The following is a 103,252-nucleotide window of genomic DNA, read 5'->3' as shown; positions in this document are numbered from 1 at the left end:
GAGGAGCTTCGGGCGGCGCCTGCCAATCGGAACGGCGAAGGGGTAGGCCGCGGAGAGCGGTAGCCAATCGAAAGCAGAAAGGACTCGGCGCCCGGGGAGGGCTCGGCCAATGGGAACGGCGCTGCCAGAAGGGGGGCGTGGACGCGAGCCCTTTAACGCGCAGCAGCCCCTCTTCCCGAGTCTGCCTGCGCGAGCCCGCCAAGGGGCGCGGCCGGGCGCGCGGCCGGTTGGCGGGGTTGCCGTGGCAACGGGGCCTGCGGGCCTGGGCGGGGGGTGCGCGGGGCTGCGGGAAGGGGCTCCGGCCCTCGGCCAGGTCTGTGTGCCGCTGTGGGTCTCGAGCGCAGCGCCGGCGTTCTCTGTTATCCATAAGGATTTCGGGGTCGCTTTCCTGATTGCCAACGTCCTCCCGGATCTTTTCACTTGCGTTTGTAAATTTGGCGTTTAATCCGCAGTTAAGCTTCGGGCCTCTTAGTGATACGCAGATACTCACGTCAGCTTTCGGTTTGACCAGCAAATCAATCTGTGCCTTAACACAACTTTTCTACCTCCCTTCCCCAGTCCATCTCTGTGCCCGTCCGACAGCCCAGGGCACAGTGCTCCACACACCTGCCGTCCTGCTGTCAGAGCAGCTGCTTCACAGCCTGCCTTCCCTCTGAGCAGCCCATAACGACAGCCTTCCCCTTCATCCAAGACAGCCCTGGCTCTGTGAGAGCATTTGCTAAGGGGTCTCAACAGGGGCTTCTGAGGAAATGCAGTTGGAGGAGGGATGCTGCTCTGCGGGTGAATGTGGAAAATCAGGTCTGAGACAGTGGTGGCTGTGCTGGCCTAGCTTTATCTCAGCACCTCCACCCACTGTGTTTTGATCTCAGCTGGGTATCGCCGCTACCTCTCCCCACAAGCAGCTGACTGCTCCCAAGGACCTCAAACCCTCTTGCAGGGGCTCCCCAGCAGCTGACTTTTACCCTCTGCTTTTCAGTCTTGGTTAATATCCCCACCTATCCACGTGGTGCTTCAATGGCACCCCAGGCTTTTGGGGATGCTCTGTGTCCTCCAGGAGGCATGTGGCACTTCTCTGCTCGGACCACGGCAGCCTGCTGCAGTGACAACCTCCAAACATTCAGACAGCCCCCAAGTGCCAGCAAGGCCTGCAGCTCTGCTGGGCCACCTGTCACCTCCGGCCATCTCTCTGCTCTGAGGTCGTGCCACCCTGTGATGATTTCTCAGAGCTGTCAGAGTGCTCTGTGCGGTCCCCAGCCCACAGCTAGCCTTCCTCTCTTGCAGCCACCACGTGTAGTTTCTTGCTGACAGGCTTTGCCCTTTTCCTGCAGCTCCCCCTGAGGATGTTCAGTGCGATGGAGGTGGGTTTCTCTGGCTCTCTTCTTACAGCCTATTCCCTTTGAGTGCTTCCATCCGTACTGCAGCTCACGTGGTTTCTTCAGCCTGCTGGCTCTTCTAGAGATGAATTTATGCATTTGTTCGCAGTCTGTTTCAATGTGCCTTGTTTATTCAGCTATGCAGACTGCTCTTCATTTTCTCCTTTCATGTTACATTGACTTCGTGCCTACAAGTTGAGCTGTCCAGAACTATGTTCTCCCATGCGCACTGGCTTTCCCCTGTCTTTGGGGTCACATTTTTCCTATGTTTTTTGTCATAAGTGCCAGAACCTGGTTGTGTTATGGTTTAAACACAACCTGGTAGGCATCTAATTTAGCAGCTTCTCCTCTTGAGACCTTGCTGTGTACTGAGATTCACTTCATCCTGAAGCAAAAGCAGCCAAGAAGCCCTCTTCTTTGACATCCCAGCACCCAGTTAGAAACGTGCCTCTGAAAAGAAGAAAAAATATCACACTTTCTCCTTTTTCACACCTCACTTCTATGGGACTATGCCCACCAATTCCTCCCCAGCACTTCAGTACTATTGAGAGACCTTGTAGCAGTCCAGCGTTGTCCCCGGCAGACAAGGCACGAGGCACCGCTCAGTGCTGCTGTGATGGCCAGTCCTGCACAGGGTATCGACTCCTTTGGGCCAGCAAAGCCCAAAGCCCAAGCAAAGCCATTCCTGGACATCCCCTAGAGCCATGTGCCTTTGACCTCTGGATGCGATTCAGGTGCAGCAAGACACCATAGGAGCTCAAGATAACAGCACTTCTCTTCTACAACTCCCTCTCCAACCACCCTGCCTTTAGCTGGAGGAGCACCCTTCAGCCCGCATCGTGCAGTGGTCTGGGGAGGGACAGACAGACATCTGGGCCCTGGGCTTGGGTGAGACAGGCCGACCACTCCCCCGGCTCCTCATCACAGGCATCGAGGGGTGGCTTTGTGCTGAGCAGGCTGCGTGGGTCTGCACTGACACCCAGTGGCTGTGGCACAAGCGGCCTTCCTCCTTGCACCCGCGTCAGCCTCCGGGCCGGGGATAGTGCCACAGCAGTAGGGCTTGGCCTGTGGGTCTCTGTTCTGCCACCACGTCATTCACCTCGTGGAGAGCTGAGTTGGGCCCTGCCCTCGGTCCTCCCCGGCCTCTGGGACTTGCAGGATGCGTGTGCTGAAGCCTCAAGCCTCCATTTGCAAAACTCTTTTTTAGCTGAGGTCACTGGAACTGCATGCGCTACAGCTGCATAGCTAGACTCATGCACACACTGAGGTGTTCCAGCAGCTGCTACAGCTTCACACCTCTTCCATAATTTCCCCTGAGCCGCTGCCAGCAGGATTAGCAGCACACACTCTCTGGCCCATCAGGGCTGCATGGCTGTGTTTTAAACTAATGCTTTACAATGGGCACCATTTTCTCAGAGGTTGAGCTCACACCCAGAGGGACTTGTCACCACTGCTTCCATACTCTATTATCCTCCTCTCAGCTGTTAGCAGGGTGGATATTTTGGTAATTTGCCTTCCTAGAGTATGTTCATCACTTCCAGCTTCTGCCCTATGGCCAGGCCGTGGGGGCCATGAGGGTTTTGGAGCAGCTGAAGCTCTCAGTGCAGCCTCTACCAGCTCCTTGCTGGCAAGCTTTCCCCTTTTGCTCTGCTTCTTCAAGGATGCTCAGTGTGACAGGTGGATTTCTCTGGCTCTCCTCTCATTGCCTTCACATTGTGGTTTCTGTTCCAGAGGGATGCTCTGGTGCTAGCACTGGGGCAGCACAGGGCTGAGCCAAGGATGCTTTCCGCCTGGAGCCAGCAGGCAACCAGGAGAGAGCCATCTGCTCGGGATCCCCACTGTACCCTTCTTTGCTTTCTTCCCATTTTGTCTCTGATCACAGCCACATCCATATGCGATCCATGCCACTCAGCTCCAGCATCGTGTTTTAGTGAAGCACGCCCATATCTGCTCTTGCTCTGGTTGCTTATTTTTATGTGCCTCGTTAAAGCAGCTCTTCTCTGCTTCCCACACGAACATTGTCACCTCCTGTCCTCGCCTCTAGTGAAGACTCAGGGGCTTTATGATTTCAGCCCAGAGATGAATCATCTTGTCCACAGCTCCACTGCTTGAAAACTGCCTCAAGCACCTCTTCCCTTGCCTCTGCCATATACACACCTATGTGGCCAGCTCTTGGTGCCTCTAAGGATGGAGACCGTGCAAGGGACTGCCCTGATCCTGATGGCTGACAGGGAAGATGTGGGTTTTACTTCGGCATTGGCTTCCCCTCTCTTGCATCACTCTATCAACTAAGCTGGAAGGGACCCAGAAGGATCACCGAGCCCGACTCCACTCGGCACTCCCCACCCCCAATGGGCGTCTGCCCCAAAGCAGCGTCTGATCCGACATCGGGGCTGCGCCCACTGCCCTGGGCAGCCTGTGCCGTGCCCACCGCGCTCCGGGACACAGCCTTTCCCTAACAGGTCACGGCCGGTCTTCCAGAACGACGCCTATTTACAACGAGCGCTGCCAAGGCGAAGTGGAAATGTACTAGAAGCCTTCCCCAGAGAGCGAGGACATCCGTCAATCACAACCGAGCTGGGTCTCAGCCCAGGCGCTGGCACGGAGCTGACCCCGGGACGAGCGCAGCCGCTTGTCGCCTCGCTCCGCTGCCGTGCCGTGCGGTGCCGCCGAGGCGGGGGCCGCCGCAGTCCCCGCCCGCCCGGCCGGGAGGGGCCAAACGTCGCCGCCGCCGCCGCCGCAGAGACGCCGCCGGGCGATGCCGCTCCGGGCCCGGGGCCGTCAGCGGGGCTCCTCCGCCGCCTCCGCCGCCCAGCCCCGGGGAGCCGCCCGAGGTGAGCGCGGCCCCGTCGGGGAGCTCCGGGCCGCAGTTCCGCGGCTCCGTGCCGAGCGCTCCCTTCCCCGGCACGCGGACACCGCGCCGCGGGTCCCCGGGCGATGCTGCGAGCGGACAGCGAGAGACGGTCGCGGAGCCCCGCCGCCTCGCCCCGGCCGTCCCTGCGGCCCGCCTCGCGGCCCGCCTCGGAGCAGCTGCCCTCCTCGTCGCCTCTCTCCTGCTGCCGCCCGTCCGTCCGCACGGCCGAAGGCTCGGGACATGCGGGATTCGGGGCGTTCTCGTGCCCGGGCACCCCCAGGTAACGCCGGCTGGCGCGGCGCGTGGTGTCGGTGCGACGCGGTTCCCGGCCCGCGGCGGACAGAGAGAGCCCCTGCGCGGCCCCAGCGTCGGGGAGCCGGCTTGGCCTCTGTCTCAGCCGGGGGACTGGCTCCCCTCCAGAGCAGCTGCCGAGCCGTGCCAGGCTGGGCCCCAGCTCCCTCCGGCTCTGGCAGCGGCTGCCCGCAGCTGTGCTGGGCCGGGAGGGAGCACGACAGCACCCGTGCCATCTGAGGCGGAGGGCTGCTCGTGGGGTTTTGCTCTGAGCCCACGTAGGAAAGCCGAGCGTCAAGCTGAAATCCAGGGCCTCTTGCAGAGCTCTTGCATCCCAGAGCTGCTTTTCTTTGCTCTGTTGTATCCTGACAGGGAACATTAAGCAAAGCTCTTGTGGATCACAAGGCTGAAAGAAACTGAGGATGGTAGGCAGATCTCTTCCCTCCTACCCCGCAGGACGGCCATACTGAAAATCATCTTTCTCCTACTGCTGTGCATGAAAATAAAGGAGATGAAAAAGATAGAGGGCCTGGCTTGCTATATTGTGGAACTGCTTGGGATAAAAGCATAGACACGGCCTTGTGTGCTTTGCAGGAAAGAACATAACCAGTGCCACTGGCTGGGAATGGCCATGGAAGTAAGGCACGTGCCCTTCATGATGGCAGCAATTAGCTAATGCAGTGAGCTTCTGGAAGAGACTGTAGCATCCCAAGTATTCAAAGGCCATCCAGCCTACCCCTACATGCAGCCTAGGAGCAGAGGTTCCTGCGCTGCAGGGGGAAGCAGCTTGTTTGCTTGGACTCAGGCTCTCGCACCTTTCCCTAGCAGGATGTTCTGTAGGGTTCTGGCCAGGCTCTGTCCCATCAGATAAGCTAGGAGAAGAGTCTGTAACCACATGCCACCCCTTTCTTTGGCCATCTGTGGTGAGGGGATAGGATAAGAATAGGGACGGGGAAGCCCAGCAACTCCCTGATGGTCCTACCTGTTCCTCTGTGCAGAATGGTTCCCCCACCACCCGTCAGCAAGCCTCACGTGTGCCTCTCAACTGTACTCATCATGAGCAGCCTCATCCTCATGGATGCCTACCTGGTGGAGCAGAGCCAGGGCTCCAGGAAGCTGGGCATCTGCGTCATGGTGGCAGTGGGCGACGTGTGCTTCTTGCTGGTGCTCCGCTACGTGGCCATCTGGGTTGGGGCAGAGGTAAAGACAGCCAAGCGAGGTTATGCCATGATCCTCTGGTTCCTCTATGTCTTCGTTCTGGAGATCAAGGTTTACTTTGTCTACCAGAACTATAAAGCTGATCGGAAGAGCCTAGATCTCATGGCTCGCAAAGCGCTCACCTTGCTGCTCTCCATCTGCATCCCAGCCCTCTACGTGCTGCTGGTGGCCACAGAGCACATGGAGTACGTCAGGACATTCAAGAAGAAAGAAGATCTTCGCAACCGCCTCTTCTGGGTCATCGTGGACATGCTGGATGTGCTGGACATTCAGGCCAACCTGTGGGAGCCCCAGAAGAAGGGGCTGCCACTCTGGGCCGAGGGCATCATGTTCTTCTACTGCTACATCTTGCTCCTGGTCCTCCCTTGCGTCTCCCTCTGCGAGATCAGCATGCAGGGGATCGGCATTATGCCGCACCGCATGATGCTGTACCCGATGCTGAGCATGCTCACCGTCAACATCACCACCATCTTCATCCGAGGCAGCAACATGCTCTTCTTCAGGGACTCCCGGGTCTCCAGCATTTTCATGGGCAAGAACATGCTGGCCATCGGGCTGAAGGTCTGCATGTTTGTGCAGTACCAGCGGCACAGGCACCACGCGCCGCCAGGGCCAGGCCCTGCCCCGCAGCATAGCTGCCAGCCCCAGCCCTCCCCAGGGCTGCAGAAGTCTCGGGATCAGCCTGCCTGCCCTGAGGAGCTGGCCCAGGACAATACATGACACGCCAGTGGCAACCGCAGCCTGGGCACCGCCACGCTTGGCCATCCCCACAAGACACCAGGAGGGTCGCTGAGCCTCCTGCCTCTGGACAGCAGGGACCGACCCTGTCTCCTCCCTCCTCGGGCAAGGCTGCTCCATTCCCCAGGGGCAACACTGCGATGGGGCAGCCAAACAGTGCAGGACCACAGCCCTCCAGCTCAAGCCAGGGGCTGAGCAGAGATGTCACGTGCTCCACCTCAGCGTCTTGCCCCAGCCAGGTGCCCCTCCTGGTGGGAGTGAGGATCTGGCTCCCCCCACCTCTTGTCCCTCTCAGACAGCCGCAGGCTCGGTGGGGGCTCGAAGAGGGTAACTGACCTTTTTCGTATCTCCCTCTTTGCAATAAAAGGCCTGAGCTCTCCTTGTGTCTGTGTTCCCTGATGCCCAGCTGCAGAGCACTTCTTTGGGGGGGAAAGATTTGGTGGCCACCCACACCCTAAGAGCATCCCATGTCACCACTGATGCCTAGTACTGTTGCTGCCTGTCCCTGCAGCAGCTGATACCAGCCATGCCCATAGCTGCCCTCTTTGAAGAAGTCCACATAGGTCCCCCACAGCCTGCCTGTGGAGCACTAGACCTAGCAGACAGCCTGACAGGACAGCATTAGAAACACAAGCCAAATAACCTAATGCAGTCCCCTGAGGCCATGGGAAAAAGAAGCTTCACTGACTGTAGACACAGAGGCATCTCTCACCAGCCAGTGCTGTCACACTGCAGCCTGCCCCAAGGCTCACCCCAGTGCTGGCTGGCCATGCCCTACGGTAGGTTTCTCCTTGGATGGGAGAAAGTCAGCAGACAAGAAGAGACAGGTCAGCAGCCTTGCTCTTCACCTTCCATGTGCTGGACAATTAGTTTGGGTCCCAGCTCAGAAGTCTTCCATTCTGGCACTGCACTAGGATTGCTCCTTGCTGGGCAGGATCTACCAGCAACAGAAGATGGGGACACACAGACCTGGTAATGTCACACAGACCCTTGGCAAGGCCTTGGCAGCAGTGGCTCCCATGTGAGCCCAGGACCAAGCCTTCTTACTATGTTGTCCCCCTGCACCTTTACGAGAGGAGACTTGTTCAGTTTTGGATTAAAAACAGTGTAAAACAGCAAGCTGCAGCACAAAGGGGCCATGATAGCATTGAGCTTTGGCACTGCCACACTGCTTCCAAAGAAATCCTCCTCTGAAGGCATAAGGATACAGTAGGCTCTGCTTCCCAAGTCAAGGTCAGGAGAGGAAGGTCAGGCTCGGCACAAAGCAGCGAACCACATGCAGGCTAAAGGCAGCTGAGGATTTCCATGTCCCTAACCAAGCTGGCATCCTGTTTCTGCTGCCTTTGCCCAGCCACACTAAAATCTGCTACCAATGCAGAGCTCTCATCACCCACAGGAATTGCAGCAGAGGCAGATGCTTCAGTAACACCCTCAGCCAGGCATGACAGAGTTGCTCATCTTCCATTTTCTCTTCTTCGCAAAACCTTTTCCCAGGCCTCACACACCAGCTGCCACCTGCAGCAGTGGAGCAATGTGCAGGCTTGGCAGAAGTGATCTGCCTTGCTGACCAGAGTCTGGTTCATAGCACCTGCATCACATCAACATCACTTCTGCATTAGCATAGCCACTGAAATTGAGCCATTAGCAGCAAGGAGAAATAACAGAGTTGGTGGTCAGCTGTAATGCCAGAGAGAAGCACATCCTCTAAGTTCAAACTGCAGCAAACACCTTTATAACAGCAGTGATAGTGGCAGTAAAGGAAAACATGTATTTATTTTATACAGAATCAATGTTACGTAGAAATGCTAACAGCCCTTTAGAGAACAGGCCGAGACAGGGGCAGCCCTGCTGGAGAGATCCTGGGCAGCAGTGCCTGACTACAGTCAGCTGCACGCCCTGGCACCAAGGTGCAGCCCCAGAAAGGGATGCTGATCTCTCTTGCAATCTCAGCTCCGGGCAGACTACATTTGGACGCTCCACCCAGCTGGGCCCTGACGTTGGAGCTCTGGGCTCACTCCAGTCAAGAGCACGAAAACCTGCTGGGGTCTGGAGAACCGTGCTGGGAGGTGAGGGCTTTTACAGTCGTGGGAAGTGAAGGCTTCAACGAGATCTAGGAGCTCCTCTTCCTGCTCACCTCTCAGACCTACTACAGGGTTTTTAACAAGACTCAGCCGGGCACTTCACTGAGAACAAGACAGCGATCACAGACTAAAACTAGGCAAGACTCCTGGAGGAAAAAGGAGTTTCACCTTGAGAACTTGAAGCAGTGGAACAGGGGTCCAGAATGGTAGTACCCTTTATCCCTGTACATCTGCAAACCCATATGAAGCAAGCTTTCAGCATCCTGGTCTGAACGCAGTGCTGGCCCTGCTCTGAGCAGACCGGATCATTACCCTCCCACCTGATGCCCTTTTCATTGGGACCCAGTAAGACATGGAGAAGAGCCAGCAGTGCAGGGCACAGTCTGAGCTCTCCTAGCTACAGGCAGAGCAGGTGCAGAAACTGATCAGCACCATATGCATCTGCATGACAGGCTTGTCACCACCCAGGTATGATGTAAAACACAAGTGCAGGGGTCTCTTCAGCTATCAAAAGCACATTTTTTTCCTGTTCAGACTTCGCTGCCTAACAGCATCACTACAGCAGAAGGCAGAAAATGAGAAGAGAGGCTGCCATCTTCCAGGCCTGGCCAGAGTGAATCCCAGTGCCAGCACCACCTCTCCAGGTAACAGCATGTCTGTGCAGCAGTCACAGGTTCTTCTGCGTGGGCAAACGGCGCTTATCTTTGACAGCATTCCTCTTTCTTTTCTTGTTCAGGAAGCTCTCCAGCTTTCCACTCCTCTTTAGCTCTGCATACTTCTCTGCTAGCTCCAATTTCCGTTTCTCAGCTGTGAAGGAGAGAGGAGAAAGGTTTTAGATGCAAGCTGAGTTATCTCTACACACCTTCTTGCTTCCTCCTGCTGAGCACCAGGCCTGGCTTATCACTTGAGTGCCAGCACCACAGTCCCTCCACAGCTCCAAGCTTATGGACAGCTCATCTCCAGAGCTTGCACTGCTGTCAGCAGTACCCTCCTCCAGGTCTTCCTGCAATATGTTCACGCCGTGTACTTACACTTCTTTAGGAAGAAGGGTTTCTTTCCCTGCTTGGCCAGCTCCCGTTGCTGTCTTTTCAAAGTCAGCTCCCTTTCCCTCTGTTTTTGCTGTTTTTTCTGTGCCTGTTCTTGCTGTGTCTGTACAGAATGGATGGCCCATGTCAGCAAATGTCTAGGCAGACCTCAGGTCACACATCCTCTCTATCAGTGCACTGCCTAACAGAGGGGATGCTGCACCAAACTCACCATGCGGTTCAGGAGCTGCTGCAGTTTCTCCTTCTGTTCCATATTCCGGCATTTTTTCAGCTGCTTCTGAACCATCTGGAAAAGAGAGCAGAAAGCTGCATCACTGCCTGCCTGCCAGCTCCATTGCAAAAGGCTTCTGCGGGGGCCACCCCTGCCAAGCAAGTTTCTTCTGGCCAAGGACAGGCACAAGGCATTACTTCCTTCTCCTGCTTCTTGATGGTGTCCAGGAAGCTGTACGTCTTCATAAATATTTCAGGGTTATACTCTCCAGACAGGTCATCAAATCGAGGGTCTCTGTGGACCTGAAGGCAGAGGCAAGAGTCAGAGCCAGATTACTCTGTTAATATCCTGCTTATTCTCAAAGGGCCAAGTTAAGGTCAAAGCAGCAGCCTCCTCTGCATCCCATCTTCTGCTCTTCCCAGAGACATGCTACCATCACCCGTGTTCAGCAGGCTGCTAGCTAAGACCTATCCTCCACAAACAGCCTTTGCCTCCTTCCGCAGCACCATCACCACATCTGTGCCCCTCAGCATCACTAAACACAGTCAGTGCCTGAAGTGGGGAGAAAGAGCACCCACCTTCTTTGTAACAGGGACAACTTGTCGCAGAAAAGGCATGGGTTTCTTGGCAGACATCTCCACTGGCCTGAAAGAGGGAAAAAACATACTTGTAAGAAGCAGAGGGCAGAAAGAGACCCAGACTAACATCTCAGAAGGTCAGAGAGACCCTCTAGAGAACACAGTGACAAAACAGCAGATTTCATGGAGGCTGCAGGTATCAAAAGCCAGTACAACCAACAACAGTTGGCCACTACAACCAACTCACCCATAAATGTGTAACTGAATTAATCCTACAGAAAACATCTGCATGCTTTAATCTAGCTCCAAAGAATCAAAACCTCACTGTACCAAATGAAAACCTACCACTGTACAGTGGTTATCAGTGAATAATTATTCCTATTTCCATGTTTTCACACGTCACATAATGATCCTCTTCTGCTCCTTACCCAGCTCATGCACTCGAGTGATACACTGAAAGGTGAAACCAAAGTTAGGACTCTCTCACTGACCTGGGTAGTCACAAGAGCAGGCCAGTTCTAGTATGATCAAGATCAGTGAGAAAGCATACCAAACTCAGGTAAAGGAGAAATCAGACCCCACAGGAATAAGGGTCATGCAGCTTATGGTACTTATTCCAAAGGACACTTCACGCTGAATCAGGACAGGTGGTGTAAAGGAATTAAGGGAATGAGTCCTTCTTGCAACACAAACTTTGAGAGCACGATGCTTCAGGTGTAAAAGCAAGATGATGTAACGTGACAGGACAGAGCATGACTCTCCCCATCCTGAATGCTGCATCCTGTGATTTATCACTACATCAGGTAAGTTATCAGAAACAAAGATGTGCAAAGATGTGAGTCCTGGCATTACACCCACACTCAGCAATACAGCAGCCCTGGGGTGAGGAGCATAAACAACCATGCAGCAGTAAGTAAGTTTTCCAAATCCCACTTAAAGCAATGTTCAGCTTATTTTCACATCTTCTCATGAGGCTGCACTCCTGTGCAATGCTCGAGTCAGCTTCACAAACCACTATTGAAAACAGCTGAGCTCCCAGGGATTTCCCTTAAGTGCTTTTTTAAGAAGTTAAATTCCATAATAAAAACCATGAAAGAAACAGCATCTGGGATTTACAGTGGTGCAGTGCTGAAAGGATTAAGGAAATTAAGTAATAAAAGCAGAATTATGCAAATAGAGTAGCAGAAATAGAGATGCCGTGTAAAGACAGCACACTACACAGAATCCCCCAGACTACTGGGTAGAAGGTAAAGTAGAAACATTATTCTAGTCAACTGTTTAAAGCAGAGGAAAGATGCATTCAGAAATAGGTTAGGGAACGCCACGGTAACAGAGGAAACCTGTTCAAATCATTTGGATAGGACTCTGAGGATTAAGAACTGCTAAGTGCTGCAGATAAAGGATAATGGTTTGACAGATGTGAATGGAGGAGGCCGGAGGACTGCTAGAAATTAAATAGGTTCTGTTACACTGAATTCATCTCACACACACCACATAATAGCACCTGCAGAGTACATGAACTGGAAGTGTAAAGAGCACTGAGAACGGGACAGAGCCTGTGACTGCAAGTACTGCAGAGGGGAAAGAAAGGAACATCAACAGATGAGCCACGGAGGGGATGACAGCAAAAGGATGAATGAGATTCCAGACAATCAGCTGACCCTGCAACTGCAGCTATGGGAGCAGGGCAGAAAACACTGAGAAGCCACAAGAGGTTCAGAAAGCAGCAGGGCTGGGGAGGTACAAGTCAAACACTATTGATCACAGCTTCAAGGAGAAGCTCACCATGCTTCTGGGTTAAAACATGGGAACTAAGTACCGCTTTAAGCACCAGACAACAGCAGACAGCTGGGGATGTGAGCATGACAGAGCACTGAGAGCTCAGCAACACTGACAGATCATTCCCAAATAAAGCACTGCAATGAAGGGCACAGCTGCACAGCACATCAGAGATCTACGCCAGCTCCAAGGCAACGTCAGCACGGCGAGGAGCTGCCAGCACTGCTTCTGGAGCACACAGAGAGCACACAGACACATCCTGCCGGCCACGAGGAACACCTTTACCCCTTTTTGTTCAGCTGCTGCTTCACCGGAGCTCTGCCAGGCGTTGCTGTTTTCTTCCCATCGCTCAGCTGCCGGCACGCTCTCGTTCCGGCCGCGTTCTGCATCCGCAGCCGTTCTTCCAACGACAGGTCAGCCTCATCTGGAGGAGAGCGACGCACAGCTGAGCGAAGCAGCTCCTCACGGCTGCCCCGAGGCTCTGTGCGGCCCGGAGCAGGAGACAAGCGGCACAAACAGCGCTGCCGCCCCTTCGCGCCCGTCCGGCAGAAGGAAACCTCTCCGCCTCGCTAAACCCTCGGACCCTCGCTCCGGAAGAGGCTCTCCTCCCTCCGCCCAGCAGCCCGGGTACAGCCGCAGCCCCGGGAGCCCCAACCACCGCCCCTGCCGGAGCCCCGCTCCGCACCGGACGCCATTCTCGCAGCACAGCTCCTTCCGGCCGGTCGCAGCGCCTCGCCTCGCCTCGCCTCGCCTCTCCTCACCTCCCAGCTCTGGGCCCGTCTCCTCCTCCTCCCCGCCCGCCGCTCCCGGCCGTGTCCCAGCCGCCCGCCTCATGGCCGCCCGCCCCGCCAGCAGAGAACCCGCGGAAGCAGCGCACGCGCAGTCGGACAGAAGGGAAGGCAAAACGGGCGTTTATTGGTGGAGAAGCGGCGCGCCGCGCGCATGCGTCGTGTGCGACCCGGAAGCTTCCAGCGCGTCGCCTAGGAGACGGGCGAGCGCCAGGGCGGCGTCCGGCTGCGGCCGGCCGTAAGAGCAGGCCTCCGTCCCGGTGTAGGCGGCGGGCGGCGAGAGGCTGTCGGCCAGGGCGCGGAGCTGTGCGGCCAGCAGACCGAGCCCCTCTTCTGGCGAGGAGGCGGCAGGCGGCGGCGCTGGGTAGAGCGGCGGCGGGCCGCGCTGCTGGGCGCGCAAGTAGAGCGCCTCCTCCTCCCTGAGTAGCGGAACGCAGCTGTGAGGGGCGGCGCGCGGGGACCGGGAGCCGATGGCGGCCGTCGGGCTCGGTTCCCCGCGTCCCCCCGGCCTCCTCCGTCCCCGAACCCTCACCTGAGGCTGCGGCCGGTGCAGGTGATGCAGCGGCCCCCGCGCCGCGCCGACACGCGGAGCCAGGCCCAGGTGCGGTCCCTACGGAGCACGCGCAGCACGACGGGCCCCGGTGCGGCCCCGGCACCCAGCGCTGCGGGGAAGCGGCGGGGTCAGAGGGTGGCGGGGTGCAGCTGGCCTCGCTCCCGGGGCGGGCCTCGGTGGCCCCGATGCGGCCGCAGCCCCGGCGAGTCGGAAGCTGCAGACGGCGGTCAGGTCTGCAGCCTCGCAGAAAGGCAGGGCTCGAGGCAAACCCACGCGGTCGGTGTTTGGGGCGTAAAACTAGCCTTCTGCTTCATGCTTTTTACAGGGAGGGGGATTCTGTTCACTTTGTTTTGGCTGTCCTAGGCAGCCAGGTTTCAAGTGCAGCCAAACAGCATTAGAGGAAGATACGTGTGAGTGTGGGCATCATACTCACCCACAGCCCTGTGCTGCGCGGCTGCTACATCAGCATCTTCAGGATGCAGGAGGCTGTACCATGACTGGCCAATCAGTTCCTCCCTGAGGTAGCCGAGGTGGTAGATGGCACTGGGGAGGACAAGAGGAGTGGGTCCAGCCTGCATCCCACACCCAGCCGTTGTGAAGGGAGATGATCCTGGCTGTCCTGGCACTCTCACCTCTCTGTGACATCCATAAACCTCATGTCTAGGGCATGTGTGCTCTGAAACAGGTTGTCCTGAGAATCAGCGTCATGATCTGCATCCAGCTGTGCAACCGGGGTGCAGAGGGCCAGGAAGGCTGTGGTGGAGGGGGAGGCTGGCCAGTGTGGGACCACAAAGCGCCCACGTACTGCCACAGCCTGATTTCCCCCGTGCTGCAGCCGGAAGGCCTTGGATGTGCGCATCTCACTGACAAAGGTGATTTCTGCAGAGAGCAGATTAAAGACTCCTCAGCGCCCTCACTGGCAACCTGCTGGGTCTGAGCTCAGCCATGGAGACTCAGAGCAGGGCAGCACCTATGAGATCCCAGCCTGGAGACCTCAGTGAGCACACTGCACTTCTGTTCTCCCCAGCCTTACCCCTGCCCGGCTGCTCCTGGGCAAGGAGAAGCTTCTTGTGCACGTCCTCCCATGCTTGCCCATCCATGATGTCAAAGATGGTGTCCCCGTGAGCAAGAAGCTCCACCTGATAGAAGGAGCTGTCATGGCAGGCCCCAGCGGGCTGTGTGCTGGCACACTGCAACCTCATAACCCTCCGACACTGTGCAAGAGCCTCTCATGAGGACAGTGTGCCATGCACAATGGGCACAGGGAAACAGTGACTGCAAATCCACATTGGCCAGCCCTTACCATAGAGAGACCCAGGATCTGAGACACGTTCTCAGAGATGTAGACCAGCTTGCCACCGGCTGAGAGCACAAGCAGAAACCCCGGCAGCAAGGAGAGCAGCTCCGCAGCAAGGACCGGTCCTGAAGGAGGAGCTGAGGCTGCAGGGGGAGCACAGTGTGAAAAACTGTTTTGAAAGGGGATGGGAGCAGCACCCCATGTAGAGCAGAGCTGCGCCCATGAAAAAGGAACAGTAGTGCCCATGGGTACCTGGAGGGAAGAGGTGAGCTCCCCGAAGCTGGAGGCACACCAGGGCCATGGTGTGGAGGTAGGAGAGCCGCTCCTTCTCCTGCGTGGAGATGGGCAGCAGAGAGCGCAGTGCTTGCAGCTCCGCATTGATCTGGTCCCGACGTGCCTTGGAGGCACTCTTGGTTGACCTGCAAAGCCAACTGTTTAGGGAGTCCTGCCCAGGGAAAGGGACAGCATTCCCCATCTCCTGCTATGGGAACACTGGGCCCCGGGGCAGTTCGGTGCCCCACGCGAGGTCTCTGAGGAATAGCAATCCTTTGGTGGATGCAGACAGAGGTGCGTGTGGCTGCCTAGCAGGAGACACTGCTGGTGTTTGCAGCCCCGTGCTTTAGGAGCTAGCTGAGTGCCATGACCTCCCCACCAAGCCCCACTAGGGCAGAAACCGCATCCAGTGCCAGATCATGAACTGCAGCCCATTTGATCTGCAAGTTGCACCTGCCTTCATTCAAGCCTCCCAAAATCTCTCTGCCCCCCTCCAAGATCCTTTGCCTCAGCGTCCCAGGCTGGCAGAAACCCCTTGCACCTGGCTGGGTCTCACCGTGGCCAGGAGCCGCTCGCAGCCTCCCCTTGCAGGTAAGGGGCGGAGGGGGGCTCACCTCAACGGCTTGGAGGCACCGTGCGCCTGCTCAGCCCTCCTGGGCAGGCAGCTCGTCTCTGCCTGCAGCGGCCTGTGGCAGTGGCTGCAGAAGATGGTCATGGTGCCGGCGCTGGGATGCCTGGAGCTGGCAGCGCGCTTCTTGCTGCCTTTGCCTCTGGCTGCGTCTGAACCTGCTGACCCCGCTGCTCCTGGCCTCCTTTTGTAGCCTGCAGGGGCGCAGGGGCCAAGCTGGCGTGTGGAGGAGAGGTTCCCCTCCTGACGCAACTCCAAACATCTTGGGGCTATTTTTAGAAGGCAGGCCGCTAAAAATAGCCCTCACAGCCGGCTGCAATCTGAGAGGGGAAGCAATAAAAGGAAGCTGGGGTCTTTAAAGCAAACTCGGTGGCTCGGGAGGGGGTGATGACGAAGGGAGCAGGGATCCCACTGGAGGGCATGTGTCCATCCGGCTCCTGGCACACAGCTAGCAGCCCAGCACTCGCTCCTACCGTGGGATGGAAGTTTGCGGTGTGTGCAGGGCCCTTTGGAGAAAGTGCTAAAAACTCCCTCCCCAGCGAGGCCCTTTTCTTCTCCCCACCAAATGCTTCCTCTAAGAGGAAGCTGGCACAGGGCGCTGAGCCCCTCCAGCCTCTGCTCAGTGTCCCCAAGCTTGTTATTCTCCTTGGAGAAGCCACTCACAGAGACAAGAGCATTTTGGGGTACTTCTGTGCTCAGCATTGTGCTGGCTGATGCAGCAAGTCGGGGCGGTCTGTGCACGTTTCCTGGTGCCCAGCACCCCACAGGGAGAGTAAGCTTGGTGCTTCAGTGCTGAGGAAGGGGATGCTGCAGCAAAAAGCTCCAGCATTTCATGGCACACAGCCATCACCATCTGTCAGCTGTCCCTGATTTCTGCATCCCAGTAAAAGCCCACAGTTCCCTCCTACCTTTCCCTGCATTGTTAGCACAATTTCATCCCTGCACCCACCCACCTTGAGGCAGCAAGGCCTGGGTGATGCTCACCAGCTGCCTTCCATTCACCCTTCTGTCACTCTCCTGGGATGCAGCTACGCTGTGGCTCAGGCCAACTCTTCCTGCTGGCCCCAGCTCCCACCAAGCATGGAGAGCTTGCAGCTGGCTCAGCCACTGCCCTCTCCTCCCATACCTCCCACCCAGCAGAGCTGCCCAGACTTGGACACACAGAGCAGCAAAAAAGTTACTTCCACCTCAGTGTTTATAAAACGCCCACTGGTCACTGTGTTACAACCTGAGCCAGGCAGCAGAGCCCCAACGTTGGGTGCAGGGGCTCAGCTCCACCCTGGGCCTGCAAGCAAGTGCTGGGGGCAGCTCAGCACCACTGGGTGCAGGCACAAACGTCATCATGATTACGAGGCAGCTCAGGAATAGTTCCGAGCCTGGGGCTGGCGGCAGGAGTCAATTCAGGCCCTTACTGGCAGGGCACCAGGCCAGTGCGGCTGCAGCTCTTCAGGCGAGGATGGGGGTTCACCGCTGTGCTGCTGGGGCACGCAGATTTCTTCCCCAGGGGCACGCTCTGCCTGCACACCCATGCTGCCCTGAATGCAACAAGGGCCCAAGGAGGCCTGGCTGGGGCAAGACAAACGGAGCTCACATAGGTTCCTTGCTTGAAAGGGCTAAAAATTCATGCAGGCAGTGGAGCAAGAGGTCAGTGTGTGGAGGGGTGAGTACAGGGTGATAGAAGGCTGAGCCAGCATCAGCCCTGCGAGGAGACGATGGGGCGGCTGATGGTGCTGTTCGTTGTCATGGCCGAGAGCTCCCATCTGTAACACAACAACAGGGCACGATTAGAAGAAGCATGAGTGCAGCCACCAGGGCTGGAGTGCCCCAGGGAGCACGCATAGGTGAACTCCAATGCAAGGCCTACAGTACCTGATGTCGTGGGGAAGGCAGGACTGGTCCAGGCTGTACTGGATCACTGCTAGCTTACACAACGTCTTTAGGCTAGGGCCTGTGGATAGAGGGCGATTAGCCACAGCAGTCCTCATCTGGGCACTATGGGGGATCAGGGCATCAGGCAATCAACGCCACAGGAAACGGTGCTTCTCAACGAGGCACCTGGTGGCAAAAGGCACACACTGTGCAGGGAGCACTCACGTACTGAAGTCGAGGATGTAGAGATCTGAGTGATCCATCAGGTCGAATTCATCGCCCATGCCCTCCTCCGGAGATGGGCTGCAGAAGCCAAACAAAGCTCATCAAGCAGTGCCAAAACACTTGCGTAGCAATTGCAGTTCTTTAGGCTCCCCAAGGGCTGAGCAAGTCCAGGACTGAACTCAGCCTGCCTGGAACCCTCCGAGGGGTTCTTAAGAGCAGGCTGGAGATGGGATGCTACAGCTGCTCCTGAATGCAAGTGCGCTGGTGCAGCTCCGTGCAACAAACCAGACCCCTGGGCTGCCCCACAGACAATGGGCTGGCATGCCCTGGAGAGCCCAGTGCAGAGTTCACAGCGATGCTGTTTCATGTGAGTCTGCCCCAGAATGTGTTAGAAAACAAACAGATCAAGGAGCCTGGGCAGGCAAAGGCCACCCCAAATGCAATGCAGTGCAGCAAGATACAGTCCACACCATGCCTTTTCAAAGACCTTAGGCCAGCTTCAATGCACAGCCAAGCAAAGGCACCCAATGGGAAATACGAGGTCAGCCAGCTCACCTAGGGCAATCCAGACACTGCTCAGAGGCACAATGCACAGTCCAAAGAGCAGTGCTGGCAGCCCCAATGAGGTAGGCAAGATCAAGCTGGACACCCATGTCAGCTTTCTGGGAGGCTCTCTCTAGTTGTACTGCAAGACCACAGGGCATGGGAGCCACAATCTATCTCCAGGGATGCTCTGCTCTTGCTGTCTACCTCAATTCTCGCTTCCCAAGATAGCACAGAACATCTGCAGACTGCAACACAGTGTGCTGCTTGTGAGTCATGCCACGGACTCTCCTGCCTATAAACTCTCCAGAGCACTGATGCTGCTGGGGACACAGCAAGCATGCAGCATACCAAACCACCTCAGCACTGCTGGAGTGTGATAAGCCAAGCAGCTTTCTTTGAGCGCATTATGGAAGATGCTTTGTTGCAGTTTTCTACAGAAGAGTGAAGGTAGCAGCTCAGAATGAACAACTGAAGCAGCCACTGAGGTCTCCTCTTGGCTCGGCAGCAGCTCTTTTCCTTTTTTTCTGCAAAAGCCATATGTACTTGTTGCATTAGCACAAGTTCTCCTATTTTATTAGCATGTGTTCCACTGCCCCAGCCTGCAGCTGGACTACCTTTGGGCTCCCTGCAGTTCAGGCTAAAGCTGTGTGCCAAGAACAACAGCACAAAGTTTGAATCAGATTCTGCACAGCCACAGAGTTCATCGCTCCAGTTCTCACACAGGAAACATCTACTGCAGTGATTTCAGCACGGCCATTGAGATGTATGAGAAAGGTAGAGATGGCAGCTAGGAGACACCTGCACAGCAGTGCAGGCACAGACATCTCTCAGTCTGACTGCAGGAATTACTGCTGGCTCCATGCACAGCTGCTTGGCTGTGTCAAAATGGGGGCAGCAGTTTCAAGAGACTGCAGCTGAGCCATCCCACCATGCCATGCTCCCATCTGATGTCAGTCCTGAGGTACCAGCGGGAAGCTGTGATTTCAGGTATGGCCAGGGAACAACAGGCAGCCTCAGTTGAAGCTCTCTGCCTTTGTGGTCTTGACGGAGCAGCCAAAGTCACTTGAGAGATGGCTCACTGAGTCCCCCAGCACAGACAGACCAGCCTGTGCTGGAGCATTAGTGCTTTGCCCAAGCACTGATGGCTGTTTGGAGATCTTGCAAGAAAGGAAAGGTGTTCTGAGTCATTCTTTGGCTTGCCACAAGGCAATTCAGTACATTCTTACTGCTTAGCTGGAACCTCATGCAGTGATTCTCACTGCAGCGTTGCTTGCTGTCCACCTATTACCCACCAAGCTTCACATCGGACAGGAGGTAAGGCAGCACCTGTGTCCCCACTCCTCAGCACCCCCACAGAAATACGAGGCACAGCTTGCTGCTGGCAGAGAAGACCTGCTGCTGATAAGTCCCAGCTGCCTGGATACAAGAACACCCCAATCTAATCTCACATCCACGTCACAGGAAGACCTAGGGCATCTCTTATCTTCCAAAGAGAAGCCAGCAGGCAGCGCAGTGCGCTCGTGGCTTTATCGCCCAACTGCAAGCAGCTGGGGAAAGCCTGGAGTTCAAGACCAGGAGTGCTGCAGCTCCCAGTACACAGGGAACCAGCCAGAACCCAGCAAAACTGTTTGCTCTCCCTCACCAAGCCAGGCTTTTCTAAGCTAGGTCAGGATAGAGCAGCTCCAAGCCAAACCTGGATCAGCACCCATACAGCTGAACTCTGACTTATGGTACTCCATCTCCTCTTCATTCTCCCTTTGTAGATGGTGTCTGTGAAGTGCTGGTGACTTTGGGAGGAGACCAAGCCTGGGACACAGCTAGCAGAAGCATTGAGCTTAGTGCCACATGGCTTCCCTGTCACCGAAATGGGACACAAACAACAGGATTGCTGCTGGCCTTAATGAAAACCCACAGATAGGCAACAGGACGGAGCACTGGGCAGGACTGCAAAACAAAAAGAAGCGCATGGATGATGCGGCAGCAGGCACCTGCAGAAGAACTCCTGAACAGCCTCTGGTGCAGTGAATCCCTGTCAGGAAGGACAGGACACAAAGGGGTTTGCCTGGCCGTGCCTGACACCGTTGCCTGGCTGATCCTGCAAGGCGCCGCTGAATCCCCCACATCCGTATGTTCCCCTCCCCTTCCCCAGCAGGGGAGCACAGGTCAGCAGGCAGACCGCAGGGAGTTCTCCATTTACAATGACTTCCTGGAAAACTTCTTATCTTGCCAGCCGGCTCCAGAACACACCTGATAACCATTACAGGAAGCCAGCACAGCCCCCACCCCAGCCTGCAGGGCTGTCCCTCCATCCAGGCAGGCTACATTCTTGGCCACCAGCAGCTTTTCCTACCCCAGCCTGGTGTGGATGAGCCTTGCAGAAAGAACAAGGCAAACACTGAAGTTGGTCAGTGGAAAAGACAAGCTGCTGCCAGTCTGTCTGGCAGATGTGGACTGGCCTCTGAAAAACTGGTGTCAAATTTAATGTGGTTTGCTAGTGTTAGTTAGGACAGCTGAGTTTTAACACCCAGGTTCATCTGCTGCACTATCTACCAAAGACTGCAACAACTGAGGGCATCCAGAGCTGCCATCGAGCCTTCTGCTACACAGAGCAGCACCCAGTATCTGTGGGGAGCCTGGATAAACTCAGCACCTCCCAGCACCTCACCGTGCACTGCAGGCTCCTTCGTACCCACACAGGCATCCTACCTCTATGCCTTCTCCCACTGCCAAGCTCTTCTGCAGCTGAAGGCCCTTTGCTTCATCAGACATTGGTACATCAGCCTGTCAGCTGCCCTGTCTTGTCCTCTGCCCCAGCCTCTCCCCAAAAAGCCACTACCGGCGTCCCAGAGAAAGTCTCTAATCTTTCCAAACCATCTGGAGGGCTGAAAGCATTTCAGATGTCTGTGAAAGGTAAATGCTGGCAAACAGGCCTGTGCTCCAGAGCTGCAATCTGTCATTTCAGACAGCGCAGAGCATGTCCTGGTGATGGGCTACTTCCTTCCTTTTAGCAGCTGCTAAGGCTCTTGGCCACATCCAGCTGCCCTCCATCCTGACAGTACCAACTCCAGTGTTTGACAGCTAAATCCTTAACACTGGATCCCTTCTATGAATGGAAATTTTGCTAAGGAACACTGGTACACAGAAGGGAATGCTACTTTGCGTGAATGGCTCAAACAGCTCCCGGCTGAGCTGACATCTCTCTGCAGCTCAGCAGATACCAGTCCTGCCAATGAAGGAGAAATTCTGATGGGAGAAGCAGGGCAGCATGTAATGGAGAATAAATCAGTCTGAAGCCTGCTTCAGCACAGCAGACCAGGCTACTTGTCTTGCTTGGAGAATAAGACTTGTCATCAGGTGCTTCACAAGTTAACACAACTTCAGTTTCCCCTTTGCTTTTTCCAGAGGAGCTATGATGTGTGTAATTTGTCACACTTGATGTTAGATGGACAGTTGCCATGTGGCTACAAAGTGAAGCTCACTACAACATGGAAGGAAATTGTGCTGAAGGGAATGGCAAACCCTTCCTCAAAGCCACACCATTGGCCCCCTACAACTCACCTGGTGCCTCCAAAGAGGATGATTTTGTCCCCTACTCTGCAGCAGCACTGCCGGCGTCGAGGACATGGGCCTTTCCCCTTGGGCTCAATCTTCCTCCATGAAAGGGAAACTAAGGTAAAGGGATAGGGGTGAGAGAATGCACCAGCTCGTCACAAAGCCCTGACCAAGACCTAGGTATAAGCAGGTTATGGAATTAAACCACAGAAGCAAATAAATGAATAAAACAGAGGCCCCACAGATACCAGTCAGCCAACACGCACCCTCCCCGTCCACCTCTTCTTTGCTGGAGGCAGAACAATGCACTCCCATCGGGTTGTTGATGGAGGCTCACTCTGATGCCAGGCACGGCCCTCAGAGCTCTGGACAGGAGTTGCAGGTTCTCCCTGCAGCCACTGTGACAAAACCAGGCCTTTCAGCTACAAAGCTCGAGCCCAGGGGCTGTGGAAAGCATCACAGGGAGCTGTGCAGGCAGGAGCGGTCAGCTCCCCTTCCCCAGCGTGGGCCTGATCTGGAGTGGAAGCCCAGGAACCAGCTCCATCTGTTGGCAGCCACGGAGAACGCAGAGCATCCTCGAGCTGGGGCAGCTGGCTGCGGGAGAACGGAGACTGAAGCAGGCAGAGAGCAGAGCCTTTTCCCCTGCTGCTCCCTATGGCAACGACGCTGGGGGTGATTAATCACAAACGTAAAGCACCAAAGTTTTCAGCAGCTCTCACACTAGATCACAGGTCAGCTGGGGAACAGCAAGCTGGCTGCTCTCCCATAACCACGTACAATTCTTATAAGGCTTCACTGTGCAAAGTGATTAGCAATCAAATCACGTCTCGTGGATTGCCAAAAGTGTTTGAGTACAGAGGACTCCAAAACATCTTACAGCTGACCGACAGTTGGGGTACCAGATCAAGAACCACCAAGCTGACACAGTACCAAGAGAGCATGCTGTGGTGATGCTGCAGGTTAAGCTGACTCTTTTCCCCAGTCTGGGCTCTACTAACCCCATACCTTTTATTCTGCCATCAGTTCTGTGTGTTAAAGAACAGACCAAAGTTTTTTCCAAGCACCTTCCAAATAAGCACCTTTCAGCAACATTTCCTTTTTCTAATGAGAGCTGGAGATGGTTTGAGGAGGTGCAGGGGCACCGAGCACAGCACGTTTCTGTCTATGTGGTCATGGCAGCCATTTCCCCCAAGCAAGCCCTTGGACTGTACGTTCATCTGAGCACTCACACACCTGAGAGCCTCGAGCACCATCAGTGCAACAAGTTAGAAGCATAAATACCTGGATTGAATTTCCAGAGGTCGTGGAAGTGTCTGTTCAGGCGCGCGTTGTAGCCACCAAATACATAGAGCTCCCCATTGTAGCTGACTGTGGGGAGTAAACAGCCATCAGCGTGCCACCCAGGGCAGAGCCCAGCAGGCCCCTGTCCCAACACCAAACACAAAGCAAAGCAATGCTCGCTGCCCACTTTAGCTTATATCACTTTCACACGCAGGGCTGCACGCGAGGCTTTGCTATGGGCCGCAGCTCTCCACAGAAGCCAGGCTCTGAGCACCCCTCACCCTCCCACACTTCCACCCAGCGGAGTAGACACCCTTGTGCTATGGATGGGAACTCCTTTCCACGTTCTCCTCTCCCAGCAGCCCCACACTCACATGCTGAATGGCTCCGGCGACCTTCAGGGAGCACTGGAGTGGGAGGGGAGTCCAGCCAGGAGTTTGTTTCTGTATCAAACACTTTAATGCGGTTACAGTAGATCTCGTTGTTGGAGTGAAATGGCCCAAAACGATCAGCTCTGCCCCCAAATACATACATCTTTGTTCCAATGATGGTAGCTGAATGGAAGTCTCTCCAGCGAGCTGGTGTACCCTGCAGGGACAGGTTAAAACAGCAAGAGAAACAGTGCAAGTTACCCAGGGAGGTGATACCTCTTGACAGGGATATGCCTTCTCCTGCAGATCCCAGCCACACCAAAAAGGAGCTGGGAGACAAGCATGGGCATCTACCCCAGAGAACAGCCCAACTGAGACTTTCTCCACAAACCAGAATGAAAACCAGACACTGACCTTGGCAGAGATTAAGGTCCACATCATGTTTGTGGTGTCCAATTTATGGATGTCGTTTGAAAAGCAGTCAGCCTGGAAGACAGCAGCGCAGCCTGGTTACCAAAGCACTGAGAGGCCTGCTGACACCAGACCAAGGCAGCTACCCTAGAGGCTCACACCACTCCCTTGGACCCAGCACTTCCCAGCAGACACGGTGCTTGCTCCAAAACATCCAAACAAGCAGCACGTGCACTTAACAAGCAGGAGGTAAAGCTCACCCCTCCTTACAGCTGTTTCTTCTCTCCTGCAACCTTCCCATTTATTCAGAGCTTGGCTCCTACCACCAAGACCTGCACACAGCAGAATTTTACCTCCACTCCATGCTGCAACAGAAGAAGGTGGAGAAACTTCCTCTGCTAAGGCCATGCAATGAGAGGTAGGAGCTAGGATTACTTTAAGGAAACTCAACACACAAGAGTAAATACAGGTGAGGATCCCACTAATCTGCAGCTTGCAGCTGAGTAGAGCTTGTACTCACACAAATAGAACAGACTTCTGCTCCTCCAGACAAGGGAGATGGCAGCAAAACCAAGAAGGCAGGCTTGTTTGGCCTTGGTTAAAAACAACCCATGCTTGTAGAGCTGCAATCAAGATCATGGGCTTAACGTGCCAGAGAACTCAGAAAGCCAGGGGAAGAACCAAGGCACTGCCATCACAGCCCCAGCTTTCATCCAAACAACGTGGCACAACTTTCCTCAAGTCTGGTGATAGCCTCAAGTGATATTTACTCTTCTAAGTTCAGAGCATAAGGATTTACTTAAAGGGGTGTTAAGCACACTGGCAGTGCAGGATGATCTCCGTCCTCCTTACAGGAAGGACAGGTGCTTGCTGGAGAGGCTCAGCAAGGCATGAGAAGAGGTACAGAGTGCAGGGAGCATGCACCACACTGGGACAAAACAGCAGCACTACAGAATCGGAAGCAGTGCATTTCTTGAGCGTTTCTTAGCTAAATTCAAATACATTTGTTATAATTGCTATTTATTTATCTAAAGTTGTTGGAGAAATGCGCCGTAAAATAGAACATTTCTATTTTAACTCCGTATGCTTTGGGAAAGCAAACAAAAAATCTGCCCCTTTCACAGACCTACCAACCACCTCCTCTGAAAAATCATGGCACTCATTATCCAGGTTAGGCTCATAACTTTGTCGAGTTATAAAATGAAGGCAACTGCGAATACAAATATGCCCACGTCCCCCTGCCTCTGCTAACGCCCTGGGTAGGAATACCCTCTTTCCCAGGGGATTGCCAAATAAGTGTTTGAGATTACTCACCAGCTGTTCATAGCCTCCAAAGATAAACATGCTCTTTGCCAGGACGCAAGCTGAGTGCCCGTCTCTTGCTCCTGGGACCATTCCAGACACCTTTGGCGTGAACCACTTGTGCGTGTCTGAAATAAAACAGGAGGCAATGCTAAGAAGGTACAGTAGATGTCGGGATGGGAGAGCTCTCCACAGCCATTCCTCATTGCTAGGCAGAAATCCTTATTTCACACACAGCACCTGCTTCTTCAGCAAGCTTCTCCAAGCGAGGCTGCCTGCCTACCTGAGCTTCCACAGAGGGCACAGCAACAGAGGCCCTCAGCTCTGGGGCACAGCCAACGTCCAGCGTGACAAACAGCTCAAGTTCTACATGTGATTAGTACGGCACTGCTTGAGCAATGTTATTTCTATTGACTCACAAGTAGGCTTTGCAAGAGGCGCAAGAGACTGGAAGCTGGCAAGGACTGTAGCAATTCTCAAGAAAGGCAAGAAATAAGCCCTTGGTAATTACAGGGCTGTCAACATCACTTTGGTGCTGGTAAAACTCTGGAGATTATGCTGAGAGTTACTGAAAAACACCTGAAGGACAACGTGGTCATTGGTTCGCAGCCAATGTCGGTTCATGAGAGGAACGTTCTGTTTAACAAATTCAATCTCCTTTCATGGCAAGGTTACCCACCGAGTTGTCCAAAGGAAGCCTTCTGATGTAATGCCCGGCACAGAGCTCGACAAAAACAATGCAGTGGGTGAGCAGTTGGCTGGCAGATCAGGTTATAGGGTTATAGCGAACGGTTACATCAGGCTGCATCCAGTCACCAGCAGGGCTCCTCAGGGCTTCATTTTAGGGCCGGATCTCTTTAACATCTTCATAAATGACTTGAAAGTAGGACTAGTATGTGTTTTGAGCAAGTTTGCTGATGATGCTAAATAAGGAGGAGCTACTGACTCTGCTGAGGGCACAGAGGCCTCACAGAGAGATCTAGATAAATTAGAGAGCTGGGCAATCACCAACCACATGACAAGAGACGGATTCTGCACCTGGGAAGGGGCAACCCTGGCTGTACAAACAGGCTTGCGGTGAGACACTGGGAGCAGCCCTGCTGAGAGGGATCTGGGAGTCTTGGTTGGCAGCAAGTTGACCACGAGCCAGCAGTGTGCCCAGGCAGCCAGGAGGGCCAGCCCCAAATCCCTCTCCGCAGGGCTATTCTCAATTAGTTCATCTCCCAGTCTGTACTCATATCTAGGACTGCCCCAACCCAAGGGCAACACCTTGCACTTGGTCTTATTGAACCTCATTCGGTTCTCATGGGCCCACTTTTCAAAGCCTGTTCATGTCCCTCTGGATGGCATCCCTTCCTTCTGTTGTATTGAGTGCATCACTCTGCTAAGTGTTACCAGGAAGCTTGCTGAGGATACACTCAATCCCACAGTCTCAGTCATTGATAAAAATGTTGAAGAGAATTGGTACCAAGACAGATCCCTGGGGGACACTGCTTGTGATTGGCCTCCACCTAAATGTAGAGCTGCTGATCACAACCCTATGGCTACAAACGTCCAGCCAATTCTTTATACACTGAACAGTCCAGCCTTCAGCTCCACCTGGATCCACCATATTCTATGATTCTACAGTTTATCAACTTTGCCTCTACAGTTTCAACTACAGTGAATAAATCACGCTAAATGGCCCAAGTGACCTCACAGCTTGGAGATGCTAACTAATTAATTGAAGAAAACTAGCACTCAAAAACCCAGCCAGAAGTGACTGACCCACAAGGTTATTGTGCCAACAGAGCTGCAGGGCACATCTTCACCTCTGCAGCTCTCCCTGTCTTATCTGCTCCTCTTGCCACATCTGCACCCCCTCACCCAGGGGAGATTTCCCTGCCCTCCACCCTTCACAGTCCCCTCACCACCGCTCCCCACACACCTACACAAGCTGGATTCAGCCCTCAGCCCACACGTCCCAAGAACTGAGTTAGAGAAGGACTTGAAATCCAGCCAGAGCTGTTCTCCATGCAGGGCAACGTGGAGCTGTGCCAGCAACTCCCTGCCAAGCACAAACAGGCACCTGTCCCATGAGCCCACAGACAGGCACAGATAAGCCTTGAGGCAGACGGAGATGTCCCCCCACAGCCCCCCTGAAATACTGCAAGCTGCCAAGAGCCGTACTTATTTCAGGAAGTGGTAAAACTGGAGCCAAAGCAACATTCTTCGTGAGGATAACTCCTCTGAACTTGGCCCATGGCCATAGCAGTTCACCTAGGCTCTAGCTGGAACCACACAGAGGGGTTTGCAAGGTCAACAAAATCCTGGGCAGGCAGCTAGCAAGAAAGCTGCAACAGCTATCAAGTTCCCATCCTTCCCAAGAGCTGCTTCCAAGCCCAAGTCACATGGTAGCAGCAAGAGCTTGGCCGGGCATAATGTGTCAAATCAGATGGAAGAGACCTTGCCTCACGGTCAGCTCAGTGCCTTCATCTCCAAATGACAAAACTGCACTCAGCCAGGACTTATCCAGCCTGATGCAACGGATACAATAGAGCTCACACCACAGTCGGAGGAGTGCCAGCCACACTTTCCAGGATTGGCAGAGGACAGGCACTGTGTGCACAGACAGCTGCGTGGGGTTTGGACCAGGACTTAGGGCTGGCCTTTTCAGTTAATTTGCACTTAATGCTAAAGTGCTGGAATTGGCAGGGACACCAGGCAGCTCCCACTGCAAGGCTTCTGCATAGAAGGCAATCTGCTGTGGCTTCCTAGCTGCGTGTATTGGGGGAAGGGGGAAAACCCTGTGCCCAGAGAGCAGCTCCAGGCTTCAAGACTTCTGGCAACAAAGAGAACTCAACGACCGAGCAGCAAGCACTTGTCACTGCAAAACCCAGTTAGTGGTTCGTATTTAAATGAACTTGCCCCAGAATCCAGATGTGCCCCCCTCCTTCCCTGACACTCCTGTCCACCCAGTCCCTGAAACACCTGTGCAGAACAACAGCATAATGAAGAAAACAACTTGAAATCTCAAGGAGTTTATCCTGCGGATTTATCTAATCTGGCTCAAGCCTGCCCTTATTTCTCCATTCTGTCCTCAGCCACTTCAGCACTTGATTCCTCACTCTGCTTCATGCTGTCAGAAAGAACCAGCTCCCTGGAAAGCAACAACAATCCTCGAGAGCCCTTCTTGCTGCAGCCATCAGCCACAGCTAAGGGCTACATCAGAGAGAGCTCTTCAGTTACAGCTGCTATCGCTGAGAGTGCACAAAGCTGACAAAAAGATTGAAAACCATTTGCCTGTCAGAGAATTTCACTAATTTCTATTCAAAGGCTTTCACAGAGAGTCAGGTGTGCAGATGCAACCATGCTGAATCCTCCAGCAGCACCAATTCTTCATCTGCCCTGTTTGCTCTACGCTGCCACTTTGTAGAGACCAGAGGCAGGAGAACAAGCTGGGCAGCGGCACAGCGGGGCAGAGAAAAGGTCTCACCAAGGGCAGCTGTGATGAGGATGAGTAAGGAGGTGGAACTTACTGACATCAAAGGCATAGAGCACGTTGCAGGCGCCCTCGGTGTCGTTGCGGCCTCCCCATATGTAGACGATGTCGTCGATGAGCACTGCTGAGTGCCCATACCTCATGTAGGGCACCTCTCTCACTTGATCACGACTGTTTGTCCACACTGGAGGCAGCTTGATCCAGCGCAGGGACACTGGAAGCATAAGTTAGAGCCTGTGTTAAGCCCACTGTGCAGGCTCGCCCGTCTACCCATCGCGGGCAAGCGAGCATTCATGAAAGCAGAAAGCCTGACGGCTCTGTTTTCCCCCTGCACAATAAGGTGCAGAAACAGTCTAGCAAGCAAGACAGAGCTGTGCCCGACCCCGAATAGTAGGTGGCTAAGAAATATGGAAGCACTGCTTTCCACTGTTTAGGCAAGACTGCAGGAAGCACAGAGGACTGGAGGAATCTGGACAGAAATAGCTTTGGTTCTGCATTACCACATCAAAAGAATTTCTGCTCTTGCTCATCCTGAACCAGGAGGGAAGGTACAACACACAAGTAGACACCCCCCCCACACACACAAACCACCACATACACCCTCCAAAACAGGAAAGAAAAGAAGGGGGAAGGTGATAATGAATGACACTACTTCAGGCTAGTGATGTTTTTGAAGAAGATACTCAAAGCAGAAGGAATGGGCAGCACAGGAATAATGCACTGCAAGGCAAGGTGAGAAGGCATCACTTGGATTTTGGAAGCACAGTCTAAGAAAAACAACACAGTAGCTTTGTAGAAGCAGCAATAATTGTTATTAAAATAATAAGAACACGACAAAAAAAGTAAAACCAAACTTTGGAGCAGACAGCTGTGTCTCTCTTATCCCCATCCACACCTCAGCTCTCCCTGCTGACCTTGAGGTACAAACAGGAGTGTCTTGTGATTACAGGTTCTCCTTCCTGGAGCCTGCAAGTCACGTTCAGTAGTAGGCAGGGCAGCCAACATGCATTACAGGGCGGAACGACAGTGCAGGAGTCACAGCAGGCATTACATGGCCAGCCTTACCAAAGGGAAAGGATCAGGCACCTCGAGAGGCGAGTGTCCACCTCTGACGCAGGAAGGGCAGGGGGAAGTACAGCCAAACTCAAGCTAAACAGGATGTTCCCTACCTAAAACATGGTCTTCCTCTTCATAACATAGAGAGAGACCACTCAAAGCCCAGTTCTTTGGCTTTGGCACTTAAACCCAACAGCACTAACTCAGCAAGGGCTTGGGAAGCCAGCAGCACCTCCCAGGCAGTGGCCACAGCACCATGACTCTTTAATACCTGGGAGTGGTAAACAGGGAAGGCAATACAAGAGCATTCCTTTGGGCAGGGTAGGAATGTGCTCCCCACAAGAGCAGTGCTCTGATGCCATATTCAACTGCCTTGACTGCGAGAGCCCAGTCTCTCTGGCTAGAGGTGAATGTCCAGTCAGGAGTTCCTGAGCTACGTTCCCTTCCACACCACGAGCCGATCACCTCAACAACCCCGCAGAAACATTTTATCCACCCCTGCGCATGCCGCTGCCTTCCCCAAAGCCAGATTTAGAGCAGTGCGTTCTTTGTACCTTGCAGCAAACTAGTCTGCATATTAGGAGAGGTTGCAGAGTGGGCAGCACGCACAGCAACCGGCCCTTGGTTGCCAGCTGGACTCATCCAAGCACCTGTGCAATTTTTCAGCCTAATTATAGGGGAGCACTTTGCGGACCAGCTCAGCAGTCTCTTCAGTTCAAAGAGCACTGAATCAAGGAATGCAGCCTCTCCCAGCCACGGTTTGCCACGTTCACTGGCACGTCACTGCCACAGTTCAAGTCAGCCCTCAGATATGTACTAGGTCCTCTACAAGATGGACTCTGGCTGCTTTGCGAACACTGCAAACCCATGTGATACCAACCAGCTGGCTGCTTCCAGAATGGAAAACCTCCACCGAGCCACAGTCAGACAGCACAGAACAGAGCGGAATGCATTAAGCGACGGCGTGCAGGAGAGCCGATAACTGAGTGCAGCGCTCCTTCCCGCCCCGCGTTTACCTGCATTAAAAACGTGCACGTCGATCTGCCGCAGCGTCTCATAGTCTTCTCCGGAGCAATACCCACCGAAGGAGTACACCTTGTGCCCCACGGCCACGGCCGCGTGGTTCACCCTGCGCGGCCCGCCTTCCAGGTGCACCGCCCACCGTAACATCCCTCCTGTGAGCCCGGCGCTCCTCAGGGCTCCCAGCACCACAGCCTCATGCTTCTCAGGCCGTCGGCACGCCTTGCAGACGTCACCTGGCTCTGTAACAAAGGCAACATGCTAAAATAACACCATCCGTCTCGCGGGTCTCCCTGCCTTCCTTGAATGCCAGCTATGAAGGTCACATTGCTGCGCCCTCATCTGCCTTCCAGCTGAAGATGGTCTTGCTCTCTCCTTGGAAAGGAGATGCAGTGCGGGTACTGCAACCCGAGCAAAGTGAGGAGAGCACGTAGAGATGCCCTCCACACAGAAAGCTCGGGGCACTGTGCAGGCAGCACAAGCCAAGAGGTTGTTGTGAAGGCAGCGAGCGCTGCGTGCCAGCCATGCCCCAGTGGTACACACATGATGTACGCGCCAGAACAATTTGTCTGCATGAACGAATGCACACAGCAAGAGCCAACTAGGAAGGTGAAAAGAACAGAGCTGGGGGAAGAGTGTGGTCTTTGGATCAGTTGTGAGAAATGCCAGAGGAGGGGAAAAAAGCAAAAACAAAAAAACAAACAAAAAAAAAAAGAAACACACCACAAGGATGACAACCAATTCAAAAAGCCCCAAAAGAACACCTCCCTTCAAAAGCAACAGAGTCCCCTATAGGAGTGTGCACTGCAACAGCAGCACTCACGCGTGCTGATCACTCAGCATCAGCATAAGCCCCTTCCCCCTACCGTTCGTAGCTCTGCACATCAGGTAGGATGATAACTCACACTGCAAGCAAGTGGCTCGGAGCAGCTCTCGAGGCATTCAGCAGGGCAGATTTCTGCAGAGCTTCACCCAGGACCCAAGGATGCGGAGCACAGCCCTGCCCAGGCACTTGTCAGACAGCACCTCTCACAGCCGTAAGCGCTTCGTCCACAGCTGAAAAGCAGCCATGAGAGGAGAAGTGTCAGCGTTTCAAACAGCCCAAAGAAAACCCCCTTTTTAATTGCTCGGCTTCCGCTCCCCAGACTTAGCAGGCTCCCCCCACGCTCAATTTTAGCATTTGCAGAAGGCGAAGAACTGTGCAGACGCCTCAGAACGATGACTAAAATCCCCACACGTTTTCTCAGCCCATTTTTTTTTTTTGGAAGGTGGTTAAGTTTGCATGAAGGGAACGCTGCTCCTGAAGCAGCTGTGTGCAGAGCCAGGAAGCCCCAGGCCCTCCAGGCAAGCAGAGCCACAGCTCACAGCCCTGGTGCTCACATGGCCCAGTGCCACGTTCGTGCCTTATCTCCAGCTCCTCAGAGCTGGGGAAGGAGCCAGAGTGAAACTGATAACCAAAGGACACAGGCCAAGCCAAGCCTGAGCCAAGCTCCCCTGCAAGCCAGTCAGGTCAAGACGTCCCTCCTGCAGAGCCACTTCTCCTTCAGATTCCACCTTGTAATGCCTTTCTGTTCCTCAAAGCCAGGCAGCAGCTATCCTACAAGTCCTCCACAAAGCGACAGAAGAGTTTCCATGGAGACCACCAAAGTCACTTTTTAGGTGATTCTGAAGGAATACCCATAACTGTCCTTGAGCCATCACTGAAAAACCCAACCAACGCGGGTTTATTTTCCTCAAAGCCACTCCTTGGCTCAGCCATGCTGGAGGAGGATCCTGAAGTTTGGAGCGGATTTCACCAGCCGTGCCAACATTGCCAGTGCTCCTCCTGGGGCAGACAAAGCTTTTTTTTTTTACAAAGCAGTTCATTTCTCACAGAATATCCTGAGTTGGAAGGGACCCATAAGGAAGAAGGTCCAACTCCTGGTTCCACCACCACTGCTTTTATGGTAGAAAGATCAGGGAAATTTCACTCTGAGGGTGGTGAGGCACTGGAACAGGTTGCCCAAGAAGGCTGTGGATGCCCCATCCCTGCAGGCATTCAAGGGTGGCTCCGGGCAGCCTGGGCTGCTGGTTGGTGACCCTGCACACAGCAGGGGGTTGGAACTGGACCAGCACTGTGGTCCTTTGCAACCCAGGCCTTTCTATGATTCTTCTTCCCCTCGGAGCCAGCTGGAGATGCTTGCCAAGGAAACCTCCCCACAGAGCAGGCCACTACCGTCACTACCAGGAGCAGCTTCATCATCAAGCTGTCATGGGAACACAGGAAACAACAGTGACACATCCCAAGGAGTCACCTGGCCCTGCACAGCGGCAGCCCACAGCCCTGCTTAGGGTGTCAGAAGCGATGTTTACTCCGCAGCAAACAGTGTCGCAATGTTATTTCCGACAATTACAATTACTCAAGGCTGAACCTACCAGGAAAAATTTTTCGAGAGCTCATCCCTGACAACAAAGCTGCCAGCTCACACACACCCAGGGGTGGTGCTGGGTGATAGCACCTGAGTTCATGGCTGTGCTTCAGATGCATCACCTTTGCCCTGGAGACAGGAGTCCTTTGCAAGCAAACAGATGCATAACCATCTTGCTTCTCGCTGCTGTTCATCAGACCAGGCCGACACGCACTGGCTTTACACAGAGAAAAGTGTGGGAAGAGTGAAGGAATCCTTAGGGGCTCCCTACTATGAGAACTTCTTAGCAGGGAACTAACACACTTGGCTCTGGACGGTTCTTAGAGTTGTTCAGTATAAGGATTACAGAGGGCACAGCCAGGGAGGGAGAGGAACCCCAAAAGCTGTGATCCCAGCATCGTGGCATGCAGCCACGCAAAACACATTTGTGATCTCCCACTTTGGATGACGGGGATCTCAGGTATAAAGCAGAGAAATACGGATACAGCAGAGCCAGATGGGCACACGCTGCAGGAGGCGGCACGCCGGGCAAACCTGGTGCCCCAAACTGACCCGACACAACAGCTGATGCTCGGAGCATCGTGATTCCATGCTGCCAAAAAGTTCAGCTTGAATCTCTTTGATGGCAAAGCAGCGGGTTCTGTCCAGGTGGTGGTGAGGGGTCCCTGCAGAGCACCTGCATCCCTCCACCTGCCATGCACAGCGTTACACACCCAGGTGTGCTTCCAAGCATGCGGTGCAGCAGCGGCCGCGCACAACCACAGATCAGCCCACTGACACCGCGAGCCACAAAACTGCACCAGCCGAGCACAAGATCCCAAGTCTGCTGGAGGAGGAACAGCCGCGGACATCCTTCAACACCTCCTCCGCTCCCCGGCAGCGAGAGGCGTTGTGCTGCCGGAGCCTCGCACAGCCCCGTGTTCTTCGAGTGCGGAGCCCCGACAGAACGCTCGTGGTGCCGAGCACAGCCAGCACGGAGCAGCCTTCCCTCCAGCTGCCCCAGCGTGTGCCTCCCGGCACTCCTTCAGCACAGAACATCGGCGGCTGAGATCACCAGAAAACAATTCGCTCGTTTCCCCCCCAGCACACCTTCCAAATCTGGTGCGGCGATTCGGACAGACGGAGGGGCGGACAAAAAAAAACTAAAAAACAAAAAACAACAGCCATGGTTTTCACACCCGGATCTTTCAGCGGCTTTATTCGCTACTCGCAAGCCTAATAATTGGCTGCGAAAACGTTTCGTTCGAGACAGAAAGCCGCCAGCATTCAGCACGGCACCCAAACCACAGCTCAGACGCACCGCTCGGCGCAGAGCTCGTTGCGCTGCCCGGCTTCCCCTCCGCACCCAAACCCGCAGCCGCCCCAGCTGCCCCCCGCCCCGCTCAGCCCTTCCCTCGTCACCCCGTACACAGCAGATCCCTACCGTGCGGCCGCCTCGCTCCCCGGCTCCCAAAAGATGCCGGCCGTGAGGTTCAGTAACACTTAAAATAGCGCAGGCGGCTCGCACAGCCCATATAGATCGTTCTATTTCAGGGATGCCCAACGTACCGTCAGAGATAGCCTGAGCGCAGCCCGCTTTCCTCGCTCGGGCTTGACATTTACCCCGTGCTTTGACCATTTATGCTGCGGCAGGGTCGAGCCGCAAGCCCGCACGTCCGGCAGCGCGATTTCGGCAGCGCTGGAGGAGGCCGTGCTCGGAGCAGCCCGCTGAGGCACCGCAGCGCCCGGCGGAGTTCGCTCCTGCTGCCGGGGCGGACGCGAGGCGCGGCCACGGCGCCGGCCGACCCGGAGCCGCCCGCGCACACGGAGCCCCGCGCGAGGCCCGGTGGCCGCCGCACGCTCTCAGCCGCCCCGCGCGAAGGAACGGGGCCCGACGAACGGCCCCCCGCGGCCGCCCCGCCCCGCGCCGCCCGCACCCCCAGCCCCGCTCGGCGTCCCGGAGCGCCGCGGTGCCGCCGGCCCCGAGCGCGGCCCCGCCGCAACGCGCTCCGCCCCGGCGGCCGCCCCCGACGGCCGCAGCCCGGTACCTGGCGGCGCGGAGGAGCTCGGCACCTCGCCGCGGCGCCCGCCGCTCGCTGGGACTTGTAGTCCGGCGCCGCCCCGCCCGCCCCGCGGCGCTCCGTCCCTCCTCCTCTCCCTCCTCTCCTCCCTCCCGGCTCCGGGCGGCCCGACGGGGACCCGCCGCCCCAGCGTCCCGAAGCCCTGAGGTTCGGCGGGTCCCCGACGGAGCGCCCCGGGGCGGCCGAGAGGGCGGGGGTCTCTCCGGAGGGCGGAGTCCGCCGCGGGACTACGGCACCCACAGTGCCCGGCGGCGGGGCGGCTTCCGGGTGGCGGCGGGGCCGCGCCCGGTGCATGGCGGTGGCGCGGAGGATGGGGCCGGAGCGGGTGTGTCCCGAGGAGCCGGGGCCGCCGGAGGCCCCCGAGGGAGCGGCGGGATGGAGCGGCGACGAGGAGGATGAGGAAGAGGAGGAGGAAGAAGAGGAGGAGGAAGAGGAGGGGGCCGGCGGGTACCTGTACCAGCCGCTGAGCCAGGAGCCGGAGCAGGGCCCCGCCGAGCCGGGCCCTCCCGCGGGCGGCGCCGAGCCGGGCCCCGGCCTCCAGGAGCGGCTGCAGGTAGCGGGGCGGCGCGGGGCGGCGCGGGGGGAGGGGAGCCGGCGGCGGAGGGAGCGCGGCCCCGACCCACCGCCGCCCCATTTTGTCGCAGATGCTGAGGCTGCACCTGCCCGAGCCGCCCGCGGACAGCGAGGACGAGGAGGAGGAAGGCGCGGCGGCGCAGGGCGGCCGCGGCTCCATCCCCATGGACCCAGGTAACGGGGGCTCCTCGGGGGCTTCGCGGCTCCGCGCCGGCCCTCTTCGCTCACGGCTTTCTGCCCGCAGAGCACGTGGAGCTGGTGAAGAGGACGATGGCGGGCGTGAAGCTGCCCACGCTGGGCATCCCCGCCTGGGCCAGCCAGATCTCGGACGAGCAATGGCAGGCGGTGGTGCAGCGCGCGCTGCAGGCCCGGCACGGCGCGGGCGGCTCCGGGCCCGAGTGGAAGTGAAGGCCGAGCCCGGCCCGGCGGCTCGTCCTCCGTCCGTCCTCCTGCCCGCTGACGGCGCTCGCCCCCGTTCTGCCCGTTGACGCGGTCCGACCTCCCTCCCTCTCCCGCCCGGCTCCGGCAGCGCCGTCCCGGTGCTGCAGAACCGCTTCTGACCCCGCGTGCGCGGGCAGGACTGGTCGTGCCCGGCCGTGGCCGGGTCAGCACGGGACAAACGCCATCCCGGCGACCCCTCCCCGCGCACGGTGCACGTCAGCCACCGCAGGTCGAGCCCAACGTGTCTTTCCAAGAGATCGGTTTTATTTAGTACTGTACATACAGGGACATCTGTACAAAATCCAACACTTTCATACTATGTAATGCTCTACTGAAAATAAAGTACACCATATGTACATATGAACTGTAAGCAGCTTAATACTTGTGTCCAGGGGGTGAACGCAGTAGTTAGTTTTGCTCGTTCCCTCCGAGGAGGGGCCACGTGACGTGGAAGAGGCAGCTCCAGTTCTGTCCGTTTGGCTGATGTGGGGAAAGGCAAAGGCAGAGATGAGCATTAACGCTACCGACCGGGTGTGGAGTGAGGGGCAGCTGTAGTGCGGCAGGGCAGATGCAGGCCTGCGGGCGGCAGAGAGCACTCACGTGCTCCCCCCACCTCCCGTGGTCCCCTTCTTCAAAGTCCAGGACTGGAATGAGGAGGCAGTAAACTAATGGCAATGTAAGGTACCGAGCGTGAGGTCCCTGACCTGGAATGCGACACACAAAGCTACGAGGACGTGGCAGGCGCACAGCACGTAGGCACCGCGCATCACCGCCCTGCCCTGCGCACGGCCTGCTCCCAGCACTGCTGCTCCAGCCCCGGGACGAGGAAGGAGCATCCCCAGCCCAGCTGCAGGAAGCAACCCTCAGCTGCAGCCCCGCCGCCTGCCGCTCCCGCCCGCCTCCGGCGCGGCGCGTGTCTACGTGCTGTGCCAGGCTCACGTGAGGTAATCGACTGGCAGCTGACCATGAGCTCAGAGTCATGTTCTAAATAAGCAATAACCTCCCTGAGGTGTTTGTAAGTCTCCTGATGAACCGGCCCGGTGCAGGGAGCCAGGGGAGGCGGGGTCCTGCGCGGTGTGGGTGATCCGTCCCGTACTCACGCTTGGCAGCTGCTCCCAAGAGATGGTAGCATGCCTAAAGGGAGCAGGGGGCGCTGGATACACAGGGAGGGATCAGCTTGGTTTGGGGGGGAGGAAAGGAGATGCGCTGCACACCAGCTCCGACCTGGAAGGGGTCTGCTGGTGGGGACAAAGCAGATACACCAGGACCTTCTGCAATGACCTATGGATGCTGCAAAGCAGTGTCCGACCGGCACCGACTCCGTAAGCTCCCTGCACTACTGCCATCCCACTCAAGCTTATGTGTCAAGCAAGTAAGCGCAGCAGTAAGAAGCAAAGACCACTCCCTTACTTATCGCCTTGGCCTGGGATTGAATCTGCACCACAAGAAGGTAGGAGACAGAGCTCCGAGAGCTGGATCACAGTAGCAGCCAAGTGCTGCACAAGCCCCTGGGCTATCGAGTGCGCTCTAAATGCTAAATGAGCACAGCACAGCACTTCCCTGCTGCGCCACGCAGCTAACGAGGGCCTCGGGCCACAGCAGGTGCTGAAGGAAGAGGCGAGGCAAACTGCTCAGAGCACCTACAGAAGCAATTCGATGGTGGCATCTCGCCACTGGTCATAAAGAGGAGACAACTGAACGCGCACAAACTTGGCCTGGCCCCGTAAACGTGTATCCATTGCTTCCACTAATTTGCAGAAATGACTTTAGCAGCACAAGCTTCCTAGAAACCCCAGCCACTGCAGAGCTAAGGATGGGAACAACAGAGGGAAAGCTGCGGGAGTATTTTAATTGAGCAGGAGGAGGAGGAGGAAGAAAGCAGAAGTCAGTGGCTGACACCTGCTACAAAGCAGAAGTTAACTCTGGGCCCACAACTACCCAAGACATTGGAACGGAGACGACTTAGCGAGGACCAACACAAAGAGCCGAAGGAATTTACTTTCCCACAAGAGAGCTTCTAAGGATGCTCTAAAAGGAGGGAAGCAATAAGATGCAGTGCTTGCACCCAGCTATACTGGGGGTGGCGAAGCACTGAACCCCCACTCCACCAACAGGGGAACAGAACGGGGGGCTCGAGGCAAAGGAAAGGCGGAAGCAAACATCTCCTGCTATACGTGAGCCCTCCCACTGCGGAGCTGCACCCTGAGGCAGGGTGGAGAGCTGGCAGAGCCCCCACAAACTCTGCCAGCCGCTCCCACCACGCGCTCAGCCTCTGGTCACCGCAAGCAGCACTGGGGCAGGCACACGGGAGGCGGGCACCTGGGATGGCTGCAGCATGCTGAGCCACGCGCGGCAGTCTCCAGCCAACACACCTGGCTCAGGCTGGGTTGAACTGGGCAGCTCAGGCTGATCCTGAAGCCTGAGAGGTCAACTGCTCTGCACCGCTGCCCGGCTCAGCCGCCCCGCAGAGGTGAGCCGCGGAGGGGCTCGGTTCTCTCTATGCTTACAGAGAGCCCGGAGCTGCTCCCTTCAGCCCTCCTTCTAGCAGAGCCACAGGAAGCGCCTGCCTGCCCTGCAAGGCTCCCAGGAAGAGCAAAAACCAGGCAGCAACTGGAAATGAAGCAACCCCTGCCTGGACCGGCAGGGCAGACAGGTTCCCTTCACACACACACACTGCGTGTGTGGGAGGAGGAGAAGCAGGAGGAGATGGCAGTGGTGAGAGAGAAGGTACAACATAAAAACAGATCTATCCTGCAGGGATGTGGATGGAGTGGAGGACAGGCACGGCTCACCATGTTCATTCCTTATTATACATGAGAACCGAGTGCATTTCTGTGACCCCTGGGGGAAAGGGATGGGACATAGCTTCTTGGGCCAGCTTCTGAGCCCGTCAGAGAGCCTCCTGGTTTGAGGTGAGAAACTCTTCTGCTCTCTTGTGGGCCTCCAGGGCTTTTATAGTGTAGACGTCCTGAGGAAGCTCAGATTTCCGGCGCAGCAAAACCTTCTCCTTCTTAATGTCTTTCAGCATCTACAGACAAACCAAAGAAGTCAGGTATCTGCAGCCATTCAACCTGTACAGCCTAAACCTTCCCTTCCTCTGATACCAACTGCTTTGCTGGCTGACACAGTGACGTGCTACAGAACAGCCTGAGAGCCACAGACCACAAGGACACAGAGAAGCCCCACTTGCACAGGCTGATGTCTAACAACCAGGAATTAGAGTAGGGGGCATTTACACTCAGGATGTTTTGAACGAGCTGTTCTGCCTGCTGGACCCTGCACTAACTGGTCATGCCCTGAGCAGTCTCTGGAAGGCCCCTCGTCACTTACACACCTGCACAGCCTCCGTCTCCACTGTTTTCTTCAGTAGCTGAATATCCTCTGCAGTCGGGGTCTCTGTTTCCATGCAGCAGACCAGAGGCAATGATGGAGGTGCATAATACATGGGATACTGCAGGTAACACAGAACACCAGGGAATGAGCACATCACCCAACACCAAATTTCCTCCCCTCAGCATCCTAACAGTGTGGCACACTTCCTCCAGTCACCCTTTCTGGCACTCTCAAAGTCACAGCATGTGCACGGTCAGGAGAGGAGCATTTTCTCTCATCCATTTTTGCCTGTGGCACCCAAACGAGCCACAGCAAACTGCAAGTGTAGCCACAGCCAAAAGGAGTCCACAAATACACACACCCTGACCAGCATAATCCAGAGTCAATACTGCTGAAGTCCAGACTGGTAAAACACAGCCTGAAAGGGACAGATCAGCACCGTGTGCACAAGACTGGGACCAGGTGCTACAGCCTGCCCTCATGAGCTCAGGAAGCAAGCTTAGCTCCCCCAGCACATTCTTGTTCTGTCTGTCCCAGATCCTGCTGTTACACACCTGAGGGTTCAGCCGGGCCAGCTCCTCTATTTTCTGCCACATTTCTTCTCGTTCCTTCATCCTGAACCTCCCCCTGCAGACAGAGAGAGCACAAGTGTGAACTCCCGGGGGCAGCACAGCTTTCACCAACAGGAAGACAAGAATAGTGACAGCAGAAGTGCACAGGTAAGGGAAGAGCTGCTCAGCCCTTCAGAGATCTCAGTTTTCAATCCAGAGGTGAGACGGGGCAAGAAGAATAGATGTGCTGCAGCCAGCCCAGGGAGGGAGGCAGGCAGGCAGGCGTGCTCCTCGCTCAGCCCAGAGCACAGTGGGGCAGCAGCAGCAGCAGGTGGCACAGGAACCTTCTCCTCGCCTCTGTGATGCATGAGCACAGTTGAGAGCCTGGGTTCTGGGGTAAACAGCTCTTCAGCTTGGCACAGACTTTGCTGCAGTCCTCATGTGACCGTTCAAACTTGGCTGCTTGTAAATCCCAGTGCAGTGAACTTTCCCCCACAGAGGTGACTTTCCACCACCCCTTGCTAGTATTCCCTTTTACATTTTAAACCTCTGCACTAAAATCTCTGCTTCATTTCTGCTTTTCAACTTCTCTGGCTCTTATCCTAGCTACTGGTCTATCAAGAGTCCTGCTTGTCCACATCAAGGAAGTCCTTACTCTGTAATTGCCTCCAGCTGTACACGATAACGTGGTCTTTGCCACATTTGCTTTTTCTCAGTTCATAGTACAAGGCCTCTAGGGGCCCCCATGGAAAACATTTTATATGCCTGCTCCTTTTCCTGGCTACAAAGAAGCAGCCTCGTCTTCTTTAGCTTTTCAAACTTGTCAGTCTCCCTGGACAAGGCAGAGATCCTGCAGAAATCATCAGGTATGGTGCAGTTAAGGATTGATCCTGTATTACAGCAATCCAGTCAGCACTCTCTCAGCAGCCTCAGGAACACTACTTTACTCCTAAAACAATAAACTTCATAACATTAAGATTTTATTTTAGAAAACAAGCGCAATTACTACTCCATTTAAGTCTCACATTTGCAAAGAGAACAGCAGTTGATTGCAACCTCACATCCCTGTGCACCAGCAGGCCCTGGTCTGCAGTGACCTCTGCCAGTGAGACAGCAGAAATGAGCTGTGGAGGCAGCTGCTGGGACTGCTGTTCACTGGACCAGGCTGAAAGAAGAACAAGCAAGGGGCAGGGCAGGAATGGCCCTGCAGCCTCCAAGACACTCTTTCGTGACAAAACTGTCTCCTTCCACAGGGGAGATACAACTAAACAACGTTGCTTCCTGTAAGAAACAAGTTATTCCTGATTTGACTTATTTTCTATTACAGTTCAGAAAGTGCAGCTGAAGTGTTAAGGGTACATGCATTTGCTTGCATGTGGCTGAAGTTTTAAAGACACAGAGGGAGAATATGGCATTTCCACAATGGCCTTCAGCAAAGAACTGAGGCATACTTCTCAGGTAAACTCATCTTCCCAAGCACATGCTTGATTTTCTGAGGCTTGCCTCTGAAGTGACCATAAGAAACAGATAAGAGTCACGTTGACTAGATCAGTGAAGGACACCTGGTGCTCCAGGTCCACTCCAGGCTGCCTGATGAAGGGGAGCCTGTTAACGAGGCTTTCTTACTTCAGCTGCAAAGGCACTGCGCTCACAGGTCTCATCTTAGGTCTCATCTTGACAGAGGATTTCAACCCCCTGTACATCTGATAGGAAAGCAACACAGGGGGCTGCAAGTCATCCAGAAGTGCACTGAGCATAACTTCCTGGTCCGAGTACTGAACAGAACAACCAGAGGTGAAACGTTACAAGACTTGGTGCTCATCAGTGCAGAGCAGACCATTAAAGAGGTCAATAACTGAGGCAGTCTGGGCTGTAGCAAGCGTGCCCTGGTCGAGGTTGTGATCTCGAGGAATATGGGCCTGATGAAGAGCAGAGTCAGAACCTTGAACTTCAGGAGAACACAGCAGTTCCAGCTGCTTAAGGAATTGTTAGATAGGAGCCCCTGGAAAACTGCCCTTAGAAACATATGAATGGAACAGAGGAGGCAACTCCTTAAGGACACCTTTCTGACAGCACAAGAGCTCTCCATCCCCCTAGTAGGAGAAATACACAGAGAGAGCAGGAAACTAGCAAGGCTGAGCAAGAACCTGCTGGTCACACAGAGGGATAAGAAGGAAAAGTACAGGCAGCAGAAACAGCGATGGGTGGCCAGGGAAAAATACAGGGATGCTGTCTGAACATGGAGAGTTGGGATCAGGAAGGCCAAGATGCAGATGGAACTAGGCAAGGGAAGTGAAATATAACAAGGGGTTCTACAGGTTAGAAGAGACAAACCATGGAGAGTGAACCCCTGATAAATGAGAATGGTTCTGTCCCTTCATCATTTGGACTGGCAACAAAGGACACAGAAGACTGATGTACTGTCATAGTCTTCACTGCTAGTCAGGCTTCTCATATCTCCCACATCCCCAGACCTCTAAGTGGAAGTTGGGGGAGCAAAATCCCTCCCACTGTAACCAAAGAATAAGTCCAGATGAAGACCATGGCGGCTGGAAAAAGGAAAACTCGCTCCTATTTTTAAGAAAGGAAGATCAAGAGAACTACAGGCCAGTGAGCCTCACCTCATGTCCATGCCTGAGAAGATTATGGAACAGATTCTCCTGGAAGAGATGTTACAGCACGTGTGAGACGAGGAGGTGATTCACACCAGCACAGCTTCACCAAGGGCACATCATGCCTCACCAATCTGGTGGCTTTCTGTGATGAAGCGATGGCAGCAGTGGACAAAGAAAAGGCAACTGATGTCATCCACCTGTACTTCTACAAGGCCTGTGACACAGCCCTACACCATGTTCTTGTCTCTAAGCTGGAGAGATACGGATTTGAAGGCTGACTAGTTGGTGGATAAAGAATTGGTTGAATGGTCACAGCCAGAGGGCTGAGGTCAACAGATCAACACCCAGATAGAAGCTGGTGATTAGTGGTGTGCCCCACGGGTCCATCTTGTGACCAGTGTTCTTCAGCATCTTTATTTCTGACAAACAGTGGGACTGAGGGCACGCTCAGCAAGTGTGCTGCAGACATTAAGCTGAGTGGTGCAAAATGGATGCCACCCAAAGGAACCTGGGCAAACTTGAGAAGTGGACGCGTGAACATAATGAGGCTTAACAAGATGTTGCACTTGTGTCAGGGCAATCCCAGATATGTGTACAGACTGGGAAAAGATCTCCTTGAGAGCAGCCCACTGGAGAAGGACTTGGGGGTACTGGTGGATAAAAAGTGGAAAATGAGCCAGCAGTGTGCATTTGCAGCCTGGAAGAACGACAGTATCCTGGGCTGCATCAAAAGAGAGGTGGCAGAAAAGCAAGAAGGAAAGGATTGTTCTCCTCTGCTCTGCCCTTGTCAGGCCCTACCTGCAGTACTGTGTCCAGACCTGGGGCCCTAAGCACAAAAAAGATGTGGAGCTGTTGGAGAGGGTTATGAAGATGCTCAGAGGGCTGCAGCACCTCTCCTGTGAAGAAAGGCTGAGGGAGCTGGGCTTGTTCAGTCTGAAGAAGAGAAGGCTGTGGAGAGACCTCACTGTGACCCTCCAGTACTTGAAGGGAGCTTATAAGCAGGAGGGGGACTGACTGTGTCCATGGTCTGATAGTGATCAGACAAGGAGGGATAGCTTTTAACTAGAAGAGGGGAGATTTAGATTAGACATTAGGGAGAGAAATTTCACTCAGAGGGTGATGAGGCACTGGAACAGGTTGCCCAGAAAAGTTGTGCCCACCCCTGCAGGTATGTACCCCCAAGGCCCTGGGCAGCCTGATCTGGTGGGTGGCAACCCAGCCCACCCAGGGGGATTGGGACTGGATGGTCTTTAAGTTCCTTCCAGCCCAAGCAATTCTATGATTATATGGTTTGCAGATCTTTCGCAGAATAATTCTCCATAAGCTGCACACTGGTACTGCTCACTGTCACCTTCAACAGCAGAGAGCAGGTATAAGCTGTAGGAGATAGAAAAAGCCTGACGGAAATGGCAGATAGACCTCAACATAAATATGCTTTGACTGTGACTTAAAATGTATGGGGGGATCCAGGAACGGGCTTCACAAATGCCCTAAAACAGGGAAAATACTAAAGAATCACAGAATCTCCTAAGTTGGAAGGGATCCATGAGGATCACTGAATCCAACTCCACACAGGACCAGCCAAAATTCAAACCCTTATGTCAGATAGCATTGTGCATTCCTTTAACTCCAGCAGCTCGGGGCTGTGACCACTGCCCTGCAGAGCCTGTTCCATGCCTGACCACCCCCTGGTGCAGAACCTTTGCTGCCAATCCACTGCTGTGGTAGCAACTGGCACTTACAGTTCTTCAACTCCTAGCAACCTTCACGTCAGAAGGGTCCTCTGGAAGACTAGGCAAGGCAGATAGATGTTTAATATCTCCTGTGTCTCCACAGAAGCTATACCAACAGGCCACTGGTACCCTTTTGGGTCCTCAAAGTCCCCCCTCCTGAGGCAGTCTGCACTAAGCATGCACAGAGTCTCTGGGCAAGTCACAATGGGGTGCAAGTGCTGCTTGTTCCCAGTTAGGCCCAATATGACTCCATGTACTGTAGGGACCCATCTGTCATTCCAGAGACACAGGTGACTTCTGTCCCTTCATAACTGGGCAGCAAAAAAGTTATTAACGCCGTCAACTTAGAAACTGCAAACTACTCATTTCTCCATATGTTACCCACCCCCAAACTCCACATCTCACCTTTGCTATTTATTGCTCTTCTGCAAAACAAAGCCAGCAGAAATCTGACTTGGGAAAGAAAAAGTTTCTTTCTATCTTAATGAACTGACTGGACTCACCAATCACTCTGAACACAAGGCAGCAGAAAGAGCAGAGTGTTTTCTCTTTGCATCACGGCACAGATACTTGCTGAGCTAAGATTTTTATCCCCACCATTTGCTCTTCGAAGTTCCAGATATTATTCCATCTTTATTACTGGAAAACTGAAAGCATCCTGTGGTGCAAAAGATTCATTACGCTCTCCACAGCAAAATTATTCAGAAAACACCTTCTAAAGCAGCAGGATTCTACAAGCATTACCAAGACATATAAGAACTGCTAAATATTTTCAAGGCAGACCAAAAGCTTCTCTGTAAAGCTAAGCAGACTTTTCACACTGCAGTTTACTTCCTCATGACCCAGAAAACTCTGTCGCTCTTTTCCAAGCTAACTGCTTCAGCAAAAGTGGAAGGATTACCTGATCACATGTTTACTAACTCTTCTCACCCCCACATACTGCTGAGCAGCCCTCTACTTTCTGATAAAATGATTTGCACCAGTCTTTCATTCCCCCTCTGTCTACTGGGATCTACCAGCTGTTAGCATATTCAAAGAGACTCCACAATGAGCTCAAGCCACTGGGCAAGAAGCTCTTACTCACTTCTGCTTCTCTGCCTTGTATTGCTGTGTGCAGTCATCAAAAAGCTTTTGGTTCATCTCCATGAACAGCTTTAGTGCATTGTAGATCAGTCCATGGATCGTCCTGCAAAGAAAACAGGAAGGGAGAACAAGTCATGGTGGTGTCCTCCAGAATCTCAGCCCTGAGTTAGCCCCAGCAGCAGAGAGAGACAAGAGCAAACGGTCACAGCAACTCATACATCACAGCATTGGTACAGGTCCTCACACAGCCCCTCCTCTTAGAGTGGAAAAACCCCTTCGCATAGAGAGCATCTGAGACCATCATACAGAGAAAGAGATGGAGTGAAAAGAGAGAAGACCATTGGGATAGCCCTGCTCTGACTGCTCTTTGCAAGTGCAAAAACAATCGCACTCAATTCCTAATGTCACAAACTGGAGAGAAAGGACTCTAAGGACCTTCTCAGAGGTGTTCAGAAGAGGGATTTCCCTAATCTAGCTCTACTGCCTTCCACAATTAACCTCAAGATGCACAACATGACTTTTTTGGGCTGCCCACTCATGAGTTTTGCTACTAAGCTGCCCAAAACACAGACATCCAGCAGTCCTGGAAATGGAAAAGAGCAGAGGGAAAAAAAACTGCTTTTGTGTCAGTAATCTACATATAGGTTACAATGTGCCTGAGCAGGCTCAGCGACAAAGACCCTCCCCAAGGAATAAAAACAAGTATTCAAGCTGACTGTGAGATATCTGAGCTGTGGGAAATGATGAGACTGTAGATGTGAGCCCTGGTGCATCTCCAGCTCTACAGAAGGAATAAGGAAGAGAGCTACAGCCCTGCTGGATTTATGCAGTCTGATTGACAAAACAGGGAGGAAATGAGCTATGGGAAGGAAGAGGAGAAACTGAGGCATTCAGCCTGTGCTGAGACAAATCCATCAATGCTAAAATAGAGAGAAAAGAGGAAAACACCTTTAGGACCTCCTCTGCCATACCAACACAACAGAGACAAGTAAGAAAAGTAGAAAGAGCAGAATCAGGAATGTTGACTGCAAAAGGAGGAAAGAGAACTGGCAGAGCATTTCAGACAGGAAACATGAAGTCCTTTTCTGAACTCTGATCAGGTGCAGTAACACTGAGTGGGAGAGCAGCTATACACATGTCTGTATGTGTGTGTGTGTGTGTGTATGTCTGTCTGCATATGCATGTGTCTGTCTTCTGGTAAACATATGCACGGAGTGTGATGCCTTGGTGCCTGCATGTGTAGACTGACAGACACTGAATGGAAAAGAGAGCAGGACAGCTCAGCACGGAGATGTTCACACATTCAGACCAGCCCTGCCTGATGGCTCAAGTCAGTGCTTCCTGCTACAACTAAGAGAAACAGCAGGCCAGTAAGGAGCAATTCTACCTCACAACCCCGTCTTTACTACCACAGCATACACTTAAGTCCTGGTCTTGTCCAGTTTCCCCAGAATTAATTACTTTGATATTTCCATACTCTGGAATAGGAGAAGATGACTTTTTCCCCCCCATCTCCCTGTATTTTATTTATTTATTTATTTATAAGAAAGCTTCAGGATCTCAGCTGTGGACTAAGCACTTTCAGCTAATGCATTAGAAGCGAGTTCTGCAGTTTGATTTAAATGGGTAAGAAATCAGTTAGTAAGAAGCAGTTGGAAGACAGGCTAGAAGGAAGTTTAGGGGAGGACCACAACACAGACAAGTATTGAGGGTGCAGACACAGGAGGCAATCTGACATCTGCCCAGCTGTTTCTGCTTTCTCTATTCTTTCTGTACTCAAGGGCAGCCAGGTACGTGCATCAGATGAGGTATCCCATCACAAGTGGGTGATCATCAGTTAACAAGCAGTCAAGAATCCGCTGGAAAACCTACAGCACACCTCCAAGAGAGCTAGGGAGACGCAGGTATCAAACTCTGGGTGGACTCGACAGCCACGGTGCCGAGCCCTGCAAGATGTCTGAGACCTTACAGGCCACCGTGGTCTGCTGTGGCACCTTCCCATGCCAACACTAACAACACCCCCTCTGTCTCAGCACCTGGTGTCACCCAGTGCCATGCACCATTGCACTGTAGCAGCATGCCCCAAGATCGCTAGTAGGTCAAGCAATCCTGCATGCACAGCAAGTGCCAGGGCATGCGGAAAGACCTACTTGTTCCAGTGACTCTTGGAGTTCTTGTAGAGCGCTGGAAACATGATCGGGAGAATTTTGGCTGCGTTATCGCTGATCAGGCTCATGATATATTCGTTGTTCCAATAGTACAGCGCTCGCTCTGCCACCTGCAGTGGGAGAGAAACCCATTCTTGGAGAGGCTCCTTCCAGTAACACCTGTGGTGCACGTGGAAACTGTGCAGTGCTGAGACCAGAGCTTACCACCGCCCAGCTGAGGAGCAAACACTTCCCCGCAGCACAGGCAGCACGGCTGACCTTTGCCAACGTCTGCATGGCCATTTTTTTTCCCTTTGCCTTAAGTTCCTTCTCTTATGGCATTTAACCAGACACTTCTCACTTCCCTGGGGGGAAAATGTTGCATTCTTAAGCAGGCAAGTCCAACATTAACTCCAGTGCTCTCTACACAACACTTGAGCACAGTAACATCATCCTCTTCGGATCATGGCACAGACTAATCCAGGACTCCTTCATTTCCTCAGATTGTAAAGCTCCACAGCTACCATCCCTCCCTGGCCTTCTCTCTAACAGTCTCCCCAGGCATTTGAGCATGCTTCAAATACCAGGATCATAATCCATCTTCCTGATTTAGCATGAGTGAAAATATGGAAAGACTCGGGGCACCAACTCTGCTCCAACACGTCAAACAAATCTGGCAAGTTTCAAGAGAGATTCAACCACACTTCTTCATATTTAGCTACAAATTTCAGCAACGCAGTAACCAAGCTGATGTGTGAATTTCTGCACTTAGCACTGGCTTGAGCATGAGCTAAACACCTGGGAAAAGAGGCATCTAAGTCTGTTCTACATTTTGTCTGACAGAAGTCACTATATCCTCTTAATTTATCATTTCACATGAGTAAATGAAGTGAAACTCATCTTGTGCTCACTTACCTAGCCTTGGTTCCCACCTATTATATCCTGTTAAGCCTCTGACTGCTGATTAGTGCACAATCCATTTGGAGAAAACTCTCCCACACCAAGGTGCTCAGACTCACGAAGAAGATGATTCTCACTTTTGCTCTCTGACAAGTTGCAGTCACTGAAACTGTTTACTCTTCCTGTTTGGAACACCTTTGAGGTTTATTCCCCTAGACTGTGAAGTGTTCACAAGTTGTCCATGTTTTTCAGTCCTATTTTGCAAAGAGCTGGTAGCAGAAGAGGACTGGTATGAAGTACGTGACACCTCTTCTCCAGCCTTTGCCTTCTTCCCTTCAAGTTCCTTTTCCTACTGTACTGTTCCAGTTTCCTCCTGTAGCTACTTCCAGGTGTAAAGGTCTCATTAGCCCCTTGGTTCCCATCAACCAAACAAGCAGTTCACGTCCAATTAATTTTGATCAAGCTCCCCAAGTCCTTTCCAGAGTCACTCCCTTCTAGGAAATTTTTACACACAACCTAGCTTGATCCCATTTTTGGCTTCTGAACACAACTTTGTTCCTCACTGTATTAAAAGACACCGGCTGCAGTCTGCCTCACTGTGCAGTCACACCCACCCCGGGGATGGGCTGCATCACCATTTCACCCCACTCCCACATCTGGGCAAGCCACCTTTCATGGAACAAGGAAGAAGCACACTACCACTTTCAGTATACCTATCATCAATGCTGGAATAATACAAAGAACCTCGTCTGAAGCCACTCGTGTTCCACAAACCTCTTTCATCAGCCTCAACCTAGTACTGCAGCCAGCTTGGACCTACTGTGAGAGGGTGACACTGGATGGATCTCCTCTATACTGCATCTGCCAGCTAAAACAGGAGGTAGCAGAGTACCTCTGCTCCAGCTGCTGCACAGCACAGCGCAGCAGGAGGGGATCCACTGATCAGCTTAGTTACCCCTCCGGATGAGACTGCTCTGTGGCTGGGCAAGGACTCTCACTGCCTCCCACCACATGGAACCCCAGTACTCTCTCTGGTGGCACCACCATGTGCCACTGGTCCACAAAGACAAGCTCAAGAGCTGTGGCATAACCCTCACGTGCCAAGTGGGTTACAAGTCAGACCCCTACCCACTCCCTGAGCTGGGACCCACCTGGAAGTGTGGGCTGGAGACGCACTTGGCCAACTGCCTGAACAAGGGCTCCATAACTTTCACAAATTCAGATGGCTCAATCACATCCAGGATCTCTTCCAGCTCATTTAAAAACATCACCTCCTTGGGACTGTGTGTTTTCGGCCAGAACTTCAGCAAGCCCACAATCACCTGAGTAGGAAGGGTACAGACACAGTGTTAGAGACTGAAAGTTAACACAGAGGGTGAAATAGGATTTTAAAAGTCTGGTCACAACAGCAAAGGAGAGGAAGTAACAGAAATAATGACACTCTCAGAGAGTGAGGGTGAGTTACCAGGGAAGAAGGAAGAGAAAAGCACAAACTCTGCCAAGTTGCATACAAGACAGCAGTGCTGCCCAGGATGCTAACATTTGGTACTACCAGCACAAAGCTTAGAACTACTTCTTCCTCCAGCTCACTTTAACAAGGATCAACTCAGAGTGGGCAGGGGATGCCAGATGGTGCAGAGCAACAATGAAAGATCAACCAGTAAAATCAGAAATGCTATGGGGAAGGTGATAAAGGAATTGTTATTTAATATACCACAGAGCTTGAATGCTAGAAAGTACCCAACAAATAATGCAATGGCCACATTCAGGGCGAGCAAAAGGAAATACCATTACATACAAAGGTAGCTGGATTACAGAGCTCGTTCTTGAGGACTTTTGTCTAGAGTCCAGACTGTTCCAGAAAGGAGCAGATAAGTTTATGGAGGCTAAACTTAATGATGATGATGAAATATGACAATAGAGATGCAACTTCTGTCTGAGAAAACTATTGCTTACAAGATAGTGGAGGAATACACTAGGGGAATATAGAGCTATATCCCACTTCATTTATTAATATCACTTCCTTGCCTAACCACCTACTTCTACGTACTGTCAAAGACAGAATCCATGATCTTGCAGACCTTCACTCAGCTGGAGCCATCAGTATGGGGTTTACAGGAATGCTAACTGTGCACTAACTCTACAGACAACAGAAACGGCCATTTCCTGGTAAGAGCTACTATTCTAAACTCTGTACTTCAGCAATCTGATCCTGAAGCAAACGCATGAGGGAAATTTCACCCCAGCACAAGGACAGCAGTAGGCAAAGCAACAGCAAGACGAGGAACATCTGAGCCACCAACTCAAGGCTCAAGTAGCAGTTTGGTATCCTCAGCATTTGTCGTCACTCAGGTCTGCTATTCAGGCAAGAGTCAGCTCCAGTGACTCAGAATTTCTCCTACAGCTAAGGTGGTGCAAGGTGTGCTGAGTCTGTGTTCACTATTACTTAGCACACCTGAAGTCTTGCTCACCTGACAATCATTCAGGCTGCTGTAATGTAAGAGCTACCACGCTCAGCCTTACTGAGCACGGTTTGGGTGGCACACGTTAAGTGACTGCAGACCTAGTAAGACCTGGGCTCCTTTCAGCATTGATGGCAACATCTTCTACTGCAGTCAGGGCCTTGCTGGGGCACAACCCCAGACTTCAATAACCCCAGTAACACCAGGAGACTATTTAAAACATTCACAAGGAGGATGTTTCAACAAGTCTATATGGTAAGGACCCTATGCAATGGCCCACTGACAACAAACCAGAGCTGTGCCTCTAATCCACGGATCACCAGCTAAGCAAGCAGTGATGAGCTTTATTATTTGAATAAGCTTCAGAATGAATCTTGGAAGTATTGACAGACTTTCCCATTTCTCTCTTATCCCTCACCCTACAGTGAGTGCTTTGACAGGAGGCTGCTAGGCTGGATTTAAGCTACAGGAAGTATTCAGCATGATCAGGAAGCTACTTTACACAATTTGTTCCAGAGCAGGCTTTTAGGAACACAGAAAACTGAGGTCCTACATTTAAAAAGGAAGAAAAGAAAAAAGCAAGATCTGTTTCAGCATTCCAGCATCAGAGCTGCAGAGCCAGAAAGCTGACCAGCTTCCATTGAGCACCAAAAACACACACATTTCAGCCAAAGAACAGAACGACCTCAAGCTAGTGTTACTCATTAAAATGCTCACACTTTCTGGTGCTCCCTGCTACAATGACACAAGCACATGGCCATCTGCTGTTTTGAGGTTGCAAAGCTCAGCTCTGTAGAAGACATTTCCTGGCCTGCAGTAGGTGGAGAAACATTTGTCTCTTGCCAACCCCCTGCCAAACCAGCATACAGTCTGGCTAACACTGCATGCCTGCATAGCCAGTAACTGGAATACGTGAGGGACCCACTGCTCACACATTTTAGAACTTAATGTCTCAACAGCACTACATCCTGAAGGCATATGTCTCTGCACTGTGACTTAACGCTGTGGAGTCAGCATACTGATGCTAGAGCAGGAAGAATACTTTCATCAAGAAACAGGGGCTTGCCTAAGTAGTCTTCTGGGTTCCAGGTTTATAACCTCATTCTGACAGTTTTCCAGCCAACTCTGGCAGACTGAACTCTTCCTATTTCAAAGTCTTTGCGAGTTCACGCTGGTTCCACCAGGTGTCAGAAAGCTATTTGTTTTGTCTCTGCAGAATCTATCACTGGCTCTGCCCTGAAAGGATGCTTGGTATAGATCTGAAGCACAAAGGCAAACTTCAGCCATGTTCCTGAAGCTTTCAGAAAGGCCTGCACATGAGCAGCACCGTTCATTTTGCCCACAAGGTGCCAAGCAAGTTTGGTAAATAATCTACATCCCCCCGGACTCTGCAGCCTCTTTTCACACTTTCTGAGCCCTAAGGAAGCTGTGAAGCTTTGGGGACTTGACTGTCATGCAGAGGTTAAGAAAGGTTACTCACCGGCTCTGTCAAGCTGCTGTCTTTCTCCAAGAACTGTACAACACAGTATGCCAACTGCAGGAGAACACATGGCAAAGTTAGAGCTTCCTCAAGTCTACTGGAGATACAAGCAACACCACCACCCACAACTGGAAGTAACGTTAGGCCCTCCACAGTGTGTGTGACAAGCAGACAGCTGCAGCTCCAAATGAATCCAGTTGTAATCACATAACGACTTATGTTGGAGGGGACCTCAAAGATCATTTAATTCCAACCCTCATGCTGTGGGCAGGTTTGTCAACCACTAAATTAGGCTGCCCGGGATCCCATCCAACCCAACCTTGAATGTCTCCACCCATAACCTCTCTGGACAACCTGTTCCAGTGCCCCATCATCCTCTGAGTAACAAACTTCTTCATATCTAACCTAAGCCTTGCCTCTTTTAGGTTAAAGACATCCCCCCTCGTCCTAACGCTATCAGACTGTATTAAGTCAGTCCCAATTCTGATGGCAAGTGGGCCCTAAGACTAGATAGGGCCTGAGCTTAGTGAGTGCATGCAACCTTAGAGAATAACATGAGTCACCTAGAGCAGCCCACAGCTAATGCACTCTAATGCAAGCACAGCCACACAGCCACACACATGACAAGGAGCAAACCAGTAAAAACAAGGCTGGGAGAACAGACATCACTGTTCAGCATCCATTTTTCGCTTCCAAGCTCAAGTCCCGATCTCCATGCTTCTCTTTTACGACTTCTAAATGGCAAGAAATTAATCTCTATGCCAGTCTAGCAGTCCGGCACTCCAAACCATTTGCATATCTCAGCAATGACTAACAGCTGACACACCACATACAGAGGCTGATGAATGGAGCTCTGAATTTTACCCCTCGTTTCAGCAATGCACCAATATTTCACAATCTTCCATCACAGAGAGGCAAAGCAGGTCAGAGCATTAAGTCAGCAGGAAGTGGAGGATACCTTCCTATCAGCCAGTGCCAAAAAAGCACACTCATAATGCACACAGGCCCAGACACTGCAAGGCTGGGACAAATCACCACAGTAAAGAGCCAGTGAAAAGCCCCAAACATCTTACAGCAAGAAGGTCATGTAATAGAGTAATGCAGCCTGAAGAATAGCTACAAGCAAACCTGCATAAGCACTACTGCAAGAATTGCATTCTGCCCTGAAGACTTGAAGCACTTCTCACCTGTGGGTGGTAGACGCTGAGAGATTTCACTTTGTGCAGTGGTAACAAGACCCTGATGAGGAACATTTTGTGCTCTTCCTTCAGAGGCAGAGCAAACCCATTGATTATGCTGAAAAGAAACAAGAATCTCATTAATTTCTTTATCCAGCAGAAACACAGTATGTCTCACCACAGAAGAATAAGTGAGATGCCTTAGCTTTCATTAATAACTGGAGAGAACACCTACCACTGGAAGTACAGTTGCTGGGGCCCCACCTTGCAAAACATATCCAGTGAAAGCATGCTTCCTTATCAGGCATGGCAGGGAAAAACCTCTAAAGGAGCCAAGGCTCCACAGCTTTCTGTGCCAGAATAAGCCCAGGAACCTTCAGAAACAATTTAACAGAACCTCTGGGGAAGTCCAGCACAGAGGTAGCCCAGACATCAAGGCTCAGCTTCAACAGAACAGAATAACAGCAGCGTAAGAGAGGGCTGCTTCTGCTGAAGGGCAGTGAAAGCCATGGAGGAGGCTGCCCACTGCTACAGTTTCTCAAGGCTGTGAGAAGCTCTTTTGCCTCAGCAGGCAGTAAGTGTGGCTGGGCTCAAACTCAAAAGAAGAGCAGACGGATGTGGGGAAAACTATCACTGCATTTGTCAGCAGGATGGAAAGCACTGTGTGCTTCACCAGAGATTCTCTGAAGATAGCACCTGCAACACCAGCTGGCAGAGGGCACTACTAGCTCACACAGCACACTGAGCTAGGACATGTCATGCACTGTGAATCCTCTGGGACTTACAAGACCATCTTTACCTTCCTAGGATCTCCAGCAGTTCTGCAATCCCATTGTGATGCTCTGTTTCATAGATGAACCTGAAGAGAGAAGAATGTCATTGCCAAACACTGGATCCAGTCTGATAAAGAAAAGGAAGGAAAAACAGTGGGGAAGGGTATTCTTCTAGAAAACAGAACTTGGAGAAAACAGTTCAAGATGTGCAAGATGGAGGCAAATAGTCTATTCACTGCTCCCTGATCAACACAACTTCAGAGAAGCTAACATTCACCAATCCCAACGTTTGCTATGTATGCTGAAGACAGCACTACCAAACCTCTGCTGCTCTTAGGCACAGGCCAGTGCTGTCCATACCAAAACAGAATGATATAACCAAGTTACTTGGCTAATTCAAACCTAGATTAGGGACAGTCCAATGCTCAGAATCACTCTGTGTTGTACCAACCATTCATCAAGCCAGTGGCACTAGGAAACACCTCACCTGTAAAATATATTGTTGATCTGCCGTCTCACATACGCTCGCAGACCCAGGAACTTCCCATAGATCCTGTGCAGAATAGTCTTTAGGAAGTCACGTTCTCTGGGGTCTTCACTGTCAAAGAGATCCAGCAGCTGCGGGGACAGAAATTCAGTGTCTGCACACACGACTGCCTGGATGAGGCTATGAGCAATACTAGGCACTGCTCCTACTCAGCAAAAGCGGCTCCTCCAGCCAAGAGATGCCTTCAGCACCTTGAGCACAGTGGTCACCTCCCTAGCCACAAGTTGGTACCACCAGCATTCATCTTGTAAAGCACAGCAATGGCCTGGCAATGGCCAAAGCAGTGTGTTCCCATGCTCCTCCTGCAAGGCCCCCACTGCCCCTCTCCCACCAATGATAACAAATTCCAGAGACTACAGCCTGCACGCCCTCTCACCCAGCTCTGATAGCTCTAGCTGCTCTTTCAAGAAAAGGCATAAGAAGAAAGAAAACCTTAATTATCTAATATTTCCTGATTAAACTGGACTATTTGCATAAAACTTCGGCCAAAGTCTGCTGCATGTCCTTCACAAAGGTGCTGCACAGTGGCAGGGGCTATGATTACTTACAGACAGTACAAACTTCTGGTCAATGTATTTCTTCGCTATATTTGGTTGAAAATCAGGGGACTCCAAGAACCTGAGGAAGAACTCGTACACCAGCTGCAGGAGGAAAAAGAGATCACTTAGAAATCCTCCTCATTTTCTCATCACTGTTTACTTCACGTTTTACATGTTTTCCATCTCCTTAGGGGCTTGAAAGAAGGCTGGAAAGCCTAAGTGGGGGCACAGAAAACACAGGAATACACATTTCCTCACCCACTGACACCGAGGTGACACCGAGTGAGCTGCCCTCACTATAATGGGCTATGGAGCAGTGGCACATAACTGCCCAACTCTGCATGAGATCTCATCATTTCAGGTCCTGCCAAAGACAAAAGTCACCTACTCAGATCAAGACACTAAGCCTGGGAAAATCTCCTAGCTTCAGTCCCCACCTCTACAGAGTACAGAAACCTCCAGAAGAGAAGACAAAAGCTTAGGTTTATTAGCATCATACAATAGAATGGTTTGGGTTGGAAGGGACTTTTAAGATCATCTACTTCCAACTCCCTGCTATAGGCAAGGACACCTCCCAGTAGACCAGGCTGCTCACAGCCCTATCCAGTCTGGCACTGAATGCCTCTGAGCAACCTATTCCAGGGTCTCACCAACCTCACAGCAAAAAATTTCTTCCCAATATCTAGCCTAAATCTACCCCCTTCCAGTTTAAAGACACCTCCCCTTGTCCTGTTGCTACATGCCCCCACAGAAAGTCCTTTCCCAGCATTCCTGTAGGCACTCTTTGGGTACTAGAAGGCCACACTATAAGGTCCCTCCAGAGCCTTCTCTTCTTGGAAGCCCTTGAGACATACTGAGGAAGAACAAAAGAGCAGACATGAAATGGACCCCAGGAAAATACTGTGTCCTCTTGATCCCTGGGAACTGGCTTCAAATTTGGATTGACTCCACTAAACCACGTGAGATTCATGCTGTGTCACAATCCCACAAGAACAGCAACTTGTTTTCAGAAGGCTGCTAGTGTTGAAACCTCCAGTGCTACTGCTGCCCTAGACTGGCAAGATTACCCAAAGGCAGAACCTGTCAACAGAGAGTACCTCTGAGGGACGACTAGGCCAAACTAGAGCATCATATCCCCAGGTTCCAATTGAAGGAGCTGTGGGGCCACCCAACCACAGGTGAAACTGAGCTGCCAAGAACAGCAGCACAAAAAAACCCGAGGTCATCATGAAAACTCAGCAGTGGACCTCTTGCCACAGGCCTGCGCTGCCTGCTGCCGACTTAGTTCTAAGAAATAAATGCTTCCTATCATTTGCAGCACACTGGTGCTGAGGAAATACCATTCCTGTCAACACTCACATCCCTACGTCAACCAGAGCAGTGAGAAGTGATTAACCACTGCTGCAGAACTGCACTTTATGTCCTCTGTATTTTTGCCTCATCCTGCAGCGACTAGCTCTTGCTCTGCCTTTGTCAGATTGACTGCATGTCTCCCGGCAAGTGTCTGAGGAGACTCTTATAAACTTACCTCCTGACTTACACTTCTGAGCTCTATTAATCATGTTTGTTCTTGCCTTCATAACGCTTTTCACCTAATTTGTCTTAAACTATTTCTCGGGACACAGCTTACTGAAGAAATCCTCAGCCCCTTTTCTTCTTCTTCCACTCCTGTTCCCCATTTTTTTCTGGTCACATTTGCTCCCAGTTATTGCAACTGTGTTACATAAATATAAAAGAGATGTGTTAGCAGGTGCTAGCATAGGTTTTGCTTTGGCAACAAGCACTCCTACTCCTCCACATGCCTCCGAGAGACCATGGCAAGGAGGAGTGCCAAAACAGACAAGGGTGCTGTCTCCAATACTGCTGAAGCCTAGAGAATGAGAGCTCTTGAACCATCAGGATTGGAATTATCATTGTGGGGAAATGCTTCTTCCAGAGACAATATGGCACAATTCCCTTTACTCCCAGCAAAGTGCTCCAATCTACCTCAGTGCCACATGAGAATACAGCCACCTGCAGGTGAACACTACACAGAGCCATCAGCTTGTTTCCAGAATGCTCCTATCGCCTGCATTGCCTACATGCTGCTTCTTACCCATGGCCTGGCCCTTCCCTATCCTAGCACACAGCAACCCTCACTTACTGGGGCAGACATCCAGATGACACAGACCCTCAGCTTCCCAGATCTATACCTTCCTTCTCCTCACCTGTAGGTGTGGCCAGGCAGCCTCTAATGTAGGCTCATCTTCCTCAGGGTCAAACTCCGCTCCTGTGGGATTGGATGACGGCGGAAGTGTCCGGAAGAGGTTCACTGAAAACTGAGGTCAGCAAAAAGGACAATGAACGACATCGCTACTCTTACGATGGGCCTCCTGCAGCAAATCCCTCACTGCACAGCAACACATTTACCATAGCAAAAAGCTTTCCTCCTAGAGGCCGCAGGGTTACAGATTACAAATAAACTTCACAAGTGAAGTTTGTGCCAGGGAAAAAAACTTCCACCTCTCTTTACAAAGGATGGGAAAGACTGAGGTCACACTCCTCCCTGACAAATCTGTTTTTCTTTCTCTTCCCTCCCTCTCAAAAGCACATGCATCTGAACAGTCCCCATTTATTTGGCAAACAAGTGCATGCTGGCCCCATGCCCTACCATAATAACAGCTTCAGGATAGATGGCCTCAGTGACGACATCACGGTTGTGCGTGATGTATTCTACCATTTCATTGAGACCTGCTCGCTTCACCTCCTTGAATTTCAGGTCACTGAGGGGGTCAGAGATGAAGTCAAAAAGCACACAGCATTGCCGCAGCTTCTGGATGAAAAGCTCTTCTCGCTCGTGTGGAGGAGCATCTGGAAGAGAAAATAGGGATTGTCAGACCTCCAAGGTAGGCAAAGCATCTATCTGGTTCGCCTAGGAATCAGCATGGTTCACCCCCAAGCATGCATTCCCTTCTTTAGTCACAGCCCCCCTTGAGCTGGTGTGGTAGGAGGGAGAGTAACCCCTAATATGGAGACTAGGACAATGGAGGTAAAGAACACCTATTCCATCTGGCGATTTCAAACTCTGTGCAGATGTCTGATCTACTAAGCATCAATCCCTTCCCATTGCAAGCTACTGCAGAAAAGAAACTCACTTTATGAGCTTCCTTCATAGACTAACTGAACTATCAGACAGCCACCTTTCCTAAAAGGCCTGTTTCTGTGAGCAGTGTCAGCAACAGGCCTGGTTGAGTGACTGCTGACAACACTTTCTCCATGTCTCTACTTAAGGCACCTTTAATTGCACCATTATGGATACTAACTGCTAATGCTGGATAATTGCCCCAACGTAGACAAGTTCAACAGCACTATCATAACTTGCAATGGAAACTTGAGGAGGAGAAGGTGGTCTGGTATTCTCCCAGGAACAGGTGACTGCAGGAGCCAAGAGCAGTCTCTACTAAGTTCTCCACACTTTACCACCCTCCCACACAAACTGCTGAAGAATCTGAAGCAACCTCAAGTAAATGTAAGCACTAGGGCTTCAACTGCTTCAAATGGGAAAGCAAATAATGAAGTTCATACAGAATATTCTCTTTTTCTTTTAGGCTATTCATCAATTTGCAACCTGCTGCCACATCAAGCACCCTTCCCAGAGTCATCCCTACAGCACTGCTGGCAGGTGGCTACCAGGGTCACCCTGGAAAGAACCCTCATGCTCTTCTGCCTGGAGAAAGCACAGCTTGTTAGGAAGGTCGCTCCTGCCCCACAGTTTCTGTACCTTTAAGGGCTGGAAGCTTTTGCAGTTCCCTGTTTTTGCTCAGATTGAAGCGAGAAGAGCTGTGTCGACGTTCCTTCTTCACAATCTGGGGTCCCCCTGAGTACTTGATCTTATTTAGCTGGGTTGGCGGGGGAGCGCTGTTACTGGGGCGTTTATTCGAAGTTGTTTGTTGTTGCTGCTGCTGAGGCTGCTGCTGCGGCTGCTGGGCCTGTGATGGAAGAGAAAGTCAAATAAAACTCACAAGCTTTTACCTACAAGGCTCACAGGCAATAAGACATGGTCAGTATCTTCTTGGGCTGAAGAAACTGGGCACATTTGCACCACCGCACTTGCATTTCAGTACACCTCATCCACTTCTGCGAGGCTGTGTGTCGGCTGGCTGCACGGGCAGCGCTATCTGCAAAGCGTACATCAGTTCTGCTCATGCCTGCGAGGTACCGTGAAGGCATCAGAGCTTTCCAGCATGTGCGGTGCTACAGATAAGGAAAGCAAGGCCAGGTCTTGCAACAAGTTATAAGAGCTTACTGATACAAACTCTTGTGTAGAGATGTCCTCTCAACTTGGCGCCTCTTGAAAAGAGCTTAGAGACGCTTTCCTTATTTTTAGCAGGTAACTGGAAACTCAAGCCAGCGCTTTCTCAGCTCAGCTCTGTTCTGGCTGAAGTTCTGCTGGTTTGAGTCCCACTCCAGCCGTAGTGGTTATTATCTGACTCGGTAACATCACACTGATGCAACTCATTGAAAACTCATGGAAGAGGGAAACACCTCAAGAAAGAAGTCAGCCTACTCCAGACTTGCTGGGAGAGCACAATGTTCCCGTTTCTCCCCAGAATGCCAACAAGTATTTTGGGGGAAAGCACCAGCAGTGCAGGCTTATCTGAGCTCTCCTCCAAACAAGATACGGTCAGTACTTCCCTGTGAGGATTGGCTTACCTGCAGCTTACCCAAGACAGGAACAGTCCTTGCCCTGAACTGAGTCCTCACATTTTCCAAGGAGGTGCAGCACAGCATCACTGTGCAAGAAGAGCACCTGCATCGTGGGGAACCTGGATCACCCTCCTTCCACAGGGAAGAAGGGCAGAATGTGAATGCTGAGCCACTACAGGGGAAAGGTGGTACAGAGAGAGACAAAAGGTGCATCAATAACCTTACAGGTAACACTCAGGGAAGAAGAACCTATGGGTCCTGCTAGAAGACGTGTGAGGCTGGCAGAACGTGTCTGTACATTCCCCACCCATTCAGCAATGCCACATGTTCCCACTATGGTATGTGTACTGCAGGCCAACAGTCTACAGCCATGTCCCCTTCACTAGGGAGACTGGAAAAGTCACTGCCACTAGCTTCTAGTCTTCCATACCTGGCATGGAGGGAGACAAAACACAGCTTCAACTGTTCTTTAGAAAATGGATATATGCACGTATCACATAAAATTTCCTAGAGAAAATCCAGTGATGGGGAAGGCCGGATACATTCTTATGCTGCAGCACTCAAAGGGTTTTAACATTGATTACTTCTACATTGACGTTGTGGCATTGGTCTGAATTCTTGTTTTCAGGAGGCTCCTCCTGCATCAGGCCCACCGTCCTTCTGCCTTCAACATCCCCCTACTTTGGTAACATGAATCAGGAGAGGAGAGGCTTGTTACAAGCCTCTTTAACACAGTTTTATCCTTGGGAACATACCAGACTGCTAAAACAAAGCTTTTCCCTTAACACCCAGGTATCAACCTCACAGTTTCCCTGACATCAGCATCAGCTGACCAACACAAGCACATCAAACCAGGCTTCAGCCCCACTCCTGACACCACCTCAGCCGCTCAGAGAGATGCTGTTTGTGAGCCATGTGTGCTGGAGCGAGCAGGGAACAGCACAAAGCAGTTTGCCCAAGCGCGGTGCAGCAGCCCCACCTTTCCCGCTGCAGTGGAGCAGGCTGCTCTGCCAGCAGGAGGGGCCAGCCCCAGTCACAAGCACATCTGAGCTCCCCGAGGCACCGGCTCCCCAGCTGCCTGGCATTTCCTCCCTGTTAGTTCCCACCACCTCTCCTCCCTGCTAAGAGCTTGCCAGTACAAGTCAATGAGCCTCGGGCCCTGGGCCCGCTCTGTGCCATTTCTATTCACTCCGGGCTCCAGGAGATGCTCTTCTCCCAGCCACTCTGAGCGCAGCGTCAGCCTCTGTTCTGTTCTCCTTCCCATCCATGACCTCACCTCTGCAGGCACTCCCACTGCAGCTGGGTGTATCGCCACTCGGAAAGCCCTTCTGCCTCACTGGTCCCTTGAGCATCCCCCGCTTGCTAAGCTTCCAGCCCAGATCTGCTCTCAGCTCCTCCTCCTCAGATGACTCTTCCCTTCCCATCCCTCAAGTCAGTACCTGTTCTTTGTCTGTTGTTACACGGCTTCCCCTATTAAAATCAACCTCCCTGTCTCAGAAGTAACACCAACACACTGTAACGCTTATGTCTGAATAATGAACTCCAGGTACTGCAGTAACAAGCCCCATGGAGATATCTGCAAAACACGTAATACAGCAGCTCAGTGAAAAGGAGCATCCTCTCCCAGAGCTGTGCAGCTCATCAGCGAGGCTCCAAGCTGTCCTTGAGGCTGCAAAGCAACCCCTCTTTACTGCTGCTGCTAATCCCTGCTCTCACTTCCAGGTCATTAACTCTCTTCACCACCCAGCTGCCTCTCCCAGGCTTTCTGGCCAAGAGTAACTCTTTATCATCCTCTCATCCACTCTGACATGTGCTCTTCTATTTCTTTTTTCTCCTTAAATAGCTACACAGAAATTCTCTCCGTTCATACCTTCGTCACGTTCCACAGGGAACGATCTAAAAAAATCTTTTATTTCCCACTCTCTGCTCTCACATTTTCTTCCACTGCTCCAAACTCTTCTGGAGCAAATTATGCTTCTCCAAAGCCAGGGACTGGCCAAGCTATGCTGCCTCATCACCTCAGCCACTTTCACCAACAGAGCACTGCACTACCCCCTGTAGGTAGTTCAAACACCACCTCTGGTGGGGACCTACCCGCTTCTGAATGCACCTGCCCCTCCACCTCAGCTCCACAAAAAACTCCTTTGCTGTGAAGAATAAAACACTACAGGCTTCCTTCCCTCTTCTTCTCCCTCCACAAAGATCCTCACAGGAGGTCCCAGTCTGCCGCACTTGCTCCAGTCTGTCAAAGGAGAGCTGCTCTTCAAAGAGCTTTACTCATTCCACCAGCTGGACAACTTGTCTGCAGAACAAGTCACAGCTTTCTGGTACCAGGATAAATGAGGACTGTGAGATCTCCTCTGCTCCCTGCAGCACAGCGCAAAGGAAGAAAAAGCATGCTGGAAGAACTGCCCAAATAATGTTCTCCTGCTGCAAGTCCATCAAACATTTGATCTACTGAGACACAAAGTTGACAGTTCTGTTCAGCACACCTTCAGAAAGGTAACCAAACAACCATAACACCATGGAAGAATTTACAAGTCAAGAGACTCCCACAACACCAGCAGAGCCATCAACTCCTACCACACAATACTGCTCCAGGTGTTTCGTAAGGACAAAAGCCCCTCCTGCTTCCAACTCAAGAAACAAGTCCAGCTCCTAGCGCACAGACCAAGTTCCTTACCCCCAGTATTAAAGCAGAAATACCTTTCTGTGCTTCCTGAAGAGCAGGAAAATTGCATTCAAACTGGTATACATTTCTTCTCATCAAGCAAAAAGCTCTCTTCCATTCTGCAGCAGAGCAGTCCCGAGACAGCAAAGCACCAAGAGAGAACAAACTTCACCGCAAACTCAACAGGGAAATGGAGATGAGACCTGTGGCAGCAGCACATTGGAGAGGTGTCTCCTTTCTGCTCTCTGTTCCTATGATCAAAGGAGACCCAGCCTTCCATCCTAAAGAAGGGCTGGATTTTGTCTGGGGTATGAGGAAGTGGCTGGGTATGTTTTATGGGAGGGAAGGTTAGACACATCTCTTCTAAGTTTCTCCCGTGGCCAGGAACAACCATACATTATGTGCCATTTCAGGTAATGGAAGAAAACTTGTAACTAACTCTCCCTCTCTGGCTGCAGCACTCGTTACCAGGAAACACAGCCACACACCATGGGTTTGGATGGGAACATCACAGTGCTCTGCTTTGGTGGCTCTCCATCACCTTTACATTGCAAGATTCAGGCTTCCTTCTTCTTCCTAGAGATGGGAACTCAACAAACAAAGAGTACCAAATAAATAAAAGGTGAGCCTGACCCCATGATGTCAAACTAGGCGTTCCCTCACTTGTTAAATCAGCAGACAGCCCTCAAGCAAGCCGTTTGTAGCTGTATACACAAAATAAAACAGGCAGAGGCCAAGACAGGGATGGGATATACAAAGAGGAATCTACAAAATTGCCACCAGCTCCAAGGCAAACAAACTCAGCTGGTTTTCTGCTGGCTACAAGGCAGGTTAGGCATGAGCACGGCTTGAACCTTGAACTGGATTGGCTGTAGTAGGGATAATTTTTGAGGCTGTGCAACACAGGTCCATGCTTTGAAGGAGACCCTAAAGTAACCTTATTTGGACGATGATGTTCCCATGAACCACGGAAGTCTTCCAGGTCTTCATTAGCCTGACATCTCCCATACCCAATCCTCCAAATCATAAGTGCAAAACATTCCAAACAAAACATGAGTACACAGGCTTCTGTGGACGTAGAAGTGACACAGCTTGTTTGCCAAACTGCAGAATTACAAAGAAACAAAACAAAAACCATACCACCAGACATATGCATGCATCCTTTATTGGACACGCATACAATGCTCTTCCAAGCCAAGTCTCAGAACCCACAAGCACACTGTTTGGGTGCTGGACAGACCCAAGTCTGCCAGAAAAGCTCCAGCTGACCCAAATTTTTGTTAGTTCTTATACAGCTTTTCATGTTATCACATTCTGCTGAAGCCATCCTAATACATCCAGATTGGCAACATCAAAATTGAGAATGAGACTCTGCATAGTTAGGAATACAGATTGTGCCTTTTTGTGAGTAATGCTGAGCTCAGAAATGAAGCAGTTATACAAAGAAGAATCACTTCATCTCTAGCACTTTATCCCTATTCTTTGAGGTGTCCTAGCAATTATTTCGCAGCCTCACTCCCCCAGAAAAATCCTTTCAAGAACAAGCTCCTTTTCTCTGACTCCTCACTACTCTCCCACTCTGACACCAGGTGACAACAGAGTTGATTGTGCTTTGCTCTGACAGGAGCAATGCAACTGCTCCTGTCTGTCAGGCCTCCTCCTCCCTAGGAGCGATGGCTCCTCTCATTGACTCATAGAATATCCCCAGAGGGAAAGGATCCACAAGGATAATTGAATCCAACTCCTAGCTCCACACAGGACCACTCAGCCCCAGTGTCAGAGCGGTGTCCCAGTGCACCCTGAGCTCCAGCATCAGGGCCGTGCCCACTGCCCTGGGCAGCCTGTGCCATGCCCACCGCCCTCTGGGGCGCAGCCCTTCCCTCACCCCCACCTGCCCTCCCCTGACGCAGCTCCACACCATTCTCTTGGACCCTGTCGCTGTCCCCAGAGAGCAGAGCTTCACACTGCCCTCTGCTCCCCACAAGGAGCTGCAGGCTGCCATGAGGCCTCCCTCAGCTCCTCTGCTCTGTGTTGAGTAAACCAAGGGCCTCAGCTGCTCCTTATTCATCTTGGCCTCTAGACCCTTCCTCACCTCCATATCCCTCCTTTGGAGGCTGATGTTTTATAGCTTACATCGTGGCTCCCACAGCTGCATGCAGCGCTCGAGACGAGGCCACACAGCAGTCACCTCAGAGGCTGCCATGTCTCTCCCTGCAGCCAGCTTCACCACACTGCCCCCAGCTTTGTGCCAGGCCTTTCTGCAGGGCTGCACGACAGGAGGCTCGCCGTGACTCCTCCGTCGCTCCCCTCGGGCCGCAGCTCGAGGGGCACTAACTTGGTGCGAACTTTCGCCTTTGCCGCTCTCTGCTCAGACCCCACGGATCCGGGAGGGATCCTCCCTTGCAGGAACGCGGGGACAGCGCCGTGCGAGGCGGAAGCCTTACCTCTTCCGAATTCTCAGCCCCGCCATCCTTCCCGCTGCCGCCGCCGGGCTTTGTGGTGCTTTTGGCCGACTTCGGAGACTCCTGAAAGGCCGAAAAAGCGAAACGTTCGCCCTGCGCGCCCCGTCACCGCGGCCCCGCGCCGCCTTTGTACCTCCTCCCCTAGGAAGGGCACCCCGCGGCCCGTTCCGAGGCCTCAACCGGGGCAGCGTACCTCTCCTACCGAAGGCATCTCCGCGGGATGGGGGGGTGCCGAAGACGGGGTGGGGATGAGGGTGTGGGGGGGCACCGCCGCCCCCCGCGCGCGCCTCCGCCGCCCTCCTGCACCAGGCGCCCCGCCCGCCCCGCCGCGCGCGCCCCCGCCCCCTGCCGGCCGCAGCCCCGCGCGCGCCCCCGCCCAACGGCCGCGCCGAAGGAAGGCCGCGGCGAGGATGGAGGGAGACGGGGAGGGAGCGGCGAGGGGGCCGCACGCCCGAGGAACGTCCCCGCAGCTCGCCCTCCCGCCCGCCGCACCTTCTCCTTCTTCAGCTTGTAGGGCATGGTGAGCGCCGGGCCCCAGCCGCTCTGCTCCCGCTCCCGCCGCCGCCTGCGCCCGGGCCCGGCCGCAGCGCGCCGCTCCCATTGGGCCAGCCCAGCACGTCTGCCTAGCAACAGCCTGCGCTGCGCCGCGCCGACGCAGAGCGGCGGATTTTTGTGATTGGCGAAGCGGCCCGTCTGTCGCGGGGTGCGAGGGGTGACCCGAACCGGGGGAAAAACCCGGAGTCTTTGCACCCTTCCCCCGTGGGTACGCGTTCCCAGGACCCCCTCCGGCCTTCTCTAAGCAACGCAGCCCCAGCTGTCTTAGCCTATGAGGGATGCTCCAGTCCCTTCATCATCTTCGTGCCTCTGGCTGGGCTCCTTCTAGTGTGTCCACGTTTCTCCTGCACTGCGTCGCTCCGAACAGGACCGAGTGGCCTTGCCAGTGCTGAGCAGAGAGGAAGCATCACCTCCTTCCACCAGCTGGCAACACTCCTCCCCGGAGGCTGTAGAGTTGTTCTGTGCATGGGTACAGCCTGGTGTCTACCAGTCCTTTCTCTGCCAAGCTGCTTTCCAGCAGGTTGGTTGGCCTCCACCAGGGTGCTGGTGCCTGGGCTTGTTCCTCCCTGGGGGCAGGACTTTGCACTTCCCTTGCTGAGCAGGAGCTTTATCTTCACCCATTTCTCAGACCTGTCCTGTTGCCTCTGAATAGCTGCACAACCCTCTGAGGTACCAGCCCAGCTCCCTCAGCCTTTCTTCATAGGATCTGCCCTTGGTGAAGCCACACTGGCTGTCTCAGATCAGTTCATTTTGCAGGTGCCTTAACATCTCTTCTAGGAGGATCTGTTCCACGATCTTCCCAGGCACAGAGATGAGGCTCACTGACCTATAGTTCCCTGGGTCCTCCTTTCTCCTTTTCTTGAAAGTAGGAGTGATGTTTCCCTTTTTCCAGTCACTAGAGATTTGCCTGACAGCCACAAAGAGCAGAAATGCCTCTGGGCACATCCCTATCAACTGTCCTCCAGCTGGACTTTGTGCACCTAAGCACTCTGAGGCTCTATTCCATACCTCATTGATATCTCAATGGTGATGTTACCACAGTGTTCAAGCTCCATTCACGTCAAGAGAACAGACATTAGTTGCTCTCCTTTCACCCATCAAACCAGCCATCTAATCGCAGGAGGTTTCAGACAGATTCAGCAGCAGTTCCCCTCCATAAATCCATGCTACTACTGATCGCCTTCTTATTATGCTCCATGCGTTTTGTGTCTTTCCAGTTTGCTTCAGTGTTCTTCAGCCTGACGCTTTTCTCCCCAGAGACGACTTTTCCATTTCTCCTGGTCTCAGAGGCCTGCTATTCCTGAAATCTGCAAAGGTCAGAAATTTTCACTGTGCTTGCTGACCCGGTGCAAAACGTTCCTTCAGCCTGTTTCAGTGCCACGTGGGACTGCTGCCATCTACAGGCGAGTGCTGCACAAAGCAGACAGCCTGTTTCCGATGCTGCTGCATTGCCTGCAAGCGCTCTGTGATCTGTGGACGACAGACTTTTGTCACTCCCTACGGCAGGCTTCAGCTCCACACCAGGCTTGAAATTCCGGAGATAAATTCACCATAATCTGTAGCAATTAGAAGAGGGTTCGTTGAAAACCAAGAAGTGCAAAAATGTGTGTGAATGACACCCTTGCACCTTGCGGTGCTCTCCTGCTAGCTAATCTCTTGCTGCTGAGCAGCATATCATGACTGGCTCCAGTAGAACACACAAAGAGCTTGGCAGTCCTCAGCAGCTCTTGAAGGATGTGCATTTTGTTCCGCATCATTTAAACACGTGAAACATATCCTCTACTACTGATGGAACAAATCTGAGCACCTGGAGATACCTGTCCTGTTAAAGAAGTAGCCAAGCCACTTTTACAGCCACTGGCTATTGGACACCTCAAAAATCAGTGCCATAGAGTATGAGATATTTGCAGAAGCAAACAAATGTGCCATTGCAGAGCAAGATTTGATTTTTGCTGCAGTAAGAGGGTAAGGTCAAGAAAGTTGAGAAAGTTTTGAGGTGCTTGATGACCTGTTTGCTGGTGCAAGAGGTGAAAAAGCTCCAGTTCTCTTCAGCAAAGTCTGTAATATTCATTGCTCTGGGTTCAAACAGGTGCAGATTTTACCTACAGCCTGCTTTGAGTGAGTACTGTGGATTTGTTAGCAGGAAACTTGCACTGTGTCCTTGGCCCTGCTCTATCTCCCTGACTGAGCACATCTGTTCAGTAGGTGACCCGCAGATGTCTGTTTCAAAGCTGCCACTTTGTATTACAGTTTCTCAGAACCACAGGATCCACAAGGGTCCTGGAGTGTCAATACCTATGGGAATTGGAAGACAGCTCTTTGAGCTTAAGCTTGGGCACTTAGGTGATCTCAGTGTAGCTCTAGCTGTGCAAGCTCTGAGTTATGTTGTTGCCTCCTCCTGAAAAGAAACTCCTGGGTTGCAGCTTTATGAAAAAAAAAAAAAAAAAAGAAAAAAAAAAAGGGAAAAAAGAAAGAAAAAAAAGAAAGTAAGTTAAAAAAAAGAGTTACAATAGGCACCTTTTTCTGTAATGGGTCACGTTATGAACCTTTGTTGTATATTACCTGGCCAGTCTCTGTGGGCAGGCATATTCTGGGCTCACAGGGCACACTCTTTGATGGAGCATGATCCATCAGTGGGGACTGAAACGAGACTGCTTCGCCAGGGGCACTAGGACTAGCAGGCAAGATGGTCAGCATGGAGGAAATTGGAGAGAAACCTTAGGAACATCTTCAAATACACAGCTTGAGGAGCTGCCCCAGCAGGCAGGTAAATACAAATGCTTCCCAGATTATGTATTTCTCAATTTACAACTCCCAGACCTCAATTTGGAGTGGAACAAAGAAAACTCTTAGCTATTCTGTGCTTTGCTAGGAACCCCTGTGATCATACTGAGCTTGGCTGTTGCAAGTGGTAGTTCCATCACCTGGCCAGCAGACGGTCTGCAAGAGCTGGACTGGATGTACTTGGATTTTCTGTTGTCTGAATTCTGCAGAACTGTTCCATGCCCTTAGAAACGCATACTACACCGTAAAGAAAGGATCTAAATGTGACCCAGGACCAACGTATGTCTTTATCTCAATGCTCCTTTTTGTTGGAACAAATAACAATACATCTGGGCAGAAGATTTTAGTCTTCTCTAAACCTAAGCACTAGCTCATTTTTTATTTTTTTTCAAACTCATCAATTAAACAAACCTAGCTGGGCACAAGGAGAAAAATGTCCTTGAGCCTATAACATACAGCAACATCTCCTGCATTTTGCCAGAGATATAACACCAAAAAAGGTCATTTTTACAGGCTTGACAGCAAGGCTATAGTAAAGATGACAATGAACTTTAGGAGTGTTCATTCAACTATCTCCAAAACTGGGGGAAAAAACGTTCCCAGAAGGGCAGCTGTGCCCTGCAGGACTGGTTCGGAGTGCCTGAACAGAATTTCCTGATGACGGCTGGTAGTGCCATAATTCCTAGCTCTGTCACAGAGGAGCAGTTTGAGGAATAGAACACTATGGCCTCAAAGCAGGCCTCTCTGGATTTTCAGAGGTTCTCTACCTCCTTTGTAGGGTGTACAGTCTCCCTCTGCACTGCTCTGAGTCTCCTCTCCTTGGCTTTTTCCCTCATCCTCCTCAAAGGTAGCTCTGCCCCTGCTTTTTCTGATCACTCGGTTGCTTTGAATACTCTGCGCTTTCGAGAGATTTAACTTCCGGTGGTTTCCTCACCAGTAATTTCTTCTGGCCTTTTTGTGTTACTTCAGTGTCTCCTTCTTTGGGTTCTGTCCTTTGTGGACACTTGCTAGAGTGTCATCCACATTTCTCATCCCCTCATTTTCTAATGTTACTCAGGATCTGTGTTCAGTTGATGTTCTTTGCTTTCTATCTTCTTCATCTCCAGGCCAGGCAGGTGTATTCAAGTACATGGTAGGAAGGAGACTGGAATCAGTAAAGTTAGCAGGTGGTTTCCTTATCTCCTGGCCTGTTTCACACCTCTTCAAGACCCTTCCAGACATATTCTATGGAAGTGACCTTGCTCAGAGGGATAGTTTCTGCTACAGCTTTACCATAATCTTCATTTATGCCTTGGGCTAAGAAATATTGAATTACTTCTCAGCTTTTTTTTCTGACTGGATTTTCCTGTTCTTCCTGTATATTCTCTCTGTGGAACTACATGGAGCTACTGGTTGCTACAAAGTCCTGTGACAGCATGTTCCCTGGGCTGTTTAGCACTGTTTAGACGAATTGTCTGGTGACCACAAATGGCAGAATTTCACCTTAGTTCGTCTACAACAGCAGCAGAAGTATGTCCCTTGCCTTAACACATTCCCAGCAAACCCACCAGAATTCAACCATAATATCTGGGGTTCGTCTGGGATTAGGGATGGATGCTGCCACATTATTTTTTTGTGAGTGGGCAACGTTCTGATGCAGCACTCACCTCTTACAGTAGGTAAGAAGTACTGATCCCAAATAGGAGTCTCTCTTATGCACCATAAATCATGCACTAGCAGTACAGAGGACTACACATCCAATAAATATATAAGCAGTGACAAAAATAAATGATGTGGTGATTTCTACATCTTAAAAAATCTCTAAAAGGTCACAAATGTTAGTAGAAGCTTCCATTGATGTGGCAAAGCAGACATCAGCAAGTTAGTGTGTGATTTCTGCAAGCTAATCGTTATGCTGAGATAGCTGATGCTTGTCTGATGGCAACGACTTCCTCCTCACCGGCACACTGTTTTTGCTTTTGGGATGAATTCGTAATGCCCTATTTACCTGGAATCTCAGTGTATGTTCCAGGTACGGCTCAGGTTTGCACGATGACAGAAGAAACGGCCACAAAATAGCTGTGGTCATTTGTCTGAAGAGCTCTGCTTTCCAGGAATTCCTCCACTCCTTCCCTCTAGGAGAGCACACGGACACCCTGTCAGACCGACCCAGTGTTCACTATTGGAAGACGAGATACATAAGAGTGCCTGCTTTCTGCTGCTCATTGCTATCACACAGATACTTTTATTTATTAATATTATTGGTGACAGTAGAATAGACGGTTTATTTATTCCCAGCGGGCCGCCACCGCACCGCCCACACGCCGCGGCAGCGCCTCGGGCCGCCAACAAAATGGCGGCGCAGCGCTCTCTGCCCTCAGTAAAGATGGCGGCGCGGCGCTCTCTGCCTGCTGTAAAGATGGCGGCGCCGCGCGGAGTGGGCGGCGGCCATCCGAGGTGCGAGTGTCCTTTGTCCCCAGCCCGCTCCGGAGGCGGAGATTGGCGGGGGCGGGGCTGGGGCCAGCGCGAGCGCGGTGCTGGGCGAGCGGCGGCCGTGCGCGGAGCCGCTGCTGTCGTCCTCGACGTCCCGGTCCGCCGCCGCCGCTCCCCCGCCCGCCATGAGGAAGCGCAACGAGTCGGTCACGGTGGAGCATGAGCGCGCCGCCGCCGCCGCGCCCGCGCCTCTCGACAAGGGCTGCAGCCTGAGGCACAGCCTGCGCCTGCCCGCCGCCGACACGGGCATGAAGCGACCGCTCGGCAGGTGAGCGCTGTTCTCGGCCGGGGTCGCGAGCGGGTGCCGGGATCGGGGCTCGGCCGGCTGCCGCGCGAGAGCCGTGGCCGGGGCGAAGCCGCGGCCGTTCTCTGTCTGCCGCCTCGGCATTAGTAGTGCTTTCTGCGTGTTGGTGCTGTTACGCCGGGAGAGCGGTTGTATTCCTCTTAAAAGCAATAGATCTATAATGGGAGAAGATGCGTTTAGCCTAGGGCCGTCTTCACATCTTGTACGAAGACGGACGGATGCTTCAGAAGCGCGGCGGAAAAGGGCAGAGCCCCGAGCTACTGCCGCTGTGCAGCCGGCGTTAGCCATGGTCACGTTGCTCAAGTGTGAACAGTACTTCATGGCCGTGCAGTTCGGGAGGCTGGAGCCAAATCGCTGTGCTGCAGGAACGCGGCAGCCTGTGGGAGCCTAAAGGCGGGCGAGGCTCTGGAAAATGAGCCCGAGTGGCTCTTTCTGTGGTGAACTCCCTGAGGATCTTTCTGTTCTCTTAGACAAAACCAACATTAGAAAGGAAAATTTTCTGCTGATGACATGGATTTTTTTTGTCATGAGTGGTGGCAGAGCCCATAAAGTGCTGTTGCTAATCTCTGTGGGTGATGGTGTTTGTTTTCGTGCCCCACAGGTAAAACTTTGGGATGCTGTCAGCGCTCGGTTCGTGTTCGCACAAGCTTTAGTAATTGCAGATGGCGCTGGGTTGGCTTCTCCGTTCTGATGGTGTGCAGTAGCTCAGACTGCGTGCGTGCTCAGCTTCTGTGACTACTTACTTGATTTTGCTGTAGGAGATGACCCCTACTTTCAGAAGTTATCAAGTGATAGCTTGCTGCCTCTTCCAGTTTTAAAGCTCTTCTTTGCTGAAGCAGAGGTGCTACCTGAGCAGAGCCTCAGGCTGCTGGCTGGCTCTGGTGGGCAGAGATGTGGTAGAATGAGCACTGCTCCTAGATCTATGGCACAGGGAAGGCCAAGCTGAACACATGCTCTGCTTGTGGAAAGTTTTCTTGTACTTATTCCTCCTTTTGCACTTTTCAAAACAGTCAGTGGGCAAATTTTCCCTGCTTTTCTCCAAGTTGAGCCTTTGAAACTGTTTCAGAAGCCCCTGGGGTCCTGCATGCGTTTTAAGCTTGTTAATTGTCTTGGTTGAATCATGTATTCTATACAGCAGCGTCTCACAAACTTGATGTTGTTGGAAAGCTTTATCTGCTCGGAGCTCACTTTCCCTCAACAGCAACATAAATAGACAAAATCCTATGGACCATCCTGTGTAGTATTACAGAAATGACGCTTGTTCGCAGCCAAATCAGAACATTAAAAGAAACAATCACTTGCTTATGTCCTTCTGCTGCCTTTTCTTGTCTGCTGTACCAGTGCAGGTTGTCATATACTTCAAGTGAACCTCCTTTGACTGCTTCACCCTTCAGCCAGTGGTTTGCAAGCAGGATATTTGGGTCTGCTAATATCCTCCATTTATGTTTTCTGCAGGATAACAACTGCACTGCTGAAGTGTGAATCTGAGCCTGCAGGAATGGGAGGTCCAGGCAGAAGGGAGTCTGATGCACAGAGATAACGGTGTTGTCCAAGGCAGCTATCTTAAGGCAGGTCAGACAGCTGCCCCATGTTCTTCAGCAGATTGCAGAGTGTGTAAGGAGGAACATAAGAGGAAGCAACATACATAATGAACCTCTGCTGGCAGGGTATCCTGACCATGGCCAGTTATGTAGCCAGCAAACTTCTGTACTTGATTCCTCCCATTTTGATGTGCACAGTTGTGCTGTTGTTGCAGCATACTGCTCAGTATAAGATTGTTACCCCTTATAGCTCCTTATACCATGGGTATTTGGTTGTGTTGTTCTTTGTGTGTTTCATCACTTTTGCTTCCTAGCTCACAGAAACTGGAAGGACGTGAAGCTGCATTGCAAGGATGCTGGGGAGGTGCAGTTGGCATGGTGTCTGTGTATAATCAAAGAATAGTAGGATGTTATAATCACAAAATAAACAAGAGAGTTAGGCAAAGCAGACCACGATAACAAAAGAGAATAAATAGAAGACTTACCCCTATCCTAGGCTCACCCACAAAACACCAGCAGAGGTAATCTTCAGCAGAGCTCCTTCCCCACTGGCAGCCAGCTCTTCAATAGGTCTAGGAGGGGTGCAGCCAGGCTCCACCCTTCCAGCAGCACGGGTGAATTGCCTTCACCTGTGCTCCTCTGGTTGACTCATGGCTCTCCTCAGGTGATCAATCAGAGGTTCAGGCAGGCGACTCAGCAGTTCCCATACACTCTGTAACTGGGGATTAGTGCTGCAACTAGTTATTCCTAGCAATGTGCTCATTGATGCAATAGTTAAAATTGGCACTTGTGGTGGCTGTGGGTTCCGTGTCCAGGGCAACTAGGGCTGCTTGCATTTCACACTGCTAAGAAACTCACTCTGTATATGGTTTTCCATCTTTGATAGTGACACAAACTGCTGGTTGGAAAAGCAAAGCAGCTCCATAGCAGCCTGAAGCATCCGTGTGGTTCTACAGCCCAGGGCTGACCACATGGCAGCTCCTGTGGCTGTGGAGCATTGGGACTGCAGAGACAGCAGTTTGTGATGGCAGTGCTGACCTGGGCTGCAGAGCACTAGCAGGGCTTGTGGGTGCCCTTCCCCAGCAGGACTCTTTCTCTTCACATCCAGTGCCTCAGCAAAGGCTAAATAGCACCGTAAATGTAAACAATGCTTATTCTTCCAGCAGTATTTTTGAGTTTTAATAGCATTGTACATGTCCCTCTGTTGTGGTTCAGACCCATCATCATGCTGTACTCATTCATCCCAGAGCTGAAGTTGATTCTGAAGTGATGGCGTTTGAGCTCCTCTGTCACAAAAAGTGCATATGTGCACATACAGCTGATGGCGATGGATCTCTGATAAACCAAAGATGTATGTGAGTGCATACTGTAGTCAGTGTGGCTTACAGATGTCAAGAAATGCATGTCTTCCTGTTTTGCTCCCACATGTAGTGATAATATTAAGTATGGTGATTATCTAAGAACTTTACCAGGGGCTGCTTTGACAGTATGAGAACATTGGTGTTTTTTTTTTAATTTTTTTAAGAAGGGATTGAGACATTTTGCCTGAAACTTAAATGTGAGATTGCAGTGCTAAACAAGCAGCATACAAAGTGCTTGGATTTCCTGATATGTGTGTCTTGTGTGGACGACCATTCCTGTAATGATTGTGTTGTGACTTTCTACCTGACAGCTTGAATTACCTGCTGGTTGGTTATTAAGGTAGAACTGTGTTTTGAGTATAGCAATCTTAGCAGATGTGTGTTTGAAGAGTGACTGTAAGGCTGTTACTGTACCTCAGTTTTGTGATTGCTGGCTGTGATGTTTCGAGGAAACGCATTTGAGCAGCCTTAGTTACAGACCTTGATGTGAGAACAGGGAGAATAAAGGAAGTCAGGTGAGTTTAATACTGGCTTTGATCTGAAAGCAAGTTCTCCTATCTCATTTCTATTGAACCCTGATCCTGGAGGCGAACAGTCGCAGGAATATTACCCTTCTCTCCTGTGGCTTAGTCCTTATCTGTGCCTCTTTAATCCCGATCAATAGCCAGACTCTAGACCTGAAATGTTAATTTTACCATTCTGTGGTCTCGTTTGCTGGTGAAGCTTAGTTGATTCTCTGTGCCGTGAAGCAGTGACAAGCTGCAGACTCTGTGAATGGGAGCTCTGTACCTGATGTTTTGTTGTGCTGCGTCTCTGGAGAACTGCTGTCCTGCTGCCCCTTCGCTCATCTCAGCTACCTCCACTCTTAGCAGCCCCTGCTCCTGTCTCTTCATTTTACTGGAGCAGTGAGTGTGCCCATGCATGCTGAATGCAGTGTGCAGTGACCCTTGGTGCCACACAGCTCCAGTAGCTGACGTGCTCTGTGCCTCCCTGTGTCTCTTTGGATTTAAGCAGCAGCATCTTTCCTCTTGACAGAAAACTTGGCCATGTCTGTCTTTCAGATCAGTTGTTGGTGAGCAGAGTGCACGAAGGACTGGTGACAGTTTCCAGTCTCATGCTGTGCTTTTTTCCATGTTGAGTACAGGTTGAACCACGGTTTCACATTTGGCTGTAAAAACAACCTGCTCTGTGGTTTTCTACTAATTTTATTAATAATTTTACTGCAATTCCTCTTTGAAGAGGAAGCACGGTAGTATTTTGCTTGGATCTGTCAAAAATGGCATTGTGTAACTACTTCCACACGTCTGTCTGCCTGTCCCATGACTGGGAACTCAGTGGCTGTGGCTAAAACTGTTTTCTCCAGTTCCCCATGTTTCAAAGAACTCTGCCCAAGCACACTTGCTTTGGGCTCAGCGGGAATTTTTCTCTGGTGTTATAACTGAGTTTCGTGTTGGTCTCCTTGCACTCTATTTGACTGCAGTGCCATTATTGTGGCATCCTATGGACCCTTGAGTTCAGTTGTTCTTCTTTGGCTTATGTCTAAATTACTAACCGTGGCTGCTGTTAGTTCCTTTGGGACTGCTATATCATAGGGCGAGCTGTCAGTCAGTGTGATGCTGTGCTGCAGGGTGACCAGCTGAGCTTCATCATCAGCACAAGTCCTGGACTCCCATTGTGAGCTTTTCTCTCTGTATGTCCCTTTTTCCTCCTGTACCCTCCTGTCTATTTCCAGCCCGTTCTTACACAGAGGATCAATGGCCTACTTACGACGAGCTTGTTTCTGAAGATGATTTGCTTTCTTGCTATAAATGGTATGTAGTTGCCCAGCCAGGAACCTAGTTCTCTGCAAATGCATTCCCAGGTCATCACAGCAAGTCCATAGATTTTTCTGCAGGATGTGGGAATGCGTTTCTTTTTGTTGGAAACAACACTGTGGTGTTTTAATGAAAATTAATGATGGTGACATCATATCCTCTCCAGAATCTGCTGCTCTGAGCGAGAGACCTGGTGATATCCTCTTAGGAGGCTGCAAATAATTTATCTTACCCTTGCTGGCCTGAAGGCAGATCAGATTATTTTGGCATTCACATCAGGGTGTGAAATTGGTAAACACGCTTCTATTGCAATTCCCCTATGGATCCCTGCGTTTTGGAAACTCAGTGTGTAGCTGCTGTAAAGGTGACATTGGTGGTGGTACAGTCGTGGATGGCTTCTGATATCCAGAGTGAGTGAGTGTAAGCAAGGAAGGTTCACTAAGGCTGTAATGTGAGAGCACTATGTTAATGTGGCCGTGACTGAATCAGTACCACGGGAAGATTAAAAGACAGTACTTGGGTGTTTTAAAAGGGTAACAGGAGATCTAGGAGACTTTCAAGTCATTAGCCTGAAGTGGTGCCTGTGCAATTCTAATGGTAAGAGTTAACTTGCAATTCAATAAAAGAGGATTTAACAGCTAAACATTCTAATGAAAGTAGATTTATCCTTTGGAAGGCAGGGTATAAAATGTGGCAAGTTTATCAAGATTGCATCTTCATTGGTGGAAGTGGTAGAATTGTTTCTCCAAAGCTCTTGATGTTGTGCTTTGGTTTGTCTGTTCTAAGGGTTTGCATTGCAAGCAGAGGATGTATCAGATATATCGCAAACCAGCTCAGTAAGCAGCAAAACACGTAGGAAGTTTTCTTGGGATTGATCCTTGGGCTGCAGGGTGTGTAATTCTGTCCATCAGCCACAGCAGCGAGGAGGCAATTACTGCTGGAAGAACTGGGAGGATGAGGTAGGGAGCAGGGCAAGTCAGCAGCCCAGGGCAGCTGGCAAAGTAGCTGAACCTTCTCAAGAGACAGGTTAAAGGTAGCTGACCCCAGGGCAGCATGGCTGAGAGGGGAGCAGGGCCCGATGTGATGCTGTAGCCCAGAATTGCTCTGTGTGGCCACTTCCACCAGCCACTTGTGTACCAGCATGCTGTCTGTGCTGCCCAGCTTCTCTGCCTTGCTTCTCACCTTGCTGGCATGCTTCTCTTTCCCACTGCACTAACAGCATGGCAGTGAACTTCAGAAGTCTGCTTCTTGCTCGATGAAGGCAATCAAACTTGTGAGCAGAGTTTTCTATTTTTAGCCTGTGTGCTTTGATCATTTAAACTATGATCATTGAGCTGAGCTAGCAGGAAGGATGTCTGTGTTTACTATTCAAATCGAGCTGTTTGCTTAATCCAGATTTATTTCGACACTATAACTCTTACTGAGTGCTAGAGCACTAAAAAAAATGTTGGACAAGAAATAGACCTTGTAAAAAAATAAACAATTGAAAGTATTTGAGATAAGTCCCACAGCTGCCCTCACATTGTTCAAAGCAATCTTTCCAATCACTGAGGGACAATTGCAGAAACCGAAAGAAGAGTCTGGAGTAAATAAAAACCAGCCTTCAGTTTTCTTCTGATTCAAGCAAATATCTGAAACAACACCTTCTGACGTATAGGATTGCATGGCTGCAAACTTCCCCTGAAAGAATGGCCACTTCCACTTATTTTGGTAAGTAATCGCCATATCTGAATGTTTGCTGAATGGCGTGGGGCACAGATAACAGAATATCCAGCTCCTCTTTTAACATCACTTAAGCCCAGAGGTGTTCCCTCGTGTCTTTGGCTGTCTCTGCCTTCTGTTGTGTGAAGTGTGCGATAGCAGCTGCTGCTCCTTCTCTGGTCAGTGGGGCTGAGTGTGAGCTTCACCTTTCACTGTGGTGCATTGCTTCTCCATCAGAACAGCAAGCAAGGAGGCTGGCTCAGTCTGCAGCTGTTGCTCTGCAGTATCTGCTCTATTCTGAGCATGTTTGGAGTACTGAAATCAAATTTGTAGCAGCTGAAACTGCAACTCAGTGCTTCTCGCCAAAGGGATTGTTGTTGAATGATACTTAAAATGAGGTTGTTTGGGGTGTCATCTCTTGTTACAGGTGGTGGGCAGAATGAAGAACTCAGTGCGGATAAAAACTGCTTGGAAGACAACTTTTCAGTATGCAGGCTCAGAACAGAGAACAGCAAATACATTTACCCCCTCTAGGCGTTGATTTGCCTTCCCCTGGGGTGACTTCTCTGAGACAGAGAAGCCTCTGCAGATGAAAGTGATGCAACTGGATCTTGAGTCAGGGCTTCAAGGGCTTCCTCCTGTAAAAGAAAGCATCCACAAGGTGCTCAAGTCGCTTAAGTGGATTAAGTAGATCCCCACAAAGTGAAGCCTAGCTCTGATTTCTCCCTTAGCAGTAGTTCTAACTTGCTTGTTGTAAAGTTTTGATTGGTTTCCAGGCAGCTTTAGGAAGCAGAGGCAAAGCTGACAATGTCAGTTTTGTGCTGCTGAATGAAAAAACTGCAAACTGGACACAGTCATTGGAAATACTCTGTTCTTTATTCCTCTGCAAATCCAGCAGAAATGCAGTGAATAACCTTTTCTTTCTATTTCCGATAGCTTTGTGCTGTCCCTAAAGCATTCTTTTTCCCCTTTTGACTACCAGAGCAGAGACCACGTATGCTTTAAGCTTGTGGCTGATGATGTACAGTGCTGCAAAACATTCAGTTCCCACTCAAGTAGAAATGCCAACAGCTGCTTTCTGCTTTCCTTGTTTCGTGGTGTGGCTCTTCAGAACTTCAGCAAAGGCTCTGGTTTCAGTTGTCAGCTTCATTTTTCAAGCTTTGTCGTTCTGGAGTTGCTTCCTCCACAAGCTGACACCTGCAGCGAAAATACCTGACTGAAGCACAGATAAAAGCAGGAATGAATTAATATTCCTGGCTCTATGCAAAGTAACCTGCTGTTCAAGGTAGGTCAGGGGCTGACAGCAACTCTGTATCTCTTCTTGCATCTGTTCTTTAATCACGGTTGTCACCTCATGTTCACAAAGCTTTCTTCCTTTTCTAAGCAGGTCGGGTAGAAAGGGTGCTGAGTCTACCAGCTAAATGTAACAGGATCAGTGGATGGCCAGCATATGTAATGTTTTGGTATTGGTTAATGCTCTTGTTTGCTTGCATGCCTCTAACAGGGAACTGTTGGTTCATTGTAATCCAAATGTTTTGCTAGTGATGTGTTCTGCATCTAAAAGGTGGCAGTATAGCTGCTAATACAAAAGCATTCTTTCCTTCAGGCTTCTGGGTCATCAGATCTCTGCCAGCAAAAGCAGAGCTGCCTCAGGTGGACAAATGTAAGATGGCCATCTTCATGCTTTCAGAAGGGAAAGATCTACTGCTGTAGACAGATGAGGCTGTTTGCACGCTATAAAAGAGAGCCAGAGCCACGGAGCCTACCAGGAGTGATAATTTTCAGGCTGTGTGGCTGGTGGCTGTTTTCCAAAAACCACTGTGTGAAGATCTCACGTTCATGAGGGCTTGCAGCTTGGAAGAATGGACCTGTTCAAACATGAATATCCCTAGGAACAAAGTCAGAACTCATGGATTCTTGCTGTTGCTGCGAGCTTTGCACACATGCTGCTCTGGCAGATTTACAGTGCATTAACAAGCATAAGTGGTGGTAGGGGAACTGGCTTGGCTGCACTGTGTGCTTTTTCAATGAAGATATGCATTCAACAGCCAAGTGGCTTTATGTTAAAGAGCAGTTAGGTTCCTGGTGGAGTTTTATGGATCTGAATTGATTTTGCTTTTGAACTTTGCTTCTTGGCCCTTTGTTTTTGCACTACAGCTGATATTCCTCTTCCTCATGGAGAATGAGAGAGAAAAGGAAAGTACTGCTTCAGGGGAATCCCACTCAGCTGGTCTAAGGCTCTTGTTTTGCACTCCCAGTGCTGTTTAAGCCTTCTCTTGTTTGTGCTGTTTTTCCCTCTTACATTTACACACAGCCTTGTGTTCCCCAGCACATGGACTAGCAAGAGGCTTGTGCCTTTAATACACAACAGCTGTTAGCTGTGAAATGAGTAGAAAACTTAAGCATTCAGTAAACGCTGTCGAGGGAGTGTACTTGCACTGCAGATAATATCTCAGTGCCAAGCTCAAATAAATCTAGCGTGGGTGACTTTGGATTTGATGAGTATCAGCAGCATTGCTGGAGAGCTCTGGAGAAAGCATGGTTTATCCTGGAATGATTTATCCCATGGTGCAAACAAAGCTGCTGTTGCACCAGATGCATTCAGAGCAAGTAAACAACCTTAAAACCCAGTCCCCAGGCCTGCTTTTCTGTCCCAACACTCAGTGGTTTGATTGCCTAGGGTGTAATTACTCATTGTTTGCTACATACTCAAGTAACAGTAGCATCTACTCCTTTCTTCTTGAAACACAGCTTCCAGGTGAATGTTGTCACACACAACACCAGTGCTAATAGCATTTTACTGAATACTGAAAAGCAACAGAGCTGCTGCTGCAGGTCATTATATCAAGGTCATTACCTGAATTGTGAACTGAGACATGGCTATTAAGGTCTCAATACCTGCAACTTGCCCATTCCAATTGCAAACCCAGCTCTGGGAGATGCTGTTGGAAACATCCAAGTAATTTTTGTCTTAACTTTCATTGGGCTGCATTTTTGGCTCTGCCAGGCATCCCTGATGCCTGCAATCCTGTGTATACCTAATTTAGGATTTACGTAACTTCTGGGAGTACAACATTGCTTTTCCCAGTTTGTGGGAAGCCAGACTTAAAATTTTCAGTCCATTGGTCTTGCTTGACAAGTAGCTCCAATTTTCTCTACTGAATTTAATCTCCACATTCAACTATTCTAACATGTCATGCCCAAATAATGGTTTTGGAGAACCTGGCATGTACAAGAATTTATATATTCCTACTTGTTCTCCTAGCATGTATTTAATTGGCCCAAAAAAACATAATCTTCTCTTGCCAGTAGCTCCTACAACTATTACACAAATCACCTACGGGTAATAATTCTTGATGTAGCACAGATAAGAGGCACCCATATCAGAAAATAAACCTCTTGACCCTGCTTCCCCAGCTGCTTTTGGTCCTGGCGGGGTGGAACTCTGCCTGAGCCCTTCCAGCCCCCCCCCCCTTACCTCTTCTTCTAGGTAAGGGACATCTCTGTTACACCTTGCTCAACTTCACCTTCCTCAGCTTGTTTTTCCCAAACCCTTTTCAAACTCACTCCCTCCTCTCCCCAGGCTTCCAGTGCTCACACTGGGATATCAGGATTCCCCACGTCTACAGATGCCGGCTATTCTCACTTCCAACATCCCATCCCTATTCACAACTAATACACCCTTCACATTACAGCGGGAAGCTCTAGCCCCCACTTCTTTCTCCCACTCCAAGTTGTTCTTACAAGCCACAGTAGGGGGGGGTGTGCAGGGATGCGTTCTGGTGCTGGCCCAACTCTAATATCCCAAACTCACTGTTTTCCTTCACCTTTTTGTTTGTTTGTTTTTCCACAGTTCCACTATTTGTACCCTGTATAATCAAAGAATATCAGGATGTTATAATCACAAAATAAACAAGAGAGTTAGGCAAAGCAGACTACAGTAACAAAGGAGAGTAAGTAGGCGGCTTACCCCTATCCTGGGCTCACCCACAAAACACCAGCAGAGCCAATCTCCAGCAGAGCTCCTTCCCCACTGGTAACCAGCTTTTAAATAGGTCTAGGAGGGGTGCAGCCAGGCTCCCCCCCTTCCAGCAGCACGGGTGAATTGCCTTCACCTGTGCTCCTCTGGCTGACTCATGGCTCGCCTCAGGTGCTCAATCAGAGGTTCAGGCCGTGGCTCAGCAGTTCCCATACATCCCCTCAACTGCAGTTCCACATACCGTTAGCAATTGCATTTCCACATACCATTAAAAGTTGCATTTCCACATAATTTCCACATACCATTAAGACAGTTTCTCCCAGTGCCTTCAAATTCCACAAATCGAACAATACAATTCCTCAGTTTCCACAAACACCCAGCACTTGGTCTCATGATTAAGGTACTCAATTATAAAACTGGTCCCATTACTCCATTTACGTTCCTGGTTTCTTATTCAATATTCCCCTGGCTCACCAGCAATGTTTCTCCAGTGAGCCAAAATACAACCCAGGGGTTTTTCTCGTAGCACTTTAGACACCCCTTGTTCCATAACAGCCTCGTACACGACATAACATAACATAACACTTTCATGACATAAACATTTAACAATCACAGAGACAGTGACAGTAATCAGTACAATTTATCCTCAGGATCCTTCCTCTCTCTGCCTCCCTCCAGAGCCCAACCTTCCCCCTGTATTCATGTCCCACACTTGCGTAGCTGCCAATCTCCTTCTCCAATAAACAACATATCAATGATAAACATCATTTCCATCCATGAGTAAAAATTAGGCCCTAGAAATTGATCTAATTGTTCTGCTACACTTATAGGATCCTCAGTTAAGGAATTCTTCTTGAAACTTCTAACTTCTAGTGAAAACAGCAGCATTACCATACCCTATCTCCCTTTGACATAAGAAGACTGCCCTAAGAGGATAAAGTGAAGTGTTAGTAAGGTTAGCATTAGAGAAAGGAAAACTCTCCAGGTCCCATTCGCGTTACTCCAACTCCCTCAGTCATCGAGAGCACAGCCTCTCTCCTGGACCTGCACAGACCAGCAGCACCCACTCTCCTCTTCTGGAGAGCTCACTGCCCCTTGCACTGCTTTAGAAATTGAAAAGGGGGGGAAGTTATCTAAGGGATCCATTTGTGATCTTTCTGCTTCTCTTTCCTATTTCCTTTGAACTGGGACTCCTCGCGAGGAACATTTCTTTACTTCTTGCACTCATTAAGCGACCTAAGCCAATTCTGTTTCAGAAAAAGGAGTCTTGCTGTTTACATAGAAATACGAAGTCTGATAGGCCCAATTTTCGTCAGACTCCTATTTTGGTCCAAATAATGGTTTTCCCTGTAGAGGCTCTCTACTGTATACGGTAGTTAAACATCTTTTCCCTGTTCTTTTCCCTAGTTTCGCGATTGCAATGGCGGCATCCCACAAGCAGGAGCACACCTATGGACACAACATGACAGCCTTTAGACCCTGTTTTCTCCCCCTTGCCTCCCTCCTCCCCTGTTTCCCCAATGGCTGAGTACTCCAGGTTCACAATCTTATCAGAAGGTTGACATTTGATATTTACTTGTTCATTTATTTGTTATCTGGTGCCAGTCAGCAGTCATCCTGTTGTTTCCAAGGTGTCTCGGTGCTCTCCTTGTCCTTTTGATATGGTGATTTTCTTTAAAGTCATCGTTAAACAAAGAGCACTGGGGGGATGATGTCTCTTCAGGCGCTTCCTCGGGTAGGCCATCACTTGTTCTCTGGTTTGCTCTCATGCAGGATGTTCTTGCAGTGTATATGACAAAATATACATCTATACACCTATATACAGAGTGTGCGTTCCTGTGAAGGTTCGTCTATAGGATAAGTGATGTAAACTTATCAGAGATCTTCCCCAAGTTAAGTAGAAGGACTCCCAAAAAGAACTATGATAGCGGAGATCATGAAATAAAAATAATATTATCCAATTCTAATGCAGAAACAACATTTGATTCCCACAGATGCCTGCCTTTTACTTCTACATTTATGTCTCTTGGAGAGCCAGCTGTTAAGTTTGTGTGATTGGCAAGTTGACAACCTGAGGTCCTTAGGGCTGATGGCTTTACTTTTTATTCACTTGCTGTTGGTCAGAGGGAGTTACAGACGCAGTCTGACTGTCTGGGCTGTAAGAGGAGAACTAAGTGGAAAGCCCACAAATCTCTCCAGTCAACTGCTTCAAGTTTCAAACCTCATCTGTACTCATATAGCTGGAGCACTGCTGCAGCCAAGCAGAGATGCTTTGAAAAGCTGCTTTTAATGTGTTTGCAGGTAAGTGCTAAGTTGCATGTACTGGTTCAGGTCTTTCCTAGGATGAACTTCCTGTTTTTGGCACAACGTGCTAAATTCAGACTGGCAACAGAAGGGAATGGAATTAGGGTAAACATGCTGTAGTGTACCAGTGTAGAGCTTCTCCAATTCAAATGGCAGGTTTTGGTTGTTTAGCTTTTAATAAAGATGTTAGAAATCCAGTGGGTCTAACTGAAGGCAATATTTCAAAGCATTTGATTGATGTTACTTGGGATGTTAATGTAAAACCAGGGACGGGGTGCTGGAAGTGCTGGTTAGCATATAAATAAAATATTCTGGCTGCTTGCTGACCTGCAGCATTTTTCTGGAGCTGCATGCAGCTTTCATTCTGTCTCTGTGATATTGCTGGGAACAGAGAAATAAGCTACTGCTTGTGGTAGCTGTTTGCTGTGCTATAGAAAAGCAATTACTATTTAGCAAAAGGGAAAAAAAAAAAAAGCATTCTTTGCTATGGTAGCAGCAAAGGAAAGAATAAATTGCTTTTGAATTGTTTGCATTAAAAAAAAAAAAAAGAATTGTAGTGCCATGTTTAGAGCCGTGGCAGATACTTCTGTGTTCTCACTGGCTTTCTTGAATTCAGGAGAAGAGCCATGTTAGGATTTGGTGGATTTTCTGTAATTCAGGCTGCCCATGCTCTGCATACAGCGCCTCCAGTGAAGCAGAACTGAGGCTTGGCTGAAGATTTTTCAGTGAGGACTTGTATGGCTGGGCCTGAAATAGAAGAACCGTGCCGTGGCCTGTTTGCCTATGCAGCTTCGCACGGAAGCCAGGAGGGGACAAACCTTTTGACATCAGCATCTTCTCAGTTTGCATTTGGCTGCAAGCGATGCAGGTTTTGCAGCAAATCAAGGAGAAGACCTGAATTATTCTTGCAGTGCAGCACTGCCTTGTTGCATGTCATTGCTGTCCTGAAGTTGCTGAGATGTTTTGAACTGGAGATGAGACCCAGCCCCTGCCTGCGAACCATTCAGGAGCTGGAAGCTCTCTGAATGTGCTGTCGCACAGTTGGAAGGGTGGTAGGTTTTTTTTTTCCTTTTTTATTGGCAGGGAGCAGGTGAAATAAAACAAGATTAATCAGCTTGGGCAGATTGAATGGCTTGCATGAAGGAGAAGAAAGATCGAGTGCTGCTTTTGCTATAAGGAGGAGCCCTGTGCGATGCTGTCCATCCAGGGTTTCCACAGAGAGAAGATGGATGCTGTTGAAGGTCTGCCTGGGCTAGAAACCATCTCTCATTCACAAGACTGACTAGGAAGGCTGGAGGGCTTGCCAGAGACTTGATATGCAGGCTGTCCTATCCTGGGAGTGGCTGCTCTGCCCTTTCTGCACACTGCTGTGCAATCTGTGGCTCAGCTGCTGTTTCCAGGTTGTAGAAAATGTTGGTTTGGATACCCGCATTGGGAACTGAAAGATGCCAGTGGTAGATTTGTTCTCCTCCGTTGCTGTTGTGTGACAGTGCAGTACTTAAAGCTGACTTTGGTGCCTATGCTTCCATGGTAGCTTAGTGCCTGAGCTGCAGGCCATGAGGCCTCCCCTCAACCTCTGGGCTGAGCAAACCCAGGGCCCTCAGCCATCTGTGTTCTTCAATATGCTTAAATGCCTTTAGGTTAGAGCAGCTTATTCTCCAACTCGCTTGCATTTTCCAAGTAAGCCCCTAAGACCCATGTACCTTCCTGGTGAAGTGATAAGTGTGCTGCTGCTGCTTTCTCCTGAGCACTCAAAAAGCGCTGTGTGAAGGGCGTTTATTTCTTGAAATAGCTTTTCTGCAGGGCAAAAGCAGTTTAATTTAGGTAAATTACTCACTAGGTATTTAGCAGATAATTTTACCGTGTCTGTACTGCAGTCCGTTGTCTCCGATTTATCCCTGGAAGCAAAGCTGTTTGTTGATGGATTGAGGCTTTGTCCTGGTTGCATTTTAAGTAGACATCTCCCTGGTGATGAGGTGTAAATGTCACATTACCTATTAGCATTTGGCAGAGAGCACCAGAGCAAAGGAAAGGATGCTCATTCAGTCTTCTACGGAGAAAAAGAGGAAATTAAAATCATCCCTTTGCTCTGATGGAGTTACTCGGTGTGTTCTTCAGCAGTATCCTGATTCCAGCTCACATGTGGGTCTTGTAACCCAGGTGTGGGAGAACCCCAGTTTTGATGTCTTCTTGTTGTGCCTGCAGGGGTTCAGAGCTGGCTCTGGTGCTGTTCTGCACCACTGGTTTTTCTGTAGGGCTGAAATCTGGGCCTGTGTGAAGGTCCCCAGTGTGGGCAGGCACTGTGCTGGTGTCACTGCCTGTGCCCTCTGCATCCTGCTGCTCCTGTTGCTGTCTGTGGGTGGAGATGGGTCACCCCGAGGCTTTGGTTCCCTTGGTGTTCCTCTGTTCTGTACCTTTTCCATCATCAGGCATTTTCTGTTTCCATTTTCCCCGATACTTCAGGAAACTGGACTTGAGGTATGGAAAGCCTTTGGCTTTTTTCAAGTCTTCATTGTCAGGTTTTCCATGGAAAGTATTACAATCCTTTGGGTGTTTCACTGTGTGCTTACCGCAGCCAGAGTTGCTCCTCACGTCTTAAAATGTTTGGTTCCCCTTTTGGAGATGGCTGTTTCTTCACCTTGTCAGAAAAGGTGCATCCTCCTGAATGGCTGATGCCTACACAGTTCCCAGGCAAGAGGAGATGGGCAGGTGCTTAGGGGAGGCAGTAGTATGGTGGGTGCTGACTTTGGAAATGTAAGATAGCCCGTTCCCAGAGACCATACCAAAAAGTTCAAGGGAGGGCTGGGAGGAGATTTTCTCCTTTTGCTCAGTGTAGGGGTGCAAAAACTGTTGAGATCTGAAGTGTTTTGGCTGTACGCTCATTTCTTGGAAAAAATATTTTTAAAAGAGCTCCCCATGCCCTCTATGTGATTGTTGCAAGTAGCTGACTGTGTTCAAACCTTACTGGCACTGCTATGGAAAAAGTTCAGCATGTCACCTCCTGAACAGCCCAGTGGGAAATAATAATTTCAGACCTGCTGGAAGAATTGATCTCTGCCTTTGGCTGCTGGCAAGAGCTGCTGATAGCAGTGCTGATTGTTCACTGATGTGCAGCGTGGTTCCTGCTCAGGACTCAGCTGGAGAGCAAAGGAGTCCTGTTGCCTGAAGGGTGTGAATACATTTTAGTTCTGGACTGCATGCAATCACAATTGAATCATAATTGTTTCTGCCCATAGCACGTCAATTAAGCAAACCATGGCAAGTGCAGCGTTGTGCATGCACGCCACACACATTTCTGTATGTACCATCTGAGATGGTAAAGAGTATTTTGAAAAAAGTTGCTTTACTTCTACTCTGTGATCTGTTGATACCATGTATGTTTTTCTTAAAGCAGCTTACTCCTCTCAATCTGAATACTCTGGAGAAAAGAGAAGTGAAGTATTGGGAAATTGGACTCACAGAGAGTAAAAGCCACAGAGCAGAAATCTCATCATGTTTTATAACTTAGAAGGATTTCCTTTCCAGGTCATTGGGAGGTACGAGCCCTTCTAGCTGAGCAAGGCAGGACTCTGCTCCAGTCTGCACAGATGCTGTGTAACATTAGCAGTTGAGTATTAGGCAATCTCATTACAAATAGTTCTTCAAAATACTTGAAGTCTTAACTGGAAAAAAAAAAAAACCAAACCATGCTGATAGTGCTTAAAGTGGTGCACACAGCCAGGCTTCTATTTGCAGACAGACGTGTGATGTGCTTTTCTAGAGATGTTGTAATCTGTAAAATCAGCAGAAAAAATGTCTGTTACAGTGTGTTGTAGAGGGAAGTTTCTGTTCCGTGTCTCTAGGGTGACTTATCAGCTGATGGTTTGGTAGTTTCTGCTTCTCTCAACCAGCTGAGGCTCTGTAAACTCCTTCAAGTTTCTTTTGTTTAAAGAATAAGTGAATTGGTTTTTGAATTCGCCAAGCACACGGATCGTTATGATGACTGCTTTGTAAATTCCTGCTGCACTAAGGCCTTTCTTTTCTCCTCCTCTTCCACAGGCGGCATGGGTTCTGGTTCCGATTGCGGAGGCTGATCATCTGGCTGCTGGGAGTGTACATAGCCATTCCATTCCTAGTAAAACTTTGCCCTGCTATTCAGGCGAAGCTGGTCTTCCTAAACTTTGGTAAGTGACTCAGTCTTTTGAAGAGAGGTGAAGGGTGAAAGCAAGGAGTGTCATCATTTTTCATTTTTCTGCTCTGACTTCCCACTCTGCAAGCTTACGGCTTGTGAAAGATGTGAGCCTTTGCAGACTATAAGTTCTCTGGACTATGAGTTGGAGAGCATTCTCTGTGGCCTTAGCGGTCTCCAATCGTGCAGTGGGTCTGGAGAGCAAACCTGACTCCCAGAGAAGCTCAGGTAACCACAGGATGGAAAATGATGGAGAATTACTGAATGAAGGATGCTTCTTTGCAATCTAAATTTTTGTTTTAAAACTTGCGTGTGATTTGTAATGAAGCTTGAAAAATTTCCTCCTCTGATCACAAAAACTCTGGCTGGGAGGATCAAGTACAGGGATCATGGAATGCCTTGGGTTGGAAGGGATTTTAAAGCTCAATCATCCCCAACCCCTGCCATGGGCTGGCTGCCCAGGGCCCATTCAACCTGGCCTTGGCATCTCCAGGCATGGGGCACCACAGCTCTCTGGGCAGCACTGCCAGGGCCTCACTGCCCTCTAGGTAAGAAATTTCCCCCTAACATCTTAATCAAAATCTCCCCTTTTAGTTTAAAGCCATTCCCTCTTGTTCTATCATTATCTACCTGTATAAAAAGCTGGTTTGCCTCCTGTAAATATGTTGCTTTTATGTATTGACATATTGCTTTTATATTGCTTTTGTTATTTTGGTTGCATTCTCTCTATGTTCTACCACCTTGGTCCATGGTTGCTATGAATACATGGCAATTATGTGCTGTTCATTGGAGAGTAAGCTAGCAAGCTGCATATCCTCCTCCAAGGCTCAGGAGAGTGTTTGACACTGTTTGCCTTACTCTTACATGACAACAGCAGTGTGGGGTTTGCTATTATAATGCATTATCCAGAGAGGTGGTGGAGTCTCCTATGGAGATATTCAAGACCCATCTGGCTGCCTATCTGTGTGACCTATTGGAGACAACCTCCTTTAGCAGTAGGTTGGACTCAGTGATCTCTTGAGGCCCCTTTCATCGCCTGCAGTTCCGTGATTTTTACAATCCTCTATCTTTTTTTATTATGGAGGAGGAAACCACACGCCATCCTGAAACACATTACCCATTAACTTTGGGATACACCCTTTGTTGCAGGTCAGGTTGCTCCATCAGTAAATTCCATTGCTGCAAACAATAAAAACTTTGCCAAGTCAACAAGTCACTGCACTGATAGAGCAGGAGTGGCTGCTGTGCCTGGAGATTGGCAGAGCAGACTGGGCAGTGGTGGTTCAAGGGAGCTGCATCTCCCCCACCTCTTAGTTTCACTCTGCTCCCTATTTGTTTCTTTTGCACGTGTCATCTTTCATATTTGCGTTTTAGCTGCAACTGTAATTCAGATCATCCTTACACACAAAAAGAGCAAGGGCTTTTTGGCACATTTGTTGAGTGTGTATCACTCTCCTCATACCCCAACACAAGTGCCTTGGTAAAGCTGTTCCATAAGGAAATGAAGGTAAAAGTTAAAACGTTTCATATTCTGTTTTTCCCCCTTTTTTTTTAACATTTTAATTTCTTTTTTCAGTGAGGGTCCCATATTTCATTGACTTGAAAAGACCACAAGATCAGGGTTTAAACCACACCTGTAATTATTACCTTCAGCCAGAGGAGGATGTGACCATTGGAGTCTGGTAAGGAAATGTGTTTTGTGCAGTATGTGTTGTGCAGCTGTAGTCTTTCTTTTGTTCTCAGTACTGCACATCCAGTATTTTTGCTGTGCATGTGACAGCCACTGACTGCTCTGATTTGTGGGTGTTTGTGCTTTTCTTTGCCAAGTGACTGAGTTCATGTCCAGAAGTATGCAAATCTCTGGGGCTTGGTTGAACTCGGATCAGTAATGCATGAAACAGAATTGGACAATGTGTGCTTCCAGGGGAATTTCACAATTTGGAATCATAAAGGGATCACAAATGCTCTGCGTTATTACCAAGATTGTGCCTCCATATCACACCAGCCATAAGGATATAGAAGTCTTGTCATTCAACTGTTGCTCATAGTTTGCTTTGCAAAATAAATGTGGGAGAAGATAGGATCAAAGTGTTCAGAAAAGGAGGAATAATATTTTGTGTATAAAACATATGTAAAGTTTGGAGAGTGGGTGAGGAAGGAATGTGCTGCTTGCTCTCAGCAGAGTAGCTGATAGTGTCAGTGCTTTCCTTACAGAAGATCTTCTGGTCCCAGGTAAGGGCAGTTGATATTAGTTGCTTGTGAACCACGGTCACTCAGATGACAGGTTCTTGGTCTGAAATGGTCTGCTCTCAGTTCTTGTCACACTATTTGGCCAACTCAGGCCAGTTTTCATGTCTGTTCCTCATTATCACTTTCTTTTGTGTTTCAACACCAGCAATTTTGAAGCTATGGAAAAATCCCTGCTAGCTTTGAGCAAAAAGTGCCTGCAGTTTGAATGTGTATCCAAGAGCATTGAGCACCTGAGGGGAAAAAAGTCCAGATGCTGTTCAGGTGTGAAGAGAAAGGTGCCATTTCTTAATACAGCCAGTGTCATTAGAGCTGCAGACTGTAGCATTTAGAGGTTTTAGTTGTGTGCAGGTCCTCTGTACGTGTCTGCTAATGCAGAGGGCTCTCATTGCTTGAGAGTGGCTCACTCACTGTGAGCAAGTAATGGTTCCTTCCCTTTAGCTGAGTTATGCTGAAAGACATTTTCAGCCGTTGGTTTAGTTTCCAAGGCAGGCTAATTAAGTAATGGCTTGTCTCTTCACTTCAACAATTACAATTCCACCTGATAACGTGCTGAATAATTTTAGATTGCAACCTTGAGATTTTGGTTTTCCTTTACGAATATACTGTATTTCTTTACCAGAACAGGACTTCCAGCTTCTGGTGGCAATTCAGTGTCTGTGTGACTTGTCCTGATGCTTATCAAATAGATTTTCAGTAAAGTTTGGAGCCTTGCTTTAGTGCTCCTGTAAGGTGTTTTGTTCAGTACATTTCTGAAACAGAGTCTTCAGCCTGCTTTCATTGTAAGCTCTCAGAATTCCTAGGGCAGAATGCTGGATCCTGCAGCTGTTGGGGCTTTTTCTTCCTCAAAACCTCCATCTGGCTGCCCCCACACAAGTAAATTTTGTAGTGTCTTATGTGCTGGTTTGCCCTCTGAATGTTTTTACATCTGGGAGGAAGGTGTGGTGGATAGTTTGATCTTCCTAGGAGAAAAGGGAGTACTTCAGATACTGTGACAGCTGTAAGCTGGCCCCCCTGGTCAGTGGTTTGGGCTTGTGGACATGCACTCACCTTCAGTGCTTGTATTCCAAAATAATCACCCACTTTGGATGTTTGCCTTTTATTTGGTTTGTTGTTTCTCTTTCAATTCCACCGGTGTTGAATTCTTTCTAACAGGCTGCCCATTGATATTCTCTATGGAACAGCTGTGAGTTAAATTCCTGGCTCTTCTAGATGGTGGCTTTTCCAGCTAAAATGTTACACCTTCAGGAACCCGGTGCTGTAAAGAAAACACATGATTTTCTCAGCAAACCTTGAACACCTCTTTGTCCTCCGCTCGCCTTACTCAGCTGTGCCTCTTGCTCATGGAATGTTCTTTCCAAAGTCAGCTGACTTTGGTGATTGTTCTGCATATCTACTGGCCTGCCTGTGAATCTTGTTCATGATGTATTTAGTCTGTTAATTGAAGTAATCAAATGCCATAAAAGCTGAGGGACTGAGATTCTTTCTCTGGAACGGCAGGATGTGCAGTAAATGTACTTTGAATTTGGTGGCTTGCACAGCCTCGAGTTTTGAAAGCAGCACAGATGGAGATGAAAATGCAGAAATAACCCCAGTGATGATCCTGTTACAGTTTGTTTGAAAGATACTTTTAGAAGTGTTTAACGTGCTTTTGGCTGAGCGTGACAGTTGTATGGAAAATGTGTGAGCAGTGCAACTCTGCATGAATGAAACCATCAGAAGAGCTGGTGGTTGAGTTGCAGAGACTGATTAGCAATAGGGGATGTATTTTTTTCCTTCTGGATGCAGGCATACGGTCCCTGCAGCCTTATGGAAGAATGCCAGAGGGAAGGACCAGCTGTGGTTTGAAGATGCTTTGGGTTCCAGCCATCCTGTGATCCTTTACTTGCACGGCAATGCGGGAACAAGGTGAGACACAAAACAGCAGTGACTTCTTGTGGGTGGCCTCCCTGCCTTGTCACAGCATCAACACATGATCTAAAAACAGCTCAGTGCTTTTCTTTTATTGCATTATCAGAGATAGGTGATACTGTAGTTATTTTGTATCTCGTGTCTGCCAGAAGCCAGGAGGCTGTGACATGTAGTAGATCAAGCAGGGAGAAATACTTACTGTCACTCTAATGGTTTCTTAATTGAGGTATGAGATAGAATTGAGATAGAATGATAGAATAGAATGAGATAGAATTGAGATAGAATGTGAGATAGAAATTTCTGTGTATGTGCTTTAAGTGCATTAAATAAGCTTTCCAGTTCCTTTCTTGAGCTTATTGTAATGCATTTTGAGGAAGGAAAATCAGATGGAAAGAGGAAGGTAAAGTGCTGGTCTTGTTTCATTGTTGCATACATAGAGGATATTGGTCTGGAACGTGTTTAGAATTTGCAGTTTTATAGTTGACCACAGATATCAGCCATGGTCAGGTTGTCTATCCTATGTCTCTTGGTGCTAAAAGCACAGTAGGAAACTTGCTGGATGATTCTTAGTACCATGTTTTTCCTGCCCCATATCTGTATGATGCAGAGCTTCAGTTCAGTTATTAGTACACAACTATCTGCTTTATTAACATACAGTTTTCAAAGAGTATGGGCCCCTTTTGGAGTTCTGAGTGCGTGTTCTTGTGGTGTTGATGTGTGCTTGTAGGTGCTCTGCAAAGGGGAAGCATTACAGAAATACAATTCTGCTTTAACTGTGGTGGTTGTGAAGACTTGCTGGCCCTTACATTGCAGGAACTTTGTCCTCCTTCCCCTAAGATCTTAGGTCAGCAGCAATCCTTCTTCGTGTAAGGCAAAGTATGGAAATTGCATGCTGTGAGTGGGAAATGCGTGTGCAGATGGGACTTTAGAAACTGACCTTGTCTCCTTGTGCTGATGTATTAAAAGTTTAATCAAATTGTTGCCTCATTTTTCAAATTCTGCTTAGCTTGTTTCCTTGTGTGGAAGCAAATGATACTAATGGAAGCTGTTCTGCAGCGTAATGGTGGTAATTGAGGACCAGTATCTCTGTTATGTATGTGCCTATTGATTAGATTTACTTCTTGGCTCCCCAGGTGTTAGTGAGATAAAGTGCTGAGCTATGGACTGGTTCTTTATTTCACATTTAGCTTTACTATGTGCTGGAGGAAGCTGGAGTTGTATCAGCTTTGCCATTCCTGCTTTAATACATATCACTCTTGCAAAATGGCTGCTTTATTGATGCAGGCTGCATTAACCGTAAGTAAAAGGGCACTGCCTCTGCTTTCTGCTTTGGCTGAGTGCTCTGGAGCTGAGGCAGAGCTGTTTGGTTTACCTGATGCCCTTAAAGAAATGCCTGCATTGCACTTTGAGGAGGGTGTGGGTGTGCACGTATGGGTGGCTTCTCAGGCAAATACCTCAATACCTCTTCCTCAGAGTGGTTTGGTTCAAGCTGGCCTACAAGCAACCCCTTGCATTTTGCCCTGTTTCTGCTGTGTTGGGTATTTTGTAGCACAGTTGGAGCTGACAGCTTGTAGCTGGCAAGTGTGTGTGTTCTCAAGGGAGTTCTGGAAAGTGGCATTGTGGCACTGATTCAGAGCCTGCACTGACCAAAACCCTCACAGCAGGGATGTTTTAGACTCCTCATATGAGTGCAGGTGCAAATCTGCTCTTCCAGCACTACTAGACCAATGTTTGTAGATGTATTTTAGTGCACCTAAAGGCACATTCACTCTCCTTTCCTTTTTAGCATCTAGATTTCAATTTACAAAAAAACCTAAACGCATTAAAGCTGATTCTTCCCACGAACTTGTTCCCAATGTTCAGCTCTGGTTTCTCTTGTGCACCTGTCCTTTCTGTCACTGTGCTTGGAGCCAGGTGAGAAGATCCAAGGCCCAGCTTGCTTGACGTGGTGAGGTCTGCTGAGATCAGGGCGTACTGCTGGGTCAAGGCCAGGGGCAGGTTGGAGGGTTGAGAAGTTCATCTTTCTGTGCCATCAGAAGAGATTTAAAGGGAGAAGGCTAAGTCCTGCATAGCTCAAGAAAGCCTTGGTGTCTTCTGGAAGGCCTTTACAAAGCAGTTATAGTGCTTCTTCTGCTGATTGTGTCTAGCTGAAGTCCTGAGACAATGGGAAAAATCTGTCTCTGGAAGCCTAAACGCTGACTTCTTTCTTTTTTGAATTCTTCTACATGAATCGCTTTTGCCAGAGGAGGGGATCACCGTGTGGAGCTTTATAAGGTAAGTGGCTGCACGTTGTCCAAGTGATTGTGTGAGCACAGTGAGACGTGCGCAGGCATGGAGGCTGCTCACTGCAGCCCACTGCCAACAGGCAGATAGCCGAGGGCTCCCAGTCTCTAGACATGAAGTGCACAAGGGGTCTGTAAGCACTGAGCGCTCCTCTCCACGTTAAAGATACTTCAGAGATCTTTTACCTGCTGCTACCTGTCAGCTCCAACCGAGCTTTGCCTATAATACTTTCACAACACAATTTACAGGAAAAATAAAAGCTTTGTTTAATCACAGCCGTGATTTGATTGACTGTAGCAGTATTCTGACTTCAGGTACCGTGTAAGAGCGTTCTTTCATATGTTAGCAGTCTCTGTATGCCCACCATTATGCTACCACATCTCTCCAAATGAAGGGAAGGTGCACAAGGTTTGAGGCCGGCTCATATTCCTCACGCTCTTCAAACCTTTCAAGGTGACTTTTGGTCTTGTAAATGCTGAAATGCTGGGCTGAGCCAGCATAAACTTCCCTGTTGGTTGGGCTCTGGGAGCTCGAGCTCGCCCAGTCACACAGCCACTTGTTGCAATGAAGTGTTTTTCAGATTGCCAGCGCACACGTTTTGCTTATGAGTTGTCAATCAGAGACCAGTTCAGCCCGCGTTTCCCCTTTTCCCATGGCACAGTTCATCTGTGTTACCATCTCAAGTGTTGCCTAGCACAGTGTTGCCTTGTGAGAACAGGGAACTTCAGTTGCTTTGGGTCTTAGCTTAATGACTTCTGCAGTCATTTTCTCGCACACAATGCCTTGGTCTGATACAAAGTGTTTCTGAAAGCTGTAACTATTTTTGCTAGTTTATTTGGAAAGGATTGAGTTTATGTTCTCCAGATGAATGTAGCTCTCATTTCTTTCTCTTTAATTGGCATCAGCATTGGCATTTGTGAAGATTTATTGCAGTGCTTCTCCTTATGCAAGATCCCTTGCAGTAAACTCTTTTTAATTTGGGTCGCTTGGAAAATGCCATTCAGCCTCATGGAAACAGGTGATGTTTCTTCTAAGATAAAAGTGCCTGGAGGATGGCACACGATGACAGCTGAGAAGGCTGTCGTGTAGGTGATCTGCTTGGTTGTTTTTGGGAATCAGCCTGTGCTGCTAAGCACAAGTTAACAAGTTTGAATAGCATAAACGAAGCAGCTGGACTGTTGCACAGCAAAACCTGGCAGTTGTTGCAGAGGAAGCAGTCTGAGCATGCTTGTAGATCTTAAAGGCAGAGCTGCTACAGGGGGACCTACATCTCAGAAAGCCTGGTGTGAGCTTCAGGAGACCAATGGAGTAAAGCCACGAACTATCGCTGTTTCAAAGTCCTGTGCCTGCCACATCACAGAGCCAAAGTAACCCCTCTGCCTTATTGGGCTGATGGCGTTGTAAATTAGATCCCTGTATCCCTGCATCCTTGGCCTGAGGCAGGGGCATGGCTGCTGTGACTGTTTCTGTGATGAGTTTGTGTTTCTCTTCTTTCCAGGTCCTCAGCTCCCTTGGGTACCACGTGGTCACATTTGATTATCGAGGTATGTGGGCACCTGTTACTATATGAAACACTTCTGGCCGTCTCTTTCTTAAGCAGCAAAGTAGTTGCTGCTTATTTATTTGTTTTAATCTCATGGGAACTCATTTTATAAAGGCTTACTGCCAGCTAATTAGGTGTGGTTACTGTGTGTTTTTTTTTCTCCAGGGATATACAGAGAGCTTCCAGAAATGCACAGCTTTGAGTTCTTCCCTCACCCCCCTTCCCCCTTTTTTTTTTTCCTCCTGAGAAGATCTGCCAGAAACAATTCATCTTTTCTATTCCTGTTGTATCAGAGGGTCCCCATTCTGTAACCATTGTGAGAAGAGGCAGTGATCTCATTCCCTGCTTGGCATGTGAAACCTCTGTGTGCATTACACAGAAAATGAGTGCAACTGGATTGCTAGGCAGCAGCTTTGGCGGAGCCTCAGGCCCTGCTTCCTGATGTCCAGCTTGGGACTCTGGCTCCTGTCTGTCCTTGTGCACAGGGCTCTTTGATTTGGAGAGCAGAGGAGCTCTCTAAAGGGCGATAAAATGCACAAGAATTAAAGCATACTCAAGATTGCAGTAAAAAAACCCCTGTTTTTCCTCCACAAATGCTGATACCTTTGATAAAAGACCTTTTTAATATTCTGTATGCTGTCACAGAGACCCCACATTCGTTTTTGCAAAGCTGAGGTGTGTGGTAGCTCACTGCTCAGCATCTTCAGCAGAACCTGTGACCATTTTGCATCTCTGTGCCACCAGCAGTCAAGCATCTGCTGCTGTTTGCCTTCTTAGTGTCGAGACCATGGCAGCACTAGTGAGTGGTAAAGAAATTTCCCCATCACAGTTTTATCAAGACATCTGAGAGAGGTGTATTAGGAGCTTGTCCTGTTTTTCCATCCTCCTGGCAGCTGCTTCCCTGGCTGCTTATTAGGTATCAAAAGGGATGTGGCACGTTTCCTGCTCAGCAGAGGATTTGTAGATGTGCTGTAATAGGGACAGAGCCAAGGCTATCAGGAGAGTGGAAAATTGCTGCAGGGCATTGATTGAACAGCATGGACGAGCTGACGTTGTAGCAGCTTTGTGAAACATGCCTGTGTTTAGATCATAAGGATCCAGTTCTTTACCAGAGATTGCACTTCCAAGCTGGTTATGTGCAAAGGTAGCTAAGGTTTGGGAGCTGGGTTATACTGATGGGGAGCTGCAAGAACACAGCGTGGCACTGTCTGAGATCCAGCTCTTGATTTTGTTATTGACCAAGCTGTTAAGAACTGCATGGCAGCCAGCAGTTACAGCAATTACTTTCTCTCAGTGACTGCTGATCAGTCAGGGCTTTTAACCCAAATTGTAGAGGAGCACAGTGAGCTAAGCAGAATCTGTCCGTGTCGCACACCTTTGCAGGTGGGCTGTGTGGGAAGAGCTGGCTGGCTTTGTGGTGCCATTCATGCCTTTCTGAACAGGGACACCTTGTGTTTCAGGCTGGGGTGATTCAGTAGGCAGCCCGTCGGAGAGGGGAATGACCTACGATGCCCTTCATGTCTTTGACTGGATAAAAGCAAGAAGTGGAGACAACCCTGTCTATATATGGGGGCACTCCTTGGGCACAGGGTAAGCATCTAATCGCAGTGGGACTTAGCATCTTCTGAAAAACAGTAACACTGACCTTGGCTGAAGGTGCTGTTTGCCATAATCCCTAGGCTGGCTTGGCTTGGAGTCTGAGGCGTAATTGCTACAGAGGAGCTTCCTCTGTTCACTCTGCAGAGTGAGAAGGGCTACAGCAAATGACTGTGCAGGAATTGATCTTGAACTTTCATTGCCCAGAGGGAGTCTGGAAAGCAGACACTTAGATAAGATTCTGTTTGATTATGGGGAAAGAGAGTGGGACAGCACTGATGTCTTCCTGTGGTAAACCTCTGTTTGCATTTGTCTTTCAAAGCAAAACACTTATTTGACATTCTGAAAGACCAGCACGTGTGCATGCTATTTTCTCTTACAACATGTTCTCTCCTATCCTATTACAAACGTACTGTTTGTAATCAATGTTTGTGTAGATGCCTGCATGGTTACACTGCTGCTCATCTGCAATATTGACATGGTTGTACCTGGCATAGGGAAGTATGAACAGTGAGAAGTCTGCAACCCAAAATGCCTCTCCATGCATGTTAAGCTGCCTTTCCTGCTTCCTCAGTTTCCTCTGCTGATCATCCTCTGGAGGCTGATGATGTTCAGTAGGAACCATGGACTGTTGACCCCTTGATTTTGTGAGGAACAGGAGGCAAACACGAGAGTTACTTTAGGCTGTGTCCAGATGAAATCATTTGAGGCTGCTTTGGAAATATCTCCATCCCACAGGGTTGCATGGAGGAGACCTTGCAGCTTTGATCCAGCTGTAACTCATTGCATTGTCACCTTGGGAGCTACTTCGTACACCTCTGCCCACATTGCTGCCTCCCCCTCTTCCCTGCACGTCCCATACAGTCTGTAGGTCAGAGCCTGGTGCTTTGCGAAGGGTCTGTGCCAGATTAACACTCACTGTTCTTCTTTCCAGGGTCGCAACAAACCTCGTGAGGCGCCTTTGTGAGAGAGGTAAGTCTGGTGGGCTCTTCAGCTGGACCAGGTGCTGCCCATGGCACAGGTTTTGGCTGCTGCACTTCAGCACATTGCCTTTGGCTTTTCAGAAACACCCCCTGAAGCCCTGATCCTGGAATCTCCGTTCACCAACATACGGGAGGAGGCACGAAGTCATCCCTTTTCTGTGGCAAGTACACAGTGCTTCTCACAACAGTGGTGTGTAATTGTGTGCCTAGAAGTTAGCCTTCCAAAGTGACGTAGCTGACTGCTCGCTCCGTGGGGCAGCAGGGATGGTTACTCCTGGCTCTTGTAAAGGCTCGTGCTTAAGGCAGCTCCTAAGAAGACCAGTGCAATAAGCACCACCAGTCATCTGTGGAGTCTGGTAGAAGAAAATAAACTGGGATCAGACAGAGAAGTAAATGCAGGGAGGGGGAGAATCAGCTTTACCTTCAGCAATGGACAGCCCCCCCTGTGCTGAATGTTCTCTGTTGTGAGAGGACAGTCTGTGGGCTGTGAGCAAAGCGATGGCAATGCTGAGCTTCCCTGGCCACAGCCCTTGCAGTGCAGCCCCTTTAACTTGCCCAGATCCCCATGTGAGCTCAGCCTGATGTGGCCATCTCTCCCACCCAGCCTGGCTGCAAGCAGGCTCAGAACTGAGCAGACATGCAGGGTGGGTGTTGGATGTGGCTGGGCTGGTGATGAAAGCTCCCTTGCAGGAAGACTCTCCAGCAGCAGCTCGATGCCTTGTGTCCCTGACCATGCGAGCACCCAGAGAGCTGGCTCCTGAGCAGACTAATAAGACAAGCCTGAAACAGGAGGGAGAAAATGGTGCTATTAGAAACATGCTCTTATTGCTGAGAACACAGCCAACAGCGGAGATGTTACAGGGATGGCAGTGGCATGCTCTGTTACTGTCTGTATGGCTGCTGCCTCCCACTAATGCAAACTTTCCCTTTCAGATATACAGATACTTCCCAGGGTTTGACTGGTTCTTCCTTGACCCCATCACGACAAGTGGAATTAAATTTGCAAATGATGAGAAGTGAGTGCATCTCCTGTTTGCAGGGGTTTCAGCTGATGCTGCAGTGAGCCAGGACAAGCATCAGGGAGCAGACTGCACTCTGCTCTTTTTTTGTCCAAGCATTGTACTTGCTGAAGGGATTTCAGTTGCTCTTCCAGCCATGAATGCACTATGGAGCTTTCTTTTTAATTGGTCTTAATGAGGAGAGATGCAAAAAAGAGCACAGAGACTACCCAGGGACATGCTGATTTGATCCTTGTGATTTATGCTTTTCAAGAGCACATTAAGCAGTAGTATCAGAACATTAAAGGTTTGAGATGCTTTCTCTGATGTGCATTTGCATCAGCCATCCTTTGCATAGTAATTTCTGCTTTCACTGAGCCTTTCATTTAAGAGCCTGAGCATTTAGGAGTTGGGTTTCCAGTACTGAAACCAACCAGACCTTGGGAATGGTGCTTTGCAGAGGGGAGAGCCGCTTTGGTCTGAGCAGCAAATACCTTATCCAAGGTTGCTTTTTACTGGTAAGCTTTCTGTAGATTACATTAATGGTGCCCATATAACAGCACTGTCAAGATTTGAACTGAGGATAATGACCCACAGAACACATTTGCCACCGCAGTTTCCTTGCAGATCCAAGTGTGTTGGTGTTAAAGGGTGCCAGGAGCCTGCTGAGGGTCAGCCCGTGCTTCCTAGCACTGTGCTGTACTGAAGCCTTGCAGGTGGTCGCATGCTCTATTTTTAACTGACTTTGTCTGACAGCAGCAGGGGGCTCTTTGTGGTAGAAGGGTAGGGAAGAAAATGTCCAGTCTGCTTGCTTCTGATTGCCTGAGCTCTTGTGACGCTGTCATCTGCTTTACAGTGTGAAGTACATTTCCTGCTCCCTGCTCATCCTTCATGCTGAGGATGACCCGGTGGTACCGTTTCATCTGGGAAAGAAGGTATGTGTGTGGTGATCCTGTGGAAGGGACCAGTGTGGACAGAATGACACAGAGGAGCTCGTATAGCCAGGCAGGCAGGATGGGCACAGAAATATATAGCCTGCAGGTTTTGTGGTGCTGGAGGTGGTAAATCAATAGCGAAGCCACGCTAGGACTGGCAGAGCTGGTCAAGCCAGGGCCTGTAATGGAACCCTGAAGAGGTGGCTGCCTTGGGGTGGATGGCAGCTTTAGGCCGACACGTGTCCCTGACCTGCTTCCCCTTGGGCTCAGCTTTACAACATTGCTGCGACGTCGCGGAGTTTCCGAGACTACAAGGTGCAGTTTGTCCCGTTCCACACAGACCTCGGCTACCGGCACAAGTACATCTACAGGAGCCCAGAGCTACCTCGAATACTGCGGTAACTGCCCGGCCTGCGGGGTCTCTTCTGGCAGTGGGGGGGAGGGCAGAGGTGCCTTGGGCTCTGGATCGGCGCTGGGATGCGCGCCCTGTGAGGGATGCACAGCAGGTGCTCGCGTTGGGCAGCTCTTATGAAAGCCCTTCTGTCCTCCAGAGTGGCTGAGATGCTGGTGCTGGCTAAGCACAGAGTTCTCAATCTCTCTGCAGAATAAGTTAAAACTCCCTGTGGGAGGGGAACCACAGAAAGCTGAGAGTTCTCTCCCGTGTCTTATCTCTGCTGCAGGGGCTGTTTGCTGAGCAAACATTCACCTCTCCTAGTGGGAGCCACTGATGTGTGAAAGCAAAGCTCGCTGCTGTTTTCTGTAGCTGCGAGTGCTTGAGCCCTAGTATACGTCAGGGAAATGGAAGATCTGTGGGCTGCAGCATCCCCCAGAGTGAAGGAGAGCTGAGAGTCACTGCTGTGTTGTTTCTTTTCCTAGGGAATTCCTGGGAATACCTGAACAAGAGCATCATCACTGAAGAATGGCTGCTTGGCAGCGCAGAGGTTTCCTTTCTTTTCTTCCTCTCTCCTCATTTTCCTCCCCTCTCCCTGTGGGCCAGTCTGCCATCCTTCCATCCCTGGCAATAGAGGAGATCAGGAGTTCCCACTCTGGTCCTGATGCGTACCCTTGGCAGCTCCAGCTCCTGACATCAGCACCTGTGATGGTAGGAGGAGGATGGGGTTGGCTTCCTTTTTTGACGTGGACGGAGGGGCGACGACAACCCAGGAGCTGGTACCAAACAGTGAACAAGTAAGCACAACAGAGCCTGGCCAATCCAGAGTGGTACTGCTGAGGACAGACATACCTTGGATGTGTGTCGTGACCAAGGGTGTTTCTTTCACTTTCAAACACTGCTGCTGGTTTTCGGATCACGTAGAGACTTTTTTTGTTGGCAAATGGCTTTTGCAGTGTCTCCATACCACAGCTGTCTTGCTTGAGTTTGAGGTGTTTTCTTTCTAGGAAATACATGTTTTGCCTTCCCTTCTTGCTAAGTAGCTGTAATTACAAATCCACTAAAGATCCAGGTGGTGAGAGGTATTTTTGTTTAGCTCTTGAGTCACAGTGTGTTGCAAGTGTTGGGCTAATTGCACACATTTTGGAAATAAAGTGAAAGCTTTTTTTTTTTTCTCTTTTTAAACATCTCTTTAATGGAAAAGATGAATGCCCTTTTATCTTCTCTGTATGCTTTTTTTTTTTTTCCTGAACCTTTCTGCTCCCATCTCTATTATCCTCAGTGGAGCTCCTCCTCTTTTTCACATGCACTTTTTAATAGGATTGAAGTGGTTGCTGTAGATAAATTACAAGCTTTGGGCATTAAACTGGAAAGCATGAGGTTATTTTGCCTGACTTTCCTCTTCCAGGAGCATGGGCCCAGGGTGTGGGAGTGGATGTGTTCCGTGTTCCTCATACATACCTGGACAGCTGTGTGCTTTCTTGGGGGGGAAGGGCTTTTTTATTTTCTCTTATTTACTTTTTAATTCCTTAGATCAAGTTTTGCAGGATCTGTGGCTATGCTGTTCCTCTGTAGTTAAGAGCAGGCAGTGATACATAGCTCTCGATGCAAAAACAAGGCTGGGTTCCTTCCCATCTCTCCCTCCACCTCCCTTCTACATCCTGGGCACCACACACCATTCCAGCAGCTGCTTTCTCAGCTCACCTCAGTGCTGTGGGTGGAAAGAGAAGTGGGAATGAGCCCTCTTCCATGGAGATACATCCTGGGGATGTCCTATCACTGCTTCGGGCTACAACAGGCCTCTTTTATGCTGCTGTTGAGCTCTGCAGGGAGAGGAGAGAGGGTCTTCTGCAGTCTTGGCAGTGTCCTGCTGGGTCCCTGTCAGGCTACAGCCAATTCCAGGTGCTGTAGGTTAGAC

At 50.5% G+C, this 103,252-nt stretch overlaps 6 protein-coding genes across 10 annotated transcripts; 3 read left to right on the top strand and 3 right to left on the bottom strand.

Annotated features, from left to right (window-relative positions):
• Nucleotides 1-4,310: 4,310 nt before the first annotated feature.
• LOC306944397 (transmembrane protein 121-like) lies at nucleotides 4,311-6,456 on the top strand (the record flags this gene model as incomplete). The annotated part of the gene is made up of 2 exons (XM_079532900.1): nucleotides 4,311-4,507; nucleotides 5,517-6,456. 2 exons carry the CDS (start codon nucleotides 4,311-4,313, stop codon nucleotides 6,454-6,456), a joined length of 1,137 nt encoding a protein of 378 aa, XP_079389026.1.
• A 2,766-nt stretch (nucleotides 6,457-9,222) lies between these two features.
• RRP36 (ribosomal RNA processing 36) lies at nucleotides 9,223-13,003 on the bottom strand (the record flags this gene model as incomplete). The annotated part of the gene is made up of 7 exons (XM_079532775.1): nucleotides 9,223-9,362; nucleotides 9,587-9,704; nucleotides 9,813-9,887; nucleotides 10,010-10,114; nucleotides 10,391-10,457; nucleotides 12,455-12,593; nucleotides 12,931-13,003. 7 exons carry the CDS (start codon nucleotides 13,001-13,003, stop codon nucleotides 9,223-9,225), a joined length of 717 nt encoding a protein of 238 aa, XP_079388901.1.
• A 4,398-nt stretch (nucleotides 13,004-17,401) lies between these two features.
• KLHDC3 (kelch domain containing 3) lies at nucleotides 17,402-30,972 on the bottom strand (the record flags this gene model as incomplete). The annotated part of the gene is made up of 10 exons (XM_079549883.1): nucleotides 17,402-17,468; nucleotides 17,578-17,656; nucleotides 17,807-17,880; nucleotides 21,907-22,015; nucleotides 23,182-23,268; nucleotides 23,556-23,769; nucleotides 23,967-24,038; nucleotides 25,278-25,393; nucleotides 28,784-28,960; nucleotides 30,819-30,972. 10 exons carry the CDS (start codon nucleotides 30,970-30,972, stop codon nucleotides 17,402-17,404), a joined length of 1,149 nt encoding a protein of 382 aa, XP_079406009.1.
• Nucleotides 30,973-35,582: 4,610 nt separating this feature from the next.
• Nucleotides 35,583-36,271, top strand: MEA1 (male-enhanced antigen 1; the record flags this gene model as incomplete). Its single annotated transcript, XM_079550628.1, has 3 exons — nucleotides 35,583-35,843; nucleotides 35,935-36,037; nucleotides 36,108-36,271. 3 exons carry the CDS (start codon nucleotides 35,583-35,585, stop codon nucleotides 36,269-36,271), a joined length of 528 nt encoding a protein of 175 aa, XP_079406754.1.
• Nucleotides 36,272-39,194: 2,923 nt separating this feature from the next.
• Nucleotides 39,195-65,983, bottom strand: PPP2R5D (protein phosphatase 2 regulatory subunit B'delta; the record flags this gene model as incomplete). 5 transcript variants are annotated; one of them, XM_079549960.1, is made up of 16 exons in its annotated part: nucleotides 39,195-39,332; nucleotides 39,639-39,755; nucleotides 40,192-40,264; nucleotides 45,621-45,722; nucleotides 47,770-47,897; nucleotides 49,818-49,988; nucleotides 52,609-52,662; nucleotides 53,796-53,904; nucleotides 54,586-54,645; nucleotides 55,047-55,177; nucleotides 55,655-55,747; nucleotides 57,853-57,963; nucleotides 58,296-58,495; nucleotides 59,406-59,613; nucleotides 65,447-65,527; nucleotides 65,957-65,983. In XM_079549960.1, 16 exons carry the CDS (start codon nucleotides 65,981-65,983, stop codon nucleotides 39,195-39,197), a joined length of 1,803 nt encoding a protein of 600 aa, XP_079406086.1. The 5 variants fall into 5 exon arrangements, with proteins under 5 accessions (XP_079406086.1, XP_079406087.1, XP_079406088.1 ...); XM_079549961.1 differs by having other exon boundaries at nucleotides 59,406-59,607; XM_079549962.1 differs by having other exon boundaries at nucleotides 59,406-59,598.
• A 5,417-nt stretch (nucleotides 65,984-71,400) lies between these two features.
• On the top strand, nucleotides 71,401-101,859 carry ABHD12 (abhydrolase domain containing 12, lysophospholipase; the record flags this gene model as incomplete). The annotated part of the gene is made up of 13 exons (XM_079549943.1): nucleotides 71,401-71,543; nucleotides 88,318-88,442; nucleotides 90,024-90,129; nucleotides 92,483-92,602; nucleotides 94,849-94,879; nucleotides 96,387-96,432; nucleotides 97,892-98,021; nucleotides 98,962-98,999; nucleotides 99,092-99,171; nucleotides 99,944-100,026; nucleotides 100,865-100,943; nucleotides 101,214-101,341; nucleotides 101,820-101,859. The coding sequence occupies 13 exons, from the start codon at nucleotides 71,401-71,403 to the stop codon at nucleotides 101,857-101,859; spliced, it is 1,149 nt and encodes a 382-aa protein (XP_079406069.1).
• Nucleotides 101,860-103,252: the final 1,393 nt, after the last annotated feature.

Source organism: Tetrao urogallus (assembly GCF_951394365.1).
Source record: "Tetrao urogallus genome assembly, chromosome: 2".
Taxonomy (NCBI): domain Eukaryota; kingdom Metazoa; phylum Chordata; class Aves; order Galliformes; family Phasianidae; genus Tetrao; species Tetrao urogallus.
This window is presented reverse-complemented; position numbering and strand designations above follow the sequence as displayed.